Below are 144,179 nucleotides of genomic sequence, written 5' to 3' on the forward strand. Positions count from 1 at the left end.
ATGCACACATTGTGCGATTGTAGTTAGACCCATCCGAAACGACTGTGACAGTGCATGGAAAGACATCCCAATCGACAAATATCTGAAAAAGAATGAAATGAGCGTAATTGAAGGATGTGTAGGATCTCCGTACGATTTGCAGTTAATGTGCTAAGGACAAAACATGTATTAAGTATACAGATTACTCAATTATTTACGCATATTTTCACGTCTATATTTTCAGGCAAGGTACTGAAGAATAAATGGAAGAACCTACGTGACACTTTTCGCTCTGAACTCAAAAAAACTCGTGCTGAACGAGAAACAATAGTTGAAGCTAATTGAGCAACAAATGTCGAAATCAGAAATGCAAGACGACAGCTGTCATTTTTTAGTGAGTTTGCTGCCAGCAATGCGAAAACTATCACCAGCAGCTCAGTTGAGAGCCAGGATAAAAATTCAGCAGGTTCTTTTGGAAGAATTGGAACAATCAACCACTTCCACTGCACATTCGTTGATGTCACCCTATGCACCTGAAAATCCAGTTGAAATCGTAATTGCTGGAAATCCGCAAAATGAAATAGTCATTTCTGAAATTCAACCTGATGACATTGTTATTTCCAGCCACCAAGATTCTGAAAATTTTGATACTTAAGTGAGTGAACTGTGATGTATTTTACTTCTCATTATCAGCTACGTTAAAATTTATTAAAAGAAAGTTTGAATCTGTAACAATTTGTAAAATTTTCATAATAAAATGATTGCTGTAAACTTAATATTGTGTACTTATCTGATGGTGATCATAACTTTCTCTTCAGGGGTAATAGCCATTCTGAAATTTGTGTTTTGCTTCAGTAATCTATTTGAAACAGACGACACTATATAATCAAATGTCTCTGTACTCATTCTGAAATAATTCCAAAATTTATCCTCATCTTTTCTCAAGTCACTGTACAAATGATGAAATTCTCCTAAAGCCCTCCTCTCCTTGTTGATTTCATACACCCATTCACGACTGCGTTGAATTCTCAGAGCACTGTTTTCTAATAAAAAAGAATTTGCTGGGTCGAGGAAACACGACATCGTGCCGAGACTGCTCAATTGCTGGCCAGATCGCGCGCACTGTATCATGTGCAATGTGAACGCTCCATCGCATTGCATCGCTTTGGCCATTATGCCTCGCATCGCGTCGCATCGCATCACAGGCAGTGTAAACGTACACTAAGTCCCTGTTTCTTCGCAGCAATTTTCGCTGGCCTTCCTGCCACATTACAGGCTGTTTTTATCGCCAGTGGTTCTGCAGTCTCGATGTTTGCTGTTCTGTGTTTCATCTGTGTGCGTTAATGTTTGAAAAATGTTGTCCCAGCGGATCATTTGGACAGTGTAGGCTGCTAAGGCTACTAATAAAAACTGAGGTTTGTCTTCTGTACCAAAACAATCACTGAAATCAGTCGTTCCCAATCTGCGGGGGGGAGGAGGGTAATTACCCCCTGAGGGCTAAAATGAAATCTTCTGAGGGCAAAAACTAAACGATTCGATTCCGTTTCAGTCGCATTCGGGAGGGCGACGGTTCAGTCCTACGTCTGGCCATCCTGATTTAGGTTTTCCATGATTTTCCAAAATCGCTTCAGGCAGATGCCAGGATGGTTCCTTCGAAAGGGTATGGCCGGCCTCCTTCCCCGTCCTTCCTGAATCCGATGAGACTGATGACCTCGCTGTCTGGTCTCCTCCACCCCCCCAAAAAAACCCAACTCTGTTTCAGTTACAAAATTAAATTATTTTCAAAAGATCATTACTAGTATCACAGTTCTGTAAGATTCTAATACTGATTATATAAGTTATTAATATTTACTTTTTACTCAATTAGTAGCATTTTATGAGATGGAGGTTACAGGTTCCTCATACAGTCCACCCTCTAAACCCATATGTTGTGCTTAGCCCTGTACATCGCTGATGATAAAAGTGAGACATATACGTAGCAAATGCTAAATCTCTCAAGAAAATATATTCTCAAAATTGTAGATATTACCTGCAGTAGTCCAAAACTTGCTCCATTACTCTCTTCGAAACAGATAAATGAATTAATTGGCAGCACAAGACAGCACTGACAACATAAGGGCTACAATAGTGCTGTACACACTATTATTATTTTAGTGTCTCTGGTAAGACACAAAGCATTAATAGCCTCAAGTCTTTCAATTTCTATCACTTCAGAAGTAAGGAGTGCACCAATCATGTGATTTAGGGACAATTAAGTATAGTGCACACGTTTTAATTAGGTTGCTTTTAAATGGAATTGCAGTGTGTAGGTCAAGCAATGGTCGCAATGGAGAGGAGTAATGCAGGGGAAATACGTTTTGTAACAAGCGTGTATCTAACACACACACACACACACACACACACACACTCGTGCACACACACACACACACACACACAAACTAAATATCATACATGTTTCAACATTTTAAAAATAAATGAGTTCGACGAAAAGTCTTCTATTGTACACATTGGTTAGATGCTAAAGTTCGTGATAATGTGGAGAAGGGGGTGGGGCAACAGATGATGGGTGGTACGGGGTGGGCGGGGGTACTAGCTAATGTCTAATGACACCCTACGGTAATGGTCTAAAAACAGTTGGGAACAACTGACTGACTTAAACAAACTGTTCAGTGTAATAAGAGTGAAATCTGTGAAAGAAATTACAGTGCAAGCCATGAAAATATATGAAAAATTTGCCCCAAAACAACAATAGAAGAAGACAGAAAAACCAGAAGTACTAGAAGGTCCAGATTCTTATACATGAGGACAGTCATGGACATGAAATAGCTCAAAACATCGCGAGTATCCAAGACGTCTTTACAGCTGTGAGTCACATTCAACCTGGTGCACATCTTTTTGCTTTGGTGAAACCGTGTATGCAAGACAGTAATTCTCAGCAAATGATTGTGATGGGTGGTACAAATTATGTGACTAAAAATCAAGCAATGACGCTACCAGGCACATGAAAGTAGTACTCAGTAAGTTGACTCGCACTAAAGTAATTGTCATTAACATTCCATAGAGCCATGATCTGATTGAACAATTTATTGTGAACTTGGAAGTGCATAAAACAAATGATAGGCTTAATGCAATATGTAATAAATTTCGCAATGTGTCTTTGGTAAATGCCATTAACCTAGAAAGAGACCTACACACAACTCATGGTATGCACATGAATAAGAGAGGTAAAAATATTGTAACTAAATTAACAATCTATGAAATATTGTGACTAAATTAACAATCTATGAAATCAGACGAAACATTTCATAGAGCAGTGTAAATAAGTGCATTACCATGGAATGGCACAACCCACCCAAACAGGACCTGCCACACAAACAACCACTGCTGAGAAGCCAAGGGAAACTTATAAACCCTGTTGGACAGCCTGGTGGCTCTAAATCTCCCTGTATGGTCCAGCAGGAGAAACTCAGTCATAATATCATACACTGGTACTTTTTTAGCCCCAAAAACAATCAATCTGGTTGGGTGACATCTCCAACCAGTGTTCAACAATCCAAACTCACATTCAAATTAATTCAGCAGAACTTTCAAAGTCGTAGTAATAAGCACAATCAGTTGGATACCATTGCAGCAATTGATAAACCTTATATTTTAGTTATAAGTGAACATTTATACACAGATGAGCTAACTAATGTATGTAAGCCACTCTCCATGGCCTTTTGCTCTGCCTTCAGTAGAAAAGATAAACATGGTGGTGAGGTAGCTACCTTTGCAGCGAGTAGTAGTAACTAAATTTAACAGATGTAAGTAGTTTCAGCATTAAGGATGTAATAGAACTAGCAGCAATTAATTACAAGTGGGGGAAAGACAACTTAATTATTTTAGACCTATGTAGACCTCCATTTGGTAGCCTAGATATTTTCTTTGATGTTCTTAATGACCTGCTTGCTTACACAGACAGTAAACACTGCAATAAAAATGGCTGGGTTAACATCATACTGACTGGAGGTGTAAACATTGACTTCCTGTCTGATGACTCCAGCTCTAAAAAAGTAATGCTAACATTAGCTCAGTTTCACTTAATATTTCTGATAAATGAGTACATTAGAGAGATCAATAGTATAAAATCATGCTCTGACAACATTATAACTAACATATATCACTTTACATACAATGCATCAGTTCTGAAGCTTGCCATTTCTGACCACAATGCCATAGAAGTACTGATAGAAACTGAAAATCTTCATGTCAAAAGCAAAAGGAAACAGTATGTGACACAAAGAACCATCAATGATGACAATGTTAAAGACCTCAACAGTTATCTTAAAAGCTTACAATAGGGTGAAAAAAACAGCTTTACATTCAATGAATTTGCATCAGATTATTATTATTGGTTCAATGTCTCATTCCCAGAAATTACCTTTCCAGTAAATGACTGCAAAAAGTTACAAAAAAAGTAACTGGATAAATCATGAAGTAAATGCAGCACAAGAAAAACTTAGACTTTTCCAATCTGCAGTGCTAAATAATAACAATAGTAATAGACTAAAAGTAGAATTTAAGAACCATCATGATTATTATAAAGATCGGCTACTAGAAAGTAAAAGTAAATACGTAGCTACAATGTTAAGAAACTCTACTATCAATGGCTTAGCTGTCTGGAAAGTAATAAATAGCCTTATGGATTGTAAAGACATACCAAAAAGTGATCTTAATATAAATCACAATGGGTGTATCATGAAATGCCAATATCAGATCGCAAATGTTTTTAATGAGTACTTTTCTTCCGTTGGAAAATCCATCAATGACCATCTTAGCAATCTAAAATTGAAAACTACCGCCCCATCTGAATCTTACCTGCGTTTTCTAAGGAAGCTGAGAAAGTTATTCATACTAGACTAATGACATCCCTGAATCAACAAAATTTAATAATTGATAATCAAAAAGGCTTTAGGAAAAAGAAGTCAACTTCAGTAGCTGCAGCACAAATAACAGAAGAAATAATAACTGCCATAGAACACAAGGAGTATGCTACTGGAGTGTTCCTTGATGTAGAAAAAGCTTTTGATTGTGTCAGCATCACCCTATTACTTTGCAAGCTGTGGATCTTGGGTATTAGAGGAACTGGCTATGAGTTAATAAAATCATATATGAGCAATTGAAAACAATTTGTCTTGCTTAAATAAAGAGGGAGTCTTTCCAATCCAACATTACTGATTTCGAATATTGAGTGCCCAAGGTTATATTCTGGGACCCCTTCTTTTCTAGATTTATGTTAATAATATACAGTAATGTTCTCCTGTCTGCCCCGATAGCTGAGTGGTCAGCGTGACGGATTGCCGTCCTAAGGTCCCGGGTTCGATTCTCAGCTGGGTCGAAGATTTTCTCCGCTCAGGGACTGGGTGTTGTGTTGTCTTCATCATCATTTCATCCCCATCGCGCGCGCAGGTTGCCCAATGTGGCGTCGAATGTAATAAGACATGCAACAAGGCAGCAGGAGCAGCTCCACAATGGACCTCCCAGCCAATGATGCCAAACGCTCATTTCCATTGTTCTCCTAACTGTAAAAAAATATTGTATGCAGACAGCACACCAACTGTGGGCAAACATGAAGCCTATGACTTTCTGGTGATACTGTGCAACAGTGTAACCAATGAAATAGTGAAGTATTCAATGAAAGACATCTAAATGTAAATGCTCCAAGGCTACAATAATGGAATTTAACACAAGGAAAAAAGAGAATTTGGCATGAAATTATCCATAGGAAATGACACTGTAAAAAGGAAAAATGGATAAAATTCTTGGGTATCACAATCCAGGACAAGCTCAAATAGGACATGCATATAGATTCGTTAGCCTGTGAGCTGTCAAAGAATGTATGTGCCATAAATATGATTAGCAAATATTGTATGGATATGTATGTACTAAAAACTGCATATCACACACTATTCTCATGAAATTTAAACTATGCTGTAGAAATATGGCGTGCAACGACTCAAGTCAACCTAAGTACATTATTAACACTATAGACAAAAAGTTATCAGAATTATTTGTGGTGCCAAACCAAGGGAATTATATCAGAACCTCTTCCCAGAATTAGGTTTGAGTACCATTATAGGTGTATGCTTATTGAAATTATATTGCTGGTGAAAACAATAAATCCTAATTTCAACTGTGACCTGCACCAGAATGAAACAAGATAAAAATTCAGATACCATGTAAATACCCAAGGAACAGCTTTATATAAAACAAAAATGCACTTCACGCTGGGGTGAAGCTAGCCAATGCCCTACCAAAAAGTTTCACAGCACTTTCTACTAACAACTTAAAAGACCAGCTAAAAAGAATTCTAATTGAAAAGCATTTTTATTTCCTACATGAGTATTTTATCTTTATGAAAAGTGCTTTGTAAGTGTGTCACGTTTATAGTTTTAAGTAAGTCACAACTGACCTAATGTTGATAACAACCATGTTTGTAACATTATTATTTGTAAATTACCAAATGTAAAATGTATCAAAATGAAAAATTTATTAATACTAACAAATCTTCAGTTTGTAACTTTATAAAGTCACATATTCAGAAGAATAATCGGTACGATGTCCTGAAATTGTATTTTTTCTAAGGACTGCACTTGGTTATTTCAATGTTTAATAAATATTCTTACTATTATTAATTAATGCCCATCCAAACGCAACGTTTTGTCCATGCAGATATCTGCACAAAAGTCTGTGCATGCAACATATCGTTGCAAATGTACTATGTTCACATGGCACAAGTTCCAATCTCCTGCTCACCTGTCATATGTCGATGTAGAAGAGCAATTTCAGTGGAAAGCGACTAAAATCTCGCAGTCTCAAAGTTTATTTCAGTTATTCATAAGTTCGTAATGGAGGGAATTGTATTATGGTAATGAGCAAGTGACGGTGGCTTTTAAATTCCTGCCACCAGGAAGGAGATACAAGGACCTTGAATTTTCTACTGAGTATCGAAACAAAGCATCAAATGAACTCGTACTGAACACATGTAAAGCTATTAACACTGACCTGAAGGAGAATTTCATGAGGGCAAATAAAATACCTCGACTGTGCAATATATTGACTCTGAAAAGTTACAGATGACAATTTTACAGTTTTAAAAGTGTTTGAGACTCAATATATTATCAGAAATTATAGGCTTGGCGACTGAACAATAGTTCAGTTTGTTTCTGAATCAGTATTCTCAGTTCTCTGTTTAAGTTATAAACTTTTGCATTACAATACAAAACTCCATTTCTCTATGAAAGAATTATAAGATGCTGCCTTCTTATCTATATCACTGCCTTTCTTGTTCTTAATTTTCCACAAACATATGTGACTCCTGTACATTTCAATAAATTCAGCAATGAATTCTCTAGGGCATTGATGTATACGTACTAATTTGAAAATCTCTATTCATGCACAGAAAGAAACATTAGACTGAAAAAATAGCTGATGCAAATAAGTTTCATTCACATCACCCACAATACCATTTGTCTGTGCAGAAGTGGTTGGTGCCCACAGATTCGAGCAATTTTGTTCAAGCCCCCAGCGCCAACTTATAGGTTTGTATTGCACATCTCATATCTGCAAAAATGCCCTGTTCCCACACAATGATCTGTTTGGGCATACATGATGTGCAAATACATTTGTGCAGACAGATTGTTGTTGTAGATCGACATACAGTTTTATTGTTCGATAATAAATCGAAAGATGCTACAGACATATAGTAATGACTGTAGAATTTCTCTGGGTAATCTCTATGTTTCTCGTCTAACAGTGTGTTTATCTTCAGTTGAAGGATTCACAATAATTCTATGAATCCATGATTATCATAGAAAATGGTGCCTTCTGCATCGATGAGCAACATATAATGCTACTGCAGCTAAATATCTAATTTAAGAATGACAGCTCATGTTGCAAGGTGTGTCTTGTGGGCCAGTCGTAAAACAGCTACAAAAGCCATAGATTTTTGTGGTATGTGCGACACACAGTTTTAATTTGGTGCTACTCATCCACTGCGATTCTAATTGTTTCAAGTATGGCGCCCTTTGCTATTTCAACTGCTAATATCGAACAGAGAAAAATCTTCTAGCTTGGCATTAGCCTAACATGTGTTGGTTCACTGTCACCTGTCACAAGGGGTGTTGTGATATTTTTGAATTAGTATTCAATAAGTTTTTCATGGATTAGATGACAGTGGTATTTGATTGCTGTGAATGTGTTTCATAAAATTTTAAAGTTCTGCCTTAAAATTTTTTTATCTGCCTTATATTTATGCTTGAAAACCTGTAAGTTTGTTGATCTGTACACTACACCCAGATCAATCATATTCAGCCTAAGCTTAGTGAATTTGAATGGTAGTTTGAATATGATGTTATTTCCACATTGTGACTGTGTATTAGAATTCCCTCTGTTTCGCTAATGAGCCAACAGTAGTAAAGGCGTCTCAACAGAGTTCTCTAAAATGCCTCCGAATTTTTGTCAGGTTCTTTTGTATCTACATCTACATTTATACTCCGCAAGCCACCCAACGGTGGACTATATCCCAGCTCTCTTTGTCAAGTTCATTTTTAAAGCTGTTGGAAGGTTGTTTTCGTTCTAAAACTGTCGATTTTTTTAGGCGCAAAATTTCCTTCTATTGAGCAAAGTATGTACTCTGTTGAACTTAACACTCCTTGAGAATTTTTGTTTGTTATTGCATAATCCATCCGATTAGAACTTGAGTCTGTTACTCTGGCGGCGGGGTCAGGGATTTTCTCTGCCTCGTGATGACTGGGTGTTGTGTTGTCCTTAGGTTAGTTAGGTTTAAGTAGTTCTACATTCTAGGGGACTGATGACCATAGATGTTAAGTCCCATAGTGCTCAGAGCCATTTTTTTTGTTACTCTGGTGTCTGAGCAAACTGTATTTACCAGACTGTATGAGCTTAGTATCTCTATGAGCTTCTTGTTGACTAAGTTTAAAAAATGGTTCAACTGGCTCTGAGCACTATGAGAATTAACGTCTGAGGTCATCAGTCCCTTACAACTTAGAACTACTTAAACCTAACTAACCTAAGGACATCACACACAGCCATGTCCTAGGCAGGATTCGAACCTACGACCGTAGCGGTCACGCGGTTCCAGACTGTAGCGCCTAGAACCGCTCGGCCACCCTGGCCTGCTGACTAAGTTACAAGAAATTGTATTAATATTAAAAATCCGAAATACATGAAGGTCATAGGGGCCAGTCTACCTAACTATAGCGATAAAACTTTACAAAAGATGGAATATATCTGTATTTGGTGGCAGAGATATCCCAATATGTTTTACTAAGTTAAACTGTAAGTAGGCTGTTTAGGTTTTTATATTGGTAACGCCACATAGCGCTCTGTATGAAAATCACTGGCTGTGCTGTGTGAAGTCTGTGGCTGGTCTGCATTGTTGCAATACTGCTATTGTAGTGTTGGGCAGTTGGCTGTTAACAGCGCGTAGCGTTGCGCAGTTGGAGGTGAGCCGCCATCAGTGGTGGATGTGGGGAGTGAGATGGCGAAGTTTTGAGAGCGCATGATCTGGACAGAGACAGTAAATTTGTAAGACTGGATATCATGAACTGCTATATATATTATGACCTTTGAACACTATTAAGGTAAATACATTGTTTGTTCTCTATCAAAATCTTCCATTTGCTACTATGCCTATCAGTAGTTAGTGACTTCAGTAGTTACAATCTTTTATTTAGCTGGCAGTATTGGCGCTCGCTGTATTGCAGTAGTTCGAGTAACGAAGATTTTTGTGAGGTAAGTGATACATGAAAGGTATAGGTTAATGTTAGTCAGTGCCATTCTTTTGTAGGGATTACTGAAAGTCAGATTGCGTTGCGCTAAAAAATATTGTGTGTCAGTTTAAGCACAGTCATGTATAATTTTTCTAAGGGGACGTTTCAAAACCCCTGTTCTTTGAGCTGAATTACAACTCCACTAATATCATTTATTCACTCCTTGTTATAGTGGTCAGGAAGCGACATCTTCTTAAACTAGATGTAGTCATTGACATAAATTATCATGCCATAATGCTATTTTTATTTATTGCTGTCATTTATTGCTAACATGTAATCATTTAGTTTATAGCAATTAATTTCATGACATTTAAAACCCTAATCTCTTATCACAAACAAATGTGGCTGATACTGTACTTGTTTACAAGTACCAGTATTAAGTAAAGCATATATACATCTACATCTACTTGGACACTTTGCAAGTCACACTTAAGTGCCTGGCAGCGGCTTTATCGAACCACCTTCACAATAATTCTCTATTATTCCACTCTCAAATAGTACTTGGAAAAATTAAACACCTATATCTTTCCGTGTGAGCTCTAATTTCCCTTATTTTATTATGATGATCGTTTCTACCTATGTAGGTCGGCGTCAAGACAATATTTTCGCACTTGGAGATGAAAATTGGTGACTGAAATTTCGTCAGAAGACTCTGTCACAACGAAAAACGCCTTTGATTTAATAGTGTCCATCGCAAATCCTGTATCATGTGCATGACACTCTCTCCCCTATTTCGCGATGATACAAAAGGCACTGCTCTTCTTGGAAGTTTCTTGATGTATTCTGTTAATCCTATCTGATAAGGATCCCAGACCATGCAGCAGTATTCAAAATCAGGAAGGACACGTGTAGTCTAGGCAGTCTCTTCACCAGATCTGTTACATTTTCTAAGTGTTCTGCCAAAAAACGAAGTCTTTGGTTTGCCCTCCACAAAACATTTTCTGTGTGTTCTTTCCAAACTAAATTGTTTGTGATTGTAATTCATACTATTTAGTTGAATTTACAGCCTTTAGGTTAGACTGCTTTATCATGTAAACGAATTCTAATGGATTCCTTTTAGCACTCATGTGGCTATCTCACACTTTTCATTATTTAGGGTTAATAGCAAATTTTTTCACCATTCAAATATCTTTTGTAAATCGTTTTGTAATTTGTTTTGATCTCCTGATGAGTTTAATAAACGATAAACGACATTATCATCTGCATACAACCTAAGATGACTCCTCAGATTGTCTGTTAAATTCTTTATATAGATAAGGAACAGCACAGGACCTATAACACTACCTCGGGAAATGTGAGATACACTTATAAGATGTTGCACATCTAAACAGATCAACCTCAATTCTTACTCCATTCTTTGCATCTTATTTTGTGGGGACTGCAATTTTCTGCTTTTGGGGACCCAATATCTGTTACTTTGCTACTTATGCCTTTTAGGTATTCCATATTACATAGAATTACAGTTTGTTTTGACCAAGTCTAGCAGTTGGAATTGGACTTGGTCAGTGTTTTTAGCTTGCCTGCTTTGAGTTTTGCAGTTTACATAGTGCTTTATTGGCACAACCGGCTCTGTCTCTAGCGACTTGCAATTCTTCTTGCTAAGTATGGTTTTCCACAACCCATTCATATGCTGACCACCTGACCCAAAACGATTTCATGCTATTATTTCGACATTTTTACGCTAAAATTTTTTTCCAGGGACTTTTAGATGAAGAACATGTGTAGTATGGAACCATCCACCATCACCATTGATGTTCAGAATAAGAGGGTTACTTGATAAGTCTGGTAGAAAGCAAGGATGAATATTTGTTTCGTAAACAACCACCTTACTTCTCCACACAGTCTCATTTTGGGGATATATATTTGGTCCAGCGATTCTCCAGAATTTTTATCCCTTCATATAAAAAGGTTCAGTCAAACTCTGTAAAATACTCATTGACAGCAACAATGACTTCCTCATTTGATGAAACTTTCTTCGCGGTCTAAGGCGCTGCAGTCATAGACTGTGTGGCTGATCCTGGCGGAGGTTCAAGTCCTCCTTCGGGCATGGGTGTGTGTGTTTGTCCGTAGGATAATTTAGGTTAAGTAGTGTGTAAGCTTAGGGACTGATGACCTTAGCAGTTAAGTCCCATAAGAAAAAAAAAAACTTTCTCCCCAGCAAGCCAAAGTTTCAAGTTAGGGAACAGGAAGCAGTCACTTGGGACTAAGTCTGGTGCGTACGGTGGATGAGGAAGCAATTCAAAGCCCAATTCATGCACTTTTGCCATTGTTATCACCGATGTGTGGAATGGTGCTCTGTCCTGGTGAAAGGGCATTTTTTTTTTTCCATGCCAGTCTTACTCTTTTTTCAGTCAATGTAAGTTTAAAACGATCCAACAATGAAATATACTAGGATCAACATGTAGTTCTACTTTTTTCAAGTAATCTATGAGAGTTATTCCTTAGGAATCCCAAAAAACTTTGGCCATCATCTTACCAGCTGACAAAATTGTCTTTACCTTGTTTGGTGCACTTTCACCAGCCTTTGTCCATTGTTTTGAATGCTGTTTTGACTCTTGGTGTGTAATAATGGTCTAGGTTTCGTGAACAGTCATACATCGGCGCAAAATGTTTTGCAACTTGCGATTAAACGTCAGCGGACATTGTGTTGAAATGTGCCGGATGCGTTATTGGTCAACTGTGAGCAGTCGCAGCACCCATTTCACAAATAGCTTCTCTATAGCCAGTTCCCCATCTAAAATATTATGCACTCACTCCTTTGAGAGGCCCGCAAGTATAGTCTTAGCAGTCTCATAGATTTTTCTTTGGCGGTTCTGAATTACCATATCACGGATTCTGTCAATGGTTTCCTTTGTGGTGACCTCAGTAGGATGGTTGGAGCGTATTTTGCATACAGTACTTGTCCGATCACGTCAAATTCATTAATCCAAAAGTAAATGGTCTTCAACGATGTTGCAGAGCCTGCGTGAACTTCAAACAATTCTGTTTTGTTAAAAGACATCATAGTCGCCGTTGACTGTATGAAATATTTGTTATTAGGATTGCAATTTCGACCTTAGGGCCATTTTCAAGTAACACTGCAAAAGTTACCTTTTTAGCTCGCTTTGCTGCTGTAGATGTCGTCTTAATTTTGACATGTAAAGCAAACGATGTAACTCCTAATTATATCAATGTCAAAATTAAAAGGACATCTACAGCAGCAAAGCGAACTAAAAAGGTAACTTTTGCAGTGTTACTTGAAAATGGCCCTAAGGTCGAAATTGCAATCCTAATAATAAATATTTCATACAGTCAAAGGCGACTATAATGTCCTTTAAGAAATATGATATGTCTGTGAATCCCAACCATGATAACTTAATCAAATTCTGTTTTGATTCGTGCAGCGGTGCAACACATCAAAGGAAATGTTTAGTAACAGCACGAAACTCGGTTTTTCTCGATTTTCAATTGCAGTCGATACACTGATCAATTCTACATCTACATCTACATCTACATGACTACTCTGCAATTCACATTTAAGTGCTTGGCATAGGGTCCATCGAACCACAATCATACTATCTCTCTACCATTCCACTCCCGAACAGCGCGCGGGAAAAACGAACACCTACACCTTTCTGTTCGAGCTCTGATTTCTCTTATTTTATTTTGATGATCATTCCTACCTACGTAGATTGGGCTCAACAAAATATTTTCGCATTCGGAAGAGAAAGTTGGTGATTGAAATTTCGTAAATAGATCTCTCCGTGACGAAAAACGTCTTTGCTTTAATGACTTCCATCCCAATTCGCGTATCATATCTGCCACACTCCCTCCCCTATTACGTGATAATACAAAACGAGCTGCCCTTTTTTGCACCCTTTCGATGTCCTCCGTCAATCCCACCTGGTAAGGATCCCACACCGCGCAGCAATATTCTAACAGAGGACGAACGAGTGTAGCGTAAGCTGTCTCTTTAGTGGACTTGTTGCATCTTCTAAGTGTCCTGCCAATGAAACGCAACCTTTGGCTCGCCTTCCCCACAATATCATCTATGTGGTCTTTCCAACTGAAGTTGTTCGTAATTTTAACACCCAGGTACTTAGTTGAATTGACAGCCTCGAGATTTGTACTATTTATCGAGTAATCGAATTCCAACGGATTTCTTTTGGAACTCATGTGGATCACCTCACACTTTTCGTTATTTAGCGTCAACTGCCACCTGCCACACCATACAGCAATCTTTTCAGACAGCTGTCAACGATGAACTGTATCCCGTACATTGTTGAAATTCTTTACATGATCCTTGGAATAATCAAGCTTAGCAACAACGAAGGCACAACAAAAATATTCCATTCCTTCATGGAAATTTGCCAGACTTATCTAACCACCCTCCCACGTTTGGAAAGTGTCTGCATACAGGGTGGTCCATTGATCGTGACCGGGCCAACTATCTCACGAAATAAGCGTCAAACGAAAAAACTACAAACAATGAAACCTCTCTAACTTGAAGGGGGAAACCAGATGGCGCTATGGTTCGCCCGCTATATGGCGCTGCCATAGGTCAAACGGATTTCAACTGCGTTTTTTTTTTTTTTTTAATAGGAACCTCCATTTTTTATTACATATTCGTGTAGTACGTAAAGAAATATGAATGTTTTAGTTTACCACTTTTTTCACTTTGTGATAGATGGCACTGTAATAGTCACAAACATATGGCTCACAATTTTAGACGAACCGTTGGTAACTGGTAGGTTTTTAAAATTAAAATTCAAAACGTAGGTACGTTTGAACATTTTATTTCGGTTGTTCCAATGTGATACATGTACCTTTGTGAACTTATCATTTCTGAGAACGCATGCTGTTACAGCGTGATTACCTGTAAATACCACATTAACGCAATAAATGCTCAAAATGATGTCCGTCAACCTCAATGCATTTGGCAATACGTGTAACGACATTCCTCTCAACAGCGAGTAGTTCGCCGTCCGTAATGTGGTCACATGCATTGACAATGCGCTGACGCACGTTGTCACGCGTTGTCGGTGGATCACGATAGCAAACATCCTTCAACTTTCCCCACAGAAAGAAATCCGGGGACGTCAGATCCGGTGAACGTGCGGGCCATGGTATGGTGCTTCGACGACCAGTCCACCTGTCATGAAATATGCTATTCAATACCACTTCAACTGCACGCGAGCTATGTGCTGAACATCCATCATGTTGGAAGTACATCGCCATTCTGTCATGCAGTGAAACATCTTGTAGTAACATCGGTAGAACATTACGTAGGAAATCAGCATCCATTTCACCATTTAGATTGCCATCGATAAAATGGGGGCCAATTATCCTTCCTCCCATAATGCCGCACCATACATTAACCCGCCAAGGCCGCTGATGTTCCACTTGTCGCATCCATCGTGGATTTTCCGTTGCCCAATAGTGCATATTGTGCCGGTTTACGTTACCGCTGTTGGTGAATGACGCTTCGTCGGTAAATAGAACGCGTGCAAAAAATCTGTCATCGTTCCGTAATTTCTCTTGTTCCCAGTTGCAGAGCTGTACACGACGTTCAGAGTCGTCGCCATGCAATTCCTGGTGCATAGAAATATGGTACGGGTGCAATCGATGTTGACGTAGCATTCTCAACACCGACGTTTTTGAGATTCCCGATTCTCGCGCAATTTGTCTGCTACTGATGTGCTGATTAGCCGCGTCAGCTGGTAAAACACCTACTCGGGCATCATCATTTGTTGCAGGTCGTGGTTGACGTTTCACATGTGGCTGAGCACTTCCTGTTTCCTTAAATAACGTAACTATCCGGCGAACGGTCCGGACACTTGGATGATATCGTCCAGGATACCGAGCAGCATACATAGCACACACACCCGCGACAGCAGGTAAAACACCTACTCGGGCACAAATCGAACTTTTCCGCAATTGGTAAACGGTCCATTTTAACACGGGTAATGTATCACGAAGCAAATACCGTCCGCACTGGTGGAATGTTACGTGATACCACGTACTTATACGTTTGTGACTCTTACAGCGCCATCTATCACAAAGCGAAAAAAGTGGTCTAACTAAAACATTCATATTTCTTTACGCACTACACGAATATGTAATAAAAATGGGGGTTCCCATTAAAAAAAAAAAAAAAAAACGCAGTTGATATCCGTTTGGTCTATGGCAGCACCATCTAGCGGGCCAACCATAGCGCCATCTGGTTTCCCCTTTCAAGTTAGACAAGTTTCGTCCTTTGTAGCTTTTTCGTTTGACGCTTATTTCGTGAGATATTTGGCCCAGTCACTATCAATGGACCAGCCTGTATATTTGAAAGCTGTTCCTTTGCAGCACTAACCACTTTATTCACACAGGTCCAGGCTGTTAGTCTTAGCGGTGCTTCATGTTTAGAAACAAAACTTTTGTGAGTCAAGTAGTTCTATCCCAAGCAGTCTGGTACTTCTTGGTAGGCTACTGACGTTCCATTACTGTACACGTCGTTTTAGCCGCCAAATAGAACGGTGACATCATTCGACAACTTTCCGGTTTACTCCAAATGGACATCCTTTCTTATTTCAAAGAGGGAAGCCGCAGTCTTGACGAAACTAGTTGCCAGTATAGTTTCCACTTTATTTACAAAGAAGTCTTCAAATGCCCATGGTTATTGGGAAGAATCATAAGCTTTCTCAGACGATTAGAACCTGAATCATGTTGATGGATATTCTGGTGAACAGCAGCACGCGGAATTCTCATATCTCCATTCTGAATTTGTGATGTACTAGTGTTTTGGAGAACAGTTACTGCAGCTTGAGGTAGCGTTATCCGAGTACCTTCAGTATGATCTATAGGAACACCATCGTCACTGGGCACTTCATATCTCTTCGATAACAAATATTTACAGGCCTATTTAAAATATTCGTACACACATTACACTTTCAATTTTTCGTGAAGTACTAGTTTTCTTTCAACAGGACGTCCGCTTTTGTGTCACAACACACACAATACCACTTTTCGCGTCTTTACCACATGGTTTACAAATGCTATTACATTTATTTCCACACGTCTACGTACCGTTATCTAGCAATAGAGCATTGTTTCTTTCGTTATCACACTGACTGTTACACTGCTTAAATTTTATCGTATTCGTGTTTCACATCCCCCTGCCTCTTGTCTTGATAGCCCTGTTGTAAAGTGCCAAACTATGCATCCAAACGTCATATGTTCGATCCCCAGCCAGTCCCACAATTTTGATATGTCAGATATCAATTCTTCCCCCTCTGTCAATGTTTGTTACTGTGAAAAATTACCGATTTGCACTGTAGTTCAAAGTCCACGTTGAGCTGTGGGCCCCCCTACAACTGGATGGATAATTCAGTTCAAAGGCTGGAGAACGCCAAGGGCATACGCCATCTAGGACCGTGCACTGCAGTGATTAAATCAATCTTCAGGTTGCCGAGAGATTTACTTTTACCTCTTCCGAAATCAAAGTAAAATTTCGATTTTGTAACCCGACTTGTTCAGAAGTAAATCCACTCTGGTGAGAAGACGGAAGAATATCATAAATGAATAAATCACTCTAACTAGTGGAGCGACGGCCTACTTTGCGAAGAAGAAAACTGTAAGTCCCCTTTTAGCAAATGATAATCTGAAGGCCAGTCCACACACCACTGTAGTTGTCTTTTTTTTTATTGACTTCTACCACACAAATTTTTTAGCCGCCACAAATAGATGTACTGACACACATAACAAGGTAACTTTTTTTTCTTTGTCATACATACTGTTTAGGGCATACATTCGTATGTTTTCAGATCAAAATTATTGTAATCAGATTACAAAACACAGTTGACTGCTAAAAATTTATTTGTTAATTAAGTTCTTATTTAAGTTCAATTCATTTTAGATTTTTATGTCTTCTTTCGCTAGAAACCGGGATATGGCATCATATGTACTCCTGGTTGTGTCTCCGTGAATTGGGATCGTGCAAAGCGGTTGGCAGTGACCAAGTCGTAAGAGCTCCTTTAAAAAGTCGTCTCCGTCTTTCTCATAGCGCCTACAATGAAATAAGATGTGACTTACGTCTCCAATTATATCCTCTTCATATTGACAGTAGGGTGTTTCGGATATGCCGATTCTATGTAAGTGGGCAGGGAAAGATCCATGATTGAGATGCATTCTCACAATGGACATTATAATTTTCCTTGAATGTTTTAAGTTTGCAAACCATGGCTGTCTTGGTATGAATGTCTGTATGCGTGCATAGCTTTTACCTCTTGTTTGTTGGCTTTCGTTCCATTCTTCCTGCCATAAGATAATCGCTTGTTGTTTTATTTTTAGGAGGTATTCTGTGTAAGGTAGTTTAATGCCCATAGGTCTTCCACTGTTAATCGGATCTCTCGCTAGTTGATCTGCTTTGTCGTTGAATAGAATGCCGGAATGTGATTTGACCTGTACAAATTCTATAGTTTGACCAGTCCTCCTAGCTTTGTGGTATTGATCCAGTATGTCGAGGGTGTATTTACTAGTTCTTTTGTCCCAATTCCTGTAACTAATGGATTTCAGAACGCTTTTAGAGTCAGTGATTGTTATTCCTTTGCGATTTTGAGAGATTTTGCATATTTGATTGCCTCTATAACAACGAAAGTTTCAGCAAGATATATGGAAGCATCAACTGGTAGTTGAAACTTCCTTTCTTCTGCAGATTCTGGACAGATGAAAGCTCATCTGTTATGATTTTTCTTCCCCATTTTTGAGCCATCTGTATATAGTTTAAGATATGCTGCCCACTTTTCTGCCAGGTGCGATGTAGGTGAAAACTGCCCATATCCTCTTCCTTTGCTTGAATAGTCGACGTATGTTACAGGAATATCGAGATAAGAGCTGTGATAGTCATATAGGAACACTGGAAGAACCTCACTTCGATATACTTTCTTTTGGAGATATTTCCAGTCGTCGTACCGCTTGTAGATAGAAAACTGCCGTCTCCTGACATTTCTGTTATTCCCGATTTGAGAGAGCGTTTCGCACTTTTTTATCAGTGGATGTTTAGTATCTGCCATCCGCTGTAAGATATAATGATCACACATAATTGTTATATGAACATGAAGAGGCATTTCTGATGCTTCCAGGAGAAGGGCCTTGGTGGGAGATAGGTACTTGTTAGCAGCAGTGTGATGTGCATCCATAGTCTATACGGGAACGTATCAACGTGCAGTAGAGGGTGAGCAGAGCGTTGGGGTGAGCCCCCCACCATACTCTTGTCACTGATCTGATAAGGTTCAATGCTTTTTCACATGTAGTGACAACGTTTTGAATATGAGGCATCCAACTCATTCCGAAATCGAAGAGGACACCAAGAAACCTCGCCTGGTATTTTAGTGGTATTTTATGACCAGAAAGTCTTACACTATCCAAGAGCCCTGGCGTAGTTTGGTTGGTGAAAGGAGCGAGTACCAATTTTTCTGCTGAAATCTGTAACCCACCGCTACATAATGTTTGATCCAGTGTGCCCATCACCTTTGATAGCTCACACACAGCGTGATCCATTTCTTTGGTCGACACATACAAATATCATCTGCATTTTAACTGGAAAAGGGATAATCCTCGCCAACTCGTTAGTATATAGTGCAAAGAGTAGGGGCTGAGGATAGCTCCTTGTGGAAGACCTGTTGTAAGACGACGTGGTCCAGTTAATTGATTTTGGAACCCAACCCCTATGTGTCTTTCAGCGAGGAAAGTGCTGATTCCATAAATCAGTTGTGGCGGGATTCCAATGGTTTCCAACTTCTGTAGCAACACATATATAAGAACATTATCATACGCTCCAATTATATCCAGGAATATAGCTATTACATTCTCTTTCGTTGCTGTTGCGTCATAGATCTCTGGGTTTAAGGTATTTAAATAACCTATTGTTCCCTTGCCTTTTCCAAACCCATACTGACTCGATGACAGTGTCTGATTTGATTCCAACCACCATTCCAAGCGATTTTTTACCAGGCGGTATAAAGCTTTACCGATACAGAAAGAAAGAGAAATAGGTCTATAGCTATAGTTGTCAGTTGTGACAAAGATGTTCACCAAAGATATTTATTTTAACTGTCATCTAGTATGCAGGAATATCAAAAGAACTTCTTTGCACGTAGAACGAGTGCAGAGAACTATTGTTGACAATAAACATATTACACGCTTTTTGCAAAATTTTCTAAGCGCTTGATTCATATACATGGGCCAGTATTCTTTTGTGGCCAGATACTGACTTTTACAGTTTTTGCGTTGGCTTAGGCTGGCTAACATTTGAGCATACCGGTGTTTTCACACTACAACAATAGACTGCTGGGTATTGTGATATCATTCAAGTACGGTTTTCTTGCCAATTATAGTGATCTTTGCGTTTGCAGAGAAGCGCCGTGTACGTGCCAGAAAAAAATGTTATGTAAGTTTTTCGAGCTGTGAACGAAAGTAATTCGTGTCTTGTTCCAAAATTCGATAAAGCTTTCTGTTTCGAAAGTTATTTTGGCAGCGCAATCTGTAATATTAGGCAAGCGAAGATTCGCAATCAGTATATTTATCGTGTAAATATTATAAATACCTGTATGAACTGTTGAATATAGTGTCAGTGAAATGTGTATTAGATTCCATGTATGTGATGCAGATGTGCTATTCCGAATATTTTTTGTTGCAAATAGAGCATTAAATGATAGATCTGGGTACCTGTTTTTATCACAGGACGCATTACTGTAGCATACACTAAAATGGGGTCAGAAACGAGTAAACTACCAGATCTTGAAATTGAAGAGAGAAATGTGGAAGTTACTGCTGACTGGACAATGCATAGAGCGCACGTGTATTCAGAAAAACCTTACAGTGTATCTTTATTTGTATTCGAACCGAGTAATGACGTGAATGTGAAGAAGACAGTTCTGTTGGAACGCTGTGCAAAAGTGAGTCCTTTATCTGCGTCAATGTTACAAAAACTCAGCTGAGTTCTTTCAGATACATTTCATTTTGATGTCTTGCAGAATTTGCTAAAGTACCGCCATCCATGCATATTGAAGTACATTTCTTCATATTGGTCAAAAGGTTCATTCTACTTGGCGACAGAAGTAGCAAAACCACTTACTCATGTACTGCAAAGCCAGTCTCGTTTGCAGATTTGTGTTGGACTGCATTCTATTCTAAAGGCTATAAATTTTCTACATCGGAAGGTAACCCAAATGTTTAATACTACAGTGGCACTGCCATCAGTTTTTGTATATTTCTTTAATAGTATCTGTTTTCAGGCACAAGCAAGCCACAATAATTTGTGTCGTGCTGCTATATATGTTAGCCCTGATGGCGTGTGGAAGCTAGGAGGCTTTGAACACATGTGCCCGTAAGTTAAACTCACTACTTATTTAATTCGTAGTTGTTTGCTTTTATTTCAGAGGGCAAATGTCCACTGCTTGCTTTGTTACTTCCACTATTCTTACTTATGAACGACCAGGTATCTTTTGAATGACTGTGCGTGCTGTTATTAGTGTAATTTTATGTTTTCGATATCTACAAGAGCAACATCTAGTAGGCTACAATGTATGTGCAGATTCTGCCCAGAAAACCAGTTGTTAGGATTTTCTAAGATTTTCACCAGATATTAAGCATTTGGAGTTTTTTAACCATTCCTGTTTTTAGTCTGCATGCTAAATAACCCTGCAGCCATTCAGTTGCCTTTGTTATAAATGTTTATTGGTCTTACCTTACGTGTATACCACATTATACAATAGAGAATTGTTGAATGAGAGAGAGAGCAGCTGTTAGGATGTTGACCTCATATTCAGGAAGATGGAGTTGCTCTGCCCATTCTACCTGATTAGGGTTTTCTGTGGTTTTGGTTTTCCTGGACTGCTAAGGGAAATGCTGGTATGATTTCTTAATCTAGGCCACGGCCGAATGCCCATCCTATCACCATAGGCCACCAGTACTCTCCTCTTAAAGCATGATATGTATGCCGCGTATTATATTTTGGCCTGCTGATTGACACTGTATCACCCTGACAACTCTCATATTGATATGATCATTGTGAGATGATACTTGGACAAATAAAGATAAATAAATAAGTTGAAGGAAGCTCTTTCAGGGCTAAGTTTAGAATAGGGGCAGTAGCATTCAGGGTGCTTTTAGTCTATGATACGTAGGTTACCAGTTCATTATTTTGTATGAAACACGCAATTTGCCCGCTGCTCTCTTGTGGGATCCTTCCAACTAGCTGTTGTCATACTCCACATTGTGCCTATCATGCCTTACAGTGAGAGATGCCAGCATTGATTTGTAAGTCATGCAGGCCTAACTGTGTTAGTTCCCCTGTTCTACACTCTTTCATAGACAGACTGCAGTTTACAGAAATCTTATTGGTACCAACAACTGAACTGGTGTGTAGAGGTGGTGTTACTCCTCTAAGTTAACTAATATTTATAAGAATAATGGAAAGTCACAGATGGAACAATACATAAAATAAGGGAAAGGCAACCATTCACCTATAATGCATTGATGTGTGGTGCATAAATATGTCTAATAATAAACAATATTCTAACGCTCACTTGTTTTCTAACAAAAGTGCACACATTTACACACCCAGATGAAGACAATCACAGTTGATCTGGAACATTGATGTTGAGATGAATATTTCATGTATTGCAATTTTATGTATAATCTGCTACTGCTGTTAGTGTGGGGATTATGTAGTGTTGTAAGCTTGGCTGGCTAATTATTCATTGAATAAGTGATCAGTAAACCACAATACAGTTTTTCTTTATTTTAGTTTCTGTTCGTTTTTCTTTTTTTTATAGTATATTTTAATTATATAACACTTTTACAATTTCTGTGTTTGAGCGGAAGTATTGAATGTGAATATGATTGGTAGATGGCAAGAGCAAATTCGTTACTATTAAGTTTTTATATTTTCAATGTACAAATGATACTGTAACTGTTGAGGGACAAAAAGAACAGTTTATAATTGTTTTCAATCTTATCAAGCTAAATTATTTCAAGTATATTTAAACATAAGAGCATTGTACACTATAGTATGTACGAACTCAATGAGGTGGTGCCTTTGTTAACACACTGACATCAGACCGACTTCAGATTTGGAGGATGAAGGCTCCTGCTCTGTGTGACCATCTTGATGTAGCTTCACTTACACTAAATGCCAGAGCGGTTCTTTCAACATGCCTTTTCCTTATACGAACTTCTGTATGTACGAACTTCCAGCATATATCTGTATATACTGTACTGTTCATTTGCACTTCATAAAATATATATATTTGACATGGTTTTTGTATTTTTAGAAATACCATTTTGTTATTTGGATGATTTGAAAGTGGGTCCCAGCCGGAAACTAGTCATTAAGTAAATGGAAAAAATTATTTATTTATTTAAATTTGCAACTTTGGCTGGTTTAATGTTGTATGAGTCTGTATATATGACTCATGTTTTTTTCCTTGTATCAATGACTGTCAGATAATAGCACTATTTTGCTCTTACCTTTGTTTTTGAGTCTTTTATCAGTCATAGTTTAGGTGTAGCTGTAGATTTTTCCATTCTTGTCACTTATTTTTTATCCTACATGACTTGTTTGTTGGAACACTGAAGCTATCAGTCATTCATTTCAAATTGCTTGCAGTGCAGCTAATTGCACTTCGTTTTGAACTGATTTAGAAAATATATCTGCCTCATATTATACATTCACATTGTTAATGTCTTCCTTACAGTACTTACGACAGAACCAGATTCTTTCATGTTACGAGAAAATTTCTACATGTTTAATGGTGAACAGTTCAGGATTTATTGCATAAAATACTTTTAACAGCTTGTCTTTTTGAAAACAGGGAATTACAGAGAGATCTGATTCCACCTGTCTGCTTTGATTCATGATGTCACCAAGATAGTGGACAGACCCTCTTCCGCCATATACAATATGATAACCATAACATCACCACATACAAACGTGAACGAAAATAAAAAAACTTGAAAATATTTCACTCAAGCAGTAAAATGATACTAGCAGAACAGCCAAAGGAAAATGAGGGTTTAGGGCAGGGAAAAGCTAAGTGTATGACAATATGAATGCCAGCACCATCCCAAAATAAAAGTTATCCACAAAATCAAGCACAAAAAATTCTCAACATACAACACAAAGGTGCAAAAACGGAAACCATTGGAATTGTAAATTTTGAAACTTCCTGCCGGATTAAAACTGTATGCCGGACTGAGACTCAAACTCGAGACCTTTGCCTTTTGCGGGCAAGTGCTCTACCAACTGAGCTACCCAAGCACGACTCACGCCCCATCCTTACAGCTTTAATTCTGTCAGTACCTCGTCTCCTAAATGTAAATTTTGCTTGACCTATATAGCCCAAACAATTGGATTGACAAACAACCCACAACTCAAAAAGCCAGTATCACAGATTTCGCTTGACTTATGTAGCTCAGCCAAAGCCAGTGGGGAAAAAAAAAAACACATGCAAACAGAAAACCCCCAGATTCACTTGACCAAATAAAATACATACTAACACCTGTAAGCCAAAAGAAAAAAAAAAACATACATAATGGGAAAAATAAAACTAAGTTGGTACCCTTCCTCCTCCCCCAACACCACACACACACACACACACACACACACACACACACACACACACACACACACTATAAAAACAAAATTTTCCAAAGAACCCCAACCCCCCTGCCTCCCAATAAATCAACCCCCACTCCTAAACACAACCCACAAAAAATACAACAAACAAAAATTAAAAACTTTCACACCTTAAAGAAACCTAAACCAGTCTTCAGAAGACAAAAACAATAAATAAAATAAGGGATAGGCAAGCAGCTTTCCTTGACCACGGGAGTGTGCATTTGCGTGTGTGTGTGTGTGTGTGTGTGTGTGTGTGTGTGTGTACTATTGATGGGGTGGGGGGAGGGCTAGTGGTCAAAAGCTAGTGTGAAAGCTGTTTTCTGTTGTGTTCTACTGTGCTCCAAAGATGTGCTATAGATTACCTTTCTCTTATTTTACGTATTGCTCCATCCAGGAATTTCCATTATTGTTAAAACAAATTAACTCTTCAACCTGCCCTACCCACCTCTCAGAACCTGCCCCATTACCCCCCAAACCCCATCTAAAAACCCCTTCTCCAATCCCACTCACGTAACTTCACTTACAGCCTGTAGCCTAGACATTCTCCATAATTGTCTGTCAGCAATAGTCATCTTCTGTCAGCAATAGTCATCTATAAGAGGTTGCAAATTGGAAGAGCGCCTCTCTCCGCTCCCTGTGACAGATTTGGTGGGCCTCCAAAACCCCCGTGTTGTATTAGTACAAGCCCTGGTGGAATTATTTGTAGACTCCATACTAAGATTCATGATCAAATGATTGTAACCCCTTTCCCTGTATAGGATGAAACGGCATCACACACTTCAGTACTCCCCTCTTCAATATATTCGCCCATCAACCCCACATGTACCCTCTCAGTTCGATTCCGCAGACCCCCCCCCCCCCCCCCCCCACACACACGCACACTAACAAACATGAGAACCACAGCTCCCATATTTCCTCTTCTCAAACTGTGACTTATCAATCTCCATTCCTACCTCAGCCCCCCCCCCCCGGCCCCAAATTTCTCTTTACATTGCACATTCTCACTACACCCTTCCCTGCAAAATGAAAATCATTCCAACACACTTTGCACACTCACTCCTGACTCATGCACACAAAATTGAATAGGTGAACAATAACAAACCAATAGGGCACTAAAACTCTCTCCTTGATAGTCAACCTAAATTTCTCAAACTAGGTCTCTCTTCATGTAGATCACCCATTGTTATGATGGCAACAACACCACATATACAGATCTCTGGTCTGAGAAGCCGGAACTCTAGTCAACTTCGTATGCTTACTACATACACATTGTCACCACACTTTGTGGTAGCTATCACATCTTTCCCCAGTGCAATAATGAGTGAATGACTTAAAATTTTCCGTCATATCCAACATTAACAAAAAAGAGAAACACTATTAGATTTCAGACCATCAAAAAACACACAGCATTAATCTTACCTCACCCAAATGTGAATTCATGACCCCCAATAAAAGAAATCAAATTAACTCCCTTGCAAACACAATAATGATTGTAAAAAGTCAAATGACCCACTACCACACACAACACAACAGACTTCAAACATGAACCTGCAACACAATCGCACACCACCAAATACGACGACACGCTGTATACAAACATGACCCGATTGAAAACGCTATGCCACAATGATGTCACACAACACAACACACTTACGTCATGGGTCCAAGCAGATGAGTGGGATTGGACACTTCTTCCCTTGACCCTAAAATAGTAATAATACCTACCTGCCACTCGTGAACTATGCTTGTGTGATCAGAAAACAAAATGAACAAGCAGCTTAATACTTGATTGGTGTGTTTTACTGTTTGTGTACTACTTTTTTTTTCAGGTGTATGGCATACATTTACTGAAAAAAAAAAAAACATTCCATTTTCAAAGATTGCATGCCACACCTGCCTCCGCCCCCCCCCCCCCCCCCTCCCCATGCACACACACGCACAGACAAAATGAGAGCAGTGTTGAATGTGCTTCCCATAGTAGATTCCTCATAGTTCAGGACCATTTGTAGCACAGAAAGATGAACCTAGTAACTAGCACTGTTTTAAAAACCGACTGTAATTAATGACACATTGACATGCAGATTTTTCTTTGAATTATCAATATCATTTATTTCCACAGCTTTTCAAAACTAAGCCATGCATTTTTGCAAAAAGCAAGTGATAGCAGGTATCAGAAAGCTATAGCACCAGAGGAGGAGTCACCAGAAAGTTTACTCAGTTTGCCTACTTCAATTGACCAGTTTGCCTTTGGTGTTCTAGTTGAAGAAGTTCTGAACTGTGAAAGTGAAGGTTAGTTGAAATATTAATTGTTCTGTTTCTAATGCTGTTTGCAGTGGGAAGGAGTGACTCAAGCAGATAAGTGCAAGAATAATTTTTTCACTTTTCAGTGTTGTAAGATATAACTCTGTGACTCTACTATGTTCCTGTGCAAAATTGAGTCATCAGATCCATATATTATGGTGATAATTTGTGATTCTTATATACCTGTGTCAGTAGACAGTGAATTCTTACAAAACCACTATGTATTTGAACTCTTGTGGGATTTATTATTGATAACATTTGTTGAACAGGAAGTGCTGTATTTAGTGAACACAAGCCAGAGAATTTGTGAGCTTGTGGGGACTAAATGTGTGCTTATTATTCAGTGTATGTGAAGTAGTCTGTAAAAATTATTTCCAGTATGTTTTCACGTGACTAATCACGAGAGTTAAAAAATACAAACTGGAAGCTCTTCGTTAGAGAGGTAGATCAGTGGTTAAGGCACTGGACAAAAATTCGGGAGGTCCTAAAATGGACATGACCAATATCCTCTCCATTCTTGTCCTAATTACACCGATGTCCTGTACCAAATGACTTTGTTATCCACAAGACATTAATCTTTCTATTCCTGAAAGCTCTTCTTTGATACATTTGTTTCACTCTGTATAATATGAATTCATGCGTTTTTGGTTTCATTTGTTGTGAGTGTAGGATAGAAACATGAAATATCAACAAAATGCTGGGCTTGTGATCAAATGCATGTGCGTTCATATAAATTTACCAGAATGGTATTACAGGTGTCTGATTACAGTTGGGCACTGCTGCATTGATGCAGTGTTCTAAAAAATAGTGTGAACTGTAATATCTATAGAAACATAAATTTAAATCACCCAGGTTTTCACTAATACATACATTCATTTATGATGAAGGTTTCAGTACATAATTTTATAGTTATTTCATGCAAATAGGCTGAACTACATGAATTTCTCCACTTCGAAAATATCATTGCCATCTAGTGGTGAATGAATGGTAGAACTCCTTGGAATCGCAGCTCTGTGCAACACAACGCAGCCACTACCAAACCAAACATGTGTGAACACTCCTCTTCCTTCGATGTACCGACAACAAGTGGAACGTGTTCAATGCAGTGCACTCAGTGTGGATGTGACTTAACATATTCGGATAGTATTTGTTTGGACACTTGGAAATTATGTGTAAGCTTGGTAAACGAATCTCCGATGTTGTGACATGGGTATAGACCTTTATGATCATAAAAGTATTTAGATATGCTAGCTACATTTGGTATGCAGCAATGTAAACCTAAAGTGCATCAATTGAAAAGTAGCAGCATTGCTTATTATCATGATGGGTTCATGGGCATCTCAAAGAAGGAAACAGACATGGGTATGATCTTTGCGGCACTTTAAAAATAGAGAATGGAAAGTGATTCAGAAATTCCTAATGAATGACTAAAAGATTTCAAAAGATTTTACAGACAGCTGGGGGACACATTCTGAAAAAAGTCGAGAATTTCAGACTGTCAATTGCTGCTTCCCTCAGATTAGCAATTGCAATTTGTACTCATAATTCACTGCACAGTCTTCGAACAATGGGCAGTGATTTACTTAACGTCAAAGTATTGTAACCAGACATTTGAGAACAGTTATGTAGCAAAGGAACATGCAAATTCAAAATCAGTGGAGTTTAATATTGTGTGCAAAAGTAAAACGTTTTCCAAAACAGTGCTTCACCAAAGTATGTAGCTTTGATTCATTTACATAAAGTAAGTTTTTTCAGAAGCACAGCAGATGACTCAACTTTCTGCTTTCTACCATCAAGCCTGGATATGGATGTGATTCTTTTCATGACCGGATTCAAAAGTGTTGTGCAAAGAGTCTCCGACAAAGAATTGCGCCAGTCTGAACATTGACTCAGTGCTTATTAAGGTTTAAAGGAGGGGTGCTGTCATGGGATACACATCTGATCAGTTGTGGAGGTTTTTTTCCTTTCTTTTGTTTTGTTTGTGGCGTTCATACATGATACACGCAACCAGCCTCCAAAACATGATATGCTACGATTTGACATATCTGATTGTGCCCACGTGCTTATGCTCATGGTTACATTTGTTGTATACATACTGATTAAATCACGCTGTGCTCCCATCATTGCGACAAGAGGTCGCTCCAAATACAAATTAAATAAGGAACAGATAACATTCATGCCTCCTGACACCTTTCCTGGCGTGTACTGCTTAAATTGTTTAAGTTGTATAAAAGTTATGATGTTCAGTTATGTAACATTATTCTTAGAATTTTATGCGTAACTCTACGCAGAGAACCACATACAAATTTACTGTTACACCACTCAAATTGTCGAACCGTATATACTTAGTGCTACACGTGAGAAGCTAGGGTAGATCACTAGTCAAATATATATAACAAAAAGTACCTCTTCCATGCTGATGTAAATCAAAACATGTACACTCATAGAAAAAAACGTTGGACACTGAAGTAATTGTCTGTTGTATCTGCAATACCAGACACACATACCATCAGTTAATATGTAAATTATTCGAATTGCAATTATCTGTTACTGCTAGAACAGCTATCACAATGCATGATCACATTACATGATCTCATTTGGCATATAATGAGCGTACAACTGCTAGAACAGCTATCACCACAATGAATGATCACATTATATGATCTCATTTGGCATATAATGAACATGCAATACATAAAATGGTGAGTGAGCATTGTGAAGGATCTCAGCCTGTCACATGGTATGACACTGGCGATTGAATGGGATGTGTAGCTTGATACTGTCCATGTTGGTGAAATTAGCTAATCACTAAATAATGGAAATAAAGTGTTTTATTTAAAAGTAACAAACAACATAAGCAGGAAAATGACTTCTTTCAAGAGTTTCACCATTTGGTGAATGTGCTCCATGGTGAATAAGCATGCAAACGAAGACTTATAATGGCTCAGTTCACAACTAGCTCCCTCCCTCCCCCCCTGCCTTGATGGAATAATACAGTTAGGGTTCTGATGTCTAAACAGTCTAGCTGTACTGTTCCAGCAAGGATTTCAGAGGGTCATATTAATTAAGAAAATGTTGTGTGTTGTTGCTACCAGAAACAAGGAATTGACTTGATTTTATTTACTGTAGACGGAGAGATGCAGTTCGTAATATTCCCTGAAAGTGTTTGATAATATGCTGCTTGAGGAAGACTTCATTGGTTTGACAGTAGAAAATTTACCTGAAAATTTTTGAGAGCCTTGTCATAGTGTTTGAATGTAATGATGGCCATTTGTAATCTGCATGAACAGCTACACTCCATACACTACACTACACCACTTGATTCACCACTGTAATTTGACCCCCCGCCCCCCCCCCCCCCCCCCCCCACACACACACACCAGTTTTTTTCTGTTAGTGAAAGTTGTGATGAAAGGAAGAATGTAGAATGAGATGTGTCTGGTTTTGCCATCATGACTATTTTGTGAAATCCATGTGGGAAGAAGTAAAATATTGCGGAACCGTTCTCGATACCTGCGTACGTGAAATTCTCACAGTAAACCTCTCTGTGACGCTCAACACCTCTATTGTAACATCTACTGATGATGGAGGCAGATGAGCATCTCAGCAATACTTGCATGCTAAGGTGTTCTGCATGTCCTCTATTAATCCTACCTGCTAAGGATCTGACTCATGAACAATATTTGAGAATTTGTTGAATGAATGTTTTGTAAGCTACTTTCTTTGTGAGTGAATTATGTTTCCTTGGTATTCTTCCTATGAATCTCTGTGTGGTATCTGCCTTTCCTCCAAGTAATTTTGCGTGTTAACTCCACTTTAAATAACCACTCTTTCATATGTCATATGCAAAGGTTTTCATTGTTTACATTTCATGCTTATTTATGTGAAATAAGTAACTTTTATTTATGTTGAGTGTCACCTGTCGGTCCATGCACCAAGCATAGATTCTTATGTCTTCCTACATTATGTTATACTTTTCTGACATCACAACTTGCATCTCTATATATCAGGAAGCTTCTAATGTTATCCAACATATAATGTATTGTGTGTATAGAGAGTGAGGAAGCTATGACAGGTCACCCAAAATACTGTCAAAACAAAAAAGATTATTAAGGTGTGTTGTTTTTGACAGGTTATGGTTAACAATGTTGCGAATGTTCTGATATACACAAGAAATTTTTCAACATTTATAGCTGGCAACTTATGACACCAACTTAAGAAAAGAACTATATACTGTTTTCTGTGTTATTGGAAAGAGCCCTTCGAGTACCACAAACCAGTACCCCACTGGCATGACAAACTTCCACAAATGTCTACCCAACTACACTAAATATATGCAAACACTTAACTCAGGCACATTTCATGTGTTTACCTATGCACTTGAAGCCCCCAAGTCCATTCTGCTGATGTAGTGATCAGGCAACTTGCTTATGATGCTTTTCAGACTTTTGCAGTATGTACAGCAGTTGAAAAAGTGCATATGGTTTCTATTTGTGGTGAAAGTGAACATTCATGTAGCTGTATCCTGAACGGCATCCTGATCATGCCAAGCCCTCATGGTCTGTCTTTGTGAACATCACATAAACATTTCAGGAAACTGTAAGTGTGAAGAAAATAAAATCCAGCATAAAAAATAGCAGCTGATCAGAGATATGCAACTGCAATGCGGTTGGCTGCTCTGGACCCTGTGTGTACCTGCATCTGTGTTATTAGTGAAAAATGAACTTCCTTTATATTTTCATCGTTGCAATAATTAAAAATTTCTTGGCCTAAGATTTTGCATGTAAATAATCATGTATAATTGTATCACATGCAGTAGGCAGTATTATCCCAATAGCATTTATATGCTATAAAGTGATTCTGGATTCACAATACTGTACCTTGAATTTCACCAGGCCTTACCACTTCCTAGCCCTTTGTAATACTTAGTTAGAAACTTATATGTCCATGTTATACTGCATTAAAGTCCTCGGGCATGATTAATATTTCTTATAGGCATCTTATTTTAACTTTGCCCACTGATAGAAATGAAGAGGTGTTAAGTCCGATGAGCATGCAAGCCATTTTGTTTCCCTGTTGAATGATCCAATGCTTTCCAAACATTCCGTTAATAAGGTCTATAATTGTCTGTGGAGAATAAGTGGGACCTCTGTCATGCTGGGACCACATGGCTATCCAACTGTCAAGTTGGTACCATATGGATTCCCCAAATAGTGATCATAGTTATTATGATATTTTGCATATAAGTAATTTGAAAAGTTTGCAATGAAAGAAAGGGGCCACTATGAGTTTATGTTTGGTACATAGTAGACTTTTATTGCTGCATATAAAATTTAGCTAACATACTGGATATTTCAAGCAATGGAAAATCCAGGAGGGACTGTAACAATATTAGAGAAGGAAATTTGTTACTCACCATATAGCAGAGATGCTGAGTCGCAATAGGCACAACAAAAAGATTCACACAATTATAGCTTTTGGCCATTAAGGCCTTTGTCAGCGCGCGCGCGTGCGCGCGCGCACACACACACACACACACACACACACACACACACACACACACACACACACACAAACTTGCACACACGTCTGCAGTCTCAGACAACTGGAACCACACTGTGAGTAATAGCACCAGTGCATGATGGGAATGGTGACTGGGTTGGGGGTAAGGAAGATGCTGGGGTGTGGAGGAGGGATAGTATGGTGGGGCTAGCGGACAGTGAAGTGCTGCAGTTTAGGTGGAGGGCAGGAGAGAAAGGGGGGAGGGGGGTAAGTAGCAGAAAGGAGAGAAATGAAAATAAATTAAGACTGGGTGTGGCAGTGAAATGACGGCTGTGTAGTGCTGGAATGGGAACAGGGAGTGGGCTGAATGGGTGAGGACAGTGACTAACGAAGGTTGAGGCCAGCAGGGTTACGGGAACGTATGATGCATTTCAGGAAAAGTTCCCACCTGCACAATTCAGAAAAGCTGGTGTTTGTGGGAAGGATCCATTTGGCACAGGCTGTGAAGCAGTCATTGATATGAGGGATATCATGTTTGGCAGCGTGTTCAGCAACAAGGTGGTCCACTTGTTTTTTGGCCATAGTTTGTCGATGGCCATTCATGCAGACAGACAGCTTTTTGGTTGTCATACCTACATAGAATGCAGCACAATGGTTGCAGCTTAGCTTGTAAATCACATGACTGGTTTTACAGGTAGCCCTGCCTTTGCTAGGGTAGGTGGTGATAGTGACCGGACTGGAGTAGGTGGTGGTAGGAGGATGTATGGGACAGGTTCTTGCATCTGGATCTATTAAAGGGGTATGAGCCATGAGGTAAGGGATTGGGAGCGGAGGTTGTGTACGGATGGACGAGTATATTGTATAGGTTCGGTGGATGGCAGAATACCACTTCAGGAAGGGTGGGAAGGATAGTGGGTAGGACATTTTTCATTTCAGGGCACGACGAGAGATAATCGAAACTCTGGCGGAGAATGTAATTCAGTTGCTCCAGCCCCACCTGGTACTGAGTTATGAGGGGAATGCTCCTCTGTGGCCGGACTATGGTACTTTCGGAGTTGGTGGGAGAGTGCAAAGATAAGACATGGGAGATTTGAGACCTTAACTTTTCCCGGCGAATCGAATGTTCAAATAACCTACGGGTTTGCTGCCGGGTGACGTCGTCAGAACCGCCGATATTTCGACAGGAGCACACCCTGCCATTCTCAAGGCACAAATGCAAGGAAGAAAAATGTGCAAGCAAATTTAATACCTCGGTTCATAGAGGAGAAACAAGGAAGATACCACACACAGAACAAGTGTCAACACAACCTAAGATAACCAACATCAGAAATATCGATGGTTACTATTAATCAACAGGTAAGGTAGCACTAATTTTGACCCTCTGTTTTTTGAGGAAAGACAGAGCCGGATTCCAAGCAGCATTTAAACAAAATCCACCATCTCTGTTAATAAGGTTGCTTGACAGTCTGATTTCAACAGCTTCCTTAATAACACTATCCCAATAGTTTGATATGCAAGCCAGAATCTCTGTGTTGTTGTATTCCATAGGATGACCAGTGTCAAGGCAATGTTCTGCAATAACGGATTTGCTCAGCTGTTGTAATCGTGTGTGACACTTATGTTCAATACACCGGTCTTCCACAGTCCTGATTGTCTGACCAATATATGACATGCCACAACTGCAAGGAATACGATAGACCCCAGCCTTACGCAAACCAAGATCATCTTTTACAGACGCCATCAGGGCCTTAATTTTGGAAGGTGGTCGAAAAACACATTTCACATCAAATTCCCATAAAATACGGCCAGTCCTGTTGGAAATGCTTCCTGCGTAAGGCAAAAAGGCCATAGACTTAGGTGCCACTTTGTTGCTATCGTCACTCAACCGTTGCACAGAAGGCTGATGGCGCAACACACGTTTGATCTGCCTCACTATCACCATTCTGACGAAAGGTGACTTCGAGACGTGCTAGCTCAGCTGCCAAACTTTCAGGGTCTGAGATAACGTGGGCCCTGTGAACCAAGGTGCGAAGTACTCCTTCACGCTGAGCTAGATGGTGACAGCTATCAGTTCGCAGATACAAGTCAGTGTGGGTGGGCTTCCTATAAACAGAATGTCCCAACGTACCATCAGTCTTCCTTTTGACCAACACATCAAGGAAGGGAAGGCATCCATTCTTTTCCACCTCCATAGTGAACTGAATATTTGGGTGGATTGAATTCAGATGTTCCAAAAACCAGGTTAAATTCTATCTACCATGAGGCCACACATCAAAAGTATCATCTACATATCTGAAAAAAAAAAAAAAAAAAAAAAAAAAAAAACATGCAGGTTCCAAGGTCGCTGACTCCAATGCGCGTTCCTCAAAGTCCTCCATAAACTTATTGGCCACAATAGGTGACAACAAGCTTCCCATTGAAACCCCACGAGTCTGTTCGTAGTACTGACCATTGAGTAAAAAGTAAGTGGAAGTCAGCACATGTCGAAACAAATTTATTAATTCGACACCAAACTTAACCTCAATTGGCTGCAACGAATCAGAGAGAGGAATGCGAGTGAAAAGAGAAACCACATCAAAACTGACTAAAATATCAGAGTCATTCAAACGCAATCCCTGCAATCGACGTAAGAAATTTGCAGAGTTCTTAATGTGGTGTTCACACCTACCTACTAGTGGGCTCAACAAACTAGCAAGATGTTTAGCTACACGATATGTCGGAGCACCAATATTAGAAACAATAGGCCTCAACGGGACAGCCTCTTTATGGACCTTAGGGAGGCCATATAATCTAGGTCATACAGCACAGCAAGAATTAATACTCTTTATAGTCTCCTGTGACAAAGAACTTTTCTTCAGGATGCTATTTGTCTTTCTCTCAACACTCTTAGTAGGGTCAGCACCGATTTTGCGATATGCCGAATCAGAAAGTAGACACTGCATATTTTGAATGTAATCGTGCTTGTTCAACAAAACGGTGGCATTACCCTTGTCCGCAGGTAAAATAACAATATCAGGATACATTCTAAGTGAACGTAAAGCAGCCGCCTCAGCTGCTGTAATGTTGCACTGGGGTGGACGGGCCCCAGTCAACACACAAGCTTCCCTCCTAACCTCTTCCACAGCCTCGGAAGGTAGTTTATAAACATCCCGTTCGATAGAACTAATAAAATCAACGACTGGCAAACTCTTAGGCATAGGTGTGAAGTTCAAACATTTCCCCAGCACAGACAAAGCTGCATCGTCAAACGTTTTCTCCATGAGATTGATCACAGAATGTCGAGAACTAGAATTAGACACTGAGCCAAGGAAACGGTCAAGCTTCACCGAATGACGAGCAGTTACAGATTGAAATTCCTAGTCAGACTGCGACCAAGAGGCACCATCCACCCAATCCCAAGAAAATTCAGAAACATTAGACGCCATCATTAAATTAAGCTGAAATAATTCCTTAGAAACAAAATCTAATTGACGGCGAGTATAGTGGATCCTTTCACGAACAAGAGCTAAACCAGCATGTTACTTGGTGCGATTGGCGGCAGGAGAATTAATATGATGCACAACCTTAGCAAACGTTGGAACCACACTATGATTTCGACACTTCAATAAAAACGATTATGCACATTCCAACCTTACTCTACTGCTGCCGGCAGCAAACCCGTAAGTTATTTGAACATTCAGTTCGCCAGGAAAAGTTAAAGTCTCACGTTGTTTACCTCTACGGGGAGGAAATGTATCGTTGCCTGCGGAGGTTGGATAAACTTCTCTGAAAGATGTAGGTGCCTTGAAAGATTGGTAAAAGATGGTGGTTGGAGAGGGGGGGGGGGGGATGAGTAATATAAAGCAACGCTATAGTGAGCACCAATAAAATGTTTCTTGTACTATGTTCATTATTATAGGCTACTACCCATCACTGTGTTATGTCCATTATTTTACAAGTATTATGAATTTCTATACTTAACAAAGCCTCAGAGAGTCAGCGACTGCCACAGTTTTCTTTCTAGCATCGTTCATACTTTATCTTGATGACGTGAACTACTTTCAAAGTGCAGAAATGTACTGCTCTGTCCTTCTTTGGCCTCCCTGCGAGTTCATCTCCGGTTGCTGGACTCGTTATCATTGATTTTAGCAGACAATGCCTCATCGGCTGATTTGTTTTTACGTTTCATCCATGTGGGTGGGTTTTATCATTCAATCTGAGTTTTAGTGCATGTCCTTTATCCCTCTGTGTCCTCCACCCTAGTGCTTTTAGGGTGAAGGTTTTAATATGTTGCAGGATGACTGGATTTTCGTTTTTATTTTCGTGGTTGGCCAGTCACTGTAATCTGCTTCCTTGTTTTACTCTCTTCGAACTGTTTCTTGCATATCTCTGTTTTCTTGTCCTCTTTTGCTCCTTTTAGTATTCATTGCCTTTCGTTCTTGTTTTCTGTTTTTTATTTTTGTTTTGTGTTATATGTCTCGTCTGTTTTATTCTCAGACTTGTGGCGTTGTTTTATTAGGAACAAGGGACCGATGACCTCGTAGTTTGGGCCTTTTCCCCCTCTTTTAAACAAACCGACCAACCAACCAACGACCACTCCCGCCATGCACTAGTGCTGCTGCTCGCAGTGTGGTGTCAGTTGTGTGTGTGTGTGTGTGTGTGTGTGTGTGTGTGTGTGTGTGTTTTGATGAGAAAGGCCTTAATGGCCAAATGCTATAATTGTGTGTATCTTTTTGTTGTGCCTATTGCGACTCAGCATCTCTGCTATGTACTGGATATATCTTTAGACTTGATAGTTGGTCTCCTTGCCGATCTCGAAAATAGTGATTTTACGTATCAGACTCATTTGCAATTACGCGCGCAGGCAATGAATCTAGAATGAAATGCTCATAACACCCCTCATATCTCAGAAATGGTTTGAGATATTGAAACGACATTTTGGCAAATGACAATGCACAAAGAGAAGAGTATTATGCCATATGGTATACAAGTGAAACTTTCCTATGTACTGCAATATATGAGTAACTACAGACTTTCGCAATGGAATGGTGTAATTTATTGGGTCATCTGCAACTGGTGAAATAAGGGTTACTATGGCTTTGCAACAAGGTAAGTGAAGAATTTGCATATTTATACCAAGAATGTGCGTTTGCATAAGCTTTTGACCTGATTTGTCCTCAGTTCCTCATTTAACAAACTATTGTTTCAGGATTCCGTTGCATTTGCAACTTCATTAGGATGTTAGCGAGGTAACAGTGTGAAAATTGCTCTTTATTTTGACAAAAGAAGCAAATTTTAACATGACAACAAGGAAATGTAGGTGATACTCGAAATTTGCCACTAATGAGTGTAGGTACTGATGACCCTGCAGTTTGGTCCCTTTACACCCCAAACCAACCAACCAACTGATGAGTGTGTGGTTTTCAGGTTACAGCAAGTTTTAGTTGCTACAAGTATAGTAAAATGAACACATTGAAAAACTTATACATCTGTACCACGTGAAATACGTTGTTTGTGAAAATTGACACATGGATATTAGACAAGCAAGAATATGAAAAAAACATATGGTGTACTGAGAGATTGTTAAAACATTACTAGATGTTATTCCAACTGTGGACCAAAGCATTATAAAAACCAACAACATTGCCAAATGAGAGAATACCTCAAAAATATGCAAGTAGGCAGCATTTCATGATGTGAGCAAAAATAGGACATAATGTATTATTAGTAACACAAAACATCTTTTAAGGTGCAGAAGGCAAGCCAGATTGTAAAAAAGTTTCATTACAGATCACTGATGATGCTTTATTTTAACAAAATGAAATGCTGTTGGTGACAAAAATACCCATTTTCTTGTAGTTGCAAAGAAAAATTTAAAATTCCGACAATAATTATGAAAATAATCTCAGAAAGATGTAGGTGCCTTGAAAGATTGGTAAAAGATGGTGGTTGGAGAGGGGGGGGGGGATGAGTAATATAAAGCAATGCTATAGTGAGCACCAATAAAATGTTTCTTGTACTATGTTCATTATTATAGGCTACTACCCATCACTGTGTTACGTCCATTATTTTACAAGTATTATGAATTTCTATACTTAACAAAGCCTCAGAGAGTCAGCGACTGCCACAGTTTTCTTTCTAGCATGGTTCATACTTTATCTTGATGATATGAACTACTTTCAAAGTGCAGAAATGTACTGCAGTAAGTAAAATGATTGTAAAATGTCACATCGTGCAATGTACTTGCAGTGAGACACAGTAGCAACTTCTGAAATGTGTTGCACGTGACCTCTGACCTGTCGTGCATGCACGGCAGACCTGGGTCCATGAATAAATAACTAGAACCTACCAATTTGTTCCCAGACACAAAGGGACCTGGCCTGTGGACAGACCAGAGAGCTTCTCTTCTTAGGACAGTGGTGAAGTGAACTGCAGCACTGTTGTGTTTTTACTGTTTGATCAAGCTCCATCCAAGTTTTGTTATTGATGTCCTTTCAAATTCCACAGAAATAGTGTATAGTTCTTTACGAATATATCAGGATAAAGTTCTATTAAAAAATCCTTGATGTCATAATTTGGCAGCTGTAAACATTAAACATTTCTTGCATAAATGAGAACATTCACTTCATTCCCCACAATAACTTAGCCGAAACTGCACCTTGATATATTGACTCTTTCTTGATATATTTAGGATGGCATGTTCTAGCTGCTTCACTCTGTATATGGCGAATGGCAACACTTCCTTGTGGTCCTCCCAGAACTAATTTCTTATATGACCATTTATCCTGTTAAGAACAAAGTACTTATTTCTGTTTCCTAGAAAGTCTTCAAGTCAGTCATAAAAAAGGTTTGATATTCTGTATTCTCAAATTACTGTCCACTGGTGGGGAATTGTAACTAATGCCTTCTGGTGGCTGAAGAACACCACATGATACTGGTTCGCACTATTTACTGCCTTCTAGATTTCCTGGACAAACAGAATGAATTATTTTTGTAAAGATAACTGTTTTCAGGATACATACTGAGTCTTGCAGAGGAGATTTTTACTCCCCAAAATATGAGCATAAAATGTTTCATGTTTATGCTATAGATTGACGTTGGCAATATAGTTTTACAGTTATTCACATCTGACTAGCGACACTACTTGAAAGCATCGGAAGCTGTGCTATAACAAAACTGTTGATTGATGAGATGCTCTTTAAGCAAATGAAAGTATTAATAGATGTTTTTGTTGATTAAGCTTAAGTGTTCCCGAGTATAAATCAAATCAGGAAAAGAATTTGAATGAAGAAGTGAAAGGAAGGAAAGTTATATAAATTATCTTTTGATTAACACTGCTGTTGAAATGTATCGGTGTGTGATGTGATGTACATGTGAATGAGTGATAGAATGCATAATAAAAAGGTCCTGTAAATATAAGTTGCACTATAACATCTTTACATGATATGTATTTTTTTTAAAAAAATTGCTGTTTACAGATGAAGTACCAGCCTTGAAAGAGTTCCTTGAACTAGCAAAGACACAGCTTCAGAATGTGAGACATACTTCACGTCCTACATTATCTACATTATTGACTCATGATTTCTTCAGTCATGACTTCATTAGAGTTTATAGTTTTCTTGTGGAATTGCCTGTTAAAACAGAAGAAGAAAAAAAATCTTTCTTCAGGTACAGAAAATATTGCATTCTTTCTTATTTTCTTCCTTTAGAGTAATGAAAATGCTCTCTAATGATGTAACGTTATTTTATTATTGTCTGTGATATAATTATATTGGATGTAAACATTCAGAAATGTTTGTTCTCATAGGTATTAGGAGACATTTAATATTCTTCAGCCATTGTGTCAAAAAAGAAACTGTTCATTGAGTGGCATATCCATCCCACTTAAGCAAGCATTTTGACAAATGGTGACTTTACTTGTAGCACACTTCCAGAATAGTGTTCAATTGTAATTTGGTGACTTCTAACATATGGATTATGAGATGTTGTAGTTCCTGATTTTTGGTATCTTTTAATAGATAAATCATTGCCGTTTATTTATTTGAGGTATTGAAATGGTAGTTGCAGTGTGGCTACTGTGTAATGATTTCCATTTCAAGTATCCCCCTTTCACATAAGTAACACTTTTGAAAATATTGCTGTAACTATAAAAACCTGCCAGTGTAATGTAATGGAACACTTGTGGTTGAAAAATGCTATTTTTCACCCAACTGTATGAAGAATGGGAAGTCGAAGGTTAACAAAGTTGACAATATCATGAGCAGAGGGAATAGTGAGCTGCAGAAGACTGTCTTCTTCATCCTAACCTTCAATTTGCCCATACTTCCAAAGCTCAATTGAGGCTGGATTTATTCGACTGAAGATAAGACACCTTATGTGTCCAATCTGGTGTGATGCTATGGATGCCAAAGATATGGTCACACCACAGTAGGTTGTAATGGCAAGGCAACAGGCAGCACAAGGCCATCATGTTCAGTGACCGACTGTGAAAATTGTGCAGGTGATAGCTCCACTTGGAGCAAGAATTGCCTAATATTTTTTACGAGAAAATAAAATAAAAAAAGTGATCAAAGTAATTTCATATTGAGGCAGTAAAGAATAAAAGACCTTGCAAGTTCTTGTTTCATGGCTCCTTACACTACAACTCTGAGAAAAGCTGTGGCAAAAGTCAGTGCATCCATGCAAATGAAGATATTGTACATGTACATGCAAATCCATGCAAATGAAGATATTGTACATGTACATGCAAGTGTGCATATGACAGTGCCCTGGTTAACAAGTCCACAGCAGCTTTTGAACCAGTTCCAGCAGAGGTCACTAACAAATTACAGAAACAATGCTCAGTCACAAAGCTGGATTCATATAATAGATCAATCCTTCATAAACAGTCTGCATCACAGTGTTATGTGCTCCACGTTAGTCCCACCTTGTGAACTTGTGTATAATGGGGCTCCTGAGAAACTCATACACTAACTCCCCTGTCATTTTCTCCTCTTCAGAGATTCCAATGCAAATAACTCTCCTTGTGAGTGTTTTCTGATTGGGTGTATAAAAGTAAACAAAAAAGAGAAAAGGATAACCCTGTTGCCTTATGCACATGCAAATTTGTTCAGGGCGCAATGGCTAATCAGTTTTTTCCATTTTAAGAACATAAATTTTTCACATGTGCCTAGTTCTTCATACTAGAAAGACCTTCCACATAAAGTAATATAAGAAGCAAATTAGTCATTTTTGCAAGAGACTCGGGTATTACGAGCAATTCAAATGCAAATACAGCACCGGAAAAAATATATACTCTAATGTTAAATAAGTGGTTTTCCACTTAACGATTTCTCCCTATCCCTCTAAAGCTTCCCAAAACCCTCACCCCCCCCCCCTCCCTCCCCCAGCCACCAGTCACACTAGCCAGCTTCCACCCACCTCTTGCTAATTTCCTTATTTTTACTCCAAATTTATGATTATCCCATCCCTTTCCATGCACTTGTGTGTGTGTGTGTGTGTGTGTGTGTGTGTGTGTGTGTGTGTAATGAAAATTATTTAAATAATTTACTGTTTTCAAATGTTTTGTTTTTCAGTTGTCTTGTAGACCAACTACTGACATTTCCAGAAACTCTTGTCGCAAAACAGCTTAGTGGTTTATTGTTGGCTCGTCTTGTGTTATTGGATTCAGCAGCACAGGAATGCCTTCTTCCTCACATTTTGCGCCCTAGGAGTGGTAAGTTTGGATTCTGAATTCTATGGATTTATCTGCTTTGATGGATATATAGGAAAGGAACAAATGCCTAATGTTCTTTACTGCCAGCTGTTCATTCAGTTACATTTTTAATTAAGTGCTTAGTTGTACTCCAGTTGCTACTTTTATAGATTTTTCATTCTTCCACAATTTTTTTGCTTTACTGTATATTGTTATCATTTATGTTATGCAGTTGTCACATATTTGTGAAATTTAGGATGAATGACTGTTTGATGCACTGTGATTTAAAGCCTTTTATGTGACTGAAACTTCTATGTTTTCTTCGAGTGGCTATTTTGCTCAAAGCAACATGATGATGTGCTTTTGATATTTTAAATTTTATAGAGGCTGGTGTTAAATTTTTGTATTTATGTGGTAACAGTACAAGCATACTTTGAGATTTATTGTGAAGAAATCTGTCTCTCGGCTGATTTAAAGCTGTTGTTCATGGACAGGTCAATGATAAAACTGTCATCACTCTGCAAAAACAATGAGAAAGGAGATAAAGATGGTACAAGACCCTTTTAATTTGGAAGGCTCTTACTTTACAGTGTCAGGCCCAGAGTACTGTGCACAGCTACAGGGTTCCTTTTCCACCGTGTACTGTTTAGTGCCTTATGTTGCCAAGTACCTTCTATGATGATCTGCGACAAGTCCTCATGGACTCTATCTCTTCACCTTTTCTTTGGTTTTCCTAGTGGTCTTCTTCAACAGGGATTTCAAAGGCCATAAGTGTTTGTCCATCCGAGTGGCATGTCCTACCCATACAAGCCGCTTGCTTCTTATCAAGCCTACAGTGTTTGGTCCATTGTAAATTTCATCCAGCTCACAATTATGCCAGTTCCTTTCTCCAGTGATTGTATCTTGTATCCTTAACACTTTTTGCTCAGAAATGAAAAGATTAAAATCTTTTTTCAGACACTGCAAGTTTCGCAACCATACAGCCCTTCGGGTTGATCATTGTTTTGTTCAACTGGAGTTTGAAATTCCTTGAGAGACTGTACAATTCAAAAAGCTGACCCAGACTGATGTATGATCGGTTTGTGGCTTCAATCCTCACTTTGATTTATGCCTCACATGATGCGGCTCCTGTAAAGATTAACCCCCCCCCCCCAGATATTTAAAATTATGAACCCTTTTCTATGGTCACGTTCAGACTACCAGACGCTGCTTGGACTTCGATTCATTCACAAGGAGACTGAATCTGTTCCCTACTGCCTCCACGCTGTTGCTCATCTGCATCAGTTCTTCCATAGATCTGCACGTCAGGGCGGGCCAAATTATCAACAAATGCAAGATGTGCGATTTTCTCACCCTCTCCCTCAATCCCTTGGACGTTATTAAAGAAATCTTCCGTCATTATCTTTTCTAGCACCAGGTTGAACAATGTCGGTGACACGCGATCTCCTTGTCTCAACCCAGCGTTTACGTCAAATCTCTTCATGACTAGGTTCTCAAGCTTCACTTCGACTTTTGAATCAGAGACAAACTATGGGTAAAAGTTTCTTAGGTATTCCAAACTTAGTTAGGCAATCCATCAGGCTCTCCCGGTGGATGCAATCATATGCCATCTTAAAATCTGTGATGAGCACGTACAGATCTTTGCAATATTCCCACATATTTTTAGTGAGTTGTCATAGCTTCATAGCTTACAGATGTTGTCGACAGTCAAAAATCCCTTTCTGAAAAACCCCTTATATTCAGTGATCACTTCTTCTGCAAACGGCTGGATTCTATCTAGTATATGGTTTGACAAGATCTTATAATAAACACTCAGGAAGGCAATTTATCTGTAGTTCGTGCAGTCCAATTTGTCACCTTTCTTGTGTTTAGACAGATGACCACTGTTTTCCAGTCTTCTGGGATCCCCTACAAAATCCAGATCCTCTAGATAAGTCAGTGAATTTTCTTGTGGGGTCTCTCTCTTCCAGCTTGAATGTCTTCTGCCTGGATTCCATCTTCTGGACTTCTGTTGTTCTTCATTACCTGGTAATTTCTTTAGTATGATAGCAGAATAAACCTTTGAAGGAAATGGTGATCATGTGTTTGGGAGATAAGGGAATTGGAAACAGATACTACTCTTCTGTGATACTTGTTAATGATCTACATTTACATCTACATCTACATCGATACTTCACAAGCCACTATACAGTGCATGGCGGAGGGTACCCTGTACCACTATTTGTCACCGCCTTTCCTGTTCCACTCACAAATACAGCGAGGGAAAAACAACTATCTGTACGCCTCCGTATGAGGCCTAATTTCTCATATATTATCTTCACTGTCCTTATGCACAGTGTATGTTGGTGGCAGTAGATTCGTTTGCTAGTCAGCTTCAAATGTCTGTTCTCTAAATTTTCTCAATGGTGTTTCTTGAAAAGAACGTCACCTTCCCTCCAGGGATTCCCATTTGAGTTCCCGAAGCATCTCCGCAACACTTACGTGTTGTTCGAACCTACCAGTAACAAATTGGCAACCTGCCTCTGAATTGCTTTGATATCTTCCATCAATCTGACCTGGTACGGATCCCAAACACTTTAACCGTACACAAAAATAGGTCTGTGGTCTCCTTTACAGGTGGACCACTCTTTCCTAAAATTCTCCCAATAAACCAAAGTTGACCATTCACCTTCCCTACGGCAGTTCTCACATGCTTGTTCCACCTCATATCGCTTTGCAGTGTTACGCCCAGATATTTAAATGATTTGACTGTGTCAAGGAGGAGACTAGTAATACTGTATGTGAACATTACATGTTTGATCTTTATACTCATCTGCATTAACTTACATTTTTCCACATTTAAGGCTAGCTGTCATTCATCACACCAGTGGGAAATTTTGTCTTGTGTCTTCCTACAGTCACTCAACTTCGACACCTTATTGTATGGCACGGCACCATCAGCAAACAACTGCAGATTGCTGTCCACCTTGTCTGCCAAATCATTTAGGCATATAGAGACAACTGCAGTTCTATCACACTTCCATGGGCCACTCCTGACGATACCCTTTTCTCTGATGAACACTCACCATCAAAGACGACATACTGGGTTCTATTATTTAAGAAGTCTTCATGCTACTCGCGTATCTGTAAACTTATTCCGTATGCTTGTACCTTCGTTAACAGCCTGCAATGGGGCACCGTGTTGAATGCTTTCCAGAAATTTAGAAGTATGGAATCTAATTACTTGCTGGACCAGAATTATAGATTGGTAGAAAGAATACTTTGAGCAACTTTTAAACTGTAAAATTTCTGGAGGAAGTTTGTGGCTGAGAGTATCAGTATCATTAGTCGCCCTCATATTTAACACACGCATGTTCCTTGGAAAGAAAAATTGCTTGATGCTGTAGTCTACCATATGGGCCCAATCTTCTGTGATATTACCCTCATTGTCATTGCATGATGCATATGAGGTTGATAGTAATGTATTCCTTGGCTCCTCTTAATATGTGAGTTCTTAGAGTCTGAGAACACAACCTCGATGTTTTAGTGTCTCCCACTAGAGTTTGTGGAGCATATGTGTAAAAATTTGCTTTAGCTAAACACACTTGTAACAAATCAAGCTACTCTCATTTTAATGTTCTCCAGCTTTAGTCATGTTCGATAAAGATCTTGCTCAGGGGAATAATACAAGTAAACATATTCAAGAAAGGTTTCAATCAACTATAATGGTTTATTGGCTTAGTTGATTGCTAAATTCCTTTGTTCAATTCATCTAGAGTGGCTATGGCACTATCACTTACATATGCAACTTTTCAGATTAACTATTACACATCAAACAATTAGGGTAATTTTGCTTGTTGATGTTACAAATGATGATGATGATGATGATGATGATGATGATGATGATAACAACAATAACAACAGCACAGATTGAAGTAAGGAAAGTGAGGGGAATAAGACAATAAACTGGGCAGAAAATTAGAAAGCAGCAGGAGAGGAGCAGCTATTGTCAGTAACAGTTTGAAGAGGAGAGGGAAGTTTCAAAAGAGAGCATTAAAATGAATAGCAGAATATTGAGAGAATGAAAAATAACAACAGTAAATAGTGGCTATTCACAAAGAAAACACTACAGTGAACCACAACTACTTCAGCCATACTTTGTTAGTAAGTGTGACTCTTTAAGACATGGCCAATTATATGCTTACAGGGACAAACCACGACCTCCTGAGAACAGTGTGTGTGTGTGTGTGTGTGTGTGTGTGTGTGTCTCTATATATATATATATATATATATATATATATATATATATATATATATATATATATATAAGTGTTAGGCATATAATAAAGTAACCAATAGTTTTTATCAGTGTATGCTTTTTGTGGTCTGCATTAACTTCAGTCGCAGTGAAGATGAGAAACTGTGATGGTTTTAGTACTGATTTTTATGCCACTTTTAAATGCATTTACAGTACTAGTAAGTGTTCTTTCATGCCCAATGAAGCTCATGAACCAACATAATAAATTTACTAAATTAACACACATTTATATACTTCATTTCTGGCCTGGCTTATACCATAAATTTGGATTAAGTTGGTAAACATGAGAAGGTGTAGCTGTCGTGTAAGATTGGAGGAAGCATGGTGAAGTGGCTAAGGAACACAGCAAGAAAATCGATATGAAGAAACAACAGTACCTGCAGATGGCCAGAAACCCATTGAACAACTAAAAACAAGGGTACTTTATGAAGTAATGAGCAATCTAATAGTTTCATTACTAGAAAACATGGATGCAAAGTAACAGCACAAGATAAAGTGAAATCTTAAATTCCGGTTGGCATTTATGTCGAAAGGATATGCTGGATGCCAGTGGTGACATGTCTAACTAGAAAGTCGTGGATTCTGAGTGAAGGGAAGGATCAGAAACATCACTTTCCTCACTAGCTGCAGTGTCAGAATACTTCAGGTATAGCATGAAGCAGGATGTGAGTAAACTTCTTGACCATGCTATCATAATGGTGGAGATTTCAACTTAACAGTTGTAAAATGAGAGCTTCATGCAGTTAGATTTGATGGACTTTCTGTTCCAAAAGATCCATAGTGAGGAGATCATACAGGATGTAGAGTATGTCAGAAAATGAGAACACACAAAAAACATTTGCAAAGAAAAAAAAGAGATATGCTAATGTACCTCCCACAGGTCCCAAATGAAATTTTCCTGATGGATATGGAATAAGTCAAAAAATCTTTTAAGTGTTTTCATTTAAAAGGTAGTAACAAACTTGTCACAAAACCTGTAAATGTCCAACAGATTGAGGTGCATATGATAATTCTTAGGCTGTTGTAGTTGCACTACAAAATTACTTTACAATACTTAGTTATATTAACTGCATTACTGCTCTGAATTGGTATAGAAGTGAGGCCATACATAATGCTTGTGTTGTTTGATATTTTTAAGGGAAAATTGTATGTCAGATTGTATAAAATTGGACATTTTCTGTTTCTTATTCCATATGTACTTTAGACTGTGCTGAACAGTTTGGTATATCAGACTCTGAAAAGAGACAACTTTTAAGTCCTTCAAATAATAGTTTAAATGTGACACACTATAGATAATTTTCGGCATCTCGTATACAGTGCCAGAGTTGAAGAGTCATATCTTGGGAACCCAACAGTCTAGAAGCCTGTGAATTGCCTGTTTTGTTACCACTGCTACATCTCAGAGGCTGCCATTACAAATAAACAAATCAGACCTTTGTTTCTGGCATTAGTTTGTACAAAAATAGTGTGCTAGCCAGCAATTTCTGTAATGTAATTGCATATATTGTTCTTTTATACATAAGTAAAATGACTGACTGTAAAAGTATGTTTAACAAAGTCAAGATTGGGGTTGACAGGTATGTCACATACGAATTTGTGTCTTAAGTTTTCGAAAAAAATGTATGCAGACAGTGAAGGATGTGTAAATAACCAGATTATTGTGTCTGAAGCGACCACACCCTCTAGTGTAGTGTAGACAAGCTGAATTTTCTGGTAATCTTTGGCAGCAGTGATGCTATCAAACATATATTCAAAGATTTGGTAAATGCAGAGCTACTAAAGAAATGTTTACGTAAGACCCAGAATCTGAATGAATCCTTCAATAATGTTGTGTGGTGCCATGTGCCTAAAAATGTTTCTGTTGGCCTCATGACTCTATAGTTAGCAGTGTCTGATGATGTAGTAACTTTTAAAGGTGGAAACTACAAAAGACTGAAGGTCCTGGAAAAGGTAGGTGTGTGATTAGGGCAAAACACAGCAAGAGCTCTGTGAGAACTGTTTGTGCTTCATGTAGGCCAAGCAAAATTTGCTGCTCAGCAAATGATAAAAGAAAAAAACCATTGAGGAGTTGTGACACTTACAAGGACACAGAGAATGGGCCAGGACAATTCTGGTGCCTGAAAGAGTCACAACTTTAAATCTGTATAAAAGTTTGTGATTAAAAGAAATTTTGAACCTCAATATCTCAAAACTGTTTGTGGAGAAACATGAAATTTTCACAGCATTCCAAGAATAAGATTCAACATACATGGAATTAGAAAAATAAAAGGTCCTATGTTGTTTAGTTCTTATGTTCTTTCATTTACAAAATTCTGCCAGAAAAATTAAGAGTTGGAGAAAACATAACACACCTAATAATTCTATTTCTTCAATAATTCTAGATCAGCATATCCACCAAAGTACATTCCTTAATTATGGAAAATTGGAAGCTGGTGTCTTAAAAATAATGGTTCACAAATTTTGATAATTTAACATTGTGTGTCCTATTTTGCCAATCTCACCCTAATAACATATATGCATCAGCCTGTCCTCCTAAGAAATTCAACAGTGAAGTAGCAGGAGTTTGCCACCAATAAATCTGTTAGGATCCTCTTCAACTGAAATTTATTAATAGTTAAACTTTATTTGATGGCAAGTTATTGACAATGTGTGTTCCTGAATAATTGACACCTTTCTGGACCAAAGTAAGTGACTTTAAATCTTGAAGATTATTCTGATTTCATTCTATGAACTAAGCTGTTGGTTTTAAAAAGAGATGTACCGTATTTACCAGAGTATACAATGATACCTCCCTTTTTTCGGGCTCATTAGATTTTATTTTTACTGTATTCTGACTAATCAAAATTAGAAACTGGTTTTTGTTTGTATTAAGTTTCTGTAAAAAGATAAAATTAAACATATTCTAAACTGGTGCCATTTATTTACTTTCAACATTTTAATAATCCAAGGAGATATAAAATACATTAAAATACATGGTTTACCTCAATTTTTATCTTCTTTTCTTGTCTGCCTACTGTGGTATTGAAATTTATAATAATAATAATAATAATAATAATAATAATAATAATAATAATAATCACCACTGGTTGGGCTGTAATTTGCATCCATTATTGACTGCTACAGTTTACAGTTCTTACAATATGAGTGAACTGATTGACAACAATATGTTTTCTTCCCTGCTCCCTATACCTGATTTGGCAGAAATTGTAAACTTCAGATTAACACATTAGCCAGTCTTCAAAATCAACGGTGCTGTAGAGCAATGACCGCTTTAGTGCCATTGTTGAAGCTCATGCGCCATTCGTTTCAAGTATTCTGTGCAAATGTATTTTTGGTAGCATTAATTTGTCTCCTGGGCTAAAGTCTTGGTTGTATTCACCACTATTCACATTGGTGTGTCTAATGCTCACAGGTTGACCACACGTCAGCTGCACGTAGCAAATGGGATGTTGTGACCGAACCTGCTGATTCCACGTGTGACAGATTTGTAGTATTAAATAATTCTCGTACGAAACCATGCAGAATCATACTGTCTTTACGAAACATAGTTGGGAGGGGGGGGGGGGGGGGAGGGGGAGAACTGTTAACTACATACGTTTTTCCTTACGTCTTTCTTTCTACTAATTTTGTTTAAATAAATACATTTTCAGTACACATAATAACGTTAGCTGTTTGCTGCTGAGTGAAAGTCCCGCGCTAGCCGCCCGGACGAAAGCAAATGCCCTTTGGAAGCGGGTAGCGGCCGCCTCTCCTCTGGTGCCTAGTGAACACTGGCACAAAAAATCTTAACGATGTCTCCGCGGCCGCGTTCTGCTGCTTTTCTCAAGACACAATACAGCCATTCACTCATTCCCGCTAATGTAAACTTTACACTGAAAAATGTTACTGCAAATATTGTTAATAAACTTTCTAAGTTAAACAAAACCTATGACCGGTGTAACCCAATGGGCTTTACACTGCCAGGCGATCATTTAATGTGGGCTTCTACCCAAAGCACAATGTGCGTGAAGGGGCTTGATGCGCAGATTCGGTGGGGCACACAGGATTGTACAATGTCTGACCTACGTGCTATCAGGATCCATCCACAGTAGCACACCACACTAGACTTGAAACCTTACCTTAGTTTGGCCCGCTGTAAGAAAAACTATTCCCAAAATTTAATTTTTGGTCTCCAGCTCTGAAGGAGCAATTTTGAAATCTTTAAACGTGTTTCTTTTAATTACTTTTAGTGGTGACAGTGCCTTTCAATGGCTGTAACATGAATTTACTTTGAAACAACATGGAAGCCAACTGGGACTGGCCAAGTGGCAGCCATCTTTACTTTTGAAAAACTTGTTATGTAAATCATGAATTAGCTAGCAAGGGAAATTTAAATTTGTAGCAAAATTAATGTTATTCAGTGGAATGTAGTTTATTTCTCTGAACAAAGTGACCACATTTAAAGATGGTGTTATAAACCAAAGCAATTTATTAAATTGAATGTCTCCCTCTTTCTACTATGAAGCAGTTCGTAATAATAATAAATTTACTTATTGTACCTTTTACTCAATTATTAAACAAACAAACAATTTAACTTTCAAACCATCATTACACAAGACACATGACCAGGAAACATGACTGGTGATGGCTTGGGGCTGAAATTTTCAGAGAATAAGTTTGCACATCTTCTATTTTTTCGTTTCAAAGTAAGTTGACTGTAACCCCTCACATGTTCTGACATCAAACAAACAAGTCTACAAAATTAGTGCTTGCCTTGAGTTGCGTGCTGGAGGGCTCATAGTACTGTTGGTACAATAATTTCGGTTGGCTCTTCACATCCCCAGTGATGGACTTCCTTATTGATAGCCACATCACAAGTAGCAGCCATCTTTACTCATCAGAGTGTTGGCTGCATTCCATCATAAAATTATTCGGATTACCTTGCTTTCTGAATTGATACACATTGGAGACGACTTTGGGGCACAAAAGCCGCTGCCATCCGAATATTTGGTTGCACTTTTTTCACAACTTTAGCACCATATAAGCCTCACTTTAGTGGACCTATCACAGCCCGATACGCTGTGAAGGCTCCCACACAACTGCCTTTCTTTCCACTGTATTTTCCCTTGGCGCTCCTCTCACCAAGGTCACCAAAACTGGTCATGTAAAACCCTTTGTACTTTCCCTCATCTTATCCTGTACATTTGTTTAACATAGTAACCATGAAAATTTGACCTGAGGGGGTTACAGTCATTACAATTGTTTCATTGAATGACAATAAAATTTTCCTTATCGTTAATTAACAATTGGGTATGAAGTATTACTTTTATGTCAAAGATCTTTGCATACAAACATAACACTTTTACACATTCATTTGTTGACTACTTTTACATCTCTCTGTAACACCTAATATCGATCTTTCAGCATACCAATACCCAAAACCAAAGTTAAAAAAATATTTAAAAAATTTATTTAATTTTTAATGGTGGCATCACAATGTGATAATGTAGCAAAATTCTTTAAAATAAGTCTGCATGTGATCTTAATTGCTAAAGCTTCATCTGTAAAGTTGATAACCGTGTATTACTCCATTACACAATATAATAATGTTGATCTCAACAGCAATAGGTGAACCTGTGAATGTAAGATAACTCTGCATTTTTCAAAAGATGAATTTTGGTTAAAAAAAAAAACCTCATCTTACAGTCTGTTAAATATGCTATTTTTAATGATAAATTTCATTATGGAATAAATACATCGAGGAGCAGTAGTTGGTATCCACAGATCCTTAAACGAAGCCTGTGCAGGACATTCTTGAGTTTACATCACAAGTAATTTGTTTTATAAGTTTTTGGTCTGTGGAAACTTTAGCTGGCTTGATGAGTTATTGCAAAAAAATATACTGTATGAAATATGGGGCAAAAGTAAGCAAAGTAGACTAGCTTTTTTATTTTTATACCACCCATTTCTGACAACACATTGCACGTAGAGATTAAGTAAGGTGCTTTAGCAATTCTTTGGTGTGCTCCTCACAGCAGAATTTATCAGCAATCTGTAATCCCAAGAATTTAAGTGTCAAATTCTTCTGTCTGCTTGTCATATTTTAGACATATACAAGGGGGACCTCTGGAAAGTTCTGAACTGCATATAGTGTGTTTTTCAAAGTTTAGTTACATAGAATTGGTGAGGAAACATTTATTACTGGCCATGAAAATTTCATCAGCTGATCTTTGTAAGACTATATTTGATTCGCTATTTGTTGCCATGTTTGTATCATCTGAAAAACCAAACAAACTTGGCATCTGGTAATGTTACTGATGGAAGGTCATCGATAAACACAATAAAAAGTAAGGGCCGTGAGATGGAACCTTGTAAAACTCAGCATTTAATTAGTTCCCTGTTGGATGATTCTTGGAAGGTTAATGCACATCTCTTTCCTATTGACACCCCTTGTTTTCTGTCAGAGCTACACAATTTGAACTATTTTGCAGATTTTCCTGTGGCTCCATAATATTGTAATCTACTTTTTAAAAAATTGTGATTTACACAGTCAAATGTCTTTGACACAGTAGCCTCTAATTTGTCGTCTAATGAATTAAGTACATTCTCACTATACTTGTAGATAGCCTTCGTAATATTTGAACCCTTTAGAAATCCAAATTGTGGCATGGTGAATATATTACACTGTGCAGCCACATTAATGTGACCATTGCCTATGTTCAGTGACAATGTGCAGTAAGCACTCACAGATATCAGGTGGCAAAATAAGCAGTGGAGGGTGTATTAAGTGTCTCGGGGATGTGGAAAACGTTGCAGTTGTTGTTGTCATGCAGGAACGGGACGATTTACCTGGCATCCTTGAGGGCACGATCGTTGGCTTTCTGTCCGAGGGTGGAAACATTTCCGAAAGTTTGTCAACTGTTCACGTGCCACCACGGTTAATGTATACTGTGAATGGTAAAATGGTGCTATCCAAAACCAATGCCGAGGTAATTGTGGTGCACCACGAGCCACAGATGACGTGTGAACGACGGTTGTGGAGATGTGGCAAATAGATACGCAACTGTCGAGCAACTGATCACCTAGATGAACCGGGGCACTAACCGACAGTGTCTCCCGTACGACTGTTCAGCGAGCATTGCCGTGTACGGTCCTTCACAGTAGGCACCCGGTTCGTGCACTCATGCTGACTGTTGTAGAGGGAACATCGGATCGACATAATTATGGCTCTATTGTTGGCAACCGTGTCCACCCCTACGTGCAGGTTGTTTTTCTTCATCTCAATGGAATCTACCAGCAGGACACTACAACGTATCCCACAGCTCGCAGTGTATGTGCTCGGTTTACAGAGTACCGGGATGGGTTTACTGTATTTCCCTGGCCACCAAACTCCCGGATTTAAATCCAGTCAAGAATCTGTGGGACCACAGCAGTTGGGCTGTTTGCGCCGTGGATCCTTAGCTGAGAAATGTAGTGTGGCTGGCTGTGGCACTGGAGTCAGCAGGGCTCCATATCCCTGTCAGTACCTTCCAGAACCTCAGTTACTCTCTCCCTGCATGTCTTGGAGTAGTCTGCATTGCAAAAGGTGATTGTTCAGGCTTTTGACAGATGGTCACATTAATGTGACTGGACATTGTATTTGTTGTCATGTTTATGAGACCAGTTGTAATATTGCCTTTTCTAAAATTTTTGAGAATGCTGGAAAAAATGAAATTGAAGGGAAATCTAAAGGTATTTCTTCATCTTCTTTCTTAAACAAAGGCTTAACTTCAGCATGTTTAAACTATTCAGGAAATGATCCACTGATAAATTACTAGCTACACAAATAACATAATATATTATGAAACTCAGCAGCACACTCTTTAAGTAATTTTGTTGAAATTTTGTCATAATGAGAAACATTTTTAATTTTTGTTTTGTTTTTTGTTTTAAAGATTTTATGGTGGGCATTACTTCTACTGGTGTAGTGACGGTCATATTCATATTACTGAAGCTACTTGCTATGACTGGTGTGATATATTCCATGGCAAATTCAGAGCAGTTCTCTCCAGTAGAGAACAGTTCCCAAGCAATTCCAAAACAGCTCTGGCTAAAGTCGTCTGCATAAAATGCAGTAGATCCAATTCATAGAAATACTGTTCTAGATGAGACACCATTTGTTGTTGCAAAATTCTGGAACATGTTCTGAATTCAAACAAAATGTCCTTCTTGGAACTGAATTTCTTTCTCCGTAGAAAGAAATATTGACTTCAAAACCACGACTATTGTGTAACTTGACTTGCACTTTCTACACACAATATCTTAAGAACAATGGGTACAGGTTTCCTGGTGGAGTTGGGGGCTTCCAGATTTGCACAAATCTGTTGTTACAGTACCACACCAACAGTTACTTAAGAAAATACATTTGTATGCAGTATCTAATCAGACCTGCAACTGGACTGAAAATTGAAAGGCAGAGTACAGCTTGACCCCTTTCTCACTTGATATCCTGGGAACCATGGATGAAAGGTAACAAGCAAATTGCATGTTTGTAGATTTCCTGGAAATGTTTGACACGGTGCCTTACTGCAATCTGTTAACAAAGGTTTGAGCATATGGAATAGGTTTCCAGAGATGTGAATGACTCAACAGTGCCTTTAAGTAATAAAATCAAGTAAATTGTACTCGACAGCAAGTGTTCATCAGTCACAAGGGTATTGCCAGGATTGCCCCAGGGAAGTGTGATGAGATCCCTCTTGTTCTCTACACATGTAAATAATCTGACACATGAGGTGAGCAGGAAAGTATTGTCATTGTGTGACTGTGAGAAGACTTGGACGGAATTTCTGTATGGTGCCACGAATGACAGCTTGCCCTTAATACAGAGATGTATAAGTTTGGTGGGTAGACCACATAACGAATGAGGAGGTATTGAATAGAATTGTGGAGAAGAGAAATTTGTGGCACAACTTGACTAGATGAAGGGATCAGTTGGTAGGACATGTTCTGAGGCATCAAGGGATCACCAATTTAGTATTGGAGGGCAGCATGGAAGGTAAAAATCGTAGAGGGAGACCAAGAGATTTCTTCTTCTTCCGTATCCGGATTCACCAATTTTATCTTCCCTTCCCTTCCCAGTAATTAGCAACGTAGTTTGCTTTGTCATTGACTTTCAAAATATCATCTTTAGTGCATGTTATAGATATATCTGGGCAAATCAGTAGGTGGTCCAAGTCTTGTATTCACACCTATCGCTATCACTGTAACCCCATTTAAGTAGGTTTGATTTGCACCCAGTTACTCCAGTGTGCAGCCGGTTTAATGACCTCCAAGTTGTAAAAGGTAGTAGAAATCCTGCAGATCCCTCCTCAAGTAGTTCCATTGTGGAGTGTGGCACCATTTCTTCCCAAAGAGATAGTCGCCTTGCGACGGGCTTGGTGGCGAGCTCTTCAGTAGTTTCAATGAAACTCCTGCGGGATCTCAGCCGGACACGTTGTTTTCGGTGCATATGCATCGGGTGTCGAGGATCATTCTTTTGTTTTGATCTTTCGATCTCGGCGGCTACTTGTCTGCGGATAGTGGGTGGTGCTATGCCTATGATGGGATAAATGATGTCTGTGGGAGTTGGTTTGAGGCATCCTGTGGCAATACATACAGTTTCGTTTACGGCAACGTCAACTTTCTTAGTGTGAGCAGAGTTCCTCCAAACTGGCGCCGCATATTCCGCTGCTGAGATACTCAGCACCAGACCCGTGGTGCTCAAAACATGTGGTTGAGCTCTCCACAATGAACCTGTTAGCTTCCGCAGTATGTTGTTCCTGGCACAGACCTTTTTTTTAGTGTTGTGACAGTGCTGCTTAAAAGTAAGTGCTCTGTCCAATGTTACTCCCAGGTATTTTGGGCTGTTTGTATGTTTCAGCTCTTCCCCTTGCCACATGACTCGGAGTTTCTGTTTGGCTTGTTTGTTCCTAAGATGGAAGGCGGATACTTGAGATTTACTAGGGTTTGGTTTGAGATTATTGCCGTCGTAATAGGTAGCAAGTTCTGTTAAGGCTCCTGTGAGATTCTCCTCCACTTGTTCAAAGGTTTTATCCTGTGTGGCCACTGCTGCATCATCAGCATATATGAACATTCGTGTCTGGTGGCTGATGGGAAGATCATTGGTATAGATGTTAAATAATATTGGAGCCAAGACACTACCCTGTGCAAGTCCATTTTTCTGTGTCCTCCGTCGGCTGTTTTTAGATTGTAAGGTTACATAGTAGCATCTGTTCTGTAGCATGCATTGCACGAACATAGAAAGGGTGTAGTCCTTAGTGACATTATACACTTTCTGGGTAAGCAACTTATGGTTAACTGTGTCATATGCAGCACTGAGATCCAGGAATGCGACCCCAGTTACTTCTCCTCTCTGATAGCCGTCTTCGATGTACTGTGTGAGATTAAGGATTTGGCCACAGCATGATTTTCCTGGTCGAAATCCAGCTTGTTCATTAATGAGGGCTTTGTCCACATAATCAGCTATGCGTTTGAGGATCATTCCCTTCAGCACTTTAAATAAATGACAAAGCAGTGAGACAGACCGGAAATTTTTAGCTTCAGCTGGGTCTTTCCCTGGTTTTAGTAACGCAATAACCCGAGCTTTCCTCCACAGTTTAGGAATTTGCATTGTTGTAATACAGTTATTCATTAGCTCTAGGATCCATGCTTGTACTCCCGGTCCAAAATGTTTAATTTGCTCAGATCTCAGATCGTCGAGGCCAGCGGCCTTATTGTTTTTCAAATCGTTGGTGGCATCTTGTAGCTCCTGAATAAAGAACGGGCGAGCTAGGAAGCTAATCTCCTCATTCAATTTTCTTTTAATTTTGCCATTCCTGATCTTCCTTTTAGTTTCTCCGTTCGTGAGTAGTTGGTGAGCTATCTGATCAGGTATAACTTCACTGTAATTTGGTCGTGGTTCTGTTTGGTCATTGTTGAGACTTTTGACCAGTTTCCATGCCATCCTACTGCTGTGCTTCATGTCCGTCTCTTGTAGGAGGTTACTCCACTTTTCCTTTCTCGCTTCGGAGATACCAGACATCAGTACCTCACCTGCCTGGATCATTTCCTCTGAGAAGGGGTCCTTATTGTACAGTTCTTCATACTTTTTCAGAGCTTCCTTGCTGCTACCATTGAGTCCAGCGATGTACTGGGTGCGGCACCCTCTAGGTATGCGCCGTCGAGAGATTTTCTTAACAAGGTCTATAAAAGTTTCATATGATTGTATCTCTGGTTTAATTTCCAAGATCTCCTTATCAAGGTCCTCTGTGAAAAGTTCCCAATGAGCTTTTTTGAAATTGAAGCGTCTCTTGAAGGGCATTACATCTGATTTGATTACTGCAGTAATGCAGCAGGTTATTGCTCTGTGTTGCGATCTTGGAATTGGGTCCTTGATTTGCTTTACAGTTTGCAGTGATACCTTTTCAGAGAAAAAGATGTTATCTGGATTATATCCTCATTTCCATCTTCCGCTGTTAAATGATGCAGGCAACTTTGGGTCATGTATCAATTTCAGTTTAGCCTGATCTGCCCAGATCTCCAGCATTTCGCCATCGTCATTTGTCTCTTTATAACCCCATGCGAGACCGTGACAGTTAAAATCTCGTAGTACAACTTTAATGTTTTTTGAATGGAAATTTCCAGGTTCCGTAAATTTGAACTTCGCACTGGGTGGTTTGTACACGGATGTTACAGTACATGAATGTAGCTCAATAGTTAAAATTTCTATATTTTCTTCGTAGGTCAGAGCACAGGAGCATACATCTAAGTTCGGTTTCACAAATGTAGCACTTCCGTATCTTTTGTGTGGTCTCTCAAGAACTAATTTCATGCCCTGTATTTTTGGTCTATGGCTAGTTGGTGCTCTGTGTGTTTCTTGTATCACTAAAACATCACAGTTGTTTCGTTTGCACATGTCAGATAATAAAATTTCTTTATTTACAGATAAGCCTTCAATATTGCAGGAAGTTGTCACTAGTGATGGTCGTGGTAAAGGCCTTTTTTGAGTCTCTTCGGAGAGTTGTTTTGTCCTCTTTGGTTTTGGTGCTCCGGTGTTTGCAGGATTGGCCGACTAGGTCGTTTCCAGGGGACGCCAGATTGCTTGTTGTTCGAGTGGTGAACGCAATCTTCGTGGAGGCTCCTGCAGAGATGAATGCACTAAGCAGATGCAGAAGGCTGTAGGTTGCAGTAGGTACTGGTAGATGAAGAAGCTTGCACAGAGTAGAATAGCATAGAGAGCTGCATCAAACCAGTCTCTGGACTGAAGACCACAACAATAACATAAGTTAATGCAGATGAGCAGGGGAAAAACCATCCTCTAATGTTCAAATACAGTGTTAGTGATTTGTGGCTTGGCACAGTCAAGCTGATTAGATGTCTAGTAGCATTTCATAACATTGGAAATGGAATGAACACACAAGGACAGAGTTAGGGAAGGCACCTGGTCGACTTTAGTTTATTGGAAGAATTTTTGGAAAGTATAGCTCATCTATAAAGGAGACTGCATACAGAACACTAGCACAACCAATTCTTGAGTACAACTAGAATGTTTTGGATCCCCACCAGGTTGGATTAAAGGAAGACATCAAAGCAATTCAGAACCTTGTTGCTAGATTTGTTTTCAGTAGGTCTGATCAACACATGAATTACGGAGATGCTTTGTGTGTTCTTCCTTGTAGGGGAAGATGGTGTTCTTTTTACAAATCACTGTTGAGAAATTTTAGATAACCAGCGTTTGTGTCTGACTGCTGGATGATTCTTCTGCTGCCAGCATCCATTTCATGTATGGACTGCAAAGACAAGATCAGAGAGATTAGGGTCCGTATGGAGGCCTATAGACCGTCATTTATCCCTCACTCCGTTTGGAAGTGGAACAGAAAAGGAAATGACTGGTAGTGGTAAAAGGTATCCTTCACCATATGCGATATGGTGGGTTGCAGAGTATGGTATGTAGATGTAGATAGAGGGTCTGTAGGTAGTGATAGGAAAAAATTTTTATGTCAAAATTTGGTGTTACATTTTACCAAATTTGGTGTTACATTTTACCAAATTTGGTGTTACATTTTACCAAATTTGCTGTTACATTTTACCAAATTTGGTGTTACATTTTACCAAATTTGGTGTTCCTTTTTGCTACTGTTTTCAAATTCGTTTTTGTTCCAAAGTGAGTGTTATTTTTGCCAAAATTGGGATTATGTTTTTGCGATATTTGTTGCTATTTTTTGCCAAATCAGTGTTTTTCCAGTTTTGGTGCTGTTTTCTTTGTCAGTCCAAAGTTCATTACGTGGGAAATGAACTGTAATTTTAAGATTACCTGTACACACGAATCTCAACCTTGAGGCGACTAAAAGTCAAAATTCAATTTTGACATTCAATAACTATCAATTATAAATATTAGTAAACTGCCATACTCAGCTATATGACATTTTGAGAAGGAAAAATTACAAATTTTGTGATATCTCATAAATTTGGCAAATTTGCATTGTTTTGCAAAAACAACTTACTTTGCATTACCTTTCGTGTTAGAATTTTCAGTAAATTTTCATGTCCCTGTCTGTAGGTTATCCTAATAGAGGAAATAGGAGCTCTCCAAAGAAGAATGGAACAAATTGCCACGGGCTAGTTGGACTGGCATGAAAGTGTAACTGCAGTGATGGAAAAATCTTAACTGGCAGACAGTTAAAGAAAGGCATTTTCTCTCCCAAAAAGTTGCTTTGAAAATTTCAAGAACCAGCTTCTAGGGTTTAACTGTGGTTGCACTTCAGCCTCCTATTTAGTGATCCTATGAAGATACAATTAGACTAACAGCTTGTTTAGAGGCACACAAACTATCATTTTACCTTTTCTCACATAATCCGTAGATTTGTAGAGCACCAAGAGGGGGTTGGGCAGAAATATGGAAACACTACGAGAAATGAATGCTTGAACATAAATGTCACGTCTTCAGTGCCCACTAGTCACCAGATCTCAATATTATTGAGCTCTTGTTGTCTACTTTGGAGAGAAGTGAGCATGATCACTATCCACCTCCATCATCATTACCTGAACATGCCACTATTTTGTATGAAGAATGGTATAAGATTCCCTCGAACACCATAAAGGACCTGTAGTCATCAAAACTGAGACTACTGGAAGCTGATCTGAAAGCCAACAGTTTTCATGCACCATAATAGACCTGGTAGTGTGTTGTGTTGCGGATATTTCCATATTATTACCTGCCCCTGTATGTAGATGTCATAATCTTGTAAGACACCATTTAGCACATAAACAGTCTTGGATGTTATCAATTGTCAACAGCAACAAGGTGGTTTTAGTGGATGAAATCTACCCCCACCCCCACCCCCCGTCTGACACACTCTCCTCGCCCCTGTGGTTTTAGTGGATGAAATCTACACACTGACACACTCCCCCCCCCCCCCCCCCCCGTATCCTCTGCCCCCCCCCCCCCATCTCCTTGTCCCCCCTCCCCCCCCCTGTCTCCTGCAGCAACTGTTGCTGATGTTTAGTGACTTTTCTATTCAGGTATCTGCAATGTGTTATTTTTACACTGTAGTGTTAATGAAGCAGAATGTTTCTGGGAAATGTTGGATATCGGTGACACTTTCCTGTGAAAGCTATTTTACTCAGTTGTGGTTACCTTTTATTTCACTGAAGTGTTATTTAAATAGTTTTATATTCTTGGTACACAGTAGAGCTTACCACTCTTTCATGTGTCTTTGTGCAGAGAATGGAGGTAATGGTCTCCTGTCACCAAATATGTACAGACAATATATTGTACCACAGCTAGTACAGATATTCTGTGTGCGTGATGCACAGATTCGGTTGGTTCTGTTGAAGCATTTCAAGCACTACTTTCACATGTTTACTTTGGAACAGTTGAAGAATCAAATACTGCCTGAGGTATGTTCAAGACTCAAATTGCTTCTCTTGCTCATACTTGAATTTATTGGGGTAATTTTCTCTGGCTACTTATTTCATTGCTCCGTGGCCTCAAAACTAGTTTAGCCTTCATATTAATTTATAGCTTTTATTAGTTTTTGAGAAAAGAAGCTATGATACACAATTTGGAGGATTTATTTCATCTGTGTACTTGGTTCACAGTTGTATTTTTGACTAGTGTACCTGCCAGTGCTTCAAAATTGCTAAATATGTACAGAAACTGGATAAGTGTACTAATCTCCTTCTCCACCCTCTTTCTGCCCATCTTGTCTTCCACCCCGCACCCCCCCCCCCTCTCTCTGCCCATCTCCTCCTCCAGCTATGTCCATTTCACCCCCCCCCCCTTTTTCTCTGTCCATCTGCTTCTCCCCCTATTTCTGGTCTTGAGCCCTGTTTATTTTTATTGCAAATTCAGATTCCATAATAGTATTCTAATTATAAGCTGATAAGTCATAAATAAAACTTGTCGGTCTTCTTTGAAAACTAACAGTGAGGAAGAAAATGAAACAGCACATTTTTGTGTATACAATTATATGTAACACACTCACAGGAAAACAAAACACAGCATTTTCTTTCTCGCAGTCAGTTTTAACAGAAAACCTGTACATTGTTGTTTAAAAACATGTATATGACAGGGTGTAGACACCACAAGACAACTGGGACATGTGGAAAAAAAGCACGGGAATTAGTCTTCCAGGAAAAACCCTTGAATTTTGTAAAATTCCAGGAATTTTTCGTTGTTTTACGTTTAGTTTTCAGTAAATTTTTATAGTTTTGACTGGTAAGAGCTGATGCTCCAACAAAGAATTTTACTTTAGACCTCTACTGCAGAATAATACTGCAGTGATAAAACATAAACGTGAGAATAACACCAAAATAAAACTTTAGTTGCAAAGGAAATGTGCCATTTACGATAGCAAATCTTAGTGCACATACAAGTGTCTGCCGGGAAAAGTATTGCAAATGATGGTTCGAGAAGCATTACTTTCAAAGTAAATTTCCTTTTACATAAGGTGAATTATGCTACGTGTGACAATGTGTGATTAATTTCTTAAATTGCAGAGAGTTTGACTCTCATTCAAAACTTATCACTTTGAGGATTGGCCACTTAGAAAAATTTTGGGCCCAGATCAGCCATTTATGCCATTATTTAAAGTTTTACAGATACATTTCTGTTTGATTTGTGTGAAAGCTTAGCTGTTCTTGTAGCTATATGGTGTGTGTATTAATTTAAACCACTGACTTTTGCTATTTGTGTGTTCACACTACTTAAGTGTTCTTGCTGTTGCCTAAAAACATATGCTCTGAATATATGTTGTCAGTGTCTGGTGCAATCATGTGACGTGAGCTGTGATTGGTTGACAGAAGCATATCACATAGTGTAAATTCAATTTCAGTGCTTTGGAAGCCACCATGTTCTATTCGCTGGAATTTGTATTTCTACTTTTGTAATATGAAAATATGCAGTGTACATATTGCCACACATCAAATATCTTTCCAAAACACACTGTTTTTTGCTGTATTTTGTTTAGTAAAGTGGTGGGGAGTTCTACGCCAGTGTGTAAAATCTTCACCGTTCAAAGGATTGATAAGTCTTACAACTCCAGGGGAAAGTATATTGTCACTTAACATGTCCTACAGAACATAAGAACACATCTCAGTATTAACAGTATTGGGGGTCACATCTGTTTGTCACAAACCAATGTAAAATTACTCGTGAGGTGATACAGTGGGTAATGCACTAGGCTTGCATTTGAGAGAACTGGAATTCGGATCCCCATTTGGCTATCCAAATTTATGTTGTCCATGTTTCTAAAGTGCCTTTAAGGATGACATGCTCAATTTCCTTCCCTTCATTGCAATAACTGAATTACTTGTACATCTCTAATGACATCATTGGGGATGGGATGTCTAATGCTAATTTTCCTGTTTTCTTTCAGTGTAATATATGTCTGTTGTGTGTGATTTTCAAATAGGCGTATGGAACAGTTAGAGGAAGTTTTACCGAGCGAGGTGTCACAGTGGTTAGCACACTGGACTCGCATTCAGGAAGACGACGGTTCAATCCAGCGTCCGGCCATCCTGATTTAGGTTTTCCATGATTTCCTTAAATCATTTCAGGCAAATGCCAGGATGGTTCCTTTCACAGGACATGGCCGACTTCCTTCCCCGTCCTTCCCTAATCTGACGAGACCGATGACCTCACTGTTTGGTCTCTTCCCCCAAATCATTCCAATTAGAGGAAGTTTTGTCCTGTGTGTCAGTGAAGTTGTAATTTTGCTCTATCTGAAACTAGATGATTAATCAGTTCATGCTTATACTTTCTTGTGAAATAATTTTATGTAAGACATTTCATAGTGTTAACAACTATATTAACTAAAAAGATCAGAAGACAGTGCTCAGAGCACCAGTTCCGCAACTGAGTAAACAAACTATATGGCACAGAATTTAAGATAAAAGTAACTGTAGTTGTGTTTTCCAATACAAATTGTTTGAACCCACAGTGATGGGGGGGTGGGGGGGAACAGGACATATACTCAACGGCTGAGGCAGCTCATTTGCAGACAAGCCATAGGTGTCAATGGAGACAAATGAAGGAAGAGGGAATTAAATTATTATGAAATATGAGGTGTTTTAATACCATAATGAATGTTCAATATCCACATACCTTCCAGTTGTATAGAGGCTGGTCGCACTGATGCCTGTTGTAGGTACATCTGTGTTAATAGCGATACATAGACAGTGTTCATAGGGAAGAATGATTGTTTGAAGCATGCTTTATACACAAGTTTGTTCCGTTATATATCCTACATTTGAGCAGTTGAAGATTTCTTGATCTGAAGTTCTGTATTTAAATTATCACATAAATTGCATCCACATAGTAGGCCATATTTTGCCGATAATAAACATTGTCTAATATCAAGTGACACTTGTGATATGTAGTAATGAAAACTTACATTTTATTATGAATAAGTTAATTAGCAGATACTGCAGTTCTGCTACCACATCTTACTATGGCAACGGTGAACCATCCATTTCCATGTGAGAAGGTATCGTTTATGTCCAAACTAAAATTAAGGGAACATCCAAGAAATACACAGGGTCCATCGATGAGGGCGTGGGCTGCACCACTCTTCACTGGAATGTGATTGTTCTTGTCTCCTGACGTTGTTGTTAGTTCGATGTTTTCTATATTTTTTTACATGATATTAAAGATCTGAAGCTCTAACCTGTAGACCTAATTTTTGTGGCTTGTAAACAACAATTCATGCAGTATAAAGTGTGTTAAGGGACTTAGTTCTGTTTTTAAGTGTTTAAGCTGTGTTGCAATGTGTGATAAGTGTGGGTGTTGGTGCAGGGTAGTCCAACAAGGTGGTACGTGAAGATTGTGGGTTAGTGTTCGGTTGGGGCAATTGTAGTGGGAGGGGGGTGGGGTTGGGGAAGACCATGAGAACTAGGTACAGGTAACTAATAATAGGCGAAAGGGAAACAGCTCTTCAGCTTCCTCAATTATTTTTGAGCTTACAGTCTCTAATAAGTTTGACTTATTACCTGAAATAGGAGGGGAAGGGCCTCATACAGTTGCAGGTCACAGTAGGGTGTAGCAGACTTTTTAGAAAAGAAACTGAGTGTAGATAGATACCAAAAGAGATAAGGAAGAAGAGTCTTGCTGCTAGGTAGTAACAATAGCAGGGATGTAGGGCAGATGGTATGAGACAAATTAGGAATAGAAGATGCATTAAAAATACTGAAAGGTCATTTCCCAAACTCCATAGAGCAGATAGATATAACCTCTATAACAGTACAGGAAGTAAGAAAAACCATTATTTCTTTAAAAGCAAAAAATTCAGCTGGTGTTGATGACATTTCTAGCAAATTGGTAAAAGCCTGCTGCAACAAGTTCAGTGAAGTCAGAGCTCATATATTCAATGTCTCTCTCAAACAAGGTATCTTCCCTGAAAGGATGAAATATACTATTATAAAGCCCCTCTACAAAAGGGGCAATGCCTCAGATGTTACAAACTATCAGCCTCTCTCTCTTTTGACTACATTTTCTAAAGTTCTCTAAAAGCTAATGTATACCAGAATAGTCGGCCACCTAGAAAAACATGCAATAATTAGTAAAAACCAGTTTGGATTCAGAGAAGGTATCTCCACAACCGAAGCAATATTTTAGTTTATGAATAACATTTTGGAATGCCTCAACAAAAAGACATTGCCTGTGAGCATATTTTGCAATCTGTCTAAAGCCTTTGTGTTAGTCATAGAATACTTACAGAGAAAGCATACCACTATGGACTCCGAGGAAAAATGGGCAACTGGCTCAAATCCTACCTACAGGGCAGACAACAGAAAACAGTGCTAGATGGTAACAATAGTCACATAGGAGGAGTAGAGTCTGACTGGGGAACAGTAAAATATGGAGTTCCACAAGGTTCTATCCTTGGTCCCCTGCTCGCTCTCTCTCTCTCTCTCTCTCTCTCTCTCTCTCTCTCTCTCTCTCTCTCATATATATATATATATATCAGTGTCCTCAAATATACCATTGTCCTCAAACAGAGCAAGCAACTTTACAATGTTTACAGATGACACAAGTATTGTGATAACCAGTAAGATACCCTCTGATCTAGAATTAAATGCCGGCCATTTACTTGAGGATGTTCTGAACTGGTTCACAGTAAATTCTTTATCAATAAACCTAAGCAAAACTATTATATTCATTTCCATTCTGGTCGCAAAAGTCCACAGGAAATAAACATTATACTTGAGAGCCAGAGAGCAGATTGTTTGAAATCAGGCTTAATTGGGAACAACACATCCACCAAACCCTGAAAAAGACTCAGCTCAGCAACATTCGCCATTCGTTTCATTCACTTATGTGTTATGGAATAATCTTCTGGGGCAATTCACCACTATCGAAAAAGGTTTTTACAAGTCAGAAAAAGGTTGTCCGAATTGTGTGTGGAGTGTCTCCAAGAATCTCACGTCGCAATCTTTTTAAGCAAATAAGGATCCTAACCACTACTTCACAATATATCTTTTCAACCATGGCACTCATGCTTCACAATCCTTCTCAATATGAAACATGAAACAAATGAAATGTACCATCACCATAACACAAGGAGGCAATGTGACATGCACTGTGACCTGAAAAATCTGTCCCTGGTGCAAAAAGGTGTGAAATAAACAAGCACAAAAATCTTCAATGCACTTCCAAGTAATATAAAGTGTCTACGAGATAAAAAAGTACTGCTCAAAAATAAGCTAAAGGAGTTCTTGCTTGAAAAAAGCTTCTATTCTCTAGAAGAATTCTATAGCAGAGATAGCTAGTTTTATTTCCCAAATACTATTGTATATTCCTGCCTCAGTATATCTTGCTGTGTTAATCAGATTAATTGGTGATCTGTAAAAAATTGAGATTAATTGGTGATCTGTAAAAAATTGCTTGGACAAAATCAGAGTGTTGTATGTGGAACTCTGCTTGTGGGTGTAATTATATCCTACCAATTGGGTTTCTAACTTGTATTATTAATGTTTGTTTATTGTCCTTATGTAAACTAATGTAATAATGAACTAAATGTTTTTGACTCCTGCATCCATGCGTTAACACGCAGAACTGGATCTACGGAATACGTATTGCAATAAATAAATAAATAGGGTACCAAATAACAAGTATTGTGTAGCCAAGTGACAGAGGACATAGGGAATTAGTGCAAAGGCTTTGGCAGTAGGTGAAATAGGGAACAGTGTGGCTAAAGGCAGAAATTACAGGATTAGTGGTGACCTGGATGAAATTGAAGTAGAAATCATACACACAGGTGTGAATTTTGTGGAGGTCTTAATGGCACCATGACTGGTCTTGGGTTAACACTGCTGTGAGCCATGTGACCACTGAGTTGAGCAGACTGCTGCTAACTGAAATGAATTCTCATAAGAGTACTGTGCCTGTTGCTACAGTTGGAAGATGGTGATGTTCTAGACATGTCCTAGAGAGGGAAAGACAGGTTGCTTGAGCTTCTTGCAGAGTGTGTACAGGGAGCCAGCTTCACACAAAGCAAGATTCCTGTGGTTACTGGTGTCTGAGGGTACTATTTTTAGCTTAGGATTGGGATTTGGCACCCTGTTGCTAAATAAACTAAAATAACAGAAGAGCTGCACAAAATGCTCAAGAATAAACAGAAAAATGTTAGCTTATTTCAATCAGAATATTAGAGGATTGAGGAATAAGGTAGAAGAGTTTCTTGTCTGAAAAGATAGAGGGGTCCTGTGCCTACCTGGGCACCATATAACTACAAGATTCGAGAAGTTAAATGTAAAACTAACATTTTATTCATGTAGAACTAATATGGGAAAAAGAATTGTTGTTGTATTTAAGACAGAACACAAGTTCAAAAGCATTGAAACAAGTAGATTTTGTAGCTATCAGCATACAGAAGTTTATTTATTTATCATATGATGATTCAGAGCTTGGATCAAATACATAATTTTAAGAGTATACAATGTAAGAAATGACAAACAAAATACATGTACAGAATCAAATGTTCAAAGTATTATGCTAAATTACCTACACATTACAGAAGTTCTTAGATTTTTAAGTCCAATCTGTTGATCCAGTTGAGCCCTTCAGGTGATGATGGTGGATGTCATTTGTTGATCCCCCAAAGGCTCATTTCGGGCATTCACCAACAATGTGATTAATTGTTTGCAGGGCAGCTCCACAGTCACAATCTGGAGATGTTGCCCAGCCCCATTTGTGCTTTAGATATCCGCAGTTCATTTGTCCTGTTGGGATGCGGTTGATGGTTCTCCACTGCCATCTGGGGACTGTGAAACCTGGAACTCGCATGGAAAGCTTTTCAACCAGATGACCGTTGAACACTGACGATGCTTCCCACTGACTGCTCCATACTTCGTTGATGTTAAAGTCGGAGGCTTCAAGATGTCGTGCAGGTCGCCAAGGTGGTTTTCTTGACTTCAGACGCTGATGTTCTGCTATTAATATATCGCTGTGTACAGGTAGCTGGGGGTTCTTCTGAATGTTTCTTCAGGAGAGCATCTGATCTTCGTAGAGCTGGAGGTTGGATGTTACTTAAAACTGGTAGCCATGCAGTTTGAGTGCTACGTATGCAGCCTGTGATAAGTCTTATTGTCTGGTTGAGTTGCGCATCTATCTTGCTACAGTGAGCACTGTTCATGCAAGTTGGACAACAGTATTCAGTGACAGAGTATGATAGTGCAAAGCAGTTGATCTCAGGGTTTGAGCGCTGCAACTCCAGGAGGTACCAGCAAGCTTCTTACTGATATTATTACAGGTCTTCACTTTTGCGGCCACATTGGAGAGATGTTGTCGGAAAGTTAGGTACCTATCGAGTGTTATTCCGAGGTACTTCGGTGTGCTGCAGTACTTCAAGGTTTGGCCTCGGAGTTTAACTTCTGGTTTATAGTCAGAGTGTCTGTTCTGTAGGTGGAATACTGAAGTAACAGTTTCCTGGGGGTTTAGGCGGAGGCACCATTTCCTGAAGTATGTGTCCAGGATTTCCCCCCTCAGGGGGCTCAGCATTTAGTTGCTGGGTACGGGCTTGGCGACCCCGGGGTCCCTGAGCTGGGGACTGAGAAGCGCCACCAGTTCTCAATACCGTAAGCTCTGAGCGTGCTTCAACAACCACCGTAAGGCGCGACGGTGGAATGTTGTACGGTACAGAGCCCGGGGATCTTGGCTTAACTGCCTGGGTCGCGAGGATGGTATAAACCTTTATAAGAAACCCCTCAATCTCAAGGTGTGCTGCGCGCCGAGGAGACGCATGGCTGTTGAGGTAGAACAGTTGCTAGCGGGCGACCTCTGGGGAACCTGCCCCCCCCCCCCCCCCACCCCCCCGTTTGTATTAGGCTTACCTAGGCAAGCGGGACTCTGTCTGGGTGGACATTCCTTCCCCTAGCTGCTCTTGGGACCACCATGAAACGAAATAAGAGTAGTGCGCAAGCACGAGTCCCTAAGAAAGGAAAGTTTAATGCTTTACAGTATGACCCCCAATCGTTCCCTTCCCTGTCCACACCAGGGGAGGAACGGCAGTCCAAATTACCTGGTGCGACGTATTCTCCTCGATTTATGGTTTGCAGCCAAACAGATGGGGACTAATTTCTGACCACAAAGCCTCAGTTTTTTGTGGAAAATTTAAAGGACAAGTTTGGAGAAGTTGAGGGCCTGTCTAAAATGAGGTCTGGAGTAGTCCTCATACAGACAGCATCCCCAGCACAGTCACGGGCATTGCTTGTTTGTGACAAGCTTGGTGATGTTGCAGTCTCCATTACACCTCATAAGAGCCTCAATATGGTTCAGGGACTTATTTTTCATCGTGACCTGTTGTTGCAGTCTGATGACGAGCTCCGTGCAAATCTGGAATGCCGCGGTTTCCACTTTGTTTGACGTGTCTTCAGAGGACCTAAAGATAGTAGGGTCACCACCGGCATCTTCATCTTGGCTTTCGAGGGAGACACCCTGCCCGAGAAGGTCGAGGTGATGCGATATCGATGTGATGTTAAGCCTTACGTCCCTCCTCCCATGCGCTGCTTTAAGTGCTGGAGGTTTGGGCATATGTCATCGAGATGTGACGCCAACCCTACTGTCGGGATTGTGGACGTGCCTCCCACCCCAACGTCCCGTGTTCGCCACCCCCTGTTTGTGTCAGCAGCGGACAGAAACATTCACCTTGCTCGTCAGACTGCGTGGTTTATCAAAAAGAACGGAAGATTATAGAGTATAAGACCTTGGACAGGCTCACTTACACAGAGGCTAAACGCAAGTACGACCGACTTCACCTTGTGCGCATTTCATCAACGTTTGCTGCAGCAGCTTCGATGTTGCCATCCCTGGCGATGAGCCCCCAAGATCAGCCACTTTTTGTGGTCCCTCCAGCCCGGCCGTCTATTCCTGCCCCCCAGCTAGTTGTGGGAACACCCTCTTACGTTGCTCCCCGGTTATCAACATCGAGAGTAACAACCCCTCCTTCTTTGGGGACTTCAGTCCCCACCCCTAAGCCGGAGAAGTGTCCGCCTCCTCCGGCTCCCCTCACGTGGAAGGGATCGCTTGGTGCCCTCCCTTCCACGGTTACTGCCCCTCCAGATGTCAGCCAGTGGCTGAAACAGCCACCACCTGAGGGCCGTAGGGCTTCCAGGTCTTCCTCGGCCCATGAGCCTGGGTCGAAAAAGCCCACCCAGCCTGATAAACCAAAGGACAAACGGGACCCTACCAAAAAGAAGAAAAAGCAAAAGGAGAAGGACATAGAGACAGAAAAGGAGTTCACCACTGCACCTGCACCTGAAGATGATGTGGAGCATCTAGCGTCCCCTCAGGAGTTAGATGTTGCTCGACCTGCAGCTCCTGTGGAAGTTGATCAGGCTACATTCCAATTGGTGGCGGCGAGCGCTTCCAAGGCGTAACCTATCTCCCCCCCCCCCAGGTTCTTTCATGTCTTCACTGTCGGATACCCTTATCCTTCAATGGAATTGCCGTGGTTTTTTCCACCACTTTGCTGAGTTGAAACAGCTTTTGCGCCGCTTCCCTGCCACTTGTCTGGCCCTACAGGAAACCTGGTTTCCTGTTCGGCAGACCCCTACCCTCTGTGGCTACTATAAGAACCGCGTAGAATACGACTGGGTGTCTGACTGTTCCTAGTGCCCCAGTGCCACTTCACACGGCTCTTGAGGCTGTGGCTGTTAGAATCTGGGCAGGAATGGAGCTTACCGTCTGTTTCCTCTACCTTCCCCCGGATGAGGTTGTCCCTCTTGCTGACCTCGCTGCCTTGTTCGCCCAGCTCCCCCTGCCATTCCTCCTTTTGGGGGACTTTAATGCCCACCAGCCTTTATGGGGTGGGACCCAGATCTTGGGCCAGGGTAGGAACGTTGAGGCTCTCTTGGCACAGCAGGACATTTGCTTCCTTAACACTGGTGCTCCCACATATTTTAGCTTGACTCATGGCACATACTAGGCCATTGATCTCTCTCTTGGTAGCCCAGGTCCTCTTCCATACCTCAGTTGGAGGGTCCACGACGACCTCTGTGGTAGCGACCACTTTCCTATCCTGGTTTCTCTTCTTCAATCCCGACAAATGCTTTTGAACAAAAACAATCTCAGTTGCAATTTTTTTATTAGTAACAATTATGTGCTTCGTACTTGTAAGGCATCATCAGACGATCTGGAGACAATAGAACAAAAACTAATATGACAAACCAGTAAATAGAATCAGTAGGGTTCTGAGCTGTGCAGCCACACGTACAAGGGACAGTAATATATGCAAAAACTCGCATAAAAGTGTAGTAGGATAAGCTTAATCCTTTAGTTGCCACTGAAGGGCATTAAATAAGAATAAGAAGTGTCTGGATATAACATCCAGTCATCAACTGTCTTATCAGATACGTGAAGGACCCAAGTGGGAAATAAAAGTAGAAAAGTTAAATTAACCACGAGTTGTAACAGTAATGTGATTTGTTCACATTTTAAGTGGTCTCACATGTATCTAATAAGTTTTTAGATTGTTGACATTAAGCAGTGCAATTAGTGCAATCTGTTACATTTGAGCCTTTGTGCCATAAAGCCTTTGTCCATGATACAAGTGCGGCATATCCAGCAGCACACCTCACAGTTGGTTCTGTTCTTCTGTTTGGCAGACCTATGTAGCTGATCACATGTACGCATGGCTCTGTGCTTTGTACACCACGCTGAGCCTGCTTTAGTACACATAATGTACCTAACTGGTCTAGTACTTTACGTATTTTAGATTCCCATTTCTTCTGCCACCCACCAGTAATTGTGTTAATTTTACATTCCACTTTTAATTCCTGTGAAGATCCTTCACACATCTGGTAAGACATTTGTTGATCAGATGTTATATCCACTTGCTTCTTACTTTATTTAATACCCTTCAGCAGCAGTTGACAAATAAATGAAGCTTATCTTACTACATTTTTACATGAGTACACACACACACACACACACACATATATATATATATATATATATATATATACACACACACACACACACGTGGCTGCACAGCATAGAACCATGTCTCATTTTATTTCCCATTTTGTCATACTAATTTTTGTTTTGTTGTCTACAGATAATATGATGTGGAATTGTTAGTATCAGTCATTCCCTCAGACAATACTTCAAAAACTTTTGAGTGTGCTTGCACTGAAAACATATTTTTTTTTTTTTTTAGTTGGATGTGAGATAGTAATTCCTACCCAGAAACTTTTACAGATTACAAAAACAGAAAGTCTTCTGCAGAACAGACAGATTTATCAAGGAGAAACTGTTTCAGTTTGTTTCCAAATTTAACTTTGCTATCTGTCAGACATTTTTATATAAGTGATCAAAAATGTTGATTGCAGCATTGTGCACCCCTCTTTGTGCTGAAGAAACATTAATGAGGAGTAATGAACGCCATTTTCTCTTCTCGTATTGTAATTATGTACATACTTGTTCCTTTTGAACTGCAGTTGGTTATTTACAGCAAACTTGACGAGGGAATAAATATACTGTGAAGCAATAGTCAAAATGGCTAACTACTTAAACAAATGACTATACAATGATCATGGGTGAGCACCACATATTATTCTTATAGCACATTTTTGAGTAATGAAGACATTTTTCCTGAAAGATGAGTTACCCCTGAAGATCATTCTTTATGACATTCTTGAATGAAAACATTCAAAATGTCAACCAACTGATTTCTCTCTCCCCAAGATCTGCAATTATTTGAAATGCAAATATTGCTGAACTAAGTTGTTTTAGAAGTTCCAAAATGTATTCTTTCCACTTTAAATTCTCATCACTGTGGATACCTAAAAATTTTAGAGTTTCCAGTTTCCACCATGTCTATTATTCCCTTACCATGTGTTACACTTATCATTGTTGTCGTACCTCCAGTTGTGCCCAACTGGATATGTTGTAATGTTTCATAAGCAATAACCACTGAAGACTTCTATTATAAATAGCCAACCTTGTTCTGCCAAAGGCTTTTTAAAAGAGGGCAGAGGAGCAAACAGAGATGTAGGACACCCTCTTTACTTTGGGGTAGGAAACTGCCCATAAAAGGGAGAAGAATTAGCAGTGATTAACAGCATGAGGATGCAGAAGACAATGGAATCCATTTCATTAAATACAGTCAAACCTCGATATATCGAAGACCTGTCTCTATCAAATTTTTTCTTCATTCTGTTCTCTTGGAACCCCAAAACCTTGATACTGTGAAGAAAACCTGCCATTGTATCGAAGTTTTTGGAAGGTTTGAGAAGGGCAGATTTTACCTCTATATATTGAAGTTCTATGGACAAAAACTCTTAATATCAAAATCACCTCTATATATTGAAGTCTTTCATACGGTACGTCTGTGTCTCAAATTGCACGCAAATAGGGAAATCCCAGTCCCTCTGCTCCTTGCATCGATGTGTCAGTGAGATCTGTGTCGTGGTGGAAGTTCCCTCACCCTTCGTGCAGGTGTGATTTGAGGCAGTGTTTGTTTCGATTGTTAGCTGTGTCAGCCATGAGCTCTACATGAAAATGTCTAACAGTAGCTGAAAAGCAAAAGTTAATTGCCGATGTGAAAGCAGGAGTGAAGAAAAAGAAAGACATAGTTGCAGAGTCAGGGGTTGTGGCAAGCACACTGCCAACAATAATCGAGAATGAAGACTGTGTGATTACCACAGATGAAGGGGCACTGGAAATGACGACAAAAGGACGAATTTCCAGATTTAGAAGAGTGTTTAGTGCAGCCGTTCCGACAGCAGAGGAACAATAACGTGAATTTTGGTGGACTTATTTTGAAAGAAACGGAAAATTATTTTGCAACAGCTGAGTGGGGAAAGTGCCAGTATAGATAGAAAAATTTGTGATCAGTAGAAGTCAGAATTGCAGAGGATCATTCAGGATTACAAACCAGGTGATGTTTTTAATGCAGATGATCTTGAATTTTTTTACAAATGTCTTTCAGACAAAACTTTGACTTTTCTAGAAGAAAAATGTCATGCGGGCAAATTAAGCATAGATCACGTTACTGTTCTGTTGGCACCAAATACGAGCAGCACAGAAAATCTCCAAGCCAAGTACGATTTAGGAGTGGGATTTAAAATTCGGCGTGAAACAACATCGATGATAAGATCCGGTGACGGCATTGATATCCTCAGTGGAAGTAAAGAAGAAATATATGATCTGTTTAATAGAATGAACAGTTCTCAGCATACAGAATACGGATTAAAAGTAAACCGAAGAAAGACGACAGTAATGAGGAGTAGCAGAAATGAGATTAGCATTAAATGTAACATCCAAATTGGTGACAATGAGGTAGCCGAAGTAAAGGATTTCTGCTACCTTCAAAGCTAAACAGCACACGATGTACAAAGTGAGGAGAACATAAGAGCTGTATCGGTAAAAGCTGAGCCTCATTTTGCTCGAGACGATCTGTGTGCTGGCATGGTGATAAATGTCGAGGAAAAACATTTGTAACAGGCAGCCACTGTGGCATCTACTGCAACCCAGTTTTATTAGCCTTCTCGAGTACTTGGGGCTCTCTTCTGTCGGCCGCCGACGAACTGGTGGGGAGCTGAGGTGTGGGAATAGCGAGGTACCGAGCGTAAACAAAATAATTTTTAAAATAAATAATTATTTATTTACAACAGAGGCCCATCTTTCAAGTATCAAAACAAGTAAACTCGATTTGCCACAACGGGCAAACTTTCGATTACAAGTATCGGCATAATTGACGGGAGCAGATAGCTGACACTTAAGGTACAATGCGTGTAGTGAAACCGTAAATGCAAACAAATTTTTGAAGGCAGCAGATTGTGCCCATCTGTGAAGCAGACGCAACAGTGCATTCGATAACTTATCAAAGCACACGAGTGAAACGTTAATGCTTGAAACTTAAAATGAATAAAAAAATTACACACATCTGTGAAGCAGACATCAGAACCATTAATCTGAGTTTTTAAAAGAGGACACTGTGTACGTGTCCACGAAGCAGACGGAGCAGAATGCTGTAACGGAACTTAAATTTTTCAATATTCGACGAGAGCTTTACTTTAGGATTGCACGCGTTTCCTCAATTCGGAACAGATTCTAGAACATATGTATTAAACGGACACAGAAAGCTGACCAATTTTTACAGTCGAATCAGAAATTTTCTCTGGGACGGAAAGCAAAAGTGACTGTAGACATCACCTATTTTGTACCGATCCCTACGTACGGTTTACAGACGCGTATCCCGGCGAACGGAGACCTCGGCAGAATTCAGGCGGCGGAAATGAGATTCGTCAGAACTGTGCGTCGAACCGGAAAGGACACGATCGGGAACGAGGTGAATAGAAAGTAGCCAGTATTGAGGTTACTTTTAGCAGTGCCGTAAAGAAATGTGGTACGGGCACATAACAAGGATGAACAGTGAGAGACCTGCCGAAAAATATTTGGACCTGAACCTTGTAGGAAGAAGAGTGTGGAGAAGACCGAGAGAACAGGACAGAGGCTGGAGGGCCAGGTGTGGGAAAGAAGGGGGACAAGTGAGGAGTTGTCCTGCAGCAGAAGGGGTGGCGAGCACACCCGGCAAAAAGATGGTGCTGATAGAAAAGCACACACACTGGCTAGGTGAGCTGCTTAAAATATTGCGTAGTTGCACCTCGGTAATTGAGGCACTGACGTCTTGTCCAGCACCTGAACTACTTAAAGACTAAAAAAGTTGGAAAATATGCTATGGGGATTGAAATTTACCGTGCCTTTAATTACAGTACAGATATCAGCATGAATGCAACAATTTTCTTTATTATTATTTTTTTTCCGAAGACCGCCCTTCTCTTATTTAGTTTATTCTCAGCTAAAATCGATATGACACCTGCTAAACTGTTTGAGAAAGGGCCGGATAGTCGTGCAGTGTCGGAAGTAGTACTTGTGGTATATGTGAAACACCCTGTACCTCCCAGCCCACAGCAGCTATTTTCACTGAAGTTCCAGTTTTTGTCCAGTTGTACACTGAGGTATCTGACATATAAACTAAAACGTGATTTTTGTGTTCTTCAGAATGACACGGGGAAGGAATTTTCACAAGTGTAAGCTGCTGAGTGTTTGTTGAGGTGTAAGGATTGCTTGTGACTGGGTAGGATTCAGCTGAAGTCTCAGTTTCCTGGCCCATTCATAAAAAGCCTGAAGATCAGTAATATTGTTTATAGGGCCAGTTACGTTTTATGATCTGACATCCAGACACGGTCGAGGTCAACCACGTAGTCGAGTGAGAGGGTACAAGTGCCATTTCCATTATTATTATTAGCAGCTGCAGGTTTCACAAGCTATGAAAACTATTTGCTACTAATGTCACAATGCTCTGCCAGCTTTTGGCATTTAATTTACCAATTCACCATATGTAATATTTTCACATCTTCTCTTTTGTTGTCATAGTAGTATATTCTCGGTCTTCCGAGAGATCTTTTTCCTCGAGTATATTCTGTACGTACTTGGTGGGTTGTCCTTTGTCCTTTCTCCGTGGAGCTCAAAGTGCGTATCCAATTCGATGAAATCTCCTAGCTTTAATTTTATAGAGAATGTCTGGTTATCCGTATACACCGAAGAGCCAAAGAAACTGATACACCTGCCTAATATCGTGTAGGCCCCCCCACGAGCACACGGAAGTGTCGGACACGACATGGCGTGGACTCGACTAATGTCTAAATTAGTGCTGGAGGTTGGATTAGATTAGAATTGAAACTATGAATCCTGCAGGGCTGTCCATAATTTGTAAGAATATGAGGGGGTGAAGATCTCTTCTGAACAGCATGTTGCAATGCAGCCCAGCTGTGCTCAATAATGTTCGTGTCCTGCGAGTTAGGGGCCAGCAAAAGTGTTCAAACTCAGAAGAGTGTTTCTGGAACCACTCTGTAGCAATTCTGGACTCGGGTGTCACATTGTCCTGCTGGAATTGCCCAAGTCCGTCAGAATCCACAGTGGACATGAATGGGGGCAGATGATCAAACAGGATGCGTATGTATGTGTCACCTGTTAGTCATATCTAGACATATCAGGGGTCCCATATCACTCCAATTGCACATGCCCCACTTCATTACAGAGCCTCCACCAGCGTGAACAGTCCCTTGCGGACATGCGGGGTCCGTGGATTCGTGAGGTGGTCTCCGTACCCATACACGTCCATTCTCTCAATACAATTTGAAACAAGACTCGTGTGATAAGGCAACACGTTTCCAGTCAACAGTCCAATTGCAGTGTTGATAGGCCCAGGTGAGGCGTAAAGCTTTGTATCGTGCAGTCGTCAAGGGTACACGAAAGCCCGTATCGATGTTATTTCAGTGAATGTTTCACATGCTGACACTTGTTGATGGCCCAGTATTGAAATCTGCAGAGCAATTTGTGGAAGGGTTGCACTTCTGTCACACTGAACGAATTTTATTCAGTCATCATTGGTCTTGTTCTCGGAGGATCTTTTTCTGGCCACAGCGGTGTCACAGATTTGTTGTTTTACCAGATTCCTGATATTCACGGTACTCTTGTGAAAATCAGGAAAGTCCGAACTTCATCGTTACCTTGGAGATGGTGTGTCCTATCCCTCGTGTGTCCTATCCCTCGTGTGTCGACCATAACACAGTGTTCAAACTCGCTTAAATCTTGATAACCTGCCATTGTAGAAGCAGTAACCGATCTAACAACTGCGCCAGACACTTGGTGTCTTATATAGGTGTTGCCAACCACAGCACTGTATTCTGCCTGTTTACATATTTCTATATTTGAATATGCATGCCTATACCAGTTTCTTTAGCACTTCAGTGTAGGGCATAATACTTCTTTGTTTGTTAATATTCTCCAGTCCACTGCGTTCTTAACTTGAATCCTGCCAAGTATCCTCCTCAAAATTTTTCTTTTAAGGGTTCTTAAAGGGCAGCTCGTTTTGTATTATCACGTAATAGGGGAGAGAGTGTGGCAGATATGATACGCAAGTTGGGATGGAAGTTTTTTGTCGCAGCGAGATCTATTTACGAAATTTCAGTCACCAACTTCCACTTCCGAATGTGAAAATATTTTGTTGAGCCCAACCTACATAGGTAGGAATGATCATCAAAATAAAATACGAGAAATCAGAGCTCGAACAGAAAGGTTTAGGTGTTTGTTTTTCCCGCGCGCTGTTCGGGAGTGGAATGGTAGAGAGATAGTATGATTGTTGTTCGATGAACCCTCTGCCAAGCACTTAAATGTGAATTGCAGAGTAGTCATGTAGATGTAGGTGTAGATGCTCCTTCTGATTTTGTCAGTGTCGACGTCCATGTCTCATAAACTTATGACAGAGCACGTATGATAAGAGTTTTATATGCAAATCTCTGAACTTTTTGAAATAAGTTTGCTTTTTAATACTTCCAGTAAAGCAAAATAACATATATTATCTTTTTTGCGTTCTTCCATTTATTTCTTCTGTAACACTGTTTTGTAGTTAGCAGGGTTCGAAAATAAGTGAAGTGAGTTACTGTTTTGATTTTCTCTGCACCAATTTTAAAGTTATGATCTGCTTTAGTTTGCCTTGAGGCGCACTATTGTTTTGTCCCTCTATAGTGATGTTTGTATTATTTTCCTTATGTTATGATGAAAACCTGCTAAATGTGGATACTATTATAACCCATAATAGAGAATCATAAGTTTTTTTTAAATTTTGCAGTTATTATGTTCAAATCGATAATGTTGAAAGACTTACTGAAATTGAGTGGCACATACAGTGCTTTTTGTCAACCCAGAGCAAGTTTTGTTTTATTTATCAGTTGTTGCACTGTGATGTTTCTGAAAACCTGATTGATTGATAGTAAATGTCTCACTCATCCACAAGTATTTATTCATTGTACAAAGGTATCTTTGACAATGCTGCAAGAATAGGTATTGATTTAGTATTGGAGGGATGTTTAAGAATGCCTTTCCTTGGTAGGGGTCTTATTGAGTTATGTTTAAAAGCATATGGGAATTTACTCTCTGTTGCAAGGTCAAAGATTCATTCTGCAAATAATCCCTAGGTTACAGCTAAGCCATTTCTCTGTAATGTTCTTTCTTTTAGTCGTGCTAGCTCAGTTTCTGTGAACTTAGGATAGTAGGAGAAAGGTGTTGACAGAACTGGAACACCGTGGGTATTTCATGAGCTTAGAGTTAATACCTCGGTTAATAAGAGTACTACCCACAAATGGCAAGGTTCCAGTTTCGAGTCCTAGTCCAGCACAGTGTTTTATTCTGCAGACTGAGAGATTCATTCTGGTGACAATTTAATAATAGGTCTGGTAGGTATTTAGTCCATTTTAAGTACATTCATCCCACTACTTTGAGAAATGGGGGTTGTTTATCATGCTGTTCCATCCCTGAAACTAAAGCCATCCATCTCTTTTCAGCTTAGTCAGAACGTTTTCCTGTCTACATTAGGTGATATAATTAGTGCAGCTTTCTTCATTTCACTTGCCAATTTCAATGTGAATCAGTCTTTTGGTAAATCACAAATGCTATTAAAGCCTCTATTTGACAAACAGATGTGATTCATTGTCAGGTGCTTTGAACAAGTAAAAAAATCCTAATGTAATCCTGCTTTTTAAAACATTAAGTGCTTTGAGTGAAAATGTAAATGGCATTTTCATGTGAGCAACCTATTTCATGCCCACACTGTGATTTACAAAGAATATTATCACCAGAGCGTGGCATTATTCTAGATAATATTATACTGAATTTTCAACAAGAAAACTGTGTGCAAACTGTTTTAGGAAGTAAAACTTTTGTAGATATAACATTGTTAAAGAAGTGTGTTACTTTGTCAGTTGCATTATTTCATGAGCAAAAAGATTAACAGTCTGGTAAAAAAGGGATTATAGAAATTTTTCTCAAGGGCTACTGCAGTTAGTTTGTGATGTGAAAGTAGAGTATAAATATGTATCGGCATACCTAATTAGGTGGGGCTTCAATAAGACTAATATATTTCAAGGTTACAGTCTGATTTCCATGTTGTTACTATTTTTGTTACAGGATAGAAAGCATTAGTCAAAGTAAGGAGAGGCACAACTCATCTACTGATAATTGATGTGCAACACACAGTCACAAGTAACAGCACAAGAACTTGACTACCTCCTGAGCTTGCAGGTTTTTTTTTTTTAGTGGAAGTGGACACAGGCAAACAAAGCCACACACACGCATTAATGCATCTACTCACAGCAGTGGGATGAATGTACGATTCCCAGAAATTACTTCTGGCATGCGACAGGATGAATCATCACCCAAAATGAGTAGCTGCTCCTACTCCCTCTCCAGTTAACACAATGTTAATTAAGTAGATGGCAGGAGATGAAGAGAAAGAATAAGGGGAAATTATTGTTGAAAAATGAGAGGAAATGAGTGAAGGAAGCTCCTGGAAAGTAGATATACCTACGAGTTTAAAGTTAAAGGACCTCACTTTGACAGAAATAGGGAGAAACTGATGTGAGAGATAGAGACTCTTGCTGCCTGTTGGAGCAGTTCGAAAGTGAACATACTTCTACATTGCTGCCCATTAAAATTGCAACACCAGGAAGAATAGTGAATAACATAATGTTACTTATTACGTGTACGTAGTTTAGTAGGAAGGATAAACAATAAAATTTTTTGGTTATTTGGGGATGTATTGGGTGCGTAGTTTTGCATACAAGAGCTGCCACCTCTGGTAGCGACATCGACTCTAACATTGTTGTGTGCTGAGTTGAACTGAGCTTTGAAGTCTGATACATCATTCTGTGCTATTTCAAATGTATACCAGATATCATTTTTTGTAGTGGTTGGTGAGTGGTGGTGTACCAGTCTCCTAACAATCCATAACAGGACATTTTCAATGGGTGAAATATGTAGAGGACATGCTGGCCAGAGCATTGTGGGCAACATTTGGTCTGGTGTTTTCTTGTGGAAAGATAATGTCATGGAGATGTTGAAGATAAGGTCGTGGCCTTCACCCTGAAGGTGTCAGAAATGGGATCCTGATCAATGCGAGCATCGGACACAGTCTCAGTAGACCAAAATCCTGCCACTATTTATTCTGACACCTGCTGGTACGCGCTTCTCCTTCAGAGAAAAAAAAAAAAAAAAAACTATCGTTCAAATGTGCTATCTTTGAATTAGAAACCTGCTGTGCAATCTCTCCTTACAAACAGAATGTGTTTTACTTCCTTTTAAACTTGTTTGCATTTGAACTATTACTGTACTGGTACAGGCACCCCACCTGTATGAAACTGGGAGCTAATTTTTGTAGTTATCAGCATGCAGTGCTGTTTATCTGCATGATTTATGTTTTCTGTTTATGGAAGACTTGTGCATCATTAGGGAAATGAGCACTTGAAAATGAGGTATGAACTGATAAATTGTGCTGTATGTAGTACTGGTGGTATCTCAGCTTCTATGTCAGCCTGTGCAGTCTGTAAGGTGCTAAGTGTGATAAATTTTAGAGAAATATATTGAATTTACAGAAATTGGATACCTGTTACTGCCTGAGTAAGAACAATTAAGTTCAAATTTAAAGTTGTTTTTTGATTATTGTGTTCTTTTACAGAAGTGTGTAGGGAGAAAAGTCATATATTTCATAATAATTATCCATGTCTATAAATGAGTGTTCATAACCATATGGTCACTAGCTCTAAATTCTTAGATTTTTCGCCTTCCCAATTGTATTTATAAATTGTTTGTAGAGTAGAGAACAATCCAAAATGATTCTCTTACAATTCAATTTTTTATTGTATTTATATTGTGTAATTAGATTAGATTAGATTAGTACTTGTTCCATAGATCATGAATACAACACTTTGTAATGATGTGGAAAGTGTCAGGTTAATAAAAAGTGTCTATACAAGATATTACATTACAGAAAACATTACATAACACTTAATATTTTAAATTTTTTTATTTTTTTATTTTTTGTGTGTTTGGGGAAATTACCCGCTTGCTATATCAAAAAATTCATCTAATGAGTAGGAGGAGTTGCCATTAAGAAATTCTTTTAATTTCCTTTTAAATGCTATATGGCTATCTGTCAGACTTTCGATGCTATTAGGTACGTGACGAAAGACTTTTGTGACAGCATAATTTACCCCCTTGTGAGCCAAAGTTAAATCTAACCTTGAGTAGTGAAGATCATCCTTTCTCCTAGTGTTGCAGCCGTGTACACTGCTATCACTTTTGATTTCGTTCAGATTGTTAATAACAAATTTCATAAGTGTATAATTTAATACTCTTGTCCTCATACTGTAAGTTAATTAAATTATAATTTTTCAGTTGTTGGTAGGAATAAAGGATACAAATGACCTATTAGTAACGGCAACACTTTGTGCACTTGCTGAACTGGTTCCTGTACTGGGTGCAGCAGCTGTCATAGGAGGAAAACGGGCCCGGCTGTTTACTGATGGTCGGCCACTGGTGTGTATACATCAACATGTGTTAGCACTAATGTTGGAGTTAGTTAAAATCTTTTATAAAAGTTGAACAGAGAAAATTTATTGTATAATATACAGATAAAATGACTTCAAGCCACACACAATTTGATTTTATAATGGGTTTTACCTGTTTTAAGTGGACATCATCATATAATTATTGCCCTCTTAACAACATTAGAAACTTAAAAATACTGTTGAAAGAGAATAAATACTTTTTATTCTGTATAATAAGAGGTTTTTGATTGGAATGATTGCTTTTGAAAAACTGTCAACAGAGTTTTTTCTGAGACGTTCTTTGCTTATTTTCTTCTTTTGGCTCTAATTAAGCTGCAAGAAAATGAATATTTTTGTTAATAATAATAATAAGAAGAAGAAATCAGCATTTTCCCTCTGTAAAACAGTGTGCTTCTCTGATCTAAGGTTGTTCTTGACATTATATAAGTTTTCTTGACACTATTTTTATTTTCTATCCATTGCGATAATTGCAGAATCTGTGGAATATTGATTTTGAATCTGTAACATCAAAGCTCTGATTGACATAGTGCAGTGACCTTTTGTTGGCATTTGTAGTCTTGTGACCCACATGTGACAACACTACAGATAGAACTGACAAGGTATTTAGAGTAGAAATAGAACCATAAATAACTCTATTGATGCTCTACAGGAAGATTTTTGAGACATTCAAACATATTGATAGATTTTTTTTTCTAGTTGCTATGGTGCGGACACCATAAAGAGGCAGTTGGCCAGAAGCATAAACAAATGAGAACTCAGACCAGAGATCTGAGGGAGAATAATATCTGCCTCCTCTCATAGGGCAGGCACCCTACACCCATGTATTATGCTTCTTTGAAAGCAGGACTCTCACATTGTAATAGGAATTGCTAGTCATTTCTGGTGTTGTGGGAATCATACTTGAATCCTGTTATTTGCCAGAGCAGTCTCTTCACTTATTTCAGAATAAGAAAACAATAAGCACAACCCAAAGCTAAGTGGAGGATATAAAGCATTTGGTAGAGGCTGCTGCACAATTTCTTGTTGATGTTGGTGGCACTCTACTGGTATCTGAAGCAACTATGGATAGCAGACACATGTACATGTTCCTTGGTTCTAAGGTACTAGGACACATTAGACAGAATGAGATGGAAAAGGCTTGTGAAACAAACTTTTGGTTGATGAGGTCCTTCCCAAAAAAAAGAAGAAAGAAATCTTCTGTATATTATTCTTTTGCAGGCTATTTGGATGCAGAAGCCAAAAGCCAAAAATCCTTTACAAGAATTTTTAACTATATTTTTACACATCAGTATTACTGAATGGTGGGATACCACCACCTTCAGCCCATGAAATGTGTAATACAAGCCTTCAGATCTATAAAAATGAGGAATTATGTACAGTTTCTCTGGTGATATTTAAAATAGGTAAAGTACAATTTTACTTTATGCCTATTCTAAAGGAATGATGATTTACATTTGCTTAAGCTTGAACTATTCGTTCTAAGAAAAGGGTGGATAGTGTGCGTGTGAAGTGAACCTGGTTGCATTATCTTTTAATTTACACAGGTTGTGGGCCATCAGTCCAGAGCCACACAGCTACAGTGTGATCCAAATGGTATTACTAGCTGTGATGTGCAGCTTTCTGAGAGACCTTCCCCTGACGGTGGAGAAGATCATAGCTCTTCAGATGAGGAAACTGCTGTTTGGTCTGACTGGGAAAACAATGTAAGTTATACTGTGCTCTTGCAGTGTGTGTGTGTGTGTGTGTGTGTGTGTGTGTGTGTGTGTGTGTGTGTGTGTGTGTGTAGGGATGAGGGTTGTAAGTTATTTTATTTACCCATATCTCATATATAACTTAATAACTCATTTTCCTTGATTTATTTCTACGTATATAGATAATATTTTCATACTTAGCTGTTAGTACTGCAAATATTCTGTCTCCATTTTCATGTTGGAAGAATTTGTTATTTCACTGAAATTGCTTTTCTCATAAATCGTCTAAGAAAAACTACTGGCTGTGTTAGTAATATCAACATGCTGACAGGTCATGTGACCAAGGAACATTTAACTCAAAACTGAGAATTAATGATGAGAAATGCATACAATGGCACAGTCATATATTGCACTAAAAGTTCACTGCAGATTAATTCAGCTGGGCTGCACAAAACAATGGTCAATCGTGATCTTAGGTCAAAATTGCTGTAACACCATTTCTTAAAGTAAGGACTAAATACTTGTTGTACATTGGACATGTGCAAGGGGTCTTCAGAGTGGATGTTGACAATATGTATCAAAAGTTTTGTTTGTAGCTGCATACATTAACAGTGAAGGCCCCTGGGCAATGTTACTATTAAAATTGCCTATAATAAGAATTGTATGGTAAATAAAAGAAATTTTTGTGTTCTTTTTTCATTAATTTATTGACTTCCACAATTTGTCAGCAGCCTCTGAAATTGTGGGAGCTATTTCTACCACATCCTAAGTAATTTCCTTTAATAATAACATCAACTGCAGGCTGTGATTATACTTAAATTTTCTCTTACATCTCATTCATTAAGCTTGATTTTTGATGATAAAGAAATAATGAAAAATGTATACTTAATTATGAGCTATGAAAATGTTTTTCTGTCTGTCCATGAGCTACTTTATGTGAAGATTCGAAATCGCAGCACTGCCAGCTATGTTTTTTAGGTTTCATTTGTAACTTTCATTGTTATGTTTTGTACACATGATAAGGAGAAACTTTACAGGCCTGTCATAAAAATACTGTTGATAACCATAACATTTTGTTCTAATTATGTTCATACATGTTGTGTAATAACATACCGTATTTACTTGAATCTAAGCTGCACCTGAATCTAAGCCGCACCTGAAAAATAAGACTCAAAATCAAGGGGAAAAACTTCCCAAATCTAAGCCGCACCTGAAATTTGAGACTCGAAATTCAAGGGGAAAGGGCAGTTTTAGACCGCACCTCCAAATCGAAACAAAGCTAGTCCATTGTAGCGTGATACACAATTTAGGTCGAGTGGATGAAGATACAGCTACGGTAGTTTGGTTCAAGCTGTAAGCTTAGCATTTAAGCTTTACCAGGTAGCCATTGTTATGCATCAGATGCTTCGTCTGTATTTATACGGGTACCCTTCCTTTTTCACATGCTTTGTCTGGTTTGAATCGATTGCTTATTTTGCTTTGATGTGATAAGAGCCATTCTCTTTGTTATAATGCTTCGTCTGTATTTATACGGGTACCCTTCCTTTTTCACGCGCTTTGTCTGGTTTGAATCGATTGCTTATTTTGCTTTGATGTGATAAGAGCCATTCTCTTTGTTATAGGTGTTTACAACACTCTAAACTGAAAATGCACTATTGTACCTTGTCATGCGTTGTTTGTCGCATTCTGATAATGAGTGTTTACGACCTGTCGCCACTTGCGGTACGGCTTACTTTTGTGCGTGCTACCGCTGCTTACAATAAAAAAAGAGAGGAATTGTCTCATTAGTGAAACAATGACAAGAGACTGCTATTTGTTGTTACTTACACTGCTGCTTTCTGTGATAATGATCAACAAAAACCAAATAATAGACTGCTTATGATAGATGTTCTGAACGAGAGTTTAGCAAAAATGTTTCTCCGTTTGAAAATCTTTGCAGACGCCTCTTTAGTACATTAATTCTGCACAGAAATTAGTCATCTTAGATTTAAAAATCTAGTCAGTTCTCGTGCTTCATTTTTGACTGTATCACTATTCAGCATAAGAATAATACGAATATAAACATGACATGGTATGTATATTCTTCCGCGTTTGCTGTTATCTCACTCTAGTTTCGTAGTTGATTAGGCAGATAGGATTTAAATGAGATAGCAGTAAACACGAAAGAGTACGTGGCATAATGTTTACATTCGTATTATTCTTATAGTGAAGAGAATACGGCATGCGATTCATGATTCATAAAAGTTCCTATTAGCAACTGTCTCTTGTCACAGGTAGGAAAAAATTCAGAACGTAGAGTTGGCCATGTTGACATACATCACAAACAGCCTTGCCAGTCGGATTTTTGTAGTAGATTTTTAGTGGCGAGTTCAAATGCAGTGTGTGTTGTTGTTGTCTTCAGTCCGTAGACTGGCTTGATGCAGCTCTCCACACTTTTCTATCCTGTGCAACACTTATAAAATAAGAATGAAAATCACTTAGAAATTAAACAATGAAATTTAAAACAAAATTTTATTAGGTTTGTAATATATCTTATATGAAATGTTCAAAATCTCAGTCATGATTCTGAATTGCTATCACTCGATACTTTGTTGCTCATTTCTTCATACAGAGCATCGTCCTCCATACTATCTAGTGCATTGGATATCGAACATTTTTTAAATGCTTGTTGCACAGTCTGATTTGGAATACACTTCCATGCATCATAAAACCATTGATGCACTTTTGACAAACTTGCACGTTTTACACGTCCTGCTGGTGTCAGTTGTCTGTCGCTTTTCGAAAGCCAGTCTGTGTACATGCGTTTAAGCTTTCCCTTTAATGGTTTATTCAGACAGACATCAAGTGATTTCAGAATTGAAGTCATCCCACCTGGAATTACTGCCAAGTCCGTTTTGCTTTCCTCTAATTTTCATTTTACTACAGGTGTTGTATGGCCTGCGTACCCATCTAATACCAACAGACTGCATAAACCAAGCATTGTGCCAGGACAAAGATTCCACACACGCCCAATCCATTCCAGCACCATGTCCTCCGAAAACCACCCAGTTTCATTTGCTCATACAATTACAGTTTTTAGAAACACTTCCAATTTCAGTAAAGTCTTTTGCTTGAAAACTATGAATGGGGGTAATTTATGTCCATCTGCTGTGCAAGCAAGCATGACGAACATCCGCTGTTTTTCACCCCCCTGATGTAAGAACACTTATGTCTTTCTTTCCTTTGGCATCAACCGTATAATTTGACGACATGTGAAAATATACAAGAGTTTGGTCAGCATTTCCTATCTGACCAAGAAAGTATTGCTTTTCTGTGCGCTGCCTAATTATGAAGCGCTGAAATTCCACAAGTTTTTCTTCATAATTTTTCGGCAGCTTCTGTGCAACTGAAGTTCACCTCCGAAGTGAAAAACCCCAGAACTTCATAAACATATCAATCCAGCTGCGACTAGCCTTAAAATTTTCGATTTTTTGCTCTCTGGCAATTTCATGTGCCTTAATGTTTAAAATTTCGGCATTCACGCGCAGGAATTTCTGACGCTATTCCTTAACAAATTCATTTAAAATCACTTCTAGTGCATGATATCGGTCACACTTTGGCCCACTAAATGCTTTCCTGCTACTTGAACATTCAAATAATTTGTCTCTCTGCAGTCACCATCGCCTGACGTTGCTCTCATCAATCCCGTATTGCAGACCTGCAGCATGATTAGAACTTTTTTCCGCAAAAGAAATAACTCCCCACTTGAATTTGGCACCTTAATGAAAGTTCTTCACAAAACTCTACGAAGCAATAGGTGCCGCTATGTGAAATCTTAATGAGCCCCCCAGCGTATCAACTCGTGAAACAATCCTAAAGCCTTGTGCATTGTTGGTATTTTTGTGTAAAGAAATTTATTTCTGTTGCTACGAATATTTGAAAGGCTACTACACTCGAAGATGTAGCATATGGAATTTCTATGTACTTTGTTGGATAATGTATGAAAATGCAGTAGTTGAAACTTGGGGTGGAGAAAAAAGCTTGTCTTCTAGCCTTTTTTTTTTTTTTTTTTTTTTTTTTTTTTTTTTTTTTTTTTTTTTTTTTTTTTTTACTGACATAGAGGTTTTGGCGCCAGTATTTATCTTTGTGCGTGCAAAGTATGCCTGTGTAGCGCTACATATATTCAACAGCAGAAGTTAGTTGTGGCGGCACCTACCAACATTTTTCAGAACTTCCACTTACTTTGCACTCGATTCTAAGCCACAGGCGGTTTTTTGGATAACAAAAATCGGAAAAAAGTGTGGCTTAGATTCGAGTAAATACGGTAAATAAAATGTCAGCTTTATCTGAATAATAGTTTTGTTATGGGACTTTTTAACTTTGTGGTTATTGATGATGATGATGATGATATAGTACTGTATGTGTGGAAGATAAACAATGGAAGGAGTAAAGGTAACAGTTCCTGTATAGTTGAGGCATTAAGCGGTAGACAGGAGTATAATTAAGTTGGAATCTATTGAATAATGTCTTTCCTCAGAACCAACAGACATTCTGTGTTTTTGTTACTGTGTTGTCTAAAATCTTAACTGTGCATTCTGTCATGTTTATGTGTCTGTCTATCACTAGTGCCCTAACTATGCAGTGTGAGTGGTTTACACCATCTGTTGTTCATGTTTAGTCCATTTCATTCAAACGCATAAAGAGGAACTACGTAGTGTCATAAAATTCATATTGAAAATGTTATTGACACTGGAAATTCACCCAACTATCATTTATGGAGGGTCTGCTTCTTTGTTTTCAATAGTTAGAAATTGGGTTACTGAATCGGATGTGCCATATTTATTTCGAGGATGACCTACAAGCAAGATGTCAGGGAATTGGGTGATATGTGAATAAAGGTGTCTGAAACGGTTGGTGACATAGGCATATCAGCAGAAGAAGAGTATACCATATTTTTCACTAAGAATTAGTGAATTTCACATTTCTTGGATGTTAACGAAAAGCAGATGCAGAAACAAATGTGAAAACAACCTGGCACGGCATATGAGCTGCACTCATCGCTGCCAAAAGTGCTGATGATTCTCTATGTTTGCTTTTACCATCAATTGAACTTCACACTGTATTAATCTGGGGTTTGTCTTCCACCCTATGAGCAGTCTTTGCTTCGGCACATTGCACCTACATATAGTAAAAATAGAATTTAAAAGATCTGTAGAAACATCAGAGGAATGCCACCTGACATCCAGTGTGTGTGTGTGTGTGTGTGTGTGTGTGTGTGTGTGTGTGTGTGAGAGAGAGAGAGAGAGAGAGAGAGAGAGAGAGAGAGAGAGAGAATATTCCGTACTAGTTAGCTCTGAAGGAGGACATTGTCTGAAAGCTTGGTAACAATTTCAATTTTCTTTATGTCCCTATCAGCTGTTCAGCACCTCAGCTATATGAAGGGTTTTTACTTTTATGCCTTCCATGATTTGTATTCCACAAAGTACTTTCCAGAAGTAGTCATCCAAAGTATTTCACAGAACACTATTAAAGATATACACAAAGCTGCAAAAAAAAAAAAAAAAACTGTAGAAGACTGGGAGAAATTGTTTGCACACATTGAGAGTATTGAAAAATAACATTGGTATTGTGATGCTTTATGTTGTCACATCCAGTAAATAGTAAGAACATATGTATTACTGCCAGCGGCACCTGGTAAGAAGCATTATTGACTAGTGATACATTTGTTCCTATGACAAGCATGTGACATGTGCTTATATTTCCCCAGTGTCAATAGTGATTTGCAATGAAGTGTAACTGCAGTCCACTGTCAAAGTTGTGCAAGGATGCTGCTTGGAATACCAAAGTCGAGTGCGCATGGACACACACACACACACACACACACACACACACACACGAATGCGTGCGTGTGCACTCACTCACTCTTAGGCCAACTGGGCACATCAGTGGTGGTCAGTAAGCATTTGCTTGGAGACACAACACTCCATGGATTTCAATCAGTCGAAGGTACTGATGGAAACCTTAGGATTCCATTATTCAACATAATCAGTTGAAGTCAATATCATGGAAAACATTATTAGCCATGACTCAGGGTGCCACCTCAGTGTATTTATTTATTATAATACCTATCCTGTAGATAAATTTTGGTAATGCATGGATGTGGAATGAGTCAAACAGAATCACAAATGCAGATTAAGAATACAAATTAGAAAATAATAATAATAAATGACTATAAGTAAGTTCTAATTAAACTTACAAACAGGTGTTTCGGTAATATATGAGAATTATATCTTAACAGTTATTTATAAAAGTAAAAAAAATGATCTTAACTTAGAGAACACAAATTAATGTAATTAAAGCAGCAGGGTAAATTAAAGCAGTAATACACAGAAATTATTTTATGTTACTATGATAAAGAATTCATTTAGAGAGTAAAAACTTTTTCCGAGCAAGAACTCCTTTAGGTTGTTTTTAAATAGTATATTATTACATCATAGACATGTAATACTACTTGAAAGTGGGTTGAAGATTTTTGTGCTTATGTATTTTACATCTTTTTGCACCAGAGATTTTTTTGTGTTTTCCCCAAGTTACAGTACATAGCACATTTCCTTCTTGTTATGATGATGGGATGACATTCATTTCATATTGAAGGTGACTGTGAAGCATGAAAGAGATATTTGAGGTTGTGGCTCGTAGCCTTATTTGCTTAAAAAGATTACTACATAAGGTTCTTGGAGGCAACAAATAAGTAAATGGAGGTAGCCAAAGTAGCAGATTTTGAGGCACTGATGTCCTCAATTTTGGGAGTTATTCTGATGGCAAATGTTGCTGAGCTAAGCCTTTTCAGGATTTGGTGGATGTGGCATTCCCAGTTAAGAGTGCTATCTATGTAGACGCCTAAGAATTTCAAGCAGTGTACCCTCTGTGTCTGCTGGCTCTCATGTGCAATGTTTATCTTCTGTGGGCTTTTGTGGCCAGAATGGAAATGAATGTTATTGGTCTTGGTGAAGTTTACTGATACAGCATTTACTGTAAACCAGTTCAGAACATCTGCAAGTAATTGGTTGGCATTTAACTCTAGGTCGGTGGATGTTGTATTGTCTGTCACAATATTTGTGTCATTTGCAAACATTGTAAAGTTGCTTGCTTTGTTTGAGGACAGTGGTAGGTCGTTTATACTCTCATGTTGTGTGTCAGAATGATTCACAGAAGGCTGTAGGACAAGACAAGATGGGTCACATCGCACCACCCAGCCCACCCTCGAGAAGATAGACACCTCATCCAAATGGTATTGCATGTCAGATCTGCTTCCTTTCCAGCTCTGGTGCAACCATGGGAAAGTTTAACACGTCGTACACTATCAGGGGTGACAGTCCATTACTGTTTATTATGGCGTAGGTTACATGCACATCGCTGTCTCCTCCACCTACCTTTGACTAACATGCAGAAACGTGCTAGATGGCAGTGTTGTATTGAACAATGCTGCTGGGGAAAGGAATGGCATCAGATAGTGTTTTGGATGAGTCCAGGCTCTGTTTTTTGGAAAATGATGGCCGCTTTTTGGTTTGCTGCAGTTAGGGGGAGCGACATCTCAGTGATTGCATTCGTGCAAGACATACAGAGCCAACTCGAGGCCTTATGGTGTGGGATGATATCGGGTACAACTCCAAGTCACTGTTGGTGCGTGTCCAGGGCACTGTGACCAGTTTGACCTATGTGATTGATATCCTGTGATCCGTAGCCGTACCCTTTCCTCATTTCACCGTATCCCACACATTTTTGATTGGCGACCCAGTGCCAACAACCACAGATGAACTTTGGAACCAGGTGAATGCAGCATGGGTGGCTATAAAACAGGACGCCATTTGCACTTTATACTTGTTGATGCCATCACGTGTGGAACAAGTTATCGGGGCCCATAGAGAACCCTGTGCTTACTAGGCAACAGGATACGTGCTGAATCGAGGTGACAAAATGCTAATCATTTCTTTAGAACATGCTAATGTATATGTCGTGTGAATGTGAACTTCCTATTTCTAGTCTTTCTCAAGGTGTTCTGTTTTTTCTGAACGTGAGTGTATGTATGAGAAGTAGAAGGGGACCAAGGACAGAACCTTGTGGTCCATAATGTACTGTTCCCCAGTCAGACTCGTCCCATCCTACCTGCTTGTTTTTACCATCTAACACTGTTTTCTGTTGCCTGTCCTGTAGATAGGATTTGAGCCAGTTGCCCATTTGTCGTCAGTTTCCGTAGTCTAGTGCGACCAGATTTCCAAAATAAAAATATGGGACCCAAATTAGAAGTTGAAATGAATCAACATTTTGTGGAACCTTTTTGTTAATACTATGTCTGTATACTAGATTTGTGTCAAACTACTTGGTTTATGCTACAACTATGTAGATCATCGTACCATTTTCCTCAAATTCACATACCATTTTCCTCAAATTCACATTAAACAAACTGTCAAAATACCGTGCATTACTAATTGAGTAAATATTTTATTGTTTTATTTTTGTCACATGCAAACACAATCTATCACTTTAATACATGGTAAACAAGGCAGATGAAGCATTTTATGTGTAGGAATTTGCACACACATTACTGATTGGCAGTGGGCAGAGCTATCCATTCCAACTTTCCCAGCACACCAGAGGAGGATGATTGTTTGTGTGATGCACAATGTTCAGGCCGACCAGGCCTGTCACAACAGACAGTGGACCTTGTGAGGGATGTGACTATATGAAGTCCTAACATCCCTCAGCCAGCAGTGTGGAAAATCCTGTGTAAGTGATTGAGAGTGAATTTGCAGCTCCTGCAAACCATAAGCCATGACAACAAATTGCACCCTCTGCAGTTTTGCATTGATACGCAGAACCATCTTGAAAATGACAATTTTACAAGCAAATTAATCTTCAGTGATGAAGCCACTTTTAATCTTTTGGGAAAGGTCAACTGACATAACACCACATATTAGGGACAGACAATCCACATGCAACTGTCAATCATTCCCAGAATTCTGAGAAAGTTAATTTGTTCTGTGTTGTGTCCAGCAAGACAGTTTATGTATTTTTCTTCTCTTGGAGGACAGCCTTTGGTATCACCTATCTTGAAATGCTGCAGTTGTGGCTAATGCCACATCTTGAAACTGATAGCAGGGATTTCAGGTTTCAACAAGACAGTGTCCCTTCACATTTCCACAATTGCGTATGAGATTACCTGAACGAGATGTTACCACATTGAAGGATAAGTCATGTTGAGGCTGTTGATCTGGCACTACTCCAGTGGCCACTGTCATTCCTGAACTTGATGCTTTGAATTATTTTTTCTTTGTGGGATTACATCAAGGATAGCATTTATATTCCACGTCGACCATAGAACTTTGGAGATTTGCTACACCGCTTCGCAGCAGTTCACACTGTCACTGCGGGGTCGAATGTGGGCAGAATTGGTCTGATTAGATGTGTGCTGTGTGAAGAAGTGTAGACACACCCGGAACATTTATAAACATTCACATACTGTACCATTTGTTACATTGTACTTGACGATTGTATGTACTGATTTTTTGAAATGTTTTATGGATTTAATAATTACCCTAAATTGATGAATCACATTAACTTTGTACTGTTTACTGATAAAGATTCAATTACATTTTCTCTTTGTACTTGGCCAACTACCCTTCATTATGGGTTATTTTTGTATTTAAATGTAATCTAAGATGGAGAGATTGTGCACTATGTTGATAAGACTGAAATATTTTGTTTTTGTTTCAGGGAGAGATTAATGTTCCAGATTCTGTATTAGAAGAGAAACCAAAGCCATCCACTAGGCATCAAGAGAAACCATCACAGACATTACATGATATCTCGTTCCTGGATATTAAAAGTGCCCCTACCAGCAGTCAAGATGAATTCAACTATTTCCAGGATATGGAGCCAGTAATATCGAAGCCACCTGTTGCACAGATAGATCAGGACATTGAACATGGTATGCAGACTCATGGGGTTACTTCCAGGCTCTTTGCTGTTGATACTTCAGAGCATGATAAGTGGTTGGCCGAAAGTGACGGTTGGGGTGATGACATAGTTGACTGGGACAACAATGAAAGTCACAAAGATGACCTAGAAAATACAATTGTGACTTAGTTACAAAACAAATGAAAACATAGTTTTGTAAATGTATGTTGTGCTACAAATAAAACCTCCAGATGTAATGACTGCCATTTGTTTAAAAAAATTCATGAAGTATGATTTGTTCATTGCAGAAGTGGTTGCTTGTGTTACAACATGATAGTATTTCCTAATTGTTTGGCAATGTAATAACAACTTCCTTGTGTGAATTTGAGATATATGAAAATAATATTTTTGAACAACATAGCTAAAACAAAGAAATTGGTTTTGAGAGAACTACTGCTTATTGTGAGAATGTTGTGTCAACATTTTCTTTAATTATTTTATGAAGTGTTCCAGGCAGTGCATTAATAAGTGTCTGTAAACAGCCAAAAGTGATCCAGTGCCTTATTATTAAGTGATTGTATGTCTTTCTTAAAGGTGTGAACTACATCTGTTAAACAGAGATAAAAACACATCATTACTACAAAAAAGTTAAATGTCATTCTTTGATTAGCGTACTGTGAATTTAAACAAAATTTTGAAATAATCTTAAGGAAAGTCTCCAACATTATAAGTTATTGGATTTGTAGTTATGGTACAAGAACAGTCTAGTGAAGAGGATAGTTCATGGTGCATTGAAGATGGTAATATCAGTATAATTATGCCAATTGATACATCTGTAATGTGTTGTTATTGCAGAGGTCAGAAGATTAAGACTAAGCACAAATGTTAGTACAGTTCCAACCTATTTAGGTGGTGGTGTGACTATTTGGTCAGATGTAAATTGCCAGAACTTGTACAGATACTATATAATAGCTTCAGTTTTGATGGTGAATGTAAATAAAAACCCTCCCACATCCACTTGTGTAATGTTGCCTCTCAAGTCCCAAAAGAAATGCATAAGGCTATAGCCTCATTTGTGACCAAGCAAGGTGGCAGGTTAGCTGATTCAGTGGACACATTATGGGGAGGCTTTGGATTCAAATCCACCTATTGCACTACCTCTAATGACCACACTCTACACAGAATGCCAAACCTCAAGCTCTCTTTTATTTTCAACCTTGTGGTATGTCCATTGACTGAAACCACTGTGTTACCTACTATCTCCCATGATCAGTGTGATCTTTTTTTCCTCCCATTTCTTGATATTTCAGTAATTATTGACTGAAGATGAATCGCAAAAAGTAATGTACAGAATTGGGATTAATGACATAAAAATTGAGTTAACAACAATGAGGCCAATCATATTTGCAGTGGATCATATTTGCAGTGGCATTGTGCAGCAACAACAACTCAATCAACAAGAAGCGATACTAGTAGTACAACTAAATTATACAGCATGACCCACCATTTGGTGTGTGGTGTTACCACTATCATTTCACTGTTTCCTGTTGCATTCATGTCTGGTTTGTTGGAAGACTGCTTTTATGAGCTTGAATTCTCTAATTTTACTGTTGCAGTCATTTCAGAAGATATTTGTGGGAGGAATTTACATATTTCTCGACTCTTCACGGAACAAGCATTCTCACAACTTCAAGAGTAAACATCTCCCTCAGGCGTACCCAACAGCGACATCATCAAAATGCCCTTGCATTTATCAAAAGAAACGAGTGTGGAGATAAACAAAATTGTTGTACACTCGTGCACTTGAAATGACTATACAGTCACTCAGTGTCACATGCTCTAAAACCAATTAGGAGAGAAAGTAGCTATACATAAAACTACCACACAGGAGAGCTAAGAGAAAACACAGGGAAATGTGACTGGCTGACACTTACAAAAAAAAACTTGGGTGAACCAGTCACCCTGTTGACACAGTAAAAACATCTCCCTAAAATCTTGTTAAAAATGGACAATTTACAAAAGTTTCAAACTTTAACCACATTTGTTGGAATATTGCTTAAAATAAGGGGCAGATCTGTCGGCAAACCCGCCACAGTTCTTGTTGGCAAATAAAATGCAGTCCAATAAAATGTGGCGCACAGTGATCTGCACACAACAAGCACCACACATTGGAGGGTCCTCTTGTCAGAGTAAGGATCCATCAGTCACGGGACTGTGGCCTATGTGAAGATGAGTAAGAAGGACCTTGTCCCTTTGTCGTTGCTGGAAGTATGTCGTCGCCGAGTTGTGGGCTTTACTACACGGAGCTTGTTGTCAGTCACTTCCAGCCACTCGTCTTCACATCAACACAAGATCTTTTACCTAAACAGCGAAGTGATAGCACGCAGGGAGATGGTACACTGAAATACCTGGGGATCCTTACACAGTTCCATGGGAGCATGATCCACACTTTTGTTCCCCACAATTCCCATGTGCCCAGGTACCTGGCAGAAAGACACCTCATTTCCAAGTTATTTTAGTTGGAGGAGGGCATCCTGGGTATTCTGGATGACTTTATCTGCTGGGTACAAATGTTTGAGAAATTAAAGGCGCTCAGACAAGAAATTTAGCACTTTAAGAACTAGACCCACCTGTAAAGACAGCTACATAGTTGCAGTGCACTTATAAAATGTCTGTAAATGTCGAATTACAAACAAGCAGGAGTGCAATCTCTCCTGTACTGCTTGAAATGTAAAATGACACTGGGCCTCAGCAGTAACCAGGGTAGTAGACAGTTAAAATCCTGGATTTGGGGTTGCACTTGCTCAACACCGAGTGACTTGAGCACGTGCTGCACGTGGATTCCAAATGGCAGTGTGGCTCGTGGACGGTTGAAGAAAAGGCATTCCAGAGGTGAGATTAGATTAGTACTTGTTCCATAGATCATGAATACAACACTTTGTAATGATGTGGAATGTGCCAGGTTAATAAAAGGTGTCTATACAAAATATTACATGACACTTTTTTGAAATTACCCGCTTACTATATCCAAAAATTCATCTAATGAGTAGAAGGAGTTGCCATTAAGAAATTCTTTTGATTTCCTTTTAAATGCTACGTGGCTATCTGTCAGACTTCTGATGCTATTAGGTAAGTGACCAAAGACTTTTGTGGCAGCATAATATATCCCCTTCTGTCGCAAAGTTAGATTTAACCTTGAGTAGTGAAGATCATCCTTTCTCCTAGTGTTGTAGCCATGTACACTGCTATTACTTTTGAATTCGTTCGGATTGTTAATAACAAATTTCGTAAGTGTGTGTGTATATATATATATATATATATATATATATATATATATATATATATATAGAGGGAAACATTCCCTCTTTCCTGATGAGGCAACACTTTGTTGCGAAAGCTTGAATTTTGTGTGTATGTATGTGTCTGTTTGTGTTTCTATCGACCTGCCAGCGCTTTCGTATGGTAAGTCACATCATCTTTGTTTATATATATACGATGTGACTTACCAAATGAAAGTGCTGGCAGGTCGACAGACACACAAACAAACACAAACATACACACACACATATATATAAATTTTTTAAAATATATATGCTATAAATTACTGAAATATCAAGAAATGGGAGGAAAACAGATCACACTGATCATGGGAGATAGTAGGTAACACAGTGGTTTCAGTCAATGGACATACCACTGCAACATATATATATATATATATATATATATATATATATATATATGTATATTTTTCCTACGTGGAATGTTTCCCTCTATTTTTTATATATATATATATATATATAAAAAAAAGAGGGAAACATTCCACGTGGGAAAAATATATCTAAAAACAAAGATAATGTGACTTACCAAACGAAAGCGCTGGCAGGTCGATAGACACACAAACACACACAAACATCACATGAAATTCAAGCTTTCACAACCAACGATTGCTTCGTCAGGAAAGAGGAAAGGAGAGGGAAAGGCGAAAGGATGTGGGTTTTAAGGGAGAGGGTAAGGAGTCATTCCAATCCCGGGAGCGGAAAGACTTCCCTTAGGGGGAAAAAAGGACGGGTATACACTCGCGCGCGCGCGCACACACACACATGTACAGACAGAGGTGAAGCTACTCTACAATACAGCACTTTTTCAAGAATTTTGGATAAGGCAGGCGGAAGAGAGATTGGGCGGTAGTTGTTGACATCACACGTATCCCCTTTTTTATGCAGTGGTTTAACAACGGCATACTTTTGTCTCTCAGGGAAAACACCCTGGTTCAGAGAGCTATTACATATGTGGCTAAGAATCCCACTTGTCTCTTGGGAACAAGTTTTTATTATTCTGCTGGAAATGCCATCAATTCCATGTGAGCTTTTATTCTTGAGAGAGTTTATTATCTTCCTAATAAACAAGCAACAATATGGTGTTTGGGTAAAGTCGGAGCTGTAGGGATCTTACATGCCTGATGCACCATGAGGAGCTGCTGCCAGATGGTAAGTGGCAGTTCTCTGGCCTCAGCACAGAGGCTGGGTCCTATAAGCACCTATGGCTAGCCAAATCCCCTCATGGTGGACAGCGTCAATGATCTTCAAATACGAAGGCCTCGCTGATCTGTACACTGTGCACCCATAATCCAGCCATGAATGCACAAAAGCCCTATAAAACTGGAGCATAAGTACCCTGTCCACTCCCCAAGACCTGTGGCTAAGGCACTTTTAAGATATTCAGTGCCTTGAGGGTTCTGGTTTTCAGATCTCTCAGGTGTGGCAACCACAATAATTTAGAGTCAAAAATGAGGCCCAGAAACCACACTGGGTCTCTAAAATGTAGGATGGTGTCCCCCATATGCAAGTCAGGCAAATAAAAAAAAAAAAAAAAAAAAAAAAAAAAAAAAAAAAAAAAAAAAAAAAAAAACGAAGCTAGTGTGATTAACATGAACACTCTCACACTTATCCACAGAAAACCAGTCTTTGCAGCCCACTCTAACCTCTAACCACCACCAGCTGAGTTGCAGCTGACAGCTTGCTGTTGCAACACTGGAGGGGTAACAGGAAACAGCAAAATTGTTCACAAATAAGCAGTACTGTAGAGGGCTCCTTACCGTAGATGTGATACTGTTTATGGCTATGGCAAATAGGGTAACACTTAAAACACTGCCATGAGGGACTCTATTCTCCTGCTCCAAATGATCTGAGAGTGAGGTACTACCTCAGGTTCCAAATAACTGTGGAGACAGGACCATACGAAGACGGGGAGGTGGCCACAAAAACCCCATTGATGCAGTTGTGCGAGAATACAGTATCTCCAAGTAGTATTGTACGCCTTACTGACGTCGAAGAATATGCTGATACAGTGGTGGTTCCGAATATGCTGATACAGTGATGGTTCCGTAGGAAGGACTGCTGAATAGCCGCTTCTAGCAGGGTCAGGTCCGAAATCCACTCTGAGAGCGGTTAAGGAGTTGTCTGGTCTATAACAACCAGACAGATGACGGTTGATCCTTTCCCAGTTTCAGAAGAGGTATCAGAACTGCCTCCCTCCATGATTTGGGGAAGTTGCCTGTCTGCCATATCAGATTAAAACATTTGAGGAGGATTTCCTTTGGCATCACTGGCAAATGTCGAAGCACGAAGTACTGGATTTGGTCGTGGCCAAGTGCTGTATCGTGAGTCTCAGACTGCAGATTCTAGCTCCCACATGGAAAAAGGAACTTTGTAGGCCTCAGAACAGTTGGCTCTGAAGTCCAACTTGCTCCTCTCTACAGTTGCACGGTAATGATGAAATGCCGGGTCCTGGCTCGCGTCGGCAGTAGTTTTTGCAAAATGTCCAGCCAGCCTCTGAGCAGTGGTGTGTGTGGGCATTTGGAGACACTCCTGTTTCAGAACTGCCGGTATTGGTGAACGCCTGCGTTTACCGGAAATCCTCCTGATGGCTTCCCATACTTTTATAGAATAAGTGGAATGGTTAATGGAGTCCAGGAACACTGCCATGACCGTTTTTTTGCTCTTCTTAATGAAGCATCAAACATCGGTTCTCACGATTCGAAAGGCATTGAGGTTGTCTCCTGTCGGGCGGCATTTAAACTTTTGAAGAGCCACACATCTGGCCGGGATGGCTGAACGGCACTCTTCTGTCCACCAAGGTACAGGTCAACTCCTAAGAGGATTGAAAGACTGTGGTATAGAAATGTAAGCGACAAGATGGATAACGTGCGTGATGTGGTCCACCTATTCCTGGGCGCTGTCACGGTGTTCAAAGAAAGCCAACTGGCTGAACAACACCCAGTTAGCCCTGCAAATCATCCTTGTTGGGGGCTTCTGTTTCAGCAAGGCACAGTCCAGTAGATGAATGCACATTGGTAAGTGGTCACTGGAATGAAGGTTGTCAATGACCGCCCAGAGAACAGGCTCGACGAGGGCTGGAGAGCAGAGAGATAGGTTGATGGCCGAGAATGACTCGGCAACAGCACAGAAATGACTGGGAGTACCAGTGTTTAGGATGCACTGAGATGTCAGGAGGCTCTCTGAACATGACCCCGAGGGCAAGCAGAAGCCGAGCCCCACAGGACGTGATGGGCATTGAAGTCTCCCAAAAGGAGAAATGGTTGAGAAGTTGTTCTGTATGATCTGTGAGAGCCTCAGAGTCTATTGCGTCAAGCAGAGGTAAATACAGAGAGCAAACTAAGCCTCTGACATGCACGAATTTCAGTGCTACTGCTAGCAGGTCGGTAGCCAGGAAGAGAGCAGAAAAGTGGTGCACATTATTGACAAACACTGCGACCCCCTCCCTTGAGTCTTTCACCCGATAGGTCATCCTTGCGGTATAGCATATAGCTCCGTAGCACAGGGATGTCTGTATCTTTAAAATGTGTTTCTTGTAAATCAAAGCTCAAGGGGCGTGTCTGTGTTAGGAGTTTCAGTTCCCCCACATGAGTCCTGAACCCAGTCAAGTTCCACTGTAGTATGAGAGCCATGTCATCGGTGTGGTTTTAATTTACCCTTATCTTTGCACTGGGGAGGCGAAGCTCTTGTAGAGGGAGGCCGAGTGGAGGGGCTGCCTGGATCTGAGCCATCTAACTCCGTGACTTCCTCCTCATCGGTCAGGGTTCCCAGAGTGACGTCTGACAGTGCCCGGGACAGCTTGTGATCTAAACGTTGGGATCCTTTCCCTGCATCCTGTCCCATCGAGGATGAGGGGGAAAGGGGATGTTAAGAGGCACTCTGCTTTATGTGTGACTTTTGGATGCTCAGTACGGAACTGTTGTTAGTCTTCCCTGTTGCATCAGTGTGGATTGCTTTGTCCTTACTGTTTTTTCCTGGGCATGCACACAAACAAGTACAAATGCTTGTTGTGGATACAGGCACGCTAGATGTCTGCTTTGAAGCGTCCACCTTGGGAATAGATTTATGCATCATGGAAGAAAATGAGGTGGCAGAGACGGAGTTTCATCGCCTTATATTCTTCGTTGGCTTCAGCATAGGGGATCTGCTTGGTCACTTTTATTTCCCACATTTTTGCGTTCCTCAGCAAAAACAGGACTGTCTTGGCTCCAGACTGGGTGGTTTCCAGAGCAGCTGGGACAGATCGCTGGAGACGGGCAGTCAGTCCCAGCATCATGAGTTGCTTTTCCGCATTTCTCGCAGATCCCTTCATCTCCACGACTCATGGTTGTATGGCCAAACATTAAGTCGAAGGAACCTTGCCATAATATGTTCAGCCAGTGTCGGAGAATTGAGTGTGACATTGGAAGTGGCAGTCTTTTCAGTGTCTCCATTAGTCCTTTGTATTCATTGCTCCACATTTACTATCCACTGGGATGCCCATTCTTGTTTCAGTTCCACTATGTCCATGTCCATGATATCTCGACACGTGACAATGCCCTTACTGGAGTTGAGAGAGTTGTGCATCTCAACAATATCATATTCATCCAGTTTCTGCGATTTCTTAAGAAGTTCCACCTGCTTTGACACGTTAGTTTTGACCAACAAGGAGTCATTATGCAGTCGTTTTATAGATTTCAGAGTTCCAGCAAGGTCTTCCAAACCCTTATGGATATAGGAGCTGGACATCTTTTCAAATGTCCTCTCCTTCCTCTTTATCACTAAAAAAAACATTTTTGTTCATGACTCCGTGAGCCCTGTTACCGAAGGCCAACGTATACTTATTATCAGGAGGACTAGCCTATCTCATTCTCTTGGATGAATGGGTGTGAATGCTTCCAGGCAGTACACCCTTTCCGCTGGGGAGAGAAGAAGATTTCGCAGGTTCCATCTTGGTCCCACGAGCAACTAGGGAAATAAGGGCTCACTAAGACAAAGCCCCGCATGCCTGAGTAAGCCTTATACAACTGAGGTGTGGCAGGTTTCCCAGAGATTGCCCATTAATGACCGTTCCACCTCAACAGTCATGCACGGCATCAACACACAGCACAGCTTGAGATGGAGGTTTTTTTTTTATAGAGGTTTATTCCGTCCTCGCAGTCTGGGAGGTCAAGCCGAGATCCCTGTTCCCTGAGACACACAACGTTCCACTGCCACACCACATGATGGTTGCTGAAGCATGCCCAGAGCTTATGGTGACAGGGCACTGGCATCGTTTACCAGACCCCAGCTCAGGAACCCTGGGGTCGCCAAGCCCGTAACCGGCAAATGAATGATGAGCTCTTGAGGGCACAAGTGATGCTGCTATTCTGTAGATCTTTTGTATTAATACTGTATTCCAGGTTACATTCTGTAGATTCAACATATTTCGAAAAGAACAGATTGATGTGAAGGGTGGATGTACCAGCAATTAACAGTGCTGTGTTGCTATGGTCACCACTCTAGTTTGTGGCAGCACTTATAAAACTACCAGATGGGTCATTTACAGTCATGTCAATTTACTGCCCACGAGATAAGTCATATCAAAAGAACTATGAGAGGAAATTTTCTCTCGGGCCCAGCATTCTTACTTAATTTGCTGCAACCCGATTGGTCATGTTACAGCATGGGGATGCAGGCTGCAGACCAAAATTTGTGTAACTATTCATTTAGTAAGAAAAGATCATATGCTTTCTTTTGTTACACAGCTTTGCCCATGACAGTGTCTTCATCTTATTAAAAAAACTTAGCTGTTAATATTTTGAGCAGTCCTTCATATATCACTATGCATGCTTGAGAAGGATGTCTTGAAAAACCCCATAGGGTAAGCTCATTATCCCATTCAGATCATTTCGACAACAAACTTGCGTTCTCCACTCTAGATAGCTGGGCCTGGCAAATGGAACAGTGGAGAAACTGACAGAGAAGGTATTCAGCATGCATAAAGGATGAATGAACAATTTCCCTACTCATCCTATTTGCATATGACTGGTTTGGAGACAGCAGCTTCTACACCCATCCTGAGGAAAATGGATCAGTGCCACAGTAATAAGCAGCCTACAGTAGGGTGGAATCTGGACTGCTCATTGGCCATTGGAATCTGGAATGCTCAGTGGCCATTGCTTCAAGTATATCAGTGTTATGAGAATGAAGGCAGCAGCCCATGCAGGAAATGAACCTAAAATACAAATGCATCAATGCCCAGGGTCAAGCCATGCTTGAAACATTGCAATAGGGATACTTTGAAGTCATTCTGTGCCTCACTCATATGGGACACATATATGACAAATGTGGGAAGTTTTAGAAGCAGAAAATGTGCTCATAATATCATAGATGTGTCCACAAGCAGGAGTGAAGACTTTGTGACACAGTTGCCCCACCTTTTAACCCTTAAGCAATTTAATTTGATTTCGTGGCAGATCACTACCTACGCACCCCCATTACTTTGTGGGGACTTTAAATGGTAACCAAGCAAACCTTCAACACTGTCCCTAAGAGTGATAACATTTGTCACCTGTTGATTACACTTTTTCCATCAGAGGCATTACAGCAGCTGTTACACATCCTCAATTAAATGTGGCCTACAGAATCTCTTCCAATGACAGGAATCATTCAAATTAATCAGTTCATACTGAAACGAGGAAAAGAGACTGATCACATTGAGTCTTAGAGGTCAGTTGTACTAAGCTCATTTATCAGCAAAACTCTGGAATGAAATGAGGCGCTGAGCGTCGTAAGGGCCCCTATGCAAGTGAATATAAGAGAAATTGGGAGACAGCTTTTCGTGAATGTTCTTATGTGCAATGTGGGCCTACAGCACAGATAAACCTGACTCACCATAAGATCAACAGATGCCAGTAGCATGCGTACATGCTACAGTCTCAAAATTGACATGGTGTACTTTACGCCCTTGGGGTACACAGTGCCTCAGTTGTTGAAACATGGCCAGAATGGTGGCTGGAACATAATTACTTACTGCCAAGTGTCCAAAATGTCTTCAGAAAAGGAAGAGAAGCATACAATAATCATACGATATTAATGACTGAATTTAAATTCTTGGCCGGTTTTACGAATCGATGCTTCCTCGCCGTGGTCTTCATCGATCTCAAATGAGTATGACAATGTAAAAATTGCTTTAGTAATACGTAAGCTTCATGCTTGTGGAATTACAGATATTTTCATCACATTTGGATAAGCAATGAAATAGTGGGCCCCTATTGAATATCACAAAGCATACTTGAAGGGATGTTCATCAGTCCAATATTTTATACCATATATGCTCCTGAAATCAAAATTTCTCTATGACCAACTGTTAAACTATTACAGCATGTTGACAATGCTACGACTCATCTATGGGGTACTTGCCAAAGACTAAATCATGCTGTCATATTATTTGATGGTTGGCTATTAAAAACTGACTTGTAGTATCCCTTGGCAGATCCCAAGTCGAAGTTACTCATACGTGTACAGAACTTTGCTACACTGGGTGATGTTGGGAGGTTGGGACCCTATACCATACCTGTAAGTTTGATGGTATGATTCCTGGGCCTAACTTACGACTCACGACTTAGGTGATATGTCTTCATAAGGCTGTTACTTCGAAGGCTAGGATAAGCAATAAATGTTCTCCTTGTGTTGGCCAATACTTGGTAGGGGGCACATTCCACCATTGGTGCAAGTGCAGGTATATTATGGTGCAATCAAGTTGCTCTACTGCTCTAAGTTAGTACTCACCAAATTAAACAAAACGCAGTACTGCTGTTTCAGAATGGTAGCATCAACATTGACTAATGCTCTGCTCTTGAAAACAGCACAATGCTCTCTCTCTATATTCCATGCCAGTTCCTGGTAGATAAATATATGTTGCAGAAAGTCCACAGTCTGGAATCTCCAATTATTCAGAAATTAACTGACCTGCTGGAGTTTCTTATGATCAGTATCATTTCCCTTCTGAAGTAAAGAGTGTGTTGTTGAATAGTAACTGCAACATAACAAGAATGTTCCCTTACAGCACAGTTCATCTGATGCACAAGCACTTTGAAATTCTTTTTTCTCAACTACTCATCTCATGCAACAGCCATCAGCCCTCCAAAAATGAAATGCCTATTAACAACATATTCATGACAACCATGCAGATGCAGTGACCAAATGAGATTAAAATTATCACTGAAGGGCAAAAATAACTGTTCATCCATATATGGGTACCACCTTCTTTTATCGTGGTCTCCAAGAATGCTCATAGTAACTACACTTGCCACAGAAGCATTAACACCCAGCTTAAGGAATGCTAGAACTGCTGTCTGGGAAACGGATAAACTGGCAGAATCAAATCTTGCACTGGGACAATGGTGTTCTCAAAATAGTTTGTATGGTGCTATAGTATTATCAAGATCCAAATGTTACAATGCTAGGATTCACAGAGAGAACATAGAAATTCAAAGCAACTGTAACAGAAAAAAATTGAAATTAGACAAGTTGGGGGTCTTAGTTCTAAATAAAGCAAACAGTACCAACTCTCCTGCACTATAAGATCCATAACATGTTGGTGCAACTCTGCAGTCTTAGGAAGAGGACTGATGATGTCATAATCCAACTGGTGTATGGATATGAATAAACAGTTTGGCTTGCTGAGATTGTGTGAGTTTGAAGTTACTAACTTAGCCTCTGATGATGTCTTCATCTTTAGGAGACAAGATGTTACACATAGAAACATGCTTTAGACTAGGGGCGACCTGTATTTCTCTACATGGGCTGTACCTGGGCATGAGCACCAAAGTGCTCTGCCTTGCTGCACATTTCCTCCATTGCCACGCCATGCCGTCTGAGCGCAAGGAGGGGGAAGGGGGACAAACTACGAGCACACTGCATTTAAATGGCAGGAAGGAGCATTGTGTTGTAATTCTGAATAGTACATACATGCATGCATGTCCGAAATAACATTGCATTGTAATTCTGAACAACACACGCACTGGAGTATCATATTTATTCACAGACACTAGGCAAGCAGCTTTCAATTCAAATGTCTCCCCTGTATGGGAACATACATAATGAATGTACGAGTGCAAGTTCTAAGACACATAGTTGAAACATATGGAAGTTTGTGTCTGCCTGTGGAGTGTGCTCGGGTAGCCTAATCGTGTAAAATAAATAAATAAAAAGGTAAGGCGACTGCTTGAAATAAGTGGCAAATCTGGGTTTGAGTCCCAAACTGGGACAAAATTTCACTGTCGTCATTGTGTTGTACAGCTGATGGTTGTCCATATTCAAAATACAAATCCATTTCCTGTAAAAAGATATTTCATTAAATCTGGAATTATCTTGCAGGTCAAATCAGTTACATCTGCACATGCACACGAGTGCTTTCAACTGAATTGCCAAATTTAAACACATCCCCGTAAAATCAGAAAGATGTTACCTTGCAGTGTCTTACTGTTGGCAATGTGCAGTCGAGTCCACTTAAAATTCGAAGTCTGTAGTCCATTCCGGATGTTATAATTTTCATTCCTGCACTCCTTTTTCCTTCATAAATTCAGCAATATCAAGTCTTAAATTGAAAAATCTTTCCAAGCATGTCTCTTGACTTAATCAATGTACTTTGCAGTAAGATATCAAATCTCCATACTCTTAGTTCCATTGAAAACTGTTGTAACTGACAATGGAATAATGCATGTGACTTCAGAAATTTACTATTCATACCACCAATTTCTTCAAGTGCTCCATACTTGCAAATTTAACACAAAGGTCTTCTTGATGTACAGAACAATGAATCCTGTCTGCCAGTCATTGTAATCTTTTGCTCTCTCATTGTCAACTAAATCTTTAAATTTTTTAGCACACTATTGTATTGCCATTTCATAGCATACTGCAGTACATGATGATTATGCAACTGTGTAACAGATATTGGGAATTCTCATCCTTATCTTCTGTCATTCCCATACACTTTCAAAGTCTTATGATGATAGATCACGAGACTGCTTGTTTTTGGGCAAACAGCCAATGGACCTGTGAACATTGTTCATAGGGCGAACAAATAGCGAAGGGTAAACAGTGATGACAGTACTATTCTGCCGAACTGAAGAGAGCTGTACAGACTGAAAAATGTTGCACTGCAATGCTAAAATGAAATGTTGTGCTGTTCTGGGCATTTTTGAGAAGGACCAAGCAAAGCCGAGTGACAGGCCGGGCCTTGGCCCGCACGTGTGAAGTTTAGCACACCGTGGCCGGCTCTGCCTTTGATTATATCCTAATGCCTATGTAGCAAAAATCGACAAAGGTAAACTTGACGACTGTTAGGAAAGTCACCTTTCTGTGCATTTCCTTTGGTATTCTTCCATACATGAACACAGGAATATCAGTTATGCAATTGTACACTGTAAGGTGATTACACTATAGCTTTTGTGTCTTTCTCATCATTTTTGGACAACATTCCTTCAGATTTAACTGCTGATCGCAGTTCCACATACAACCTATTAAGAAAGTTTCAGTATGTATATGTTTGTTAACATCTGAAACAAATATTAAATCAACTTCCTGTTGTCTATCTTCGTATGCTTGGATCATAGCTATGTAATGTGTTGTTTTCACAAACTTATGTCCAAAACTTAAAATGTTCTAATGTAATTAAAGAGTTGTGTTGTCAAGTTTGGAAATATCAGTAACTGTTTTTGCTTGCCTTACTGAAATTGCCAATTGTGTGGTGTTTAACTGCAGCATATGGTTCACCTTCCTCTACCACATATTTGAAACAGTTTGATATTTCTTATTAATTTGCAGTTTGTGATATATATCCAGGTGCTTGTCACATGCGTAGAAATTTGTGTATGATAATCAGTGTTCATGTTTTCTAATGTCTTTATCATTAAATGGCAAATGTTATTGGTGTAGATTCATGCTCCATTTGATTATGTGGGTGTCAATTTTTGTACTTCACAGATAATTAGTGCTTGCCATGACTTGCTTGGTGTTACTACCACTAATACCATAAAAGTGGAGTATTGATTTCTGACAGCCATTTCTAACTTATTTTATATTTTTGTGCGACTAAGGACAATAGAAAACACAAATAAGCAATCTTTTTGACCAGTACTACCTTTATGATGCACATTTACGTTACTGCTCATTTTTGCTTGCTGTACTGATGATCTTTATGCACCTACACTTCGTTGAATAACTTTCGATAGTGTAGAGGGCTTGGAATTGACCGTGACAGTGACATTAGATGACTACAGTACTTTTTATTTACAACAGAGGTCAGTTCGCGGCCCACTACATAGTTTTAGTCTGAATTTTGTTGTTTTAACCCTAATACTCGCACAGACACAGGCATAATGACTTGTAAACTGTGGTAACAGATAATTTTGTTAAAATCAATTGTCAGGATCATCACAGCTTTTTTTAAAAATTATATCTACATCTATGTTTCATATTTTAAGAAAGGTTTGGGCAGAATGTAAATCATTAAAAGTAAGAGAGACCACTCACTGAATAGCAGAAGCATTGATTCGTAGACAAATGCACACAGAAAAAGAGAATGAAGACTTTACTAGCTTTTGGAAGAAATCCTTCAACAAGCTAGAGTACAAATCGTGTCCCCGACCCCACCCCCTGATACTAGAAGCTGACCAAATTCATTTGCATATTCTCAATGTAATGTTGTATAAGTATCACATCAGGCCCTGTCATATTTCTTCTGTTGAACTATTTTAGTTAATTTTCTATCCTCCAGCCGCTTACCTCAATATTTGACATGGTGTTTGTGCAGTGACTGAGAATAGTATCTGTACTATGATCGTCCTCGGTGAAACAGTATTGGGAAATGAAGTTTCATATTTTGATCTCCTGTCTGTCATCCTCCATTTCAGTACCTGTATGGTTACTGAGTAACTGAATGGATGACTAAGATGCACTGACTGACTTAAAGTTAGACCAAAGCTTTTTCAGATCTTTTTTCTGATCAGTATATAGAATTTTACTTTAGAATTCGTTGAACACCTCACACATGGCTCTCCTCGCGTTAATTTTGGCTTCATTCAGTTTGTATTTGTCAACAATCCTTTGTCTATGTTTAAACCTTAAGTTCTCTTTGATTTTGAAATGGATTTTTAACATGACTTGCAGCGGCACGGTTCCTTCCATACCTGTACGATGAACCTGCAACTACCGGTGGACATTGTCTCTGCAGATCATCAGTAGGGAAGCCGAGTGAACCCTACTGTACTTCAACGTGAACCAGGCTACAATTAAAGTCACTAATGTACGTTTCGGGAGAAAGTTTTCACATGAAATGAAAGGTTAGAAATTTTATCCTTAATTAATAAATTCTAAAACTTAGGTGAACAAGTATCACTGCCAAGCCCGTGCTAGTCTTAAAACAGTCACTCACAATCCCTTTCCCTTTCCCTCATGTCAGCAAGTTTATGGTGTTGCATTTCCCGAAAACGTAATAGCTACAAAAATACTGATTGTTTTTGATTGAGAATGCTCGCCAAATATTAAGTCTGTCAGTACCTAATGCAGTCACAGTTTTTAGCCACCGACCTGCTCAATAAGCCACGCAGAATTTATGTCTTTTACCGTCACAAAATTCCGAAATTTCTACACACCCATCGGGATAATTATGCCGTCACCTTACCACACTTTTGATGTATGAAACACTGCTAGATCCGGCAACTTATCATTTACATCGGAACTACTACTACACACGCCCAAACTGTTTTCATGGCTAGGCTCCGACTCCTCCTTAGAATACTCTAATCTTCTCTACCAGCAGAGAAAGGCACACGAAGAATATTGCTTTACCATTGGTCAGTTTGCTCAACAGCCAATAGCAAAACAACATTTTCCCGCATCAGTCCGCGCTTTTCCTCAATAACCAATCGCAAAATAGTAAACCTAACGACTGCACTTTTTACCGACGTAATTATCTAATATGCTGAAGTTTTGTTTATGCATAAAGTTATTTACTATTGTTATTTATACCTGAATTAACTTTCCCTTTACCATAAACTTACTTTACAAATCTATTCTACAAAAATCCCCTTTGTCCACATCCATACTACTTCGAAATGTTCCCACGCTAAATCCCACTACATAACTCGTTAAACAATTATCTTCATATTAATCTTAAACCGCACTCACGCATCATTCATATTGCTGAAACACATTTATAACATTTTACATACACAAAAAGACAGAATAACACTTTATGAAAATACTGGAACAGTTTATGAAAAACATTCTATTACTTTGGTGCAATCTAGTGGGCACAATCAAAACTAAATCACAGTCTCCTATCCAATACTGTCCTCTATAAGCTAATACATAAACTACGTGCGCGTCCAGTCTCGTGTCACCATCTGTCACTGTCCAGGTCTGAGACACATCTCCCACTTAACCGCCTCCAAGGCAGGATCGGTATACAGCGCTATGCCTCAGACTGTTGAACCATAGTGAGGCTTTCCCATCCCTCACAACTTTGTTTGGCACATAACTACCTGAGGCGTAGTGTACGATACTTTAAAATTTTGCCCATTTATGGTCAATATTTTCAGTCTCAGATATGAATGTTTACTGTTGACAACTCATCAACAGTGAACTGGTCCCTAGTTGTGAATGAGCAGAAAGCTAACATTAACAACTGTATACAGTAGCTGAGGTAATGCTGCTGCAGAATTTCATCTGACTTTAAATGCACACAACATGCTAGTGTGTAAAATTAGCACCTATTTTTCCATCTTGGGTACATCGTGATTTATGTTTGCCCCATCCTTAAACAGGCAGTCCCACATAAACTTTTCGCTGTCAATATTTCTAGAGCCACAATAGATGTAGACAAATGACTTGCATGAGCAATCAATAACATGAGATGTCACAATAATAAAAGTATTGGTTGCATTGCAATATGTCAATTATATCCCAAGAAATTGGAATGTAAAGTTTACGTATGAAATGATCAAAATGTGCCACTATTGCACTTCTCGTGATTCAAGCATGACCCAAACGTTTCTCATTGTGTGGGAACTGCTCACTATGAAGCAGATTGTTCTGTGTGGAAGTACGTACAGGTACATGACATTGGTGTACTGTACACTGTAATTGGTGTCACTGTTGCAATCATGATATTAATTTACCTGACCATCCATTATAGGCATTTACCATGGTATTCAAAAATGAGGAAATGGCTGACATGAAATTACTGTACAGAGTATGTCATCAAAATGTCACACGTGCGGCACAGGTGTATGCCCAGTGCTACCCTAATAGACATCATCTGACCCACCCTGCCTTCATGAATATTGTTAGAAGGCTCATGCGACAGGTCCACAAATGCGGATCTGGAGCAGAGACGTAACATATGAAACAGCAGAGGTAGCTCTTCTGGTGGCCGCTGCAATAAGGCCTTAGGCAAGTATTCGTGAAATGGGGAAAGAGATGGGAATCCCTCGAACAAATGTGATGCATATTCTGCACGCATATCACATGGTGCTACATAAAGGCCTCAATGGCAACGATGTTAACAATCACCTGGAATACTGTCAGTGGGTTCTGCGGCAAGGCCATGACTTTATGCATAGGGAACTGTTTACCTATGAGGCCACGTTTACAAACTGGGAATTTCAACTTACACAATATACACTATTGGTCACCAGAAAACCCATACTGGATTCACCAGGTTGAACATCAGTCTCAGTGGAGTGTCAATGTATGTTGTGGTATTGTAGGACACGAAATCATTGGCCCGTATTTAATTGATGGTGCTCTTAATAGTATGAGCCATTCCTGAGATTTATCTTGTCTGTACTGATGAAAGACCTACCCATTCAAATAATGTGGTATCAACATGATGCATACCCTGTGCATAATGACAGGTGCTAAACCGACAATTCCCACATTGATGGATTTCATGGGGCAGTCCCATTCCGGAATTTCCAGCACGGTCATCAGACCTCACTCCCATGGACTTTTTTCTCTGGGGTCATGTGAAAGAAGTGGCGTATCAGCAGGCCCTGAGAATGACCAGCATGAAAGCCCGTATTACCGTTGCATGGGCTGCAATGACACTACAGACACTGACAGCCGTGAAAGGATCCATGATGGAGCATGCACAGCAGTGTTGCCAAGAAAATGGTGATCTCCTCGAACATATGGTGTAGCCTTTCGGCTGTGAAACGTGATTGCACATCGGCATACGCTTTGTGTTTTATGGAGAAGACATATGTTTGTTTTGTTCATATCACTGTACGTATATGTATGCAATGGCTCAATTGTATCACAGTCATTACAGATCTTTTGTACAGGGCATGTACGCTTGTGTAATTGATATACAACTATATACAAATAGCATGTGTCCCTCTGTCTGAGCCTTTGATAACCATTCATTTTGTTTACTCTAGTTGGTGGTATTTCGTTATTGTAATGTCCACTGTTGTGCTATCAAAAAGTTCAATAAAGCACGCACAAATGAACAGTGTCGTTGTTTTCATTGTGGGTGGTTGGACATCCGTATCTTTCCCAGGCCACATACTAAGGGAGTACATAGCATTATGTAAGTAGAGCATTTGCCTCATGGTAGTACGTCAATCACATCACAATTACAAGCAACGTGCAAGTCAGATTTGTGAAGTGCTTCATGTTTCATACATTTCATGCGTCAGCTTCTCATCCCAATTTGTTGGGCTGTAATTGACATAATCTAGTGCAATGGATGCCATTATTATTGTGATTTCTCATGTAATTGATTGCATATGGAATAATATGTGATGTCAATTTAAAAAAATATGATTGTGTGGAAACCAATATTTGCACACAGTATAGAATGTCTCATAGTATGCACTTTCATGAGCCCCTGCCGTACATTCATACCCATGAATGCTGTTTGTCAATATCTATTGTGGCTCCAGAGATATTGGCGGTGAAAAGTGTAGGTGGTATACCATATATATATACTCAGTGTAGACGAATATTGTCCAACTGAGCTACTCATAAATCCATCTCCCTCATAGTTCAAGTTTCTCTCTCTTTTTTTTAAAACCCTCTTTACCAATACTCTTTTCATAACAAGAGATAATAAAAATCAGTCACCTGAACAGTGGATGTAAAATGAATCCCACATTCATTATAGTGCGCTATATCGAGTCATGAGCAGGAGAATGTGCCTTGTGTACATTGTTCAGCCAGTCAACCAGCCTCAAATGGTCATTTCGAGCTTGAAGCATGTGCCTATTGTCACTTTAAGGCAAGAAGGGTTGTCAGCACAGAAAGCTGCCTGCCAGATTAATGTACACCACAATAATGTTATTCAAATATTCAACCATTACCATGGGGCATAAAATACTGAAGGTCTGCCCATAGTGGTCACCCACTATCAGTAACACAAGATGATGAATGCTCGTGGCAAATTATGGCTTGAAGGTGCCCTACAGAATAGACCCTTGGGTTAATGGCATTGGGTTCACTTCACCAATGAATGCAGGATTTTTCGTATGCCTGATGATCATCACAGAAGTGTGTGGAAGTGGCTAGGTACCAATGCACATCTTATGGGTTCAGCAGGGAGGTGGGTCAGTCATGTTTTGGGCCAGCATGATGCACAGATGTCACATGCCTCTCATCACAGTCAAGAGTAATGTGAGGGCTGTGCAGTGTCAGAACAGGTTCATCCAACATACTGTCTAACCCTACAGTCAACACTTTGGCAATGTGTGTATCTTTCAAGATGATAATTCACTAGCTGACCACCTCTAAAATATCTCCCTCCAGGAGGCACTAAATCAACCAAAAGGAACTGTTCTTGATATCTACTGACTTGTACCAGATTGAGCATGCTCGGGACCAGTTGAAACTTGGAATGTATCATCGAGGGAACCTTTCTCACACACTGGATGACTTCACAAGGGCCAACATTGAAGTTTGGGACAGGCGTGAATCGCAATATTTTGACCATCTTCTGGACAGCATGTTATAATACTTATGGTGGAGCAACAACTTTCGACTGAAAAGCTGTGCACTTTCAAAACAGACTCCCTTTACTTTGCTACTGTTTTGTTTCAGTACACATGCTCTTTCATTTCCTGCTCCCCTTGATTTGAAACCCTCATATGTTCTCAATTATGCGGATAATGCAAAACTTCTTTTTTTCGAGGAGTTTTATTCTTAATGGTTTATGAGATCTGTGCTAAACTGATTGATAGGGAATGAAGTTGTCAACAGTTTTAAAAATGTGCATTCATTTTTAATTCTGTTCTGTTTATTTATTTCAACAACGTTAAACTGGCCCCTGGTTATGAACTCCTAAATGCTGAACCTATTCTATTACTGTAGATGTATGATGTTATTTATATCAACAAAACAGTCTCCAGACACTGTACAGCTTGTTGTTAATGTTCACTGCATATATGGAAGACCGAAAATTGAGTAATTTTTCTAAAATACATTGTAAACATTATAAATTAACTCTTGTGTGACTAGTAATTCTGATTAGATGTATGGACACAAAATGACAATAAGGCTCTTGCAACAGCACCTACCTGCATTGTCCATCACGCCCTCAGAGTCTCCATTATCAAAGTCCCATAGAATAGCTGTAAATTGATTTCTAGGAATTGTGCAATTTATGTACACTACACCAATTTCCCAGGAATGTGTCTTTTTCCCACATTTATTACCACCACAAACACTGTGATGGCCAGATCTGATTTCACAAATGCTTTTTATGCAAGTATGTATCTCCATCTCTCCACTTCTCTATATACAGAGGTGGAATTAACAACATAACCACTATCTGAAGTTACAGTCCTTTTTAGACACAAGATTTGCAGAACACTGGCTGTAAATTACATAAACAGTGCACACACTCTAATTTTTTGAGACAGTCACTGAGATGATAACGTGAAACTGGTTCAAAATAAACAGAATTCATCAGTTCAAAGGAATTGATACAATCACTGTTCTAGAAAAGTACACCATTTAATCGATACCTACATGCTGGTCATAAACACACAATCACAAGATTTCTATAGAAATGTTAAATGTGAACTTCGTGGACATGAAATAGTTGTATCAATATAAAAATGGTAATATAGTGAGCCACAACTTTTCTGTACAAGAGTCAACATTGTACAAATCAGCCACAAACTTGAGACTCAACTTTAACCCAACCCAGACTAGCTGCCATTTCTCAAGATCCTGCATAGATGTTGTGCGAGTGTTAGCTGGTCCCAGACTCAAAATTTTGGGTGGCATCAGACTATTTAAAGACTGGCATACAAACATATTGTGATCTCAGAAACTACATAATCATTTGAAAAATGGCTTGGCTAAATTTTTCTATGCCATACAGACTGTAAGTAATAACTGTAATTTTCTTTAAGTAATACACTGAGGTAACAAAAGTCACGGGACCCACTGACCTCTCGATTACGTCTCGTAAATGTTCGATGGGATTCATGTTGGGTGATCTGCGCTGCCAAATCATTTGCTCGAATTATCCAGAATGTTCTTCAAACCGATTGCAAAAAAATGTGGGCCAGCGACATTGCACATACCGTCATTGTTTGGGAACACGAAGTCCACGAATGGCTGCAAATGGCCTCCGAACAGCTGAACATAACCAGGGCCCCGTTCATTCCGTGTAAATATGGCATATACCATTATTGAGCCACCACCAGGTCACACAGTGCCTCGTCGACAACTTGCGTCCGTGGCTTCGTGGGTGTCTGTGCCCTGCTTGAACCCTACCGTCAACTCTTACCAACTGAAATCGGGGCGCATCTGACCAGGGCATGCTTTTCCAGTCCCCTAGGGTCCAAGCAGTAGGGTCAAGAGCCCAGGAGAGGCACTGCAGGTGATTTCATGCTGCTAGCAATGGTGCTCTCATCAGTTGCCTGCTGCTATAGCCCATTAATGCCAGATTTCACTGCACTGGCCTAACAGATTCATTTGTAGTCATCTCACATTGATTTGTGTGATTATTTCATGCAGTGTTGCTTGTCTGTTAGCACTGCTAACTCTATGCAAACACTGCTGCTCTCTGTCATTAAGCAAAGGCTGTCAGCCACTGTGTTGTCCCTGGTGAGAGGTAATGCCTGGAATTTGGCATTCTTGGTACACTCTTGGCACTGTGGCTCTCACTATATTGAATTTCCTAACAATTTTCGAAATACAATGTCCTATGCGTTTAGCTCCCACTACCATTCCGCTTTCAGTCTGTCAGTTCCCATTGTGCAGCCATAATCACATCATATTCCTTTTTACGTGAATCACCCGAGTATAAATACAGCTCTGCCCACGCACTATCCTTTCGTAGCTTGTGCGTGCGACACTACCACCATCTGTGTACGGGCATATTGCTACCCCGTAACTTTTGCCATCTCGGTATTTGTGGTGATTTAGGAAATTGGAAAGGTTTATGAAACCATTTTCTGCATCTGCACTGAGAATGCTCCTTTTACGGGTACAAGCGTCACCATATTGAAAATTATGCAAAAATTTAGTTTAATGTCTTCATCAATTAGTGAAGTATGTCAGCTTGTGTATAAAATCCAGGCCAACAAAAGCACACTATTCAGTCACACTAAAGTGACCACCCATCAAAAGCCTGAGTAACCTACTTTTTCAGGGCAAGGTGCGCAAGAAAAAAAGTCACTGAGATTCTGGAAAGTACCAACAGTGATTTGGAGTCATGCCAACTCCAGTTCCACGGCCAGCTTTGCTAGGTTTCTCGGTCGAGGATCCGTGGCGGAAGCAGCCCGATCGATGTGGTCCCGCAGGTTCTCGATTAGGTTTAAATCCTGGGAGTTTTGAGGCCAGGGGAGTATGGTGAACTCATTCTGGCACTCTTCAAACGATGCACATATACTGTGAGCTTTGTGACATTTTGCATTGTTCTGCTGGTAGATGCCATCATGCCGAGTAAAAACAAACTGTATGTAGGGGTGGATGTGGTCGACAAGGAAGGATGCGTGCTTATTTTGATCCATTGTGCCTTCCAGAATTACGTGATAATCGAGGGAATGTAACGAAAATATTCCCCAGACCATCGTGGCCCCTTCTGGAGAGGGTGTGTGGCTTTCAGATTATTCACACTGTACACAACAATACCAATCTGTGCGATGGAGGATAAAACGTGATTCTTCTGAAAAGGTTACCTGTTGCCACTCACTGGATGTGCAGTTGCAATATTGGCCTTTGTCAGCAATGAACTGTAGTCAGCATGGGTGCATGAACCAGGTGCGTGATACAGAGGCCCGTACAAAGCAATATTCACTGAACGGTCATTGAGAAGGCTCTATTGGTAGCCCCTTGGTTCATCTGGGCGGTCAGTAGCCATTTCAGTAATGCTTCCACCCTAGGCCAAAAGCCAATGATTATGCCCTTTTGGATGTCAGATAAATTGCTCTTATTTCTGCATTACGACAAATATTACACTGTTTTCCGCGTCTCCCGGCATGCTTTATATACCCTTCATTGTTAGAGCTGCCAGCTGCTATCAGTGCTGGTTATTGCACATTGATATCAAACATAGGCAGTGGTCACATTAATTTAACTAGACCACGTATAATGGCAAAAGTCTGAATCTAACAAGCACGGAGGCAAAATCTGCAATGGAAAATATAGCTGGTCACAATTTTTTTAATACTAATTGTCTCATAAGATAATTAGTTTCACGGGAAGTGAAATACATTACTGAAAAGTCAGAATGACAGTCTTTCTAATGAGTGGTGTCACTCTGTCCATAAATACACAGTAACTCACAGGAAAACTGCAAAGTTATATTGTTGTAAACTGTTCAGTGATTTATATCTTTAACAAGGTTTTCAGTAAAACTGCATGCATCATTGGACCAGCACACTGAAAATAATACCTTGAATAATGAATCCCACGGGGGGTGGGGGGGGGGGGGGGTGGGGGGGGGATGCTTAGGGAAGGTTGTAGAAACATTTGAGTACCTGTGAGATTTAAAACTTTCTCAGCGTATATATTGTTCCACAAAATTTTGGGAAAACTGCTGGATGTTTGTAACTTCCTGCCACAATATTTCAGCGCAGAGTCTTCTGGCCATCTTCAGGTGATACTGGCGAAAATATACTGAGCTCTGGTATTTGAGGCCCCGCCGGCACATGCTTGGTGGGTTTACTTGGTGTCGCGTGTGAGCTACTGGAGCACGTTCGATTCTGCTGCGCCGTTTGCCCTCTGTGGTGAAAACTCGCCGCATCAATATCAGTTCGACTGTCTTCTGACAATTCCATCACAGAACTGGACCAGCTATGGAGGACACGAAGTTTTTTGAATGATTGGAATCCAATTTGTCCTGGTGGCATGCCACAAGCCAATCATCATTGTGGACCACGAAGACATGGCAGCCGTGCTGATTGTGAATGATGGCTGGGATTCACTGGGGATGCCGTCTAAAACCTTTGGCCCAGATGGGTTGGCTTGGTATGAACTTTTTCACAAAACTAGCACTGCTGGGGATGCTCTCTTGGCAGCAAAAAATTGAGCAGTACCTGCAGTTGACAGTAGGAGCTAGACAAGACTCTTGGCCCCAGCTGGTGTTGTTCTGTATGAGATTAAGAAAAATCTAAAAGCCTCCTCAGTGGGAAAATCTGCCATGTACTTGTGCATCTGTGTCCTAAATGTCCAGACGAGGCATTCCGCCTCAGTGTTTGACTGCAGACGGAATGGAGGTGCCGTGACATGGTGAAGTCATTGTGGGTGCAGAAGTCCTTGAAAGACTAAGTCACAAACTAAGGACTTTTGCCTGAAACCAAAATGCAAGGCAAGCCTTAGATGGAGAATATCTTTGACAGGGGCTTGACAATCACGTCTGCTGCCACAGACGGATAGTGAATGACATATGGAAAATGAGAAAAAAATTCAGTCGCCAACAACCAGCAAATGTCTAAAAACGGACTAGCAAAATCAAGCAGGCTGCATCAAAGTGTTCAACCTCATCATCAGTGCTCAGCTAGAACATCTCGTACCACAACAGTTTCGCGTGAGAGATCTCCCACTGACCCTGATGTAACTAACAGAGGACCTCTCACAGTAGAGCTGCTGGAATCGTGGTGCTGGGAGTAAACTCATCCATCGACGAGAGAAGAACACCATCCGAGAGGGAGAGATGATGGTGCAATGCACAATTATTCTGAAGTGGGTCCAATGCTAGGCCCATCAGACCACCAGTGTTGTACCATGTGCACAACCTACCAGAGAACCAGATTCGCTGCCACAGCAGAGGCTATACAGTAAATGGTGATGGGTAAACCATCCACTGTGTGCCTTGTCTCCGTATCTAGTTGGAAGCAAAGCAGCTCCTCGGTGTTGAGGGCCCATTGGGACCTAGGAGAGGGCATCCGCATTCACATGTTGTGATGTGGGATGAAAATGGATTTCATAATTGTACTGATACAGGGACAGAACCGAACACTGAAGATGATGGCTGACTTTGTCTACCAACAGGCTGCACGGGGAAACCGAGGGCTTACGGTTGGTAATTAAATGAAATGTTGCACCGTACAAGAAAACGTGAAATTTTTTTACGGCATAGACAGTGGCAAGAGCTCTCTTTTCCACATGGGAGTAATGTTGTTGGGCCGAGTTAAGTGTTTTGGTGCATTGGCAACGGGCTGTTTGAGGCCATCAGAATGGAGATGGGCCCCTGGACACACCCACCTTCCCCTAACCCTCCCTTCCACTCCCCCTGCCATAGGGAGATGCATCAAGACCACATGCTTGCCAGGTTGAAATGTTGAAAGACAAGACGTGGAGTGAAGACTATCTTTGAGCTCCACACAAGCATACTCACAGGCTGGTTTTTTCCAAATGCAAGGGAGAGGTGATTGTAGGTGATCTGGAGATGAACTTGTGAAAGTATGCCACTGTGCTGAGGAAGGCCTAAAGGCCTCTGAGATCACATGGAGGGGGTGAAGATGTAGTGCTGTTCCATGGGGTGCACAACCTGCTAGGAGAGTTCATGACCCAAATAAACAATTGAAGGCTGGAAAAAATTTGACCTGGGGAGATCACATTTGAGGAGTTGTGACCTGTTCTAGAAAACATTGAAAGATAGCTGGCGCAGTAGTTACCCCAAAAATTAGCGACTGATACTGATAAAGGATGAAAGACGTATTAATCACAAGCAACTGTTTTGATGTTTCATCCAGTGGAATATGGAATTTGTAGGTAGGCTTCAGCCGAGTCAAATTTCGAAAAGAAGTGACACCCAGACAGCTTTGAGAGCAACTCCTCCAGGTAAAGCAGACGGCAAGTGTATATGATTGCCTGCACATTAACAGTGATCTTGAAGTTACCACAGAGTGAAAGCTGATTAGATATTTTGTTTGCAATCACTAAGGGTGTAGCCCACGCACTTGAGGAAATCGGACAGTCACTCCCAGTGACGTTAAGCAACCCAGCTCCACTTTAAGCTGATCATGTAAAGCTACTGGCACTGACTGCGGCCGAAAAAAGTGATGGCAGGTGAGGGGTTTGAGGGTGATGTATGCTGTGAAATTGTTTGCTCAACCTAACCCTGGGGCAAACAGATCTGAAAACTGAGAACATAAGGAACCCAGTTCACGATAAGGCACTTGATACAACACCAGATGCATTGCATCCATGATGGGAAAACGAAAAGTTTAGAAAAGGCATCTAACACAAAGTTTCAGTACTCACGCCATTCACCATCAAATACATAACAGAATGGACATCTGATTTGTAAACTGTGTTGTTCATTAATAGGAATCTGTTGTTTGTTATAGCTTACCAAACAATGCTCGACATGTGCCAGCAGTTGGGACTCAAGCCTGGTGACATCTCTGAGCTGAGTACGGACACGGCAGTTTGTGCGTCGGCTCGTATGTGCAATGGGTGATTCATCACCTGAACTTCAGTGAAAAGTTTGTTCTCACTTTCAGAAAATGACAAACAATATGACGAAATTGCACGAGTATCCATATCCATTGATTCCAGCACTGACTCCTGAGGGGTTACTATGTGACTTTCCTTCTTACGTTTATGGCAAGCAGCAAGCCACCTGGGGCAAGGTGGCCACTTGTGCTGCACGAAACAAGAGAGGCACAAAGGAAGAGCCGTTCACTGTTCCTGCTACCAACGACGTGTTTGTCCACGGCAGCGTGTTTTGCAATCACTAAGGGTGTAGCCCACGCACTTGAGGAAATCGGACAGTCACTCCCAGTGACGTTAAGCAACCCAGCTCCACTTTAAGCTGATCATGTAAAGCTACTGGCACTGACTGCGGCCGAAAAAAGTGATGGCAGGTGAGGGGTTTGAGGGTGATGTATGCTGTGAAATTGTTTGCTCAATCTAGCCCTGGGGCAAACAGATCTGAAAACTGAGAACATAAGGAACCCAGTTCACGATAAGGCACTTGATACAACACCAGATGCATTGCATCCATGATGGGAAAACGAAAAGTTTAGAAAAGGCATCTAACACAAAGTTTCAGTACTCACGCCATTCACCATCAAATACATAACAGAATGGACATCTGATTTGTAAACTGTGTTGTTCATTAATAGGAATCTGTTGTTTGTTATAGCTTACCAAACAATGCTCGACATGTGCCAGCAGTTGGGACTCAAGCCTGGTGACATCTCTGAGCTGAGTACGGACACGGCAGTTTGTGCGTCGGCTCGTATGTGCAATGGGTGATTCATCACCTGAACTTCAGTGAAAAGTTTGTTCTCACTTTCAGAAAATGACAAACAATATGACGAAATTGCACGAGTATCCATATCCATTGATTCCAGCACTGACTCCTGAGGGGTTACTATGTGACTTTCCTTCTTACGTTTATGGCAAGCAGCAAGCCACCTGGGGCAAGGTGGCCACTTGTGCTGCACGAAACAAGAGAGGCACAAAGGAAGAGCCGTTCACTGTTCCTGCTACCAACGACGTGTTTGTCCACGGCAGCGTGTTTGTGCCACGGCTACCTCCTCCTAGCACGCTAGGCTCCGTGCCCCGGGACTGTACAACACACTGAGCCTCTAATTGGCGGCCTGCAGCGTCAAAAACCTCAAACAACTGCACAAGATTTGAAACTTCTTCCAATGCAGGGTCCTCAAACTCAAGGACACATTGATGCCCTTCCTTATCAGAGGTCAAATGAATGTCTGCGTCTTGGACCACGGTTTCTGCTTATGAATCTTGAGACTTAGGTGTGATAAAGCAATATTTATAACCGAGACCACGAAGCGTGGCCACACAAGCTCAATACAACTGCTGCGGCTGTTTGCAACATTGGTATAATCCAACATGTGCAGTGACAACATGCATATGCTTTTGGTGATAGGAGGACATCAAAGGAAAATGATGCTGGCTCTTGCAGCAGAGGAGCTAACTGCCTCAGTAAGTAACATATAAAAAGGGATATCCAGGATAAGAAAAAAGCCTTACAGATCTCCTTGTCGACGATGCAGAACATCGCAAAATGTTGGCAAAGGTGCTTCTCATAAGCATCCCAGTCTTCCACAGATTCGTCGAAGGAAGGGGGTAGGGGGAGGGGATGGGATAGCAAGTGAGCAACTGGCGGCTGAGCAACTGATGGTAGAGCCAATGTACGAATGCATGGTTTTGTGGCAATATCCGTTAATAAAACATTCTCGGGTTTCAAGCCGCGTCAAGTGGTTTACTGCCCACGAGCTTTCGACAGAGATCTCCTCTGCCATTGTCAAGTGGATGACTGTCGTGTGGTTGTCACGGCCGTGCTTATATAGCCGCGCCGTCGCTCGTGACGTCACTGGTGCTCGGTCCCGCACCACATACGGTAACGTTTTGGCCGCGCAACCGCCGGGCCCGCTTCAGCTCACTCAACACCGGATCCCACGCTGTACTCAGCTGCAGTCCACCGTCTCTATTGAAGGTGTTGTCAGAAATTCTAATCTTTATGGCCTCGTTTATCACTCTATCCCAGAAGCTATTAGTCCGTTTAATAATAGACGTCTCATCGAATGCAATTCGGTGTGCGTTTTCCAGAGCATGTTCTGCTACAGCTGACTTTTCGGGACAGCACAGACGGTAACAGCTTTCACGTTCTATGCGGCGCTGTTCAACAGTGCGAACAGTCAGGCCGACATAGAACTGCCCACATCCACACGGTATCTCGTAAATTCCTGGCGTTCTGAGGCCTACATCGTCTTTCACAGATTTCATTAGTTGCCGGAGACCTGAAGATTGTGTCTATTTTATGCCTCTTCAGGAGCCGACTAATCTTCCCCGTTGTCGAACCACAAAACGTTAAGAGTGCAACCTGCTCGGTGTCTTCTTCAGAGGTCTTCTTCCTTTGAGGCTCGGATGACACTGCTTGTGAGATCTGTTTGTTGTTGTAACCGTTTTCCTTAAAAACTTTGCGTAAGTGGCTCAATTCTCTCGGCAAGTTTTCAGCATCTGAGACGGTTTCAGCTCGATGTACTGAGGTCCTCAGAACTGACTGTTTCTGTGCTGGGTGATGGAAGCTGGTGGCGTGCAGATACCGATCCGTGTGGGTGGGCTTGCGGTAAACGCTATGACCTAGAGACCCGTTGGCTTTATGGCGGACAAGCACGGCAGGGAACCCCCCTTCTCTACTTCCATTGTGAAGTTGATGTGGTCGTGGATGCTGTTGAGGTGCTCCAGGAACTCTTCTAACTTTTCTTGTCCATGTGGCCAAATGACGAAGGTATCGTCGACGTAACAATAGAAGCAGCTACGCTTTGCAGGAGCCGTGTCCGAGGCGATGTCTTCGAAATGCTCCATAAAGAGGTTGGCTACTACTGGAGCTAATGGACATCCCATAGCCGTGCCGTCAGTTTGGTTAAAATATTCTCCATCGTGTAAGAAATATGATGATATCAGAGTGTGCTTAAATAAATCCACGATGGTGTCGTCAAAGAGCTGGGACAGCAAGTCAATAGAGTCTGAGATGAGGACACCCACGAATAAAGAAATCACATCGATGCTAACCGTAATATCCCCTTCAACAAGTCGCAAACCTTTTATCCGATTGATGAAGTCCGCCATATTCTTTGTATGGTGTCCACAGTGTCCAACGTGCGTAGAGAGGAGGCTGGCCGGATGTTTAGCAAGTTTATAGGTCGGCGATCCGACGGTACTCACTATCACCCTCAACGGTGTGTCCTCCTTATGCACCTTCAGCAGACCGTAGAACGTGGGCGGTCTCGGTGCCTTGGGGAGGAGGTTCTTAATAGTATTCTCTTCCAGCAATGACCGTTTGAGAAGCTCTGAAGTCTTCCTCACTATTCTGGATGTCGGGTCCCGAGGTAATTTTTGGTATGTGTCTTTCTCCAACGTCCGTCTGATTTTTGCGTCATAGTCGGCTCGTTCCACTAAGATGGCAGCATTGCCCTCGTCAGCTGGTAGGACGACGGTGAGAGGATCATTCCAGAGAGCACGGAGGCGACTGCGGTCAGCTCTAGTCGTGTTTGAAGCTGGTGGTTTGGATTTTAAAAGAATACGGCTCGTTTCTCTACGAATTTTCTCAGCCACATCACTTGGAAAATTTACTAGCCGCTTGTTCGACACCACTCAATATGACAGTGAAGAGGATGCTTCGTGGCGAAGGAGCAAAGTTAAGTCCCTTCTTAAGTGCTGAGATGGCACCTGCATCGGTGTTTCTCGCAGTCACGTCGATCGCAGCACATTCCGTAATTTTATGTTCTGCTCCATGTTGTTGCAGCAGAAGCCTACTGAATTTCCCTTTCTGCTTCTCCGATGCTTTCTGTCTCGATGACGTTTGCTGTGCAACTGTTGCTGCGTCGATCCAGTCCCAATCCAAAGCTGAAAGTGACCTTGTCAGTTGCAGGTGAACAGCCAAAAGCTCACGACCTTTTGTATCGAGCTGTTTTCTGGTGAAATATATCCTTTCTAGCAGCAGGGCGAAGCTAGCACGTCGAAAACTACTTCTGGCTGCCGCGGTGTCGATGTGACGGTTAACGATGGCAAAACGTGGAACCGTCTTCTCATCAGAGCAGCGCTGTAGGAAGGCGAGCGAGCTTAGTAAATGAGGCTTCTTAACACGCCGTTTTCCCAGGCGTTTGATACTGCACCACGCCTCCTCCCCGTAGAGGTACGTTATGTACGAATGCATGCTTTCGCGGTGATATCCGTTAATAAAACATTCTCGGGTTTCAAGCCACGTCAAGTGGTTTACTGCCCACGAGCTTTTGGTGGATATCTCCTCTGCCATTGTCAAGTGGATGACTGCTGTGTACAGAGGCTAATCACATAACTAGAATAAATTTGACAACCGAGAGCTCGGAGGCTCCAGTATGCCCGAGTTGGCCTCAGTTGTCGTACAGCGCACCATTTGAATGCCGGTACGTACTGTGCTCGCCAAAGTGAGACGACTTTGGGCCTCGCCAGATATAGTATTTTATTAACGTTAGCTTCTGTTCTTTTGCTATATCTGGCCTCGTTTCTGGCAATTCTGCCTGTCTAGCCTTCTCGAGTGCTATCAGTCTGTTATCTTCTTCTAGCTCCGTGTAAAGTTTTATAATTTGGTCTTGCAGTACTGTAGCCTCTTCCTCCCCTACAGAATCCAAAAATTGCTCAAACAAGCTTTTAATGAGTGGCGCCTTGCAGACACAAGCAGCACGTAGCTCGTGAAAACCTTTATTACACGACAATCTGCCGTGAACGGTACTGGTCTAGCGCAACAGCCATCTAGCGGTAGAACGTGTGAACTATGAAAATTAGCAAACACATTATTCGCGCAACGGAATTGAGAGCAGTTCTGAACTGCCGTCAGTCGGCAGCGATAGCCCGCGCACGTGCTGAAGGGGCTACCGCAGTGTTCGCTGCTTGTATTTGCTTACTGGTTGGTGTCTAGTAGCTCATTTCAGATTTTCGTGTTGGGGATTTTCAGCGTTGTTTTTTCAGTAAGTAGGTTTTCATAAATGCAGAGAAAAAACTTTTTTGCCAGTGACTTTCTTTTATACTAGCTGTTTGTCAAAGTATTATTTCTATCGATTGCTTCGTATTCTAGGAATGAAATGGAGCAAAGATGCGTTAAGCATCTAATTCAGGCATACAGCGAGGAAAGGTGTACATGTGACTCGCTGTATCATAATACGATAAGTCGGCAATCGTTTCTTTCTGAGCAATATGCGTATAACGCCACACTGTGATTTTCGATTTGTATCGTAATGCCTTAGCTTAAGAAGGTTCGTGTTTGTTTCGATTGCATCTCTTGTTTATTTCAGCATGCCAGAAAAGAGAAACCGGCAGTGATTGGGGACTAAGTCTGCGCAGTTTCGCCTAGTGCGATAGACGAGGACTGAAAAACTCTGTTAATGCTTCAGGGTTGGCCAGGAGGGGAAAGCTGTAGGCACCCGTAAAGAAAACATGTTTTTATATGCGTGAAAGTTTAATGCCGTAAAGTGGCAGGCCTAGAAGCCGGCGGGGCTGAATGGGCAGGGGAGGGGGGCGTCTGGGTGGTTTGGAAGCTGCCAGCAGAAGAGAGCCAGCAGCTGGCCGCCGTTCCGCTCTCACTCGACCACCTCCAAGCCTCCCTATTGTTCTGTCAGATCGTAAGACGCGCAGTTCGTCAGCAACACGTGAATTTACCTGCTGATGGTTCAGCACGTGAGTTTCAGGGGGGTTCTATCCGGTTTTGGGTAACGTGACTGAGATGCTGCAACTTACCGCCAGGCAGAAGACACTGACGAACGTCGAGTGAAAAATAAAAATCAAATTTTTATACCAGTAAACCCATTCAGTAACGGCCCTCACTGTACACCTCTGAGGAGCACCTATATACCGTATCTTCAAAACTTGGAAAAATAGCACAAGTACACATTTAGGTATTGGTCCTGTCAAGTGCTGCAAATTGCAGTGCATACATCCACAACAACTTTTGAAATGGTGGGCTGTGCTATTCTGTGGCTAAAAGCCAGACTCTTAAGAGCTCCCATTCCTCAGGAAACATAATGTCACAACCAGCATGCAACATAACAGGGCGTTTACCGGTATTTTATCAGTATGATCACAAAACGTATAATTCTTACCTTCGAGAAGGTTGGATAGCCTCCCCCACGACTGTGTCACAAATTCTGATTCCATCTTCTATCATAGACAGCAGCTTCTCGAAACAGGCCATGTCCATCCTAACGAAGTTCCGAAATTCTTGCGGATCTTCGGGCCACAGTTCTTTCGTTAAGAGTGAATATATTCCCCTACCTTTGTCCCTTCTTTTCAGCCAGGGTCGAACCCAACAAACCTAGTGCTGGTCTGGTGTAGGTGCCAGAGGATTTAAGATCACTTTGCAAAGATTTCACTAAGGACGACACCATGGTTATAGTGGGTGGGGGCAGGTAATAGTATTGACGGAGATCCTGGGTACAGTATAGAATGTGACCTGGCCAAGATTGCATCAGCATTGAAGCATACTAGCGTTGAGTTTGTATCTGTTCTTGGGCGCCATGACCGACCTCATTTGAACTCTTCTGTCAAGAGAGTTAATTTGGAGTTAGAACAGCTGCTAATGTCAGGTGCAGGGTCACACATTGGTGTGGTTCCTGTCGATTCACTCAATAGGTGGGACTATACTAGGCATGGCCTTCACCTCAACAGGAAAGGAAAGGGTAAACTGGCTGGGAAAATAGCAGGAAAGTTAAAGGGGAGAGGCACTGCTACGAGTGATAAAATACCACTGGTTATACGGTTCGGAAAAGACCCTCTTCTAGGGTAGGGAGGACAGAAAGAAAACATATTTTAAGAGAGGTCAGGACTCAGACAAACCTTCAGTTTGAGAAAGAAACCAAAAAACATAATTCTAGCCTATTACATCAGCATAAACAGCTATTGGTTAAGAATTTTCAACAGTCAGCAGATATTTCAACTCTACCCAATTTTAACTCAGTCAATGTGAAATGTCAGTTATCCTTATTGCATCAAAATATTCTAGGACTCAGAAATAAAATTAATGAATTAAATGTATGCATAGATAAATTAGAGTCCTCAAACCCAGCTGACATAATCTGCCTCTCTGAATATCATGTGACCACTGGTATAGAACTTTTAAGTGTTACAGGGTTTAGGTTAGCATCTCACTTTTGTAGAGCTGAAATGGAGAAAGGAGAAGTTGCCACATTCATCAGGAACTGTCATAAATTTAAGAACATAGACATTCACAAATTTTGCCTAGAACAGCATATGGAAGCATGTGCAACAGAAGTAGAATATCACAAAAAGTCCTTCGTAATATTAAGTGTATATTGAGCACCTGCAGGTAACTTTAATCTGTTCAGAAAGCACCTTGAAGCTGTACTGGCCCATTTAACAACCAAAAACAAAGAAACAGTGGTTGCTGGTGATTTCAATGTAGACTTCCTTAAAGACTCTCCCAATAAGAACTTATCTGAGTTAGTAGCACTGTCATTCAACTTAATTCCCACTGTAAAGTTCCCCACTAGGTAGCCAATTGCTCACAAACAGCCATTGATAATATCTTTATAGAAAAGTCTAATGAACAAAATTATGTTACAAAACCAATAGTCAATGGCTTCTCAGACCATGACATGCAGCTCCTTCTGTTAAATGTTAATACTGAACAGAATATGAAATGTGTTAAATCTGAGTTCAAGAGGGCAATCAATAAGCCAGAAATTGATTATCTTAGGACACTCCTGAGAGGCATTCACTGGACTGATGTTTACAGTGCTCATGGCACAAATGAAAAATATAACACTTTTGTTAATAAAGTGCTTACCTTATTTGAACACTTTTTTTGCCCAAAAACTAACCAAGGTTGGAGCAAAGTCTACAATCACGCTGTCGATTACTCAAGGAAACGGGTTTCTTGTAAAACAAAAAGAATAAAACGGTATCTGTCAATCCAAAACAGTTCTGATGTTGGTGCTACAGCACATTACAAGAAATACAGCAAAATATTAAAGACTGTAATATAGACATCAAAGCAAATATATTACAAGGAAAGGATAGTCATATCAGATAACAAAGTAAAGACAATATGGTATATAGTGAAGGAGACCGGTAGAACCAGAGATGAAGAGGGACAAATAGCATTAAGGGTAAATGATACATTGGTGACAGATGTGTATAGTGTTGCAGAACTTTTTAACAAACATTTTAGAACTGTTACTGAAAAGATGGGGTTGTCAGGTTCTGTAGATGCTGCTATGAAATACCTCACAACAGACATTTCAAGTAACTTCCACAATATGAATTTGACCCTCACTTCCCCAGCAGAAATAATGTCCATCATAAAATCTTTAAAATCAAAAACATCTAGTGGGTATGATGAAATATCAACAAAGTTAATTAAAGAATGTGATTCTGAGTTAAGTAAGATATTAAGCTATCTGTGTAACCAGTCCTTTATTAGTGGAATATTTCCTGAATGGTTGAAATATGCTGAAGTTAAGCCATGGTTTAGGAAGGGAGATAAAGAAATAGCATCAAATTTCCGTCCAATTTCACTTTTTCCAGCACTCTCAAAAATTTTAGAAAAAGTAATGTACAATTGGGTTTATAACCATCTTATCTCAAATAACATACTGTGAAAGTCGCAGTTTGGATTTCTAAAGGGTGCTGATATTGACAAGGCTATCTACACTTACAGTGAAAATGGGCTTAATTCATTAGACAAAAAGTTGCAGGCAACTGGTATGTTTAGTGATCTGTCAAAGGCATTTGACTGTGTAAATCACAATATCCTTTTAAGTAACTTAGAATATTATGGTGTAACAGGAAATAATACATAATGATCTAAACTTATATCTCTGGCAGGAAACAAAGTGTGTTATTAGGAAAGAGACGTGTATTAAGCTATCAGGCATCATCCAACTGGGAACTAATTACATGTGGGGTCCCACAAGATTCCGTTTTAGGGCCCTTACCTTTTCTTGTGTATATCAATGACCTTTCATCAGTAACATTACCAGATGCCGAGCTCGTTTTGTTTGCCGATGGTACAAACATTGCAATAAATAGCAAATTAAGTGTAGTCTTAGAAAGATCAGGTAATAGAATATTTGTGGACATTAATCACTGGTTCCTAGCCAATTCTTTGAATGCGCATTCAAGTAACTGCCCTCGTCTTGCGCATGTGCACAGATAGTGGGTCAGGCTTGTAAGTGAGCGACCGTTTGTAGCTGCAGTTTATGGCGGGTCATGGCCCATCGAACATAGGCCAGTGTGACGTGGAGCGCACACAATTAAGTTAAGTAGTGGTTTTGATTTTGTACGTATGTACTGTTTGTGTTTTCCTTTTCTTTTTCGTTCATAAATGTACAGCTATGGTGTTCTTTTAATCATTGACAAAGGTCTTGTTAGGCACTTGTGGGTTTTATTGTTGTTCTGAAGAAGGTGTAGTTATCTACGCCGAAACCTGGGTTAACACTTAACACTAGGTGCTTTTTTCGCAGTCGAGGCGGTTTTTTAGTTTATTAATGCAAATGGATCCTCCATGTGCAATATACTGTATAAATGTAAATTTCGATATACATATACCTCTGTAACGAAGTGTCGTAATATAAAACTGTTGAGTCTGTAATTCAGAACAGTACTAACCTACATAAGAGAAAAAGAATTATTTAATAAATAATGGTAAAAAACAATTTCTTATTAAGTGGGAACCTTGAGCTCACAGAAACAACTGGAACGTATGACTTTCTAGTATATCATACAGTAGCCCTTGAGTTGCACGCGGTAGAAGGCCAACTGTACAAGACATCAGACAGTTCTATTTCCGTTTGGCGCGTATCGTCTGCCGCTGTGCGTGTGGTCTGTTTATATCCCGCGTGGATGGGGTAATAGATCCGAAGTGACCCAGTCTGTAGTTACAGGTAAGCACGTTAGGGGTGCTGGTGTGCGGTGTAGGCGCATCGTCTAATACGGGCTTATGCTTAGTCCTGTCCTCCTTCACGCTATAAAATAGTAACAATATGTTCTACAAACTTCATGAATTAAAGATGTTTCCTACATAAAAACTACACGAAATTCAATGAAAAGAATGATGTCTGCAGTGTGCAATAACCTGACATCCTTCTCTCTTTCTCATAACGCGAGTCACAAGCACATACTTTCACGTAATACGGAATCGTAGTCTGGCAGAGAATCGTAAAAAGACCTTAATCGCCTCACTAACCACAATCCTTGAAAAGTTTCTACCAATGGCATTTCACTATAGCACTGCACTTTCAGATCACAAATACGACAAACTCTCCCTGCTAGCCAAGTTTCTAACTCTCCCCTCATAAAAAGTGGTTCAAATGGCTCTGACCACTATGGGACTTAACCGCTGAGGTCATCAGTCCCCTAGAACTTAGAACTACTTAAAACTAACTAACCTAAGGACATCACACACATCCATGCCCGAAACAGGATTCGAACCTGCGACTGTAGCGCCTAGAACCGCTCGGCCAGTCCAGATGGCCAAAAACCCTAATCACACAAACGCACAAAAATACTTCCCCCAAATTTCAAACACGATAATTCAGGACAACGCTAGATTCTTACTCACTAACACATCCTAGGAAGAAGTACAAATTAGTGAAAGTGCATGCAGCTTGCAGTTAAATAAAGAGTCTCGATGTTCATTTATTATTAAGAGTTCGTCCTTATCTTTCCGGTTAAAATTTCTATGAGTCAAAAGAAACTTTGACCACGAAAATCGGAAAATCACGAGATTTCGGAAATTAATCCTGACCAGAATCTTATTGTGGTGCCTCATCAGGCGAATGCATACGTGAGAAAACTGCCAGGGTTCGGAATCATGGGCCAGAGTCGACAAGATCTTATGTGGGGTATCGGTTGTGCTGATTTGCATACCGCTATAATGATGCGTTCGACGTTTGATGAAGGGAGGCACCACCTATAGCCACGAAATTTAATTAAAGGAATAATTCGGTGAGGTGACAAAAGAGACGGGTTGCAGATGGCGGCAGTATCGAGTACAGAAGGCAGGTCTGTCACTTGCACTCAGGTGAAAAGCTTTCCGACATTATTATCGCCGCACCTCGGGAATTAACACACTTTGAATACGAAATGGTAGTTGTAGCTACAAGATTGGGACATTCCATTTCGGAAATCGTTAGGGAATTCAGTATTCTGCGATCCAAAGTGTCAAGAGTGTGCCGAGAATACCAAATTTCAGTCATTACCTCTCACCACGGACAACGCAGTGGCCGCCGGCTTTCACTTAACGACCATCAGCAGGAGCGTTTTCGTAGAGTTGTCAGTCCTAACAGATAAGCAACATTGCGTGAAATGCATGTGGGACGTATCCGTTAGGACAGCACGGCGAAACCTGACGAGCGGTACGAGTGGCTTTGCTAAAACCACGACACCGCCTGCAGCGCTTCTCGTGGGCTCGTGGCCATGTCGGCTGTACCCTAGACGACTAGCCAATCGTGGGCTGGTCGTATGAGTCCCAGTTTCAGTTCGTAAGAGCAGACAGTAGGGTTCGAGAGTGGCACAGACCGCATAAAGCCGCCGACCTAAGTTGTCAACAGGGCACTGTGCAAATTCTTGGTGGCTCCATAATCTTGTGTAGGGTGTGTTTACATGGAATGGATTTTATTCTCTGATCCGACTGAACCGATCATTGACTGGAAATGGTTATGTTGGACTACTTGCAGACCATTTGAAGCCATTCGTGGACTTCAAGTTCCCAAACAGCAATGAGATTTTGATGGATGTATAACGGCCTGTCACCAGGCCACAATTGTTCGCGATTGGTCTGAACGACAGTCTGGGCAATTCGAGTGAATGATTTGGCCACCCAGATCGTCCGACACGAATCCCATCGAACATTATGAGACATAATCGACAGGTCAGTTTGTACACGAAATCCTGCACCGGTAGCCCGTCCACAATCTTGTGATAGAGCCAGCATGGCTCAGTACTTCAGGGGGGACTTGTCGAGTACCTGTCACAATGTGTTGCAATTCCATGTAATGTTGTGTAACGCAAACTTCTTACTGGATAGAAATTAACAGAGGTGGTCCAATGAGACATGACAATATGGGTATCACGTAGACATTTAATGAAGGGCGGGATCACGCACTCTATAACGGAAGCAAGTGGTCATTATGACAATTAGATTCATTACTGTAAAGTAAAATACGTGAGTTACCCACTGACATCAACAACTGAACATTAAATATCTAGACAACAGCGTTCTGACAGTGAACTACAACGTTAGCACAGGTGGGTGGGCGTGAGAAATGCAAAGTTAGGCAGATGATACACGAATACGACCAGTGTCAGTGTGGTTAATAAATTACAAGAAGAATGCGGACAAATAGGATCAGACAACAGTGAGATTGTCAAAGCTCATATTGAAAGCAAATTTAGGTGGCTGCAAAATATTGAACCGGAATAACTAGCTCCTGAAAGGAGTGAACTAATATCACCCCTCTAAGGAATTAGCAATTGCAACGATGGTGCATCTTACCATACTCGCGACGTAACGCGGAAGGCACCGGCAGTAACGACTGGTTATTCAGACTTCTGGTTGTAACGTAACCTGGCTTTGAGTGTCACATTTTTATAGTATGTGACTTATCGTGTGAAAAATTTTTCGAACTGTACATATGATCGCACCTGAGGAAACCATGACACTTGGCTGTAAGGTGTCATTCATGTCAAAATGTGGATGTGTTAAACCAAAATTTGGTTAAGACACTGTTTTGATGAGAACGTAAAGGATGACACTTTCTTATTTTTAATGCATTCCAGTTCATAAAAATAATGTACTGGTGTTAGGTTTGAGTGACCTTGCGATTGGGTTGTGCCTGTGCAAAGAGAGCCAACAAAGGCGGAGACAGGGTAGTAGTGGTGAGACGTGGGAGAGTCTTTATGGTAGACGCACAAGTGTGAAAGCGAGCGAGATCCGTCTTGGCCAAAATGTTAAGTGTTCACAAACTGCCTATTGGCTTCTGTCTCGGGTTCTTCGGCCGACATTCATCTAATGATTTTTCTGACGTTTCGCCAGCACGAGTGGCTGGCATTGTCAAAGCTTCACCCTCTATTGCCGGCAATGGAGGGTGAAGCTTTGACAATGCCAGCCACTCGTGCTGGCGAAACGTCAGAAAAATCATTAGATGAACGTCGGCCTGAAGAACCCGAGACAGAAGCCAATAGGCTGTTTGTCAACAAGTGGCCACGAAAGCCTTAACAATTTTGTTAAGTGTTCCTTTTTTAATGTGAGTGGCGTCAAGACAGAAGATTGTTGTATTTAATGACAGAAAAAGTTGTCTCCCTAAGCAAATAGTTGGAGTGCAACAATTTCCGACCACCTTGATGGCAACTAGGCGTGTGCCTAATCACGTCGTAATGGCGTCTAAATGTACGAAGTCGTACATGTAACAATGGCTGCCAGCACGAAGATTCGAAGACATCATCCAGCCGCCAGTCCACCTCAACTACGGCATCTCAACTCGTAACAACGAAATTCGAGGCAGAAAACTTATTTAATAACTTTCAGATAGGTTCAGAAAACCACCAGTCAGTAATTTCAGTTTGTGATCATACAGAAACCATATAACAAGTTATTGACGTTCTTGTAAAGTCATTTTACCTTAAACAGAATTCTTCTTTCCTAAAGTAAATTCAATTGAAATATCAGTATAAACAACTAAGTGCATTATAAGCATAATATGAAAGCAAAATCTTGTCATTTTAAGTGGAGTTACATTACCATGTTATATGGTCCTTGAGAACAGCTCTATTAGTGAAAAGACAATATGGTCGCTTTTCATAGATCAATTGTTTAAAAAATTGGAGCAGAGGTTGAAAATAGTGCTTCAGTTGTAAATTACTTCATTTTCACACGACCAGTTTCGGACTGTTATAATTCCATCCTCATGTGTCTTAGCTGTGCTGTGGTCCCCGAGCGCCGCACGTACCAGGCGCAGTGTGCTGCCTATGAGTGCAGAACAGGGAGCAAGTAAATTTTCAGGAATACAAAATGTGAGTAAAGTCATCCAATGTTCGCTAAAAATAATTTAAAGTTAGAATTTCAATACGTTCCCGCTTTCTTCAGAATCGTAGAACAAAATTTACTTCATCAGAGATGATGAACGATATTAGTAGAATTAGTTAAATTTGTTAAGGGAGTAATTCACCGCTCTCATCAGGTGTGGCTGATACTGTGTGCTGTTACAACTGCTGACTGGAATCCAGAAGGGTGGATAAGGTAGCAAGTGTATCTGTCAGTATTGGGAAAAGGGCGGTCATACGCCAAAGCACCATCGACCGAGATGGAGACGATGACGTCAACGAAGATGGCGGCGATGACGTCAACCGAGATGGCAACGATGACGTCATCTGAGATGGGAACGATGACGTCATCCAAGATAGCGGCGATGACGTAATCCAAGATGGCTGTTTTTTTGGAAGTTTGAATTTTCACGGGAAGATAGGTCACTCGGACTACCTCCACTAACCTAAGTCATCCGACGGCCACCTCATCCTGCAAACTGACTGGAAGTTCGAATTTTGGAGGGAAGATAGGTCAATTTGCGTGTCTCTATTAACCTAAGAAAATGGTGCAAAAGAAAGGGCACTTGTACTCCCTCAACTAACCCAAGTCACCCAACCGCCACCCTTTCCTAGGGATTGGGTAGAAAAAGACAGCCAGAGCTGGACTGCTGGGAAGTGGAAGGAGTGTACTTTATTTATTTTGGAGTAATTTATTTAGGGATGGATTTTGAAAGACAGTATATTTATCACAGTGATACAAAACACAAGCTCAGACACGACACACAGCCTACTGAACTGTAAACCAGTCACAAATTATGCAATACATTTTTGTCCAGAGAGCCAAACAACTCGTAAATCGTCAAAATAATAATCCATCTAAAAGATTCTGCAAACATGCTTGCTAATCGTTAACTGTCGAAATCATTATCTAGTCTTTAAACAATTTGATGCACAACCTCCATCCAGTGTGTTCTCCATGAGGTCCAGAGTACAAATGACCTAGCACACAGTACCACCACCAGAGGGCGCTGCCGTTCATTCCGTGATGAAATCCAAGATGGTGGCCACGATGTCAATTTCAACTGATGACACAAGTACCATTATCCAAGATGACGGGAAACTGTGTCCACCACGAGGTCTGGACCTATTACACAGTACTGCCACCAGAGAGCGCTGTCGTCCGTTCCGTGACGTAAGCCAAGATGGTGGGAAAATGGTGGGAAACAGTGTGGTCACTACGAAGTCTGGACCTAGTACACAGTACTATCACCAGGGGGAGCCGTCGTCCTTTCTGTGACATAACCCAAGATGACTGTCTGGAGCAGGAAATGACACAACCTGTGCTGGGCTGCTGGAGACAGTAAGGAAGGAGTATACTTTATTCTCGAACAATTTATTTAGGGTCCAATTTCAGTTAGTATATTTATCACACTGATACAAAACACATGCTTGGCGTCATGCCACACAGCCAACAGACCTGTAAACTAAACGCTCTGCAGACATGCAAACAACTCCTAATTTACCAAAATAATTTCAGTACAGTCATGCAATCTCCTCATAAATGATGCAGTACGCTCATATGCAGACACGAAATCAACTCGTAAACTGTCCAAATAACGCATAGCACAGCCTACAGACCTGCGCACAAAATAACGCAACAGACACACACGCAAACAACGTATGCAGGTACCCTCCGCCACCACCTGTCCACTGGACCGCACAGGAGGCTGGTGGCAGCCCCCTCGAAGTGACGTGGCCGTCAACTGCCAAGTCATGCACAAGTGCCCATTTGGGTCCCTCAAGCATGTCGTGGTGGCATCTGCTTCATACTTGACACCTCAGAAATTCCTCTCGAAATAAGTGATCGCCTAGGCGTCATTGACGACGTGACCGGACAGGACCGAAGACCTATTTACAGAGTGCAGATGCTCCAAGGTGGGCGGTGCGATCATGTGTATTCGTCACTGCTGGTGTGAAAATCCCCCCCCCCCCCTTTACCAGTGAAGAGCTGATTGCCGAGCGATGCTGCAAAAATCTGTTCCAGAATAGCACAATCTACTTTCTCCCAAGTGATTCTAACGGACCATGCGTGACATGCGGCTGACGCATTGCCGTGTGTAGCTACATACCATTGGAAGCGCATCTAGGAATGTTCTCAATGTTATACTGAAGCCATATGGCTATCTAAAATAACAACCAAGTCGAACTCTAGGAAATTGCATAGTGTCCCAGAGATACTTAACGTGCACCTTTGTAGCAGTTTTCGTGATGTCTCGGCTTTTATGCATGGGAATTCTTGCTCTAACAGAACCTGTTTACGAAAATAGTGCAGGATAACCTCAAATGCAGTCTTTCTCGCGGTCCTAACGTGGCAGCCCATCCATTACGTGTTACCCTTTCTGCTTTGAACATACGCAAATGTTCTCACTGCTATGTAGAGACTATTATCTCCCAGCACAAAGGATGTGAATGAATTGGGAATTATGATTGGCTCTGTGGAAGCACCAACTGACTTTTTTTCCTTCTGTAGATACGTCTTTCAGCGGCAAAAAAAACTATTTCACACAGATCGCCATATTGCACCAACAATTAATCCTTAGAAAGCGCCCTACATATCGTCAAATACTGAAAAACTTACTCAATTACACCGTTCACCCACTGAGGACAGGAACTTGAATATTAGACCGTGAATCGGATCTCCAACCAATCAATATACACTCCTGGAAATGGAAAAAAGAACACATTGACACCGGTGTGTCAGACCCACCATACTTGCTCCGGACACTGCGAGAGGGCTGTACAAGCAATGATCACACGCACGGCACAGCGGACACACCAGGAACCGCGGTGTTGGCCGTCGAATGGCGCTAGCTGCGCAGCATTTGTGCACCGCCGCCGTCAGTGTCAGCCAGTTTGCCGTGGCATACGGAGCTCCATCGCAGTCTTTAACACTGGTAGCATGCCGCGACAGCGTGGACGTGAACCGTATGTGCAGTTGACGGACTTTGAGCGAGGGCGTATAGTGGGCATGCGGGAGGCCGGGTGGACGTACCGCCGAATTGCTCAACACGTGGGGCGTGAGGTCTCCACAGTACATCGATGTTGTCGCCAGTGGTCGGCGGAAGGTGCACGTGCCCGTCGACCTGGGACCGGACCGCAGCGACGCACGGATGCACGCCAAGACCGTAGGATCCTACGCAGTGCCGTAGGGGACCGCACCGCCACTTCCCAGCAAATTAGGGACACTGTTGCTCTTGGGGTATCGGCGAGGACCATTCGCAACCGTGTCCATGAAGCTGGGCTACGGTCCCGCACACCGTTAGGCCGTCTTCCGCTCACGCCCCAACATCGTGCAGCCCGCCTCCAGTGGTGTCGCGACAGGCGTGAATGGAGGGACGAATGGAGACGTGTCGTCTTCAGCGATGAGAGTCGCTTCTGCCTTGGTGCCAATGATGGTCGTATGCGTGTTTGGCGCCGTGCAGGTGAGCGCCACAATCAGGACTGCATACGACCGAGGCACACAGGGCCAACACCCAGCATCATGGTGTGGGGAGCGATCTCCTACACTGGCCGTACACCACTGGTGATCGTCGAGGGGACACTGAATAGTGCACGGTACATCCAAACCGTCATCGAACCCATCGTTCTACCATTCCTAGACCGGCAAGGGAACTTGCTGTTCCAACAGGACAATGCACGTCCGCATGTATCCCGTGCCACCCAACGTGCTCTAGAAGGTGTAAGTCAACTACCCTGGCCAGCAAGATCTCCGGATCTGTCCCCCATTGAGCATGTTTGGGACTGGATGAAGCGTCGTCTCACGCGGTCTGCACGTCCAGCACGAACGCTGGTCCAACTGAGGCGCCAGGTGGAAATGGCATGGCAAGCCGTTCCACAGGACTACATCCAGCATCTCTACGATCGTCTCCATGGGAGAATAGCAGCCTGCATTGCTGCGAAAGGTGGATATACACTGTACTAGTGCCGACATTGTGCATGCTCTGTTGCCTGTGTCTATGTGCCTGTGGTTCTGTCAGTGTGATCATGTGATGTATTTGACCCCAGGAATGTGTCAATAAAGTTTCCCCTTCCTGGGACAATGAATTCACGGTGTTCTTATTTCAATTTCCAGGAGTGTATCACCACGTACCGTGTCGATGTAGTAAACATACAATTCATGTGCTGCACCATACAATAATCTCCCCTTTGACATCATTTGTGCATATACCACGAAGAGAGACAGCACAGTAGATATACTCGTGGCAATAGATATTTCTGTGCGAGGTCGGCGGTTTACCAGAGCGCCCTAAGCGGCCTCAAGCTACTCTCAGAACTGTTCTACAAACTCGGGCCTGTTTCACTCGACACAAGCGTGTTACTGCTTCTGGTCCGATCCTGCTTGCCTGCTCACTTTTCTACACCCATCTCCAGACTCTGGGATTAGAAGAACACACGTATTTTCGCATGTTTTGTCATAATATTACACCATTTTCGCGATACTTCTCTATATCAAGCAGACAGCAGTAGGCTACCGATCGCTCGCGCAACATAATCCCGAAGATATAGACTGGAAATTATTTCTCTACAAACCTGAAACTTTAGCTAGGTGGGGCGTGTTGTAAACCACTGAACAACTAGCAACTTGTCACATCTGCAAAGAAATTTACGCGGAAACTCGAGAAAAAAAGAAAAAACATATTTCCACTCACGAATACCGATGCCGCTGATGTAGCAGACTTGAAATCATCCCTATAATTTACAAGGTCAACTAAGGCGTTTCTCATGTCTAGAGAACTGGTAAACGTGTCTTCCACATGCTAGATGCACACACCACACTCGACTTTCCCTCAACTAAATAAAAGTGTAGAAGGAGTCAACCGGACAATTTACACGGGAGGAAACAACGGTCCAGGGCAAACACACCTCCATATCGAATCTTCTCAAATTTCCACGTGATCACGAGAGCTATCCAACACAAACTAAGTATTAGTATCCTATTCCGCTGTCTAGAGGATAACCTGGATAAGACGTCTACATTTCTACATTCCAACAGGTCTCTGCATTCGGCCAGCTGCTACAGTTAACGGGAAACGTGAATCATTCCTGCCACAAGTCACTGGCGCTGCACGCCAAGCAAGCATAGACAGAATCGTCCTAGGAAAAAAATCGGCCTCATATATATTTTATCCCTGTACTTACAACTAAATGTTATGATGGCGGCCGCAGGTGAACAACATTCGGCAATGAGCGAAGTATTGGAAATACACCCTGCTGACGGCTGTGGCTCTGCAAATAGAAATATCAGTACCATTCTTATGACTTGACATAATCTTCCCTTTGCTATCACAGTACTCCACGTCAAATCTATACCTTCCTTACGACTGGACATAGTCATTTCCTTTGCACATGTCAGAACTTGAAAACATACTTTAGAAGTCTGATGCTCAAGGTGAACCTATCACACACCCCCTACTACTAAGTATGATACTTTGTCAATAACAGATTGCTTGTGATACGAAATAATACTGACCTAAATTCAACGATGGGTGCACATGTCTCATAAGTTTTTCTTGAGAGTGCTACCACCGTGTCTTAGAATGAGAGACGTAATCGTCTGATATGTTAGAATAACCGATCCCCACAACTACTGTATGTTACTGTCACAAGCTGTTTTGGTTCTACAGATGCAGAAAATTTGCCATATTAAGAGCTATACCAACTTTATAAATCGAGGTATGGCATTACCTACAAATGAATTAGTTTTCCAGACAAATCCCCTGACACTGAATATAGACGATGCACCCTCGTAATAAAAATTGCCGAATCTTGAAAGTGATTTGGCTAAGGAGCGTTGTATGAAACAAGTATCTGCAATCCCCTCACGCCGCTGCCGCTAGATATTTCCCCAGTATTTGTAATGCATTCTGTCTCGATGCCGTATTATATTTTTGGCACACCCATATCTCGAAACGAGTCACCTTTCTCGAATCTGCCTGTTACAGTAAAATTAAAACGTGGTTTTAGTCAGTCCCTATGCATCTTGCGAATGCTGCCATTTCTGCAGCTTTGCGCACGTGATCGTTCCAATTTGAGTCAGAACTGAGCAGAAGTCAGAGAAACCCATATCCACCACCTTCTACAACCCGTGTAGAAACAGAGCGACCTGAGTTAGTGCGACAGAACCGTGTTTTGACTATTCAGTGGAAATGTGCCCATTGTGGTGTGTCCCCAGACTACATACAGATACTACAGTCCGAAGCAAATCCGTGTCCCTCAAGTCCCATTCACGCCAATCAGCCCAACATGTTATCATCGTTATTCTGTATCATCCAACAGAGAAAAATTATGAACTATAAAAGCTCCACTAACTTCATCTGATAGAGAACTCTATAAAATTTTTACTGCACATGTCTCCTCCGATATATCAAAAGCAAATACCGCATGCATGCTGGCATCAGGCACATGTGATGGTCCTATTAAATATACAGGCGTTGATCCACTGCACTAACCAGTTTAAAGTTTCATCACTTGTACTATGGGAGGATGACCGTATCCCACATACCGTACTGTAAGTCACAAGAGACACTCCCTGTGACTCTATGTCATTGTTTGAAACATTGTTTTCTTTTCCTGCTGTAACACGCTTTGTACACTGCCAATCATTTTGTTTTTCCACCGCGACTTCGAGATCTGTGTCTGGTTCAAAACTGACATTAACACGTTCTGATCCACTGCCTCCCGTAAAAAATTAGACGTCACACGGTGTAAATCATCTTGTTACTCTGGCTACCATAGCACGCCACACACACTGGATGATTTTAAGTAAAAGACAGTTGCAACATAAGGAAACTGGAAGAGACTGGCGGCATTGTGGGGAGTTTCCAAACTGCTGTCCGAAAGTGATTGACGACCTCTCCATTTAAACTCATCTGCCACAGTGATGGAATAAATGATGGTTCTGCGTTCTGTTTCGACTGCTTCCTCACATTTCAGTCATGTACGCAATCGCTCTTTCGGTGCTATTCAACCCTAGAAAGTGTTGTCCCTCCACCAGAACTCTTTCTCCAACTCAAACAAGCGATGTCAGTCATCATGATAATGCAACACACCTCCACTAACCTAAGAAAATCGCAGGTGGAGAGGTCACTTGGGCTACCTTCACTAACCTGTCATCTGAGCATCACTTCGTCCTAAAGATAGCTGGGAAATTTGAATTTTGGTGGGAAGATAGATCAATTCTCGTATCTCTACTATCCTATGAAAATGGTGGGGAAGAAAGGGCAGTTGGGCCACCTCCACTAATCTAAGTCACCCGACTGCCACCTCTTCCTAGGGATAGGTGGGGATAGGACTCGACCTGTGCTTGACATAAGTCTTTATTATTTCGCAGGCAAGGGCTCCAGGCTCCAAATGACCTGGTTCACAGTACCACCAGAAGGTGCTGTCATCCCTCCTGTGATGTGATCCAAGATGGCGGGGGGGGGGGGGAATGGCAGGAAACAGGGTGATCGCCATGGGGTCCAGACTCCAACTGACCTAATACACAGCACCACCAGTAGAGAGTGCTCTCATCCATGACGTTATCCAAGATGGCTGCCATGACATCAAGTGATGACGCAAGTACTGTTATCCAAGATGACATGAAACAGTGTGTTTGCCATGAGGTTCAGGTCTAGTACACAATAGCACCACCAGAGAGTGCTGTCGTCTGTTCTGTGATGTAATCCAAGATGATGGTCAGGGGTGGTGGAAATGGTTGGAAAAGGACTCTGCCTGTGCTGGACGTAAGTCTTGATTCTGCTGACAGTATCTCCACCACGAGATGTAGAGTCCAACTGACTTAGTACACATACTGCCACCAGAGGGTGCTGTCATCCCTCCTGTGACGTAATCCAAGATGGTGGTCTCGAGGTGAAAATGGCGCGAAAATGACTCAGCCTGCGCTGGGCTGCCGGAGAGAGTAAGGAAGGAGTGTACTTTATTTATTTTGGAACAATTTACTTAGGGACAGAGTACATTTATCACATTGATACAGAACACACGGTCTGACAAGCTTGGGGTCACGCCACACAGCCCACAGACATGTAAACTACTCCTAAATAATGCTTCCAACCTCCTCCTAAATAATGCAGTACACAGATGTGCAGACACGAAATCAACTCGTAAACTATCTAAATAGAGCATAGCACAGCCTACAGACCTGCTCGCAAAGTAATGCAACAGACAGGCAATCAACGAGCACATGCATCATCCACTACACCCTGTCCACTGGACCGCACAGGAGTCTACCAGTAGCCCCCGCAAAGTGACACAGCTGTCAGCTGTCAAACCACGCACACGTGCCCTCAACCATGAGGCAGCGACATCCCTTCCATACTTGGTACCTGAGAAATTCCTCTCGAAATACATGTTCACCTAGGCACCATTGGTGACCCAACCAGACATGAGCGAAGACTTATTTACAGAGCACAGATACGTCAGGGGCGCATGTGCCTCCACACCGCCAGACACAAGCCAGCGTGACCCGTCACTCTCACACTGCTGCTACCTACAGTGATTGGGTGAAAGTTGGGTCTATTTTTGGGAATATAGTCAGTGTT

At 40.4% G+C, this 144,179-nt stretch overlaps 1 protein-coding gene across 4 annotated transcripts; it reads left to right on the top strand.

Annotated features, from left to right (window-relative positions):
- The first annotated feature begins 19,909 nt into the window (after positions 1 to 19,909).
- Positions 19,910 to 94,518, top strand: LOC126469661 (protein-associating with the carboxyl-terminal domain of ezrin). Of its 4 annotated transcripts, none has more exons than XM_050096797.1 (11): positions 19,910 to 20,429; positions 20,517 to 20,731; positions 20,810 to 20,995; positions 21,071 to 21,162; positions 26,576 to 26,745; positions 39,717 to 39,906; positions 41,814 to 41,953; positions 60,949 to 61,124; positions 82,462 to 82,602; positions 84,179 to 84,337; positions 94,079 to 94,518. In XM_050096797.1, exons 2-11 carry the CDS (start codon positions 20,543 to 20,545, stop codon positions 94,448 to 94,450), a joined length of 1,815 nt encoding a protein of 604 aa, XP_049952754.1. In that variant the 5' UTR covers positions 19,910 to 20,429; positions 20,517 to 20,542; the 3' UTR covers positions 94,451 to 94,518. The 4 variants fall into 4 exon arrangements, with proteins under 4 accessions (XP_049952754.1, XP_049952756.1, XP_049952757.1 ...); XM_050096799.1 differs by having other exon boundaries at positions 19,910 to 20,328; XM_050096800.1 differs by having other exon boundaries at positions 19,910 to 20,223; positions 20,477 to 20,731.
- The last annotated feature ends 49,661 nt before the right edge of the window (positions 94,519 to 144,179 follow it).

Source organism: Schistocerca serialis, chromosome 3, assembly GCF_023864345.2.
Source record: "Schistocerca serialis cubense isolate TAMUIC-IGC-003099 chromosome 3, iqSchSeri2.2, whole genome shotgun sequence".
NCBI lineage: Eukaryota > Metazoa > Arthropoda > Insecta > Orthoptera > Acrididae > Schistocerca > Schistocerca serialis.

Coding starts and splice junctions, on each gene's coding strand:
- LOC126469661 (XM_050096797.1), top strand. CDS start 20,543: ATGGGGTCAGAAACGAGTAAACTACCAGATCTTGAAATTGAAGAGAGA. Junction 26,746..39,716: donor TCTGAACTGTGAAAGTGAAG/GTTAGTTGAAAT, acceptor TGCTGTTTACAG/ATGAAGTACCAGCCTTGAAA. Junction 41,954..60,948: donor CATTTTGCGCCCTAGGAGTG/GTAAGTTTGGAT, acceptor GTCTTTGTGCAG/AGAATGGAGGTAATGGTCTC.